At 48.0% G+C, this 144179-nt stretch overlaps 1 protein-coding gene across 5 annotated transcripts; it reads left to right on the top strand.

The window, feature by feature from the left end:
• Positions 1-6501: 6501 nt before the first annotated feature.
• col6a2 (collagen, type VI, alpha 2) lies at positions 6502-117691 on the top strand. 5 transcript variants are annotated; one of them, XM_072483054.1, is made up of 30 exons: positions 6503-6792; positions 8848-8898; positions 19500-19636; positions 22016-22632; positions 39934-39954; positions 43172-43237; positions 44304-44357; positions 44447-44491; positions 45745-45771; positions 48124-48150; positions 48286-48330; positions 49844-49897; positions 53294-53356; positions 58301-58363; positions 59881-59934; positions 61641-61676; positions 62775-62837; positions 71089-71151; positions 72032-72094; positions 73708-73770; positions 75813-75863; positions 77680-77715; positions 87426-87488; positions 88517-88579; positions 91269-91304; positions 95573-95618; positions 96837-96989; positions 98492-98944; positions 99456-99494; positions 114347-117691. In XM_072483054.1, the coding sequence occupies exons 3-30, from the start codon at positions 19534-19536 to the stop codon at positions 114952-114954; spliced, it is 3075 nt and encodes a 1024-aa protein (XP_072339155.1). In that variant the 5' UTR covers positions 6503-6792; positions 8848-8898; positions 19500-19533; the 3' UTR covers positions 114955-117691. The 5 variants fall into 5 exon arrangements, with proteins under 5 accessions (XP_072339174.1, XP_072339155.1, XP_072339165.1 ...); XM_072483064.1 differs by having other exon boundaries at positions 6503-6788; XM_072483073.1 differs by lacking the exons at positions 8848-8898; positions 114347-117691 and adding an exon at positions 105340-106874 and having other exon boundaries at positions 6502-6792.
• Positions 117692-144179: the final 26488 nt, after the last annotated feature.

A 144179-nucleotide genomic window follows, 5' to 3' on the forward strand; every position in this document is an offset into this window, starting at 1 on the left:
CGGCGGGATGCTCCATTACGCCGGCTCGTCAATGGGGTTTCCCATTTTGGGGCAGCCCCACGCCGTTGGGATACCTCCGGGCTTCTGGCAAAACGCAGCATCCCGCCGGCGGAGAATCCAGCCCAAGGAGTTTAAAAGCAAGGAGTAGTTTGACCGGGAGCCAATGACAGCCAGTGAACACAGAGCTGATAGGGAATAGGATTTTGTGTGAGTTAGAACGAAGGAATCACAGCCCCGGACTAAACTACCCCCAGTTCACCTGATAAGCTTTCCTCCCAGCTTCCCAAAATATAATGAGTCGAACAGACTGCAGGAAGATATCACCACCTGTTGGCAAAGTCCTTCCAGGTTGCTGATCGTTTTGCCAACCCCAATAGAATACCTATTCCTCTGATGTTCTCCATCCATCTCTTAAAGGATGTTGTTGATATTTCTGATGTCCACTCCTGGAGGTTTGATGACATTCTCCTCTCATGAACACAACACATCTGCATGTTTGTAGCATCAGGCTAAGATGAAGCCTTTGCTTTACTATTCACTGCCCAGTCACATTAACCCAAGGTACACAAATGTACCATTAACTGTCCAGTCACATTAACCCAAGGATACAGGGATCTAACATTAACTGGACAGTCACATTAATAATAATAATAATAATAGCTTATTGTCACAAGTAGGCTTCAATGAAGTTACTGTGAAAAGCCCCTAGTCGCCACATTCCAGCGCCTGTTCGGGGAGGCCGGTACGGGAATTGAACCTGCACTGCTGGCATTATTCTGCATGACAAGCCAGCTGCTTAGTCCACTGTGCTAAACCAGCCAACCCAAGGATACAGGGATCTACCATTAACTGTCCAGTCACACTAACCTATGGATACAGGGATCTACCATTAACTGTCCAGTCACACTAACCTATGGATACAGGGATCTACCATTAACTGCACAGTCACATCACCTCAGGGATCTACATGGATACAGCAATCTACAATTAACTGTGCAAACCTGCTTCCCCAAAGACATATGAAAACTAAATTATCTCAAGGGGGTTAAAGCATCATCCAACAGTTCCAAATTCAATAGTCGCAAACAGCTATTTTACTAACTTCCTCAAGTTATTTGTGATGATCAACAGGGTGCATTGATCCAATGATCTTAACATCCAAAAAACATCTATAGAAAATGTTTATTTTAAAACCAGAAAGTGCGTTGCCAAGCAGTGCTCTCTGGAGATGAGGCATGGGTATGGAGTGGTTCACAACACTAATATACTGATTCACTTATTGCCCTTTGTGAACACTGTTTCTTTAGTTCCTCGTGCAACACTTGAAGATTCATTTCAGAAAATGATCTGGCTTCACTTTGGGAGCATTTGTTTTTATAGATTACTCAAATGTAGTGCATTGGCCGACCAGCCATGATTCTGGTCTGTGGGGAATTTGACTACTTACTAATGTTTACAGTTCAATAAATCACCGCCTGCCTCCTCAACAGTTGTAAGGAAAGGTTGAGGATTCACAGCTGCCCAGTGCTCTTTGTTTTCTTCTTAGAGCTCTGAACACGAGTCATATGGACACAAAATGTTAACTCTGTTCCTCATCTGCAGATGCTGCCAGACCTGCTGAGTTTTTCCAGCATTTTCGGTTTTTATTTCGAATTTTCAGGACCTGCAGTATTTTATTTTTATTCAAGTACATTTGAAGCAAAGTTACTGTTGTAATTTGGTTTGATTTATTGTCACATGTACTGCAGTACAGTGAAAAGCATTTTTCTGCGGCCGAGGGAACGTATACAGTACGTAGTAGACAAAAGAATAATCAACAGAGAACATTGACAAATGGTACATCGGCAAACAGTGATTGGTTACAATGTGGAAGAAGGGGCCAAACAAAGCAAATACATGAGCAAGAGCAGCATAGGGCATCGTGAATAGTGTTCTTACAGGGAACAGATCAGTCCGAGGGGGAGTCGTTGAGGAGTCTTGTAGCTGTGGGGAAGAAGCTGTTCCTGTGTCTGGATGTGCGGGTCTTCAGACTTCTGTACTTTCTGCCTGATGGAAGGGTCTGGAAGAAGGCAATGCCTGGGTGGGAGTGGTCTCTGATAATGCAGGAAATGCGTAATGTAATGTAAGAAATGCAGCAGTAAATTCAAGTAAAGCAGGCTCCCACAAGCAATGACATGGTAAAGACCAGATAATCTGTTTCCTATCATGTTTGGATAAATATTGACCCTTGTTTCCACCCCCCCCACTATGCCCTCCCCCCCCCCCCCCACTCCACTCCCCAGCGGTGTGTTTCCTGGTGGCGGAGATGGCATCGGCTCACGATTTGCCTTTGGTGGGATCTTCCAGCCCCGCCAATGTCTGTGACATTTTGTGTAGCTGCCAGGGAACCCACTGCAGGTTTCGGGGAGGGGGCGGGGGGGGGGGGGGGGGGGGGGGGGCGGCAGGAGTTGCCTTTGGCAGGATCAGAAGATCCCATTGGTGGGAAGGGCCAGAAAATCCTTCCCACTCTGTTTTGTGACTTACTGAGAGGGGTGAAGGGGCTCCACTTTAATATTTCATCTAAAAGACAGCACCACCAACAGTGTGGCACTTCCTCAGTACTGCACTGAAGCATCAGCCTGCCTAAATGTTTGTGGAGAGGGACATGGACCCACAACATTGACTCAGATTTGAGAGAGCTACCCACAGAGCCACGGTTAGTACAGCTGGCCCCAGCTTCAGACATAATACAGGACATCCCGCTGAGTCACACAGCAAATATAGTTCTATTGAACAAAGAAAATGTTTCCCAATGAGCCTATGATTAATTGATTTGTTGCCCTTTAAAGCTGGGCAATCTGTTGGAGATGACCAATCTGGTTCAATGGCTCGCCTCCAATTCAATGGTTTTTTGTGCAGGTGACCAAAGTAACCCATTGCTTTGAAGAGGAAACCCAGATGCAGAGTTGCTGCACACAGTCACCGATGTCCTGAGGCTTCTGCTGCCACTCTCTGAATGCAAGACATTGGTTAGTCCACTGGTAGCGCTCGGCTACCTTCCAAGCCCGTAACGTCTACTACCTGAAAAGACAAGGACAGCAGATGCATGAGAACACCATCGTCTCCAAGCCGCTCATCGTCCCGACTTGGAACGATATTGTCGTTCCTTCACTGACGCTGGGTCAAAATATTGGAACGTCCTCCCTAACAGCACGGTGGGTGCACCTACACCTCAGCAACTGCAGCAGGTTCAAGAAGATGGCTCGCCCCACCACCTTCTCATGGGCAATTAGGAACTGGCAATAAAAACATTGGCTGGCCAGCAAAGCCCACATGCTGAGGATGAATGAAAATATAAAATCTGCTGGGCTGCTCACCCAGTTACAGGGAAATATTGAGGTGCAAACCCACTCAGAGATTTGGGAAGAAAAATGGACTGAGGGAAAGAACGATTGCTGTGATCCTTTGGGAATATCCACCCACATCAAGCTATAATGATCATTTCCATCATAGGATGGTTGAGACTGGTTAACCTAAGTGAATACTCTGTGTGCCAGCTGCTCCCTTTAAGAACAAGTTCATTAATCACTACGTTTGGTTAGGTTACCACTGTGTGGTGAATTCTCACCAAGTAAAATTGTACACCTACAGTGCTTTTATGACCTCAGGATATCCTAATGGGTCTCCCAGTCAAAACAGCTCTTTTGTAGTGTTGGCTCAGTTGGAATGTAGGAAATGCAGCATCTAATTTGCACACAATGAACAGAGATGATTGATCTGTATCACATTTTGGTTAGATGGTTTAAGTCCCATATGTGATTTATTTTTTGTTTCAGGCAGTTTTGCTTCAAGGGACTGTCATAATATCGTAGAATTCACAGTGCAGAAGTCTGCACCAGTTCTTGGAAAGAGCACCCTACTTAAGCCCATACCTTCACCCTATCCACCCTATCCCCGTAAAACTCCACCTAACATTTTTGGACACCACGGGACAATTTAGTACGGCCAATCCACCTAACTTGCACATCTTCGGACTGTGGGAGGAAACCGGAGCACCCGTAGGAAACCCACGCAGACACGGGGAGCACGTGTAGACTCCGCACAGATAGTGACCCAAGCCGGGAATCGAACCTCTAACCACTGTGCTACCGTGCTGCCCCATCATTTGTCCCTTTCATCTGTCCCTCAGTTCATTCGATTTATCTTCGAAGGAGGAATAAATGGACAGCAGGAGGCTGGGGGGGGGGGGCGGAATCTCACCTTCTCTTCAAGAATATTTTGCATTGGCATCTTTTATCTTTACAAGAGGCAGAGGGTGGCACCTCGGTTTAATGTCTCACCAGGATGACAGCAGCATCTGAGATGCGGCACTCCCTCAGTACTGCACTGAATGCTCAGCTGACATGACGTACTCAATCCTGGAGTGCTGCATGAACCCATGCTCAGTCTGACTCAGGGGAGCAGCCTGCCATTGAACCAAGGCTGACACAACCATAGTCTTAAGAGACAATGGTGGATTCCCCCCAGGAATCGGAATAGGAGCACGGACTCTAATTGAGCTGGTGCATGAGGTGTCCTTCCCATTTCTGGTGGTAAAATATCAATTCGGTTTTGCATCATTGTTGGAAAACCTACAGTAAACCTGCTGGCAGACTGTGGATAAGATTATCGATTAAATTAAATGACCAGGCTCGTTGTAGAGTTCAGATGCACAGGTTAGCAGGAAACCAGAGAGAAGTTCAGACGTCGGAAAAAATCAGCCCAGGGAATGGATTTGGTCGGTGACTCCACCTTCTAACCTTTGGGTTCGCTTGCGAAAGATTTGGATGCCAAGCCGGTCATTTGCAAAGTGATGGGCTGAATGGCCTGCTTCATCCGTACCACACACACACGCCTGAAATCAGCACGTCATGTTTACAGCAAATATCCTGCCGATTCCCTTGATCCATCATCTCCACCCAAAGCAGGAAGTATCATAGAATTCACCAAGACAACAGGAAATACTTCAGAATCCAATGCGCTCCAATGAAATTTAACTTGGGGATGTGAGAGGAAATCAGCTGCATTTAAAAAAATGCTCATCAACTAATCAAGGCATTTAAAATGATGAATGTGTTATAACCCACATGAGACGTATGGAGACGGACCATAAGCCTCATGGAATACGAACTTCCCCGCTAAGGGTTGGGGGCCCATCAGCAGGGTAAATGGACACTAGCATAAAGGCCGGCCCAGATGTGTGGTCCCAGCTGGAGCCTGGAGTGTACTGTGTATATAATTTACTTTGTAATAAAATAAGTTTCTTTATGCCTCTCATTTTAGACTCCTCTGTGGCCACTAAAACGTGGGCTCTCACAAAGTAGCTGGGAGTGGGGGAAAGTCTTTCCACTGGCATCAGGGTCAGTAATGAGGGTGGTATAGGTGTTACATCACTGGAAGAGTAATCCAGTGCTAATGCTCTGGGTGTGTGGGTTCAACTCCCACCTTGGCAACTAGGGGACATTTAAATTCAATTGATAAATCTGGAATTTTGGTTATCATGGAATTATAATTGGTTGTCATAAAAATCCATCTGGTTCATGAATATGGAAATATGCTGTCCTTATCATGACTTCAGGCCAAAGCAATCGGTTGACACTTAACTGCCCCTCTGAAATGGCTGAACAAGCCACTCAGTTCAAGGGCAATTAGGGTTGGGCAACAAATGCAGACCTTGTCACCAACACCCATTGACGAATAAATAAGACAGTGAGGAGTATATTTAACACGGTGAGTTGTTCTGACCTAGGAACCTGAAAACATGGTTGAACGTGATGGCACAGTGGCACAGTGGTTAGCACTGCTACCTCACAGCACCAGGGACCCGGGTTCAATTCTGGCCTCGGATCACTGTCTGTGTGGAGTTTGCACGTTCTCCCCATGTCTGCGTGGATTTCCTCCAGTTGCACCCGTTTACTCCCAAAGATGTCAGGTTAGGTGGATTGGCCATGCTGAATAGTAACTTCTGAAAGGGAACTGGATGAATACTTGAAAAAATATATATTGAAGAGGTTTGCAGGGGAGTGGGACATGTAAATAGTTTTCAAATAGTGGTTGGTTGGTGCTGTACGGCTTGATGATGCTAAGGCTGATTTAATTATTCCTTTTAATATATATATATATGTACAATCATCAAGTCTAACCAAAACAATGTTATTTTTGCTGTTTGCACACTCCTGTAATTAACCGAATGCAGACATTACATGACTTTTGAGAAACTGCAGAAGACATCTTCCAGCAACAGACTTCATCGTATCCGTTTGAGAGAGAGAGAGAGAAAAATGACAATGTTCAGAGAACTCTGGAGCCAGTTATGGAGAGTGCTGGATCCCTCAGTTTGGTACAGGGTCCAGGCTGTGGGTGGATGTCTGGAGAGAGAGCGCCGCCTGATGTGTGAAGGCAGGAGCTGCCGGGGCGTGGGAGGGGAGGGGACGCAGTGAGACTGGGACCCCTGAAAGTGGGGGGTTTGAGAGGAGTACGGGGAATGGATCTTGGAAAGTTCGCTCGGGAGCACTGAGTTCCTTCCTCTTGGGCAGAGTTTCAACTTTCGAGGGTCCTCCCAGTTTAGAGACGCCCAACTCTCAAACTGGATGCATTCCTCCTCGCTTGCGGGAAAAAAAATAGCCCCCAAAATTCGCACAATTCCCATTTCTCGTCCTAGCTGCTGGTGGATCATGTGGGGGGGGAAAGCAAGGGCGAACTGCTGAAGGAACATTAAATTGTTTGAAGAGCTGAGCACTTTTCCTGAAAGGACAGTACAAACCGTTAAGGCAGGTAGTAAACTTCATTCTCCCTCTATGTGTGTGTGTGTAATTCACAAAACTTTACTGAGAAAAATACGTTTTTAGCCTCAAGCGGGTTTGCAGACAATGTTTTTTTCTTATTGCAAAAGTGGAAAAGGGGAGATTTCTAAAATGTGGGATGAGATTGAAGCCAAGATGAGGGAGAAATATCCTCTCAAACTGATCAGTTTTTAATCTCGATTTGAACTCCGAGTTTTACTTTTTAATAGAAAACGAAATGTTGACACATGTTTGGATTTTTTTTGTCTTGTTGAACACGATATTGTTTTAGAGCTTTACACTACTTTTTAACCCATTACAAATGTGCACACTGTCAGTCCCGTTAACCCTTTAAGGGCGATTGGAAGATGCCCCCACTCTCTCTTAAAGCGGGACCCTATCTTCCACGTAAAATGATTTGGGGCAGGATTATTAATTGTGCCAAATTCTCAATCGGATAGAAGACGGGACTGCAGATGGGGGCAAATCCCTACATACAATTGCCAGTTCAATGCCCCTGAAACCGTATCTAAAATTTTAGCCCTTGGAATTATTCTTTCAATTCGTGAAACGAAGAGGATCTTGAAAAACAATTAAACAATTAGTCAAGAATGTGAAGCTTCCTGACTGACTCCCAACGAGTTTTATTTTATTGCATTGAGGTCAAGATCATGTACGTCTAACCTGTTTCTTAAAAACATTTTTGAACTGAATATGTTCAATTTATAAGACACTGAAGGGGAAGATTCCAGTTGTATAATTCCAACAAACCACTCAGACCTGGGGATCTGGAGCATAGCATTTTGGAGCATTCTTTAAAACAAATGTTTTGGCTTATATTAAAATAATTACTTTGAACAGGAGGAGCATTTCCTGGAGATCTGCGACCTCTAGTGCCTTCACTGTGTACTGTAGCTCCAAGTAATGTCATTTATTCCGCTGTTGCACTTATTAACTCATTTTGAGCTGGGGGGGGGGCGCTCTATTTGAATGTTGGAGTATTTCTATTGGTTATTCTGACTGTTAACAGCTGCAATTTTGCTGACAGCTGTCACTTATCAGATAGTGTAGTAGAGTCTTTACGCAGAAAGAGGTCCTTCGACCCATCAATGACCTATTTATTCTCATCTCATTTTCCAAGCTTGGTCCATAGCCTTGTATGCTATGGTGTTTCATTGGTATGCATTGGAATGATTTATTAAATATTTTGAAGGTTCCCACATCTAATCCACTGACCTACAACTCTGAAGTCCCAGGATAGATGGTCAAATTTGAATTCGATAACCTCATGCTCTGGCAAGCATGCTGAAGGTTTTTCCACCCTTTCAGGCAGTGAGGTCCATATTCCTACCATTCTCTGGGTGGAAAAGCTTTCCTTCAATTGCCCTCTAAATCTCTTGCCCCTTACCTTGAATCTATGCCCCTTGGCTATTGACCATTCTACTAAGGGGAAAGGTGCTTCCTGTCTACCTACGTCCCTCAATATGAATAAAGTCCATTGCGTCCTTGGAAGGTGGGCGTGTTGGAGGGGCACCTGGACTCCTTCCCCAGGTTGGTAGTTGGTTGCGAGGGGACATTGTGCCAGTGTGACTGCTTTGCCTCTGATGTGCCCCCACCTCAAGCAGGTCTGAATCTGTAATCAGCTACTGCTGACTAGATATGCATCCATCAGAACAGACTGGGGCACGTAAAAAGGGCGAGGCGGGTCAGTCCTGCTCAGCAGGAGGGTATGTGTGTCCCAGTGTTCAGTAGAGTCAGAACAGTCTTTCTTGTGTTTCAAGAGCATGAGGTGACAGCTAATTCAAGCAATGCCAGTCAGCGTCATGGTTGTGCCTAGGCCATCATTTATGTATCCACACCTGAGTGAGCGAGTGGGGCCCAGTTCTGTTGTGGCCAAAAAGCATGCACAGGGACCTGGGGTCAGATTGACCCTTCCAACATCACTTGGTCAACCCCACTGGCATTAAATAAAGGAATTGCATTTATATTGCACTTCTCATAACTTCAGGACATCCATGTTTGAAGTCCAGTCTCTCTTCTAATGCAGGAAACACAGCAGCCAATTTGCACACAGGACATTCACACAAGCAGCAACGAGGTAAATTGTTTTTTCAGCCATTGTGCTTTGGAGATAATTCTTAACCCTGGGAGAACTCCCCTGCTCTTCTTTAGAATAGTGACGGGGAACCTTTTACATTCAACGGAGAGACAGAAAAAGGCATTGTTTTAATATCTCCTCCAAAGACAGCACCTCTGGCAGTGCAGCACTCCCTTAGGGTGCGTTAACCTAGATTTGGTGCTCAGCTTTCTGGAGTGGAACTTGAACGCACAATCTTCTGACCAAAAGACCGCCCAGTCACCATCCGTTCACCACTGAGTGTGAAGGCAACATCCAGCCACCTATCTTCAGGTTCAATTTCAACCAAGTGTAGTTCAGCTGGCTGTGAGTCTGCCTGGATGATGCTGTTAGGTTTTCTTGTTTGGTTGTGTCTGTTAGTCAGACACGTGACCCTGGTGAGCATTGGTGAGACTCCTGTCGGAGCCTTGTGTAAGGCCCCATCCACTGTCATTGACTAAAGCCCAGACAGTCCGACCCTTTTGAGGTGGGACTAAAAGGGATTAATTCTGAGGGCAGATTGTGCATTTTTGACTTGCGTTCCCTTAAGTATTTAAAGTTAAGTAAACAAAATGATTAAAGGTTTTGATGGATGAGATAGAGATAAACAGTTTCCTCAGGTGTGGGGGGGGTCCAGAACAAGCGGGTATAACCTTAACATTAGGGTGAGGTTGTTCAGAGGACATGCTATGAAACAGCATCTTCAAAATAAAATAGTGAAAATGTCAAACTAGCCCCCGCCCCCAGCCCTGAAAGAGGTTACAAGCATAGAACTATAGAAAAGTTAAAGCACAGAAGGAGGCCATTTGGCCCACCTTGGCCATGCCAGCCCGAGGACACCCAGGTTCCTTTTTTAATCCCACCTTCCTGCACCCAACCCATAGCCCTGTAGCTTACAGCACTTAAGGTGCTGGTCCAGGTATCTTTAAAAGAGTTTAGGGTCTCTGCCTCCACTACCAACTCAGGCAGCGAATTCCAGACTCCCATTACCCTCTGCATAAAAAAGTTCTTCCTCATGTCCCCTCTACATCTTCTGCAACTTATCTTGAATCTGTGTCCCAAGGTTTTAGAATCCTCCACCAAGGGAAGCCATTTTATCCCATCCACCCTACGTCTTCACCTCATAATTTTGTACACCTTAATTATGTCACCTCTCAACCTTCTTTGTTCCAAGGAAAATAACCCCAACCCCAACCTATCCAATCTCTCCTCATAGCTACACTTTTCTTGCCCTGGCAACATTCTTGTAAACCTCCTCTGCACTCTCTCCAGAGCAATAATGTCCTTCCTGGAATGTGGTGACCAGAATTGCACACAATACTCAGGTTGTGGCCTCACCGGTGTTTTTTTAAAAACATTTCCAACATTATATCCTTACTTTTATATTTTGTACCTCTAGCATTCCATATGTTTTCTTTACAACCTGGGGCAAAATTCTCCCGAAACGGCGTGATGTCCGCCGACTGGCGCCCAAAACGGTGCCAATCAGACGGGCATCGCGCCGCCCCAAAGGTGCAGAATGCTCCGCATCTTTGGGGGCCGAGCCCCAACATTGAGGGGCTAGGCCGGCACCGGAGGAATTTCCGCCCCGCCAGCTGGCGGAAACGGCCTTTGTTGCCCCGCCAGCTGGCGCGGAAATGACATCTCGGGGCGGCGCATGCGCGGGAGAGTCAGCGGCCGCTGACAGTTTCTCGCGCATGCGCAGTGGAGGGAGTCTCTTCCGCCTCCGCCATGGTGGAGACCGTGGCGGAGGCGGAAGGGAAAGAGTGCCCCCACGGCACAGGCCCGCCCGCGGATCGGTGGGCCCTGATAGCGGGCCAGGCCACCGTGGGGGCACCCCCCGGGGCCAGATCGCCCCGCGCCCCCACCCCCCAAGACCACGGAGCCTGCCCACGCCGCCTTGTCCCGCCGTTCAAAAGGTGGTTTAATCCACGCCGGTGGGACAGGCAATTTATCGGCGGGACTTCGGCCCATCCGGGCCGGAGAATCCAGCGGGGGGGGCCCGCCAACCGGCGGGGCCTGATTCCCGCCCCCGCCGAATATCCGGTGCCGGAGACTTCGGCAACCGGCGGGGGCGGGATTCACGGCGGTCAACGGCCATTCTCCGACCCGCTGGGGGGTCGGAGAATGACGCCCCAGGTCTTTCTGGGATTCAGGTGAAATTTTGAAAGTGAAATTAATAGGTTAAAGGTGAGAGTATTAATGGTGTTAGGGCTATGTGAGGTGGGGTGTAATTTACAAGATGGGGTGTAATTTATAAGATTTACCTTTGACGTTGTAAATAATTATTCAGACAAATATTCTGAGGTTAAGCAAAGGACGAGATAAGTTTATTGAAACTCTTTCACGAGCTAAGAAAACTAGGTAAACATCAATCACCATTCATACATCACGCACATTCATCTGGGTCCATCCACCCACCAATACAAGTAAGAGGATAGGCTGACGGGATTTTTACAGTTCATGAAAAATAAAACAGAGGAGTATACAGTTAGCCTGACCTCGGCTGCTTTTGGCTTTATATTGTGGCTGTTCTGTTTATTTGACTTGCTGAGTGCAGTTGTACAGAGCAGATTTCCACATTTTATTCCCAAAGGAATATCTTTCCTCAAGATAATTACTTTGAAAAAAACGGGCAGAATACATCTGAGAGAGAGGACTCAGAGCTTCAGCAACCTGTCTCAAGACAGCCATGTATTTTATTCTTTCTCTTCTGCTTGGTAAGCCTGTATAAAAAAAGAACCCTGTTGGCTGTATATTCCAGAGAAGGGCCACTAGTTCATGTCAGCTACAGTTATTGTTTCAGGATGATAATCGCATTTTGATGTCTCATTTCAGAAACAATTGAAAAATCTCAGGATGGTGTGAAGTCAACAAGAGATGGAGTCTTTCACACTCCCTAAGGGGCTGCGTGTCTTTTTCTCCATCCTACTCGGTGCAATGAGAGATTGTGTATGGTGCACCGGTCTGGGCAGTTTTGTCATTGCCATTTAGAGGGCTTGGTGTTTTTAAAAAATCTAGCCAAAAAAGAAAAGTTAGAAATTGAATCTTTGAAATAGGACTTTCTTGTAACAATGGATATGGAACCAAGGGAGGTAAATAGTGTTGAAATACAGATATGCTATGATCTAGTTGAGTGGACCTCAAGGGGCCTCCGCCTGCTCTTGTATTCCTTTGTGATCTCAGATCTTGCAGAGATTGTTCCCCTTTGTTGACCCTCAGGAAGCTGACATGACCCTCTGCAATGCCTGATCAGGTTGGTCAATAAATATCCCTGAAAGCTTACTCCAGCTCTCCTGCACTGAATCTCCAGCGAGGCATTAGGCCCCTTTCTTCAGTAAAAGCAGAACCTTTTCATTCCACGATTGCCTCCCTCCCAAGAGTAACCCTAGAACCAGCTGGTATCCATTTCTCACAAGCCACTGGGGGAGATCTTATACCTTCCTGTCAGACTGCAGTTCAAAGGTATGTAGGTTTCTGACAGGGACGTGACACAAGTGACACACTCAAAGGGTAGATCGCACGACCCTTGAGCAGAGAAATCCTTTTCACTGCTGCACTCTGGGCCACTTTGAGACTGTTATTTAACTTGCTGGGCAGTTCAAATCTGTTGTTGGGAGCTGGGGTGGGGCCTTGCCAGGCCTATTTCAGAATTTGCTGCAAGTAATAGCCTTCTCACTCCAACTCTCAAACCAGTTTTGTGGAATAGTGGTCTCAGTTTTTGGAACCGAGCAGAAGATTCTCTGTTTCTTTTCTGTTTGATGGGGATTGGTCGAGAATGGGAGGGGTATGCTGTTCAGGATAGCCCCTCTTGGTTCCTTACATGGGATTCCGTGGCCTGCTATTGTGTGTGTGGGGGGAGAGGGATATGGAACTGTATCCTCTTGTTCGATAACCCGGCTGGATATTGCTACTCTTTACCCATGTTGTGTTAGATTCTGGTGATGTCCCTTGGTGCTTCCACACATCTTGCTTGGTGTTGGAGCTTGGGGAGTGAGAGGAAGGGCTTATATTTACAGTGTGAGAGTGAGGCCATTCAGCCCATCAGGTGTGCACTGACTCACTGAAAGAAGATTCAACCTAGTCCCACTCCCCAGTCTTATCTCCGTAACCTTGTACAATGTCCCAGACACCACTATCACCATTCCTGGGTATGTCCAGTCTCACCGGCAGGACAGACCCAGTATAGGTGGCAACACAGTGATATACAGTTGGGAGGAAGTTGCCCTGGGAGTCATCAACATTAACTCTGGACCCCATGAAGTCTCATGGCTTCAGGTTAAAAATGAGCAAGGAAATCGTCTGATGATTACCACATATCCCCGGCCACCATCAGCTGATGAATCAGTACTCTGCCATGTTGAACACCACTTGGAGGAAGCACTGAGGGTGGCAAGGGCACAGAACATGTTCTGGGTGGGGGACTTCAATGTCCATCACCAAGAGTGGCTTGGTAGTTCCACCACAGACTGAACTGGCCGGGTCCAAAAGGACATAGCTGCTAGACTGGGACTGCAGCAGGGGGTGAGGGGACCAACAAGAGGGAAAAACATACTTGACCTCATCCTCACCAATCTGCCTGCTGCAGGTGCATTTGTCCATGACAGTATCAGTAGAAGTCTCACTGGGCAGCACGGTAGCACACTGGTTAGCACAGTTGCTTCACAGCTCCAGGGTCCCAGGTTAGATTCCCCGCTTGGGTCACTGTCTGTGTGGAGTTTGCACATTCGCCCCGAGTTTGCATGGGTTTCCTCCGGGCGCTCCGGTTTCCTCCCACAGTCCAAAGATGTGCAGGTTAGGTGGATTGGCCATGATCAATTGCCCTTAGTGTCCAAAAAAGTTTGGTGGGGTTACTGGGTTACAGGGATGGTGTGGGCTTAAGTGGGGTGCTCTTTCCAAGGGCCGGTGTAGACTTGATGGGCCGAATGGCCTCCTTCTGCACTGTAAATCCTATGACTCTAAGTGACCACTGCACAGTCCTTGTGGAGACAAAGTCCTGTCTTCACAATGAAGATACCCTCCATCGTTTTGTGCTAAATGGGATAGATTCAGAACAGATCCAGCAACTCAAGACTGGGCATCCATGAGGCGCTGTGGACCATCAGCAGCAGCAGAATTGGATTCAACCACAATCTGCAACCTCATGGCCCAGCATATCCCCCAGTCTACCATTACTACCAAGCCAGGGGATCAACCCTGGTTCAATGAAGAGTGCAGGAGAGCATGCTGGCAGCAACACCAGGCACACCGAAAAATGTGTCAGGCTGGTGTAGCTACAACACAGGACTACTTGTGTGTCAAATAGCAGAAGCAGCAAGTAATAGACAGAGCTAAGCGATTCCACAACAAACCCATCAGATCTAAGTAGTCCTACCACATCCAGCCATCAATGGTGGTGGATAATTAAACAACTCACTGGAGGAAGAGGCTCCACAAATATCCCCATCCTCAATGATGGACGAGCCCAGCACATGTGTACAAAAAACAAGGCTGAGGAATTCGCAACAACCTTCAGTCAGTCAGAAGTGCCGAGTGGATGATCCATCTCGGTCTCCTCTGGAAGTTCCCAGTATCACAGATGTCAGTCTTCAGCCAATATGATTCATTCCACGTGCTATCAAGAAACGGCTGAAGGCACATGAAACTGCAAAGGTTATGGGCCATGACAATATCGTGGCAATAGTACTGAAGACTTGTGCTCCAGAACTTGCCGTGCCCCTAGCCAAGCTTTTCCAGTATAGCTACAACACAGGCATCTACCCAGCAATGTGGAAAATTGCCCAGGTGTGTCCTGTACACAAGAAACGGCAACTCCAACCCAGGCAATTACCACGCTATCAGTCTACTCTCCATCATCAGCAAAGTGTTGGAAGGAGTTATCAACAGTGCTCTCAAGCGGCATTTATTTAGAACTAACCTCACGGACTCTCAGTTTGGGTTCTGCTAGGGTCATTCACCACCTGACCTCATGACAGTCTTGGTTCAAACATAGAACAAATCAGCTGAATGCCAGAGGTGAGGTGAGAGTGACTGCCCTTGACATCAAGTCAGCATTTGACCGAGTATGGCATCGAGGTACCCTAGCTAAACTGGAGTCAATGGGAATCAGGGGGAAAACTCTCCACTGGTTGGAGTCATACCTGGCACAAAGGAAGATGGTTGTGGTGGTTGGAGGTCAATCATCTCAGCTCCAGGACATCACTGCAGGAATTCCTTAGGGTAGTGCCCTAGATCTAACCATCTTCAGCTGCTTCATCAATGGCCTCCCTTCCATTATAAGGTCAGAAGTCGGGATTTTGCAGATGACTGCACAATGTTCAGCACCATTCAGGACACCTCAGATAATGAAGCAGTCCATGTCCAAATGCAGCAAGACCTGGTCAATATCCAGGCTTGGGCTGACAAGTGGCAAGTTACATTCGCGCCACACAAGGGCCAGACAATGGCCATCTCCTACACAAGAGGATCTAACCACTGCCCCTTGACATCCAATGGCATTACCATCGCTGGATCCCCCACAATCAACATCCTGGGGGTTACCATTGATCAGAAAATGAACTGGACTAGCCACATTAATACTGTGGCTACCAGGGCCGGTCAAAGGCTAGGAATCCTGTGGCGAGTAACTCACCTCCTGACCCTCCAAAACCTGTCCACCATCTACAAGGCACAAGTCAGGAATGTAATGGAATACTCTCCACTTGCCTGGATGAGCGCAGCTCCAACAACACTCAAGAAGCTCAACACCATCCAGGACAAAGCAATCCGCTTGATTGCTCCCCCTTCCACAAACATTCAAATCCTCCTCCACCGATGAACTGTGGCAGCCATGAGTACCATCTACAAGATGCACTGCAGGAACTCACCAAAGTTCCTTAGACAGCACCTTCCAGACCCACGACATTACTATCTAGAAGGACAAGAGCAGCAGATACCTGTTAAATCCACCACTTGGAGGTTCCCTTCCAAGTCACTCACCATCCTGACTTGGAAATATATCGTCGTTCCTTCACTTTTGCTGGGGCAACACCTTGGAACTCTTCCCCACGCCCCCCCCCCCCCCACCTCCCCCTTAACAGCACAGTGGGTGTACCTACACCTCAAGGACTTCAGTGGTTCAAGAAGGCAGCTCACCACCACCTTCTGAAGGGCAACTAGGGGTGGGCAATAAATGCTGGCCTAACCAGCGACACCCGCATCCCATAGATAAATTTTTTAAAATGATTTATTTTCAGACAGCTAGCAATCCTTTTGAATACCTCAATTGAACTCGCCTCTCAAGGGGCGAAATTCTCCCCCAACGGCGCGATGTCCGCCGACTGGCGCCAAAAACGGCGCCAATCAGACGGGCATCGCGCCGGCCCAAAGGTGCGGAATGCTCCGCATCTTTGGGGGCCGAGCCCCAACATTGAGGGGCTAGGCCGACGCCGGAGGGATTTCCGCCCCGCCAGCTGGCGGAAATGGCATCTGTTGCCCCGCCAGCTGGCGGAAATGGCGTTTGGTGCCCCGCCAGCTGGCGCGGAAATGCGGCGCATGCGCGGGAGCGTCAGCGGCCGCCGACAGTTTCCCGCGCATGCACAGTGGGGAGAGTTTCTTCCGCCTCCGCCATGGTGGAGGCCGTGGCGGAGGCGGAAGGGAAAGAGTGCCCCCACGGCACAGGCCCGCCCGCGGATCGGTGGGCCCCGATCGCGGGCCAGGCCACCGTGGGGGCACCCTCCGGGGATAGATCGCCCCGCGCCCCCCCCCAGGACCCCGGAGCCCGCCCACGCCTCCTGGTCCCACCGGTAAATACCAGCTTTGATTTACGCCGGCGGGACAGGCAATTTCTGGGCGGGACTTCGGCCCATCCGGGCCGGAGAATTGAGCGGGGGGTCCCGCCAACCGGCGCGGCCCGATTCCTGCCCCCGCCCAATCTCCGGGAGCGGAGACTTCGGCGGGAGCGGGGGCGGGATTCAAGGCAGCCAACGGCCATTCTCCGACCCGGCGGGGGGTCGGAGAATGACGCCCCAGAAGTCCATTCCAGGCTCTAACTGCCCTCTGGGTGAAAAAGATTTTCCTCATATCACTATTACTCCTATTGCCAATTATTTTGATGAGGCTTCCTTAAGTTCTTGACCATGCCAGCCAGTGAGAGTCAGTATCCTTCAGTTTAATCCTGCCCTCGTCCCAGTCTGTCTGCCTCCATGGCTGCTCCCAGAGGATTGCAGCAAGTGTCGAGCCTCAGTTCCTGGACATGGCCCTTGAAGTGTACTTGGATCCTTGTGGTCTCCAAAGGAGCCCCACATATCCCAACACTCCAGGTGAATATGCCTGAGGTCTATATCCTGTCACAAACCTATACTGGTATACATTTTGGCAGTGAGCCTTGAAACTCTTGACCCTCTGATTGCTGCTGAACCCTATTGGTCTCCAGGTTGTAACAAGGGCACTGGCAAAGTTGCCACAATATGTTTGCAAGGATGATATGCAAAAGGTTCTAACTATCGGGAAAGGTTAAATAGGCTGCAGTTCTTTTCCCTCGAACTGAGAAGTCTAACAGGAGGACTGACGGAGGTCTTAAAATGACAAAAGGGTTTTGATAGGGTATACACGGAGAAGTTGTTCTTGCTTGTGGGAGGGATCAAAACTACCAGTCATAAATATCAGGGACTGGAATCTCCGGACCTCCAGCCACGTGTTTCTCGGTGGCACGCTGTTCGCTGGCCCTGGGATTCATTCTTCCTGTCACTTGTCAATGGGATTTCCCATTAAAGCCACCCCAGGCCGCTGGGAAACCCACGACGGAAGTGCACTGCCAGCGGGAAAAGAGAATCCCAATGGCCGGAGAATTCTGGCCCAGATAGTCACTGATAAATCCGATAGAGATATGAGGAAAAAACTATTTACTGAAGAGTGGTTGTGGCATTTAAGAGGAAGGTAGGGATAGACTGCTATGTTAAAGGGTGAGATAAAGTACAGTGGCCGTGTAAAACCCAGTTAGACCTATTTTTGTGCTGTAGTTTCCAACTAATTCTATGTCATCTCGACACGTCTTGGGTCAGTTGGGCTGAGCTTTGCACTCATGTCCTGTTTATTCTTATACAGGTTATCTCTAAGTTAAGGCAAGCGACGTACTTGGGTGGGCTAAGGAGGAGTGCGTTGTTGCACTTCAGTTAGTACTGACTCTGGGTCAAGCCAGGTGTTTAGGTGATGCGGTAGCCCTGCAGTCCCCAAAGAGTGGGGCCTGTTATATATTCCCGACGGCCACGGAACTGAGAAAGACGGTCCATCGAGTCTGCCCTGACCCTCTAAAAGAGAAGCCTACCTAGACCCACTGCCCTGCCCTAACCCCCAATAACCCCACCTAACCACATCCCTGGGCACTATTTGCTTGACCTTCAGGATGAGTCATTACCAGAGGTCCCTCTGCTGGGTTTTGGATGGTGGCCTCTTTCTTTGTAACTCTCGGCAATTCTTTAAAAGGCCGTCTCTCTAATTTGCAGGGGATGATTGTGTCCTGGGAGGGGAGGGGGGTGAACCAGATGGGGTTGGACATTTGATTGTTGATCTTGGTTGGACATTAGTGACCGAATATACCTAATTTGCCCCCCCCCCCACCCCCCAATCTTACTTCCTGTTGAGAGTAGAAACCTTTCGCCACGCTTGCTACTCAGCAACCCCTGGCTCCTAATCCTGCCCAGATGCCAATATGGGTCGATGGCACATCCATGAAGTAATCGATGAACACCAGTCAATGATTGTGCAGTTTTTGGATCTTGGTTCACACTTTGCAACAAATTGTCTATTTGTCACCATCCTCCATCACATTGCCTTGTAATATAGTCACAATACATCATCATTTATCTGGTCTCCTTTACACATCTCCTGAATCTCCTCCCTAAACCCACCTTGGTCTATAGAATACAGCGAGAGCAACAGAAAATTGGAGAGAGAACGCAAACTGGAGTGGTTTAGGAAGGAAATTCCAGATCTGTGTGGGTTTCCCCCCACAGTCCAAGATGTACAGGTTAGGTAGATTGGACATGCTAAATTGCCCCTTTGTGTCCAAAAGAATAGGGTTATGGGGTTACGAGGATAGGGCGGGGGAGTGGGCTTCGGTGGGGTGCTCTTTCAGAGGGTCGGCGTAGACTCAGTGGGTCGAATGGCCTCCTTCTACACTGAAGGGATTCTATGCCTCAATCTAGAAAGTGCTGACCAATCGTTAAAGGTGTTGAATAAATATGAGGGCACCACGGTAGTACAGTGGTTAGCACTGTGGCGTCACAGCGCCAAGGTCCCAGTTCGATTCCCGGTTTGGATCACTGTCTGTGCGGAGTCTGCACGTTCTCCCCGCATCTATGTGGGTTTCCTCCGGGTGCTCTGGTTTCCTCCCACAAAGATGTGCAGGTTAGGGGTTAGTGGGTTACGGGGATAGGGTGAAGGTGTGGGCTTGGGTAGGTGCTCTTTCCAAGGGCCGGTGCAGACTCGATGGGCCGAATGGCCTCCTTCTGCACTGTAAATTCTATGATTCTATAATTGTTTTTTGTGACATAAAGTATATTTCTGGTTCCCGACTCTGACGCTCTTTTTGATTTATTTTGTAGTGTTCACCAGGTATTTCTGATCTGCAGACAGAAAATGCTCCCAACATTTCTCCCGTTGCTGCTGCTTGCCTGGGGTCTTGTTGACCCGGTGAAAGGCCAGTTTCCCGAGCCTACTCCTAATCCAGAGGAATGTACAGGTAGGAGAAGAGGAGTTTCAGAGGTTTGGCGGTCTCCGTAAATTGCTTTGAGTTTGGTCACTTAAGTGTTTTTCCTTCATCATCCCTCCCACCCCAGTGTGAGTATTGAGCTGTGCTGGGGTGAAGGGGCAATGCCAATGTCCTGTGTGGTGCCGAAGCCATCTGATCAGGAGATGTCGGTTTAGTTGCCAGGACGACTGGCCCTGACCAGAGCTGTTCTTTCCGTCATTCCTGCTGCAGTTGGAACTGGCTGTGTGAAATGAGAAACGTCCAAGATTCAGACCAATGGTGTGGTGCAGTGATGGCCCTTTTCTGAAATTTTAGTAGTGAACACAAAGCAATTTATTCACAGTGATCTTCAAGAGTGGCATCATGTTCGCAGCTAATTCTAAACTACCTCTGCCGAGGAGAACTCCTCCCCCCTGGAGTGATTCCCCGCTCTGAGTCCCAATTGGTCACCAAGGCCAGGTGACCCTTGCCCTGCTGTTTTGCTCTTAAAGGGACAATCACCACGTGGAGTGAACAATAGTCACCGTTTTTCTCCCGAGCAACAAGTTGAAATCCACTCTGGTACCTTTAGAAAAGTGGAGTGACGAGGGAAGACATTTGAAATAAATGGCATAGTGGCATTACTGGTAAAGTCACTGGGCTAGTAATCCAGAGGTCTAGACTACTGCTCTGCAGACATGGTTTCAAATCCCACCACAGCAGCTGGTGGAGTTTAGATTTGGCTGATTAATAAACTGGCCTCAATATATACTGACCATGAAACTGTCATTGACTGTTGTAAAAACCCATGCCTTTCACGAAGGAAACCCGCTGTCCTTAGCTGGTCTGGCCTACAGGTGACTCCAGACCCCATGGCAATGTGGTTGGTTCTTAACTGTGCCTCGGAAATGGCCGAGCAGGTCGCTCAGCTCAAGGTCAATTAGGGAAGGGCAACAAATGCAAACAAAACCCGCTGAACAAATGAATTAATTGGCCAGTCGCTTTCAATGGTCAGGGAGCTATTTTAGGTTGGCTCCTACATTGTTATCCAGGGGTAGCTTCAAATTCGAATCATTCTGATATCAAGAGGGCTGACCTTACAGCCAAAAGGGCCTTGGTGGAAATACAAAGCTGAGGCCAAGCAACTATTATTGACATTCTTTGGCTGAGCTGTTCCAGTTCTTCTCCAGACCTCAAGGTGGAGCACTTGATGGCCAATTCCATGCAACCAAGGTACATCTTCCTCGTATCCAAAGTCCTCCTTCACAGGGTTTCTGTAGGGGGTTTCTCAAGCTATTTTTGCCTTTAAAAATTGTAGCCCACAGTTGACTGACCTCGGCTGCAGCGAGTTAGTTGTCAGATGATACATTTTGGTCACAGTGAGTGTGCAGCCCAAAGAGTTTATGAACCCCACCACAAGTTTGTAAATTTGAAGAGGGCAGCACAGTGGCACAGTGGTTAGCACTGCTGCCTCACAGCGCCGAGGTCCCAGGTTCGATCCCGGCTCTGGGTCACTGTCCGTGTGGAGTTTGCAGATTCTCCCTATGTTTGCGTGGGTTTTGCCCCCACAACCCAAAGATGTGCAGGGTAGGTGGATTGGCCACGCTAAATTGCCCCTTAATTGGGAAAAATGAATTGGGTACTCTAAATTAATTTTTTTAAAGTTTGTAAATTTGACAAAAGTTGCTGGTCACTTGCCTGCACCATCTAAATCAATTTACAAAGGCAGGAGCCTAACAAGAAACTGTTGTCGGCCAGCACTTTGCATGTCATTGATACAGTCCCGTATTTCCCCAACGTCACAGTGCTCCATTTTCATGTCCATGTCTCACCGGCAATTCTCTCTTGCTTGACAGACTGGCATGATGCTGCTGTTCCTCCAGCTACAAGCAGGAACAGAGCGAGAGCTACCAGCTATGCCCAGCCCCTATATCAAATGAGCAGAAGAGCCTTCACAGGATCCAAGTGTTGATAGTTGTCTTTTCACATCCACCACAGAACAGCAGGCAAATCACATTAACGTCAGTGATGTTAATCTAAGCGATGGGGGAAGATTGTGCTTTCAGTTAATCCTTCAGCCGTCAAGGCTTTTTTAAAAATAGAATCATGAAATGATTGCAGCCCGGGGACAGGCCTTTTGGCCCATTTTATCTGTGCCAGCTCTCTGCGAGAGCAACTCGGCTTGTCCCACTCCATCCCGCTCCCCCCACCTTTTCCTCAGAACTATTCAGATAATGATCCAGTTCCCTTTTAAAAAGCCATGACCCAATCTGCCTCCCAACACCCTCTCAGGCAGCATATGTCAGCTCCCAACCACTTGCCCTGCTTTTTTGGGAGGGGAAACAGATTTTTCTGAACTTTTCTAAATGTTGCTTTTTTGTTGCCTCCCAGGGAAGCAGGAATGTCCCGTGACTGTGTACTTTGTCCTTGACACTTCGGAGAGCGTTGCCCTGCAGACCCGTATTCAGGGCGACTTGGTCAGCAATATCAAATCCTTCACCAGGGACTTTGTCAGCAAGGTGGTGAACGGGGCCTTCAAGAACAAGGTGAAAATTGTCTGGGAGTTTGGGGGCTTGCACTTCTCGGACCGGAGGGAAGAATTCAGTCGGATAACCTCCAGCAAAGCTGACTTCCTCAATGCCCTGGACAACATTGAGTACATTGGCCGGGGAACTTTCACGGACTGTGCCCTGAGAGATATGACTGACAACATAAAGCAACAAGCCCGGCACGATACACGGATCCATTTTGCCATTGTCATCACTGATGGCCACGTGACGGGGAGCCCTTGTGGCGGCATACAGGCTATGGCGGAAAGGGCCAGGGATGCCGGCATCAAGGTGTTTGCCGTGTCCACTGATGACCTCACAAATTCCCTACAGTACGAGCAGGGCCTCAAGACCATTGCCAATTTTCCACACGAGCTCTACCGCAACGCCTACACAGCTACCTCTGCAATTGATAGGGCTCTGCCAATCACGACAATGGATCGAATCATTCAAGTTATGGTGAGTGCTCTTTGGGCCAAAATATCCATTCCTTCTGGTGTTTTTTTTTTGTTCTGAGCATATGTTAAGCTGTGGGTTTTAACTATGATGACCTGTACAGCTCTGACGTTTGTATATGCCAACAAAACCTCATGATCAAAGGAAATCTTGTGTTATGGTTCTACTCCCGTCTTAGCTGCCAAATATTTCTGGTATGTTTCACTACATTAAAGCATTGTATAAATTGCGAGATCTGCTGGCTGTGTACTGTTTGTTCATTAGCACCAGAGTTATACTGCATGCTGAGCATTTGAATTCTTGCACATGGGCAGAGTTTGTTCCTAGCTAATAAGTGATGCACGATCAATTGCACAGAGACGAGAGTTGAATACAACTGAGGCTTTATTACTCTCAGATGTGTGGCCTCCTACAGCAGCTGGCGAAATGGCTGCTGTATAGGGAGCACACATATTTATACTCTGCCTACTGGGCAGAGCCAGCAGGCAGGGATCTACCCCCATACCTGTAGTACAGGGTCTTACCGCACATCTCCTAATATATACAATAGTGGTGATTACCACATTCACCCCCTGTTAAAATTCAGTCCGGCGGGGGTGGTGGAGAGCTATATTCAGAGCAAGTTTAATATACAGAAGCGAAAAAAATATTTCTTTCTGAAGTCCAGTAGAAGGTGGTTTGATAGTCCCGGACCAATTATAGATTTAGCCGGTCCGGGGCCTTGATGTGGCGTTGGGAGCGACGCAGTGGTGGCGGCGATTCCAGTGTTGCTCTGGTCCTCGGTGACTCCGGGAGCGTTCTGAAGTCCTCTTCATCCTCGGGCGTGGGCAGGGGGAGGACGGATGGTCCTGGGGGCATTGCTGCTGGGTGCACCGGGGAGGGGGGGTGGAGCCAGGCCGGAGGTGTGCGTGAGTGTGGCACCTGCTAGTGCCAGGTCCCTGAGGGAGACAGTATCCTGGCGGCCGTCGGGGTATGGTACGTCGGCATACTGGGGGTTACCGTGGAGTAACTGCACCCTTTCAACCAACGGGTCCGCCTTGTGGAGTCGGACATGCCTACGGAGGAGTACAGGTTCTGGAGCTGCGACCCAAGTCGGGAGCGACACCCTGGATGCGGACTTCCTGGGGAAGGCAAAGAGTCGTTCATGGGGTGTGTCGTTAGTGGCGGTGCATAGTAGCGACCGAATGGAGTACAGTGCATTAGAGGACGTCCTGCCAGCGGGAGGCCGGGCGATTTCTGGACCGGAGGGCCAGTTGGACGGCCCTCCAGACATCCCGTTCTCCCTCGCCACCTTCCCATTTCCCCGGGGGTTATAGCTGGTCGTCCTGCTGGAGGCGATACCCCTGCTGAGCAGGAACTGACGCAGCTCATCACTCATGAATGAGGATCCCCTGTCACTATGGATGTAGGTGGGGAAGCCGAACAGCGCAAAGATTGTGTTGAGGGCTTTGATGATGGTGGCAGACGTCATGTCGGGGAATGGGATGTCGAAGGGGAATCTGGAGTATTCATCGACTACACTGAGGAAATATGTGTTATGGTCGGTGGAGGGGAGGGGCCCTTTCAAATCCACGCTGAGGCGTTCAAAGGTGCATGAGGCCTTCACCAGGCACACGCGGTCCGGCTGGTAGAAGTGCGGTTTGCACTCCGCACAGACCTGGCAGTCCCTGATGATTGCCCTGACTTCCTTGATGGAGTAGGGCAGATTGCGGGCCTTTATGAAATGGTACAACCGTATGACTCCCGGGTGACAAAGACTGTCGTGCAGGGTCCGGAGTCGGGCCACCTGTGCGCTGGCACATGTACCTCGGGATAGGGCATCTGGGGGCTCGTTGAGCTTGCCAGGGTGATACAAAATCTCATAGTTGTAGGTGGAGAGTTCGATTCTCCACCTCAAGATTTAATCATTTTTGATCTTACCCCGCTGTGTGTTATTGAACATGAAGGCTACCGACCGTTGGTCAGTGAGGAGAATGTATCTCCTGCCGGCCAGGTAATGCCTCCAATGCCGCACAGCTTCAACAATCGCTTGGGCCTGTTTTTAGACGGAGGAGTGCCGAATTTCAGAGGCATGAAGGGTACGGGAAAAGAATGCCACGGGCCTGCCTGCCTGATTGAGGGTGGCGGCTAGGGTGACATCTGATGCGTCGCTCTCCACTTGAAAGGGCAGTGTCTCGTCTACTGCGTGCATCGCTGCCTTGGCGATATCGGCTCTAATACGGTTGAAGGCATGTTGAGCCTCGGCCGTCAGGGGGAAAAGGGTGGACTGGATTAGTGGGCAGGCCTTGTCCGCGTAGTTTGGGACCCACTGGGCATAGTATGAAAAGAACCTCAGGCAGCGTGTGAGGGCCTAGGGGCAGTGAGGAAGGGGGAGCTCCATGAGGGAGCACATGCGGTCGGGATCGGGCCCCAGAACTCCGTTCTGAACCACATAGCCGAGGATGGCCAAGCGGTTCATGCTGAATACGCACTTCTCCTTCCCATGGGCCTCACGTATCCGAGAAGGGGAAGATGGCGGCGCCCACTGGCCGCGCATGGTCTGAGGGGGAGAAGATGGCAGCGCCCACTGGCCGCGCGTGGTCCGGGGAGGTGAAGATGGCGGCGCCCATTGTCTGTATGCGAAGGGGGTCGGGGCAATAGCGGCGACTGAGCAGGCCTGGCACACCGCAGTGAAGTGCCCCTTCTTGCCGCAGGCCTTGCAAAGGGCAGTGCGGGCTGGGCAGCATTGGCGGGGGCGTTTCTGTTGCCCGCAGAAGTAACATCGGAGGCCCCCGGTGTTGGCTGGCTGGCGCGTGGCACAAGCATATTGACTGGGTGAGGCCCCCGGTGGGGCGGCCGTTTGTGGAGTCCACGATGTGTAGGAGGGGTGTGCCGCGTGGCTGGGGGTGTAGGCCTGTATATTGCGGGAGGCGACCGTCATCGATAGCGGCAGTTTTTTTTGTTGCTGTGAGATCGAGCGTGGCCCCCTATAAAAGTCGCTGGCGTATGAGGTCTGACCCTATCCCCGTAACAAAGGCGTCCCACATGAGGAGGTTTGAATGTTCCATGGCTGTGACGGCCTGACAGTCACAGTCTCTGACCAGAGGAATTAAGGCACGCCAGAAATCTTCTACGGACTCACCAGGGAGTTGACTGCGAGTAGAGAGTACGTGTCTGATGAAGAGCGTGTTCGTCTGCTGGACGTAATTCTCTTTCAGTAGCGCCATGGCTTCGGCATAGTTCGGCACGTCCTGGATAAGAGGAAAGATGTTGGAGCTCAGCTGCGAGTAGAGTATCTGGATCTTCTGAGCTTCCGGGATTGGGTCTGATGAAGACATGTTGTAAGCTTCGAAACAAGCTAGCCAGTGTTGAAAGTACTTTTTGGCGTCGCTTGATTTCGGATCCAGCTGCAGGCGATCCGGCTTGATGCGGAGGTCCATCTTCTGAAAATCTTAGAGTAATAAATTGATGCACGATCAATTGCACAGAGACGAGAGTTGAATACAACTGAGGCTTTATTACTCTTAAGATGTGTGGCCTCTTACAGCAGCTGGCGAAATGGCTGCTGCATAGGGAGCACACATATTTATACTCCACCTACTGGGCGGAGCCAACAGGCAGGGACTACCCCCATACCTGTAATACAGGGCCTTACCACACATCTCCTAATATATACAACAGTGGTGATTACCACAATAAGTGTCACAGGTTTTGGGGCTACGGATGGTCTTCACTTGCACAAAAGCTTTTCGTTGTGCTTTTTTTAAAAGCAAAAATAGCTTCATTGTTTACTTTTTTTTTAGTGAACAGGGGATGCAACCCCATTGGACAAGCTGCTGCAGTGCCCAGCCTGAGCCATCAGGTGGGCACGTCATTGTGCTCCGCATTGAGTGTCAGCAGCAGCTCCATGGGCAGTGTGACAACATGCATAAGCAATCCTGTATAAAATGATGTAAATGACCTCTGACCAGCAGGTGGCAGTGTAAATCTACCATGCGACTCTGTACCTCGAGGAGTTGGGGGATAGTCGTGTTAGTGGATAGTCTTACTTGCAGTAGCTCTAGGATAATTTCAGTATTAGTAGTTTGCAATATTTTTACAATATATTTCTTATTGTTATCTTTACCACGCATTTATTTTATAATAAAATACTTTAACTAGTCAAGAACTAGACTAGTCAACAACCGGCCAGGCACCAGAACCTAATGGGCAGTACTCGCGCTCTTAGGTCAGAGGATTGTGAGTTCCAGTCCCCCTTCAGAGATGAGCACAAAATCCAGGCTGACACAGCAGTGCAGCACTGAGGCAGTGGATTTAAAGATTCTCTGTTAAACTGGGTTCAACAGATTTAAGGAGTGATCGTGCTGCAGACTTGACGATTGGCAAAACTGCCAGATTTGGGATTGGCTATTTTGTTGGCTTAAAAATGATGGTTTCTACCTGGTTGAGGATTGAACATTATTCAGATTAAGGTTTGGCTATTCTAGAAGGTTAAGGAGCCGCGGCCCTGTTGGGTTGGTGATTGATTGATTGATAAGCCTGCAGGGTTGGGGATTGATTGATTGATCGGTCTGCGGGGTTGCGGATTGACATTTGTCCGATTCATATATTGATAGCTCTTGCTTTCTAAGGATGACTGATTCTCCAGCTATAAATACCAACAATGTTATAAGGATTGGGATGGACAACTCTTCAGCAATAATGTTTGGCAGTCCTACAATTTTATGTCTGGACTGTTTTTGCAATGTAGTAATTGACAATTCAGCAAAATCAATAATTTATCATTCTGCAGTGTTAAGCTTGGGCAATTCGACCAAGTTAAGAATTGAAAGTCCTACTGAGTAACTCTACACAGTCAAACATTATTCACCAATGTTACTCACAAAGAAGGGCATCTCTGATCACTTCTGTATATCTCTCTCTACCCAAATTCCCCTTTCTCCAACCCTACTTCACTTTTGTGTCTGTCCCTGGCTGAAAAATCCCTCCTAATTTACTCTCCAAAACCCCAGATATCTAGATTTTTGTATTCAATTTACCATGGCTCCCACTGACTTCCCTTGTACGCTCTCCCTTACACTGACCTCCGACTGCATGCCCCACTGACCTCTGGCCAGGCTGTGACACAGGCACCCCTCAGACGTCCCTCCGATGCAGGCCTCCCTTACACTGACCTCCAACTTCCCCTTGACACCGATCTCCTCCTCTCACTGACCTCTGACCATCCTTTGATGCAGACCGCCCCTCACACTGACCTCCAACCTCCCTTTGACACTGACCCCCACCCCCACACTGATCTGTGATTTCCCTCTGACACTGACCTCGAAAAAACCCCAAAACTGACCTCAAACCCCCCTCACACTGACCTCAAACCCCCCTCACACTGACCTCCAACCCCTCACACTGGCCTCAAACCCTCCCTCAATCTAACCTCCAACCTCCCCTCACACTGACCTCCAACCCCCCTCACACTGACCTCTAACCCCCCTCACACTGACCTCCAACACCCCCTCACACTGACCTCCAACCCCCCCCCCACACTGATATCTAACCCCCCTCACACTGATCTCTACCCCCCCTCACACTGATCTCCAACCTCCCCTCACACTGACCTCCAACCTCCCCTCACACTGATCTCTAACCCCCCTCACACTGATCTCCAACCTCCCCTCACACTGATCTCTAACCCCCCTCACATTGATCTCCAACCTCCCTTCACAATGACTCCAATCTCCCCTCACACTGACCTCCAACCTCCCGCCGACACCAACCCCACCTCAGCACTGACTTCCAACCTCCGTTTGGCACCCTCACAGCTGATCTCCAACATCAAGCCCTTCATGCTAACTTGTAATTTTGAGACCTTACAACCAGAACAGTGAGATAAAAGATGGGAATTCCGCTCAAATGGTCGTTCTGTGTTTACTCTTTACCTGAGAAATATTTCTAACCACGCTTTCTCACCCTCTTTCTGCCCTCCACATTTTCCTTTATTCACCTATCTAATCTGATCCTGAATATTGACAACCTTTCTGTCTGAACCACTCGCCCTGGGGCTGATTTTGACAACTTCATGATACTCTGTGTGAAGGCTTTTCTCCAGCCCCTGCTCAAAATCTCTTGTACTTAGTCCTGTATATGTGGTTCTTTGTCCTCGACTCTCCAGTTACAGGAATGACACAGTGGTTAGCACTGCTGCCTCACAGCACCAGGGACCAAGGTTCGATTCCGGCCTTGGGTGACTGTCTGTGTGGAGTTTGCACTTTCCCCCTGTGTCTGGTTGGGTTTCCTCGGGGTGCTCCGGTTTCCTCCCACAAGTCCCGAAAGACATGCTTGTTAGGTGAATTGGACATTCTGAATCCTCCCTCTGTGTACCCGAACAGGCACCAGAATGTGGTGACTACTGTGGTGACACAGTAACTTCATTGCAGTGTTAATGTAAGCCTACTTGTGACACAAATAAAGAGTATTATTATTATGCAAAGGTGCTCAGCAGAGCAAGGGTTAACATGGGACTGGAGAGCAGTACCAACCTTGGTATGATGTATAGAGACACATGGTAACAGACTCGGAGAGAGAACACTCCCTGCATGGCAGCGTCACCATGCAAGACGGTAACCTGGTATCTGTAGATACTTAAAGACTACCAATAAAGGGTTAAGCATTTAAACAGACAAGTTTCAAGATTTCATCATTCTTTTGAAAATATTTTTATTGGAATTTTTGCATTCTCAAAACTTTGCAGAACAATATAGAAACAATAATAATAACCAAAACAATAACCACACCAACACAGATATCACACGTTGCCACCATGGCGTGACAGTGGTCCCAGTTCTATCATATACTTACATTATTTACATTAGTGTGTATCATACAGTTTTTTTTAAGCAATGTTCTTATTCTTATTGGGACTTTTGTTAGTGGTAAGAGTTATACACAATTTTACATACTTATTTACAATTACTGCCAGGACTCTTTACATCATTTATAAAATATCTCATCATTCAGACATCTAAAGAACCCGTATTTGCAATGCTTGCTCTTCTGCTACTGCAAACTGTTCCTAGTTACTCTATCAAAAGCCCTTCCTGTTTTTGAACGCCTCTATCAAATCTCCCCTTAATCTTCCCTCAGCTCTGGAAAATAACCCCAATTTCCCCAGTCTCTCCATGTAACTGAAATCTCACAAACCCTGAAAAACTTTCCCGAATTGGCTGTTATTCTCCAGCAAGGTCTGAACCATTGTTTTATAAAGCTTATTATAACTGCCTGAATATTACACCTCTGTATATAATGCTAAGATTCCATATTCTGTTTTCTTCGGCTTTGACTTGCGTGTCAGCCACGAATTTAGAAATTGCACCCTCTCCATTCAAGCCCAGGTTATTAGTATTTCTCAAAAAGAGCCATGATCCCAATCCAATCCCCTGGAGATTGTGTTTCAAAGTTTCCTTGACTGGCCTGTGGTTGGCGAGTTCGTTCCTTGTCTCCTTGGGTTTGTTTTGAACAGGGGTACAACACTTTGGTCCTCCAGTGCCACACCTGCATCTAAAGGGAATTGGAAGATGGCCTCTGCCATCCCACCCTTACTTCTGTTAGCAGTCTGGGATACATCCCACCTGGATTGGGTAATCTTTGAATCGGCCAAGCTTTTCAGAACCTCCTCTTTAACAATTTTTACCCTATTCTATCTGTACTACCTCCTCCTCTACTGTGGCTTTGCAAGCATTTCTATTTCATAGAATTTACAGTGCAGAAGGAGGCCATTCGGCCCATCGAGTCTGCACCGGCTCTTGGAAAGAGCACCCCACCCAAGGTCAACACCTCCACCCCATCCCCACACCCAGTAACCCCACCCAACACCAAGGGCAACCCTGGACAGTAAGTGCAATTTATCACGGCCAATCCACCTAATTTGAATGAAGATCGCTATAAAGTACCTCATCTGTATGGCCTCTGTCTCCAAAAGAAGATCTCCTTCTTGTACCTCACCAGCTCCATCCTTTGACCACCATTTTGCTTTTAATATGCTTGTAAAAAAAACTTTCAGGTCCCATTTTATGATGGCCAATAATCTATTTTCATACTCTCTCTTTGCCACCCCTTATTCCCTCTTTTCTGTGTTCAATCTAATACACTCCGCCTCTGATAACTTGAGGTCATATTTCCTGAGTGGTTGATGGAGCAGGCTCCATGGAAGCAGCTAGTTCTGACTCGCTCGGATGCAAATTAGATGGATCTCTTCTGAAAATTAGCATTTCGGGGGGAAAAAAGCACAGGAGTCATTTAAGATATGATATGGTGACCTTGGAGAATGTCTTCCCTCAACTCCCCTCTTCCTCTCTCGTATGTGGAGTCGCACCTGGTTTCCTTTCTCTCCACAGCAGATGCCAGATCTGGTTAGGTGCATTCCTGGAGGTTTCACCACATGATCTCATCTCTCCATTGGTTATCCAATATGTCCATTCTCCCGCCAAGTGGGAAGCAAATATAATCTGTTACTCGATTAGCTGTTTCTTCGCTATCAGTCAAACAGCCTCTACTTTCTCAATTCCTACAACTTTCTAACTGATGAGAGCAATGTTGTGTTCTGCGTTCGTTTTGTGAAATGAATCTGGCCACCCATTTTCTGGAGCGTACAGCTGCTCAACTGGTTCAGGGATTCACATGCATCCACTCCTATGATGGCCTCGGTTTTCATGTCCACAATATAAAATAGTAGCATATACGTTGTATCGAGCATGATAAGCTTAAATTCACGTTCACCGTAAATCTCCATCTTTTCCGTACCGGCAGTCCCGGTCAATCAATGGCATTTGGTTCCACGTTCAGCCAGTGCAAAGCGGACCGGCTGAGGAGGTTGGCTCTCATTCGGATGTCGAGGTCGCATCGTACCACTGAGTCATTCATCCACATTAAGGTTTTCCATCTGGTTTCGATGGCCTCAGGTTTGTTCTCAATAGTTTTGTTCTTTTTTGAAATTAGGGGCGGGATTCTCTCAGCCATGGGCCGGGCCGGAGAATCCCCGCGACTGGGTCATGCCGCCCCGACGTCGGCACACAATTCCCTGCGGAGCGGAGAATCGGCGCCATTGGTTCCGCCGTGGTTGGCGTGGCGCCGGTCGCGGGCCGCTCTACGCGACCGACCCGCCGATTCTCAGGTCCCAATGGGCCGAGCAGCCTTAAGAAATGAACCGAGTCCTGCTGGCGCCGTTCTAACCTGCTCTGAGCCGGCGGGACCTCGGCGTTGAAGGGTCTGTCATAATATACACCGTATATCATGGTGCAGACACACACTGATGGACACACAGTGGGACCAATCAACATACACAACACCACAGCCAATCACCAGTGAGAGCACACGCACTATAAAGACAGGGGGCATCAGAGTTCCCACTCATTCGAGTTGCAGCTAGCTAGGAGGACAGAGCTCACAGCCTGCAACACAGACATTCACCATGTGCTGAGTGCATCAACTGGTTAGGATAAGGCAAAGGTCTTTAGTTAAAGCTAGTATCGTATTAACCCACAGTCTGAGTATGTTTAAACCGTTAATGATTCAATAAAATAGTGTTGCACTATTTCAAGTGTTGGTGACCTGTATGTGATCCAGAACACCCAACACATCATGAGACCAGGAGTGGTGGGATATTAGCACTTCTTAGACCTACCTGCAAGTGATCTGCCTTCCGCCAGCATTCCGTCATCCTGCGACATGGACAACATCAGCCCGCCGCCGCCGCTCCGCATCGCCAGCAACCTCGAGGCCAGCTGGAAGATTTTCAAACAGCGCTTCCAGCTCTTCCTCGAAGCCACGGACAGGGAGGACGCCTCGGACACCAGAAAGATTGCTCTTCTTCTCTCCACGGCCGGGGACCATGCCATCCATATTTTCAACTCTCTCACCTTTGCAGATGACGAAGATAAGACGAAGTTCACGACGGTCCTCCTCAAGTTTGACACTCACTGCAGCGTAGAGGTGAATGAAAGCTTTGAACGCTATGTGTTCCAGCAGCATTTGCAGGGTAAGGATGAACCTTTCCAATCCTTTCTCACGCACCTCCGCATCCTTGCGCAATCTTGCAGCTACGGGCCCACCTCCGACTCCATGATACGCAACCAGATTGTTTTCGGTGTTCAGTCGGATCCCCTACGTCAGCAGCTCCTCAAAGTAAAGCAACTCACCCTGGCGACCGCCATCGAGACCTGTGTCTTACATGAAAACGCCACGAGTCGGTATTCCCATATACAAGTGGCTGAGTCGGCGTGGCAAAGTCCCCACGAGGCGGAACGGGTCCAAGTGATTGAGCACCTCCAGGGCCTCAGCCTGGATGAGGGCGGTCATTTCGCGCGCTTTTCGCGGACTCTCGCGCTTGTACGCACCAAACGAGGGGACGGCGACGTTGAGGAACGTAATGCGTAGGCGCGCACCACGCACGACCGCACCGCGCATGCGCGGTAGCGCAGCGAATGTGCTGACGTCACGACGTGCGGGAACTGTGGCTCCGCCCACTTAAAGCGGCAATGCCCCGCAATATCTCGACAACGCCTATGATGTGGCAGACTTGGCCACTATGCTGCCTTCTGTCGAGCAGCTCAGCCTGCCAGTTCATATCGCTTCAGCCACCCTCGCAGGAATGTTCGGGCAATTCAACCCACGGTCACCGAGTCCGATTCCGACCTCCCACACAGCAGTGACACCGAGGACCCGAAGGCGCCTTTTCGAGTCGGTGTCGTAACGAAAAACAGGCTGCCCCGAAGCAAAGACGCCAGCCGCTGTCGATATACAGCATCGATCCAGACGATGAGTGGTGTGCCACCCTGGCGGTCAACCGGTCCCAAATACGATTCCGCCTGGACACTGGTGCCTCCGCCAATCTCATGGCGTGGTCTGCTTTCCAAAACCTTTGTGTCAACCAACCATTCTCCAATCGGCCTGCCAGCTATTGGACTACAATGGCCACATCATTCCTGCTACCGGCTCGTGCCAACTTGAAGTGACGCACAAGTCACGGAAAGCCATCCTTCCTTTTGAGATCATGGGCTCCTCGAAGGACTCTCTGCTTGGCGCACAGGCGTGCAAGCTGCTAAACCTCGTTCAAAGAGTTCACTCTCTCTCTCCTGATGACACGTCTGCCTTCCAGGGCGCAACTCGATGCCATCATCGACCAGCACCACGACGTCATCGAAGGCATGGGCACGCTCCCATATACTTACAAGATCATACTCAAACAGAACGCCACGCTTGTGGTACATGCACCTTGCAGAATCCCAGCACCCCTCAAGGACCGCCTCAAGCAGCAGCTGCAGGACATCGAAGACCAAGGAGTGATCTCCAGAGTTACGGAACCAACCGACTGGGTCAGTTCCATGGTGTGCGTAAAAAAGCCTTCCGGCGAGCTGAGAATTTGCATTGATCCCAAGGATCTGAATCGCAATATCATGAGGGAGCATTATCCGATTCCCAAGCGCGAAGACATCACATGTGAGTTGGCGCGCGCCAAGCTCTTCACCAAACTTGACGCCTCGAAAGGTTTCTAGCAAATCCAGCTCGACAAATCCAGCAGGAAACTGTGTACCTTTAACACCCCCTTTGGCAGATATTGTTCCAACAGGATGCCGTTTGGGATCATATCGGCTTCAGAAGTGTTCCACAGGATCATGGAACAAATGATGGAAGGCATTGAAGGTGTTTGCGTCTATGTCGACGATATAATCATTTGGTCCACCACCCCGCAGGAGCATGTCAGTCACCTCCAGCGTGTGTTCAAACTCATACGGGAGCAGGGCCTACGCCTCAACAGAGCCAAATGCTCCTTTGGTCAGACGGTACTCAAGTTCCTAGGGGACCACATCTCCCAGTTGGATGTGCGGCCGGATGCAGACAAGGTGGCTGCCATCAAAGCCATGAAAACGGCAGAGGGCAAGAAGACAGTCCTCCGATTTCTGGGCATGGTCAACTTCCTAGGAAAGTTCATCCCTAACCTCGCCTCTCATACCACGCCTCTCAGGAACCTGGTCAGGAAGACGACAGACTTCCAATGGCTTCCTGCCCACGAGCGCGAATGGAGAGAACTCAAAACCAAACTCACCACGGCCCCGGTCTTAGTTTTTTTTGATCCAGCGAAAGAGACAAAAATTTCAACCGATGCCAGCCAATCTGGCATAGGGGCAGTGCTCCTGCAACGCGATGAGGCCTCATCATGAGCCCCCGTTGCATATGCGTCACGCACCATGACCCCCATGGAACAGCGCTACGCGTAGATAGAAAAGGAGTGCCTGGGCCTTTTGACCGGTGTTGTCAAATGTCATGATTATGTGTACGGCCTTCCCCAATTCACCGTCGAGATCGACCATCGCCCGCTGGTCAATATAATACAGAAAGACTTGAACAACATGATGCCTCGCTTCCAGCGCATTCTGCTCAAGCTCCGGCAATACGACTTCCAGCTGGTATACACCCCAGGCAAAGGCCTCATCATTGCCGACGCTCTCTCTAGGGCAGTCAACACCCCGTGTGACCCAGCGGGATTCGTCTGTCAGGTTGTCACCCATGTGGCCTTCAATCTACCTGCCACGGATGAACGCCTCGTCCAAATTTGCCGCGAGACGGCGGCTGACCCCTTGCTAGAGCGTGTCATGCGCCACCTAACAGACGGGTGGCTCAAGGGCCAATGTCCGCAGTTCTATAATGTCAGAGATGATCTGGCGGTAGTCGATGGTGTCCTCCTGAAACTGGACCGCATTGTCATCCCGCACAGCATGTGCCAGCTCGTCTTGGAACAGCTACACGAGGGCCATCTTGGCGTGGAAAAGTGCCGCCGACGGGCCCAAGAGGCTGTGTACTGGCCCGGCATCAATGACGACATCGCCAACACAGTGCTCAACTGCCCCACCTGTCAGCGGTTCCAGCCGGCCCAACCGCGTGAGACCCTACAGCCCCATGAGTTGGTCACGTCCCCTTTGTCCAAGGTCGGCATTGACCTGTTCCACGCGCTGGGCAGGGACGATGTCCTGATTGTAGACTACTTTTCAAACTACCCGGAGGTGGTACGTTTACATGACATAACATCGTCTGCAGTCATCCGTACCTGTAAGGACACCTTTGCTCGTCACGGCATCCCACTCACTGTGATGTCGGACAATGGCCCCTGCTTCGCAATCCAGGAATGGTCCAACTTTGCCAGGAGGTACAACTTTGTGCATGTGACATCCAGTCCCCTGTACCCCCAATCCAATGGCAAAGTGGAGAAGGGCGTCCACATAGTCAAATGGCTCCTCTGCAAGGCTGCTGATGCTGGGTCCGATTTCTACCTCGCCCTGCTGGCCTATCGCTCGGCCCCGCTGTCCACAGGCCTGTCACCAGCCCAGCTGCTCATGGGTCGCACCCTGAGGACGACGGTGCCGTCCATTCATGTCCCAGACCTCGACCACGTTCCGGTCCTTCAACGAATGCAACTGTCTCGTGCACAGCACAAGGCGGCTCATGACTCCCGTGCAGCTGATCTCCCTGCTCTGGCTCCAGATGACAACGTCCGTATCCATCTTCCGGATGGTGGCTGGTCTGCAACTGCTGTGGTCCTTCGGCAGGTGGCTCCCCGCTCGTTTCTGGTTCGTCTACCGGATAACTCCATTCTGCGCCGCAATCGACGTGCCCTTCATCTCGTTCCGCACTCGCTACGTGATCCTCCACCATTGCCGCGCCCTCCTGTTGACCCTGACCTGGACTATGCGGAGATTCCGGTCACTCTGCATCCTCGTCACTCTGACGCAGTCCAGTCCGCTACTCAGCTGGTGGCTCCTGACCCACCCTTGAGGCGGTCAACCAGAATTCGTCGCCCACCTCAGAGACTTAATTTGTGAACTTTGTGGACTTATTGACTTTCTGATTTTTCTGTTCTTCCGTTTAATCGTTCAAGTGGTTTGTATATAGTGTTCATCTCGTTATTCTTGTGACACACTGTTTTTCTGCACCAGGCACCTTCCCATGTAAATAGCTTAGTTTTTATGTACACAGTCCTGTAAATATTTTGCACACACGTAGTCAGGGACATTCACCATACACTATTTATTGCCCACGCAGGTACATTTTTTATAAAAGGGGGGGATGTTGTAATATACACCAGTATATCATGGTGCAGACACACACTGATGGACGCACAGTGGGACCAATCAACACACACAACACCGCAGCCAATCACCAATGAGAGCACACGCACTATAAAGACAGGGGGCATCAGAGTTTCCGCTCATTCGAGTTGCAGCTAGCTAGGAGGACAGAGCTCACAGCCTGCAACACGGACATTCACCATGTGCTGAGTGCATCGACTGGTTAGGACAAGGCAAAGGTCTTTAGTTAAAGCTAGTATCGTATTAACCCACAGTCTGAGTATGTTTAAACAGTTAATGATTCAATAAAATAGTGTTGCACTATTTCAAGTGTTGGTGACCTGTATGTGATCCAGAACACCCAACACATCAGGGTCGGTGGCGGCCTGTGGGAGGGCAGGGGGGGCCCGACCCCAGGGGTGCCTCCAATGTGACCTGTCCCACGATCGGGGCCCACCAATCGGCGGTCCTGCTTCTCTAGCTGGGGGCCTCCTTTCCTATGCGTTGGCGTCGGCACCATTGCGCATGCGCGGATCCAGCGGCGCGCAGTTCGCGCCGGGATCGGCAGCTGGAGCGGCGCGAACCGCTCCAGCGTCATGCTTGCTCCCTGTAGGGGCCAGAAATAGTCCTGGCAGCGGCCGGTTCACGGCATCGTAAAACGCGACGGTGTTTACGACGGCATGGACACTCTGGGAGAATCCCGCCCTTTATCTTCATCTTCATGGGTCGGACTCTCCTGGCCCTTGGTTGCAATGAGATGGATGATGAACTGTTCCTCCAGAGACATCTCATCAACCGCATCGACTGATCTGATTTGGTCCACTGCAGGATGCAAAAACGGTTTTGCAAAATGACCAACATCGCCGCACCTCGAACAGACTGTTCCAAATGCCGGAAATTACCGTGGGCCATGTCGATTGCCACATTTCTGGCACAAGATGGCTGCTCCTGTCAGCCGCTTAAAATGGCTGCTCGCACTGAGACCACATTTCTTTATGACGTGCATCACAACGCTAATGGCGCTGGAGTCTTCCTCTATGTTGCCACCAAAATACTTCGAGCTGAGTGTGCTGATTTGCTGTGCAGCTCATTCACTCGCATGGCAAACCTTTATTGCTTGTTCAAATATCAAATCTTCTCCCCGCAGCAACCTCTCACGTAGCTTATTATTTGATATACCAAACACAATTTGGTCGTGGATCACAGAAGATTTCAGGCTACTGAAGTTGCAGGACTGTGCCTTCAGCCTCAACTCAGTGACAAAACTGTCGAAAGATTCACCAGGTTCTTGGGTACGCCTGCAGAACATGTATCTCTCAAATGTCTCACTCTTTTTGGGGTTCAAAGTACCCAATGACTTCATCGTATCTCTTGCTCTCCTCTTCAGTATCAAAAGCAAAAGTATTATACATTTCAATTGCATGTGAACTCGCCACCATGAGCAGCAATGCAATTCGCCTTTAGTCAGGCTGTGCCTGCAGGTCAAGAGCCGATACATAGAGCTTAAACTGCTGTTTGAAGACACGCCAGTTTTCATCTACCTGAGACTTGAAGCTGGTGGGGTGTGTTTAAACCTTCCATCTCGAACTTCAGTGTCTGTTACTGCGTTCAGTCGCCAATGGATGCAGTTCGCTAGGTCAGTTCTTCAGCCAACTTAACTTCGCCTTTTCTGACGGTACCCTCAAATCTTCAGCACTTTTGGTACCATGTTGGGTTCTGTGTTCTTGTCTTGCAATTAATCTGCAGAACAGCTGGTGACTTAGCCAGAACAATGATTTATTAATGAACATGTGGTAAGGTAACGATCGGAATCTTATACAGACCATTATCACAGAGTTACATTAAACTCTCCTGGAACTACACTTGCGTGCGACTGTCCTCATGTACGCCTTACAATCTCCTGCTGGTAGCCGGATTTCACCTGACTGATGCTTGACACCGCCTGTTGGCAGGAGGTCACACTGCTGAGTACATGTAATATTATCTACAGGTGTATCCCCAAAGCAACACAGAAAGGAAATTATATTTTTTATTTTAAAATGCTGCCTGTTGGGATATGATTAAGGATGCATATCTTAAACTGCTGTCACTCACAATCACCTTGACACGATGTGATGTATTGTCCCATGACTTCTTGTCAGTCTGAGACCAGCAACAATTGGAGTCAGGTGCATATCTTCAGCCTCTTAGTCAATATTATTTGTCTACAGTCTAACATGCATGAGGAGCACATGTAGTTCTTGAATGTGAGTAAGGCAGTGAATTACATCCTTCCCACTTGGCCAGTGTCAACAGTGATCAAAAAGGTCTTGGCCGGGGCAGCATGGTGATTAGCACTGCTGCCTCACAGCGCTGAGGTCCCAGGTTTGATCCCGGCTCTGGGTCACTGTCCGTGTGGAGTTTGCACATTCTCCCCGTGTTTGCGTGGGTTTCACCTCCACAACCCAAAGATGTGCAGGGTAGGTGGATTGGCCACACTAAATTGCCCCTTAATTGGAAAAAATAAATTGGGTACTCTAAATTTTTTTTTTTTTAAAGTCTTGGCCTACATTTCCTGCACTTGGATCTAAAGAAAATGATACTCCAATTATAGAGAAGAGCTCGTTTCCATAGAAACAACAGACCCTAAAATTATTACCCAAGTTTCAAAGTATCATATGCAACACTCATAGAATAGAATCATAGAAAAGTTACAGCACAGAAGGGGGCCATTTGGCCCATCTTGTCCATGCCAGCCCAAGGACACATCCCCCTTTTAAGTTTGTGATGGGGAAGGAAGATGCTGGGACTATAGACTATAGGACTATAATGTCGGTAACACATTGGTTAGCACTGTTGCCTCACAGCGCCAGGGTCCCAGGTTCGATTAGCGGCTTGGGTCATTGTCTGCGGAATTTGCACGTTATCCCCGTGTCTGCATGAGTTTCCTCCGGGTGCTCCGGTTTCCTCCCACATGTCCTGAAAGGCGTGCTGTCAGGTAATTTGGACGTTCTGAATTCTCCCTCTGTGTACCCGAACAGGCGCCGGATGTGGAGCCTAGGGAGTTTTCACAGTAACTTCATTGAAGTGTTAATGTGATAATAGTAAAGATTATTATATTATAATGTATAGTACCAATCGCGCTAGCCACTTGCTTTGGTGATCTAATGTTCAAATTTGCCCTGTTTACCATGAGCTCCTCTGACTGGCTTTTCCTCTGATTTATGTTTTACAGAAAACCGAGTCTTTCAACGAGGTGAGTGTGACTAAATTTCTATTTTATTCAAGTTAAACTATATTTCTGTCCAGTCCATCAACACTGGTAATATTTCTGCGCATCAGTAAGCGAGGTGTTTCTTAAAGCCACAGTTACCTCTCAACTTGTGGGCCAGAATGTCCGACCTGGATGGGATTGGTTTTGACAGTCACAGTTCCTGCTTCCATCCAGCAGTTAAGGCAGAGTCCTTCCAGAGGCGATGTTGTCCACCTTTTCAGGTACCAGGAGTTTGGGGAAGTCCCAATGTACTGGAAACTCTGGCGCCATACTCCTCGGTTTGTGCTGTCAGCATATCCACCAGACTGACTCGTCTCCTTCCCCCTCCACACCCCAACATCCTCCCACCCCGCCTCATCAACTAAGGGAATTGAATCTCCACAACCGTCAGGGCCAGGTAAGCTGGCCCTTTTAAGAATTTGAAGTACGCTGGTGAGACTTTGCAATACAGCTTATCTCCCGCAAGCAGCTGGCTGTTGAACATGTGTCAATCGCAATGGGGGTTAGACAAATATCAACAGAAATAAGTAGTCAAGGAAAATGGGATCAGCATGGGTGTCTCAGATGTGGAGCTAGCAGCAGAGCAATCAAATTGGGCCGTGAAGCAGAACAGTGCAGATACGTGCTGTTGATGGAACCCGAAGGGGAGGGGAAGAAAGTAATGAGCAGAGAGAGAAAAGAGATTGAGAGAGGGACGTCAAGAAGAAACTACTCTGTGTTACCATGTGGGATCGAGTTTTGGCACTGCTACTAAATTTAATTCCTCATCATACTGGACGCTCCTCGCCCATGCTGAGGTGTTTAGCGATTTTATTTACTTTGGAAATTTTGGTGCAAACCAAGAAAGTAGGAGACTTTTACATTTTCTTAAATAAAAGTTATTTGGGTGGGGGCAGCAGCGGACGGGGTGCCCAGAGCATTGTGGTGTAACCATGGCAGCAAGATCCAATCCAGTGGTTCTTCCATTGCTGTTGGACTCGTACATGAAGTCAAAGGTGAGTCAATTTAAACTAATCAGCCTAACGGGACTCTGGCAGGATTGGATTAGCTGTCCATTTTAAACTCCCCCCCCCCCCCCCCCCCCCCCCCCCCCGCCCACCCCAGCCCCCTATCCTTCCATTATCAAAAATAAACCGGGTGGTTAATCCAATCCCATCTCGTGCCAGATAGCTTGTGTTGAATTTAGACTTCCATCCCTCCAATCTCACCTAAACAAAAAGGGTTTATGGCCTCCTTCGTGAAGCCAATCCCAATGCCCTGTTGATAACCACTAGCTTGACAATCTCACTGACAGAGACATGATGAAGGAAATGCTGAACAGAAAATCTGCCTGCTTTCCACTCCCTCCCGACCCAAGTCAAGGCCCACACCAACAAAGGCTTCCTGTTCCTCTCCCTTGCCATGAGCATTGCCCGAGGCTCCTCCTAGTACTGGGCTGCCTGCGAGGCACTACCTGGCAGCAGAAGAGGCAGGACAGTGAGAGTATGTGTCTTTGTTAGGGCTGTGTTGATTGGGAGCTTCTGGAGATCTCAAGGAGAGGCCTGAAAGACTTCAGCATCGTAGGAGAGGAGGTGGAAGAGGGTAGTTGGAATGTGCTACCTCCACTCTCCGCTGTGGACTCTCCCAAGGCCTTGGGTACGAACAGCAGTTCCAAATTTTGTGGGCACCCAACTTTACTCTTACCAACTCTGCTTGGGTGTATTTCCTGGAGGGTTCATCACATGACATCCCTCCACAAACACCCCCACCCCCACACTCCAGCCATTGGTCAATCTGCCAGGCACACTGCCTTCTTGCAACCAAATGGAAACGGCAACAGACATTTTCTTACCTGATTCCCATTTAACAATTTGTAAATGAAAATGCTTAGAGAAAAAGGAAAGAAAATCACATTTGTTTATTTTTTTGTTCAATGTCCCTTCGGGTTTCCTGGAGATTAATCAATTCCTCAAAATCCCCTGAATCCTGCAGGAGTGACAACACTCGCTGTCAATTTGGCGAATGAAGGGAGAGAGCAGGGAGTTCTCTCCATGCTAATAGTACTATTTTGAAGGCCTGTACTTCTTTAAACTTCCGCAATGAGAGGTGGGCCAGACATTACAAGGCCAGAATTTGTTGCTTTAATAAGGACACAGTGGGCGGGATTCTCCCTCCCGCTGCGCCACATTTTTGATTCACCCCGCCGGCGGGATGCTCCGTAACACCAGCCAGTCAATGGGGTTTCCCATTGTGGGGCAGCCTCACGCCGTCGGGAAACCCCCGGGGCTGCCGGCATAACGGAGCATCCCGCCGGCGGAGAATCCAGCCCAGGGAGTCCAGACCCAGTAAGATAAAGAAACATTGTTTTATTTACAACACTATATGTACACTGCCGGAAGATCCCTACCGGGTTCCTGTTCTGGCCGTCCTTTTATACAGAGGTTAATTGAGATCCCCCTCCCCCAGCAGGGGAGCTCACACTCCGCAAGCACCACAGAGAAGACAATCATTCCACCCCATAGGACCTGTGCAGGATATTACAGTTGCCTTGAACAGAATGGAATGTTAGGCCATTTCTGGGTGTAGTCAAGAGTCAACCACATTGCTGTGGATCTGGAGTCACATATAGGCCAGGCCGGAAAAGGATGGTAGATTTCCTTCCCTAAAGGATATTAGTGAACCAGATGGGTTTTTACGATAATCGATGATAGCTGCCATGATCACCATTACTGAGTCTAGCTTTTATATTCTAGATTTCAGTTGCTGCGGTGGGATTTGAACCCATGTCCCCAGAGGGTTAACCTGGGCATCTGGATTTCTAGTCCAAAGACATTGTGCCACCATCTATCCCTGCCCTTACCTACAAGTGCCAGCCAAAGTCCACCCACTTAACCCAACATGAGTGAAATCCCACGGCCACGCAGAAGGAATGGAGGCCTGGTCCCTGTTTCCTAAACTTGGCATATGGAGATGTGAATGCTGTTGCTATGACGCCCTTTAGTGTTTTGTAACTGAGAGGTGCTCCTATTGAAAGTCTCCTTCGTTGATAGTACTCCTATTTAAAGAAAGGTGGGGTCGACTGAAAATCTTTTGCCTGAGATTTAAGTCTCGTTTTGTGATATAATGGTGATCATTCAATAAGAATCTTGCCTTGCTTGAATATTGATTCAGTGATTAACCATTTCCTTCATTAACTATTGCACTCTTTGTGCCTTTTCAGTGCTATAAAATGAAGTGTCTGGAATATCCTGGTGGATTTGGCTCAAAGGGGTTCAAAGGACGGAAGGTAAGCAGAATCAAACATTGTTTTTCACTTAAGAGCAACACAGGAACTTGAAGACTCCAGACAACGCACCAAGTGATGGAAAATGGGACTAGCATCGATAGCTGTTTGATGGCTGGTGCAGATACGATGGGCTGAAAGGCCTCTTTCTGTGCTGTAATATGACTCCAAGACTACAAGATTTAAACTTGTATCTTCGACTCACTGCATATTTTTACGTCGACTCCCTTGGTCATCAAGGAGGGTGTCTTAGATTGCTCCCCGACATTGGTGATATCTGCGTCTACCCCAGTCTCAGCTGCTGAGCTTCTGGGGCCTTGAGGATCTCCATTCCTTTCCTGCTGAATGACATATCTCGGCCAGTCAGCACGAGGACCCTGCAGTTTGCATTTGAGTGTTGCTTTGGGGTGAGGTATTCGGCTATAATGCTGCTATAGATTAACAGCCTGTAGACACTCTCTGTCCAAAACTCTGACTTATTAAATGGCCAGCTGGAACAATGTCTGAGAGGGAGTCGGTGTTTCAGAAGGGGGAGAGAACAAAAGAGATCATTTATGGGAGCCTTAATTGTCACAAGCAATCTTCAAAAATGTAGTTGCCAGCTTAGTTTGGTCGGTGGTACACCCACCCTCTTAAAATATCAAGTTGTGGATTCAAGCCAGACTACAATACTCATTGAGCAGACTTACAGAAGGAGTGCTGCACTGTCCGAGGAACCGTTCCTCAGGTGGGGCATTAAACCGGGGCCTCGTCTACCCTCTTGGATGCAAATAATAGAGTTCAAGGCACTCCTCAAAGGAGGAGAGGCGAGTTCTCACTGTTCTTCTGGCCAACGCTCAACCCTTAACCAGCAACAGATTAACTAATCATTGAAGATTGTGAGCACAACAACACAAAATGGCCACCTTCTTTGCCGATCTGACAACAATCACTCGACTCCCTGGTAATTTCCTGTAAATGAAACACTCTGCACATGTTTAAGAAACAGAAAAAGTTGTCATTAGGAAGAAAGACTTGAATTTAGAAAGTGGATTTGTGAAACAATATCATACAGTCTTTGTCTTTATAGGGAGATAAGGGAAGAACTGGTGATAGTGGTGATCCAGGCCTAGTTGGACGGCAAGTAAGTGTCATTTTATCACAAGATTTCATTTTTGTTTATTTTGCTCTTTTTCATATCTGTGAATAAAATTCTTCCTTCTTCTCATGCAGGGCGATCCTGGTATCGAAGGCCCCATTGGATTCCCTGGTCCTAAGGTAAGAGATGCGCTTGCTCGCTGGCTGCTTTGCTCGGCTTGGCGGCCTCTCCCAGGATTCCAGTAATTCCTATCCCCCATTTACAAAATGGCGGCAAGCCTGAGGAGGGTCCAGACTCGTCATCCCTCCACCTCCCAAGCTGTTTGTTCTGCCTGTGAGGATTTTCTCGGCTGCGAACACCTCCGCCCTGTGCGCAGACACGGATCCTGCTTACTGACGGCTCTTGGGTTTGTGGGAGAGGAAGGGATAAGGAACGGAGGGAGGGGTGGAGTGTGGGCAGTTGGGCAGAAGTGACAAGTAGGACAGTCCTGAATGGGTGAAGATCAAATGCATTGGACATCATATTAATTAAATATACGGCTAATGTTGAGGTTGACGCATACAGTAAGATGTTAGTAATGACCATGCATGCATACGTGAAATTTTACAGAGGAATTGGCCAGCCCTTTTAGTAAATGGGTTTAAATAGAATTCAAAGAAAAACCACAGTTCCTAATGTTTCACTAATATCCTGCACAGTAACTTCGACCCCTTTATGTTTCCTTTACAATTCTTTGGATTCTGGTATCTCTCGATAATCAGCATTTATTGCCCATCCCTAGATACGAGAACCATTGAAAATAAGACACATGGAGGTGGGACTGGACATAGGCCGGACCAGGGGAGGGAGACAAAGTTTCTCCCCTTGAGAATATAAATGAACTGGGTTTTTATAGCAATGTGACTGCTTCGCGGCCACTTTTACAGATAACTATTTCACTTTTATTTCCTTTCTCTTTTAACCCTCACGTATTTCAAACTTTCATCAGCTTTGCCAGCCAAAGGTGCAGAGAAGGAAAGCCATGCCAACGCTCTGCATTTAAGCACATTGCATCTGACCTGCATGGAGCTGAGGGTTGGCCCTGTCACTCCCTGGATGGTAATCTGACAAAGTCGACTGCCTGCTTGTTGAAGAACGTGCCCAATTTTCATTCCACTCATTTTAATAGTGCACAAATAAGGCAGATTTCATGACGTGTGAGTGATTCACACTACGCTGGTTAGTGCCCAGGTTCCGAGTTATCTAACTAGAAAGTGTTCCATTCCCCAGCATGACATCTCGCAATTCAATGAACACGTTGTCCTGTGAATCACCCTGACAACTTCATTCGTGGCTTGGATGCTTGCCGCTCCCTCGATTGAGACGTACCAGTAATCTCTGCTCTGATTGGTTGGGTTAATGTCATTTTCTTTTTGTTTTATTTCTCTGCCAGGGTTATCCAGGAATGTTGGGTGAAAAGGTAAGACATCTTTTTAAACTTCTTATGTTCAAATGCAAGGGTTAACACATTAGTAGCTGGATGATGTTGTTGACGTGTTTTTGAACGTTTGGTGACTGGATCCTGGGCTGGGGCATCGGGCCCCTGTTTCAAAATGGTTGGCAAGTCAGAAATGCCTGCCAGGCTTTGCCAGCATGTGGCCTGTGTACCAAATGTGACACCGTACCTGATTTGGATTTCACGGGGAAGCTGGGGATGCCAACTGGGCATTCAGAGAGCAGGTTGGGCGTGTACAGAGCACCCATCACCTGCAGTGGTTTCATGTCCAACACAGGACCCCCCCCCCCCCCCCCAACCCCCACCCCACAAGACAACCATTCAACAGCAAAGCAGTACATAGAAGTGACTTAAATATCTTGCAGATTTTGAATGGGGGAGACAGTTGTGGGTTGGGAAAGGAGGGGGGCACTGGTGGGTGTGTAGTAAGGCATGCTAATAGGAAGATGGGGCAAGGCCAGGACCGACAGTAGTCTGCAATTGTTTTGTGGAGCCAGCAGGGGGAGAGCTCCTTCTCTTCCCAGCTCCACAGATTACAAAGCTTTACAAAGGTTTTGGGCCTATTTTCTCCTGCAACCCAGAACCATCTCCTGAAACCAATCCAGAACAGGGGCTATCCAGTTTCATGCCAACCCCAGCTTGGAGTAAACGAATCGACCTATTTTACACAAGCTCTCATGTGACTAAAAGTTGTTGGTTTCAGTTTTGGGTGAGGCAGGCCTCCCGACCATTCTGATCACAGTCTTACCTTTTCTGTTTCACTTCACATATTTCAAGTCTGATAAATGGGCACATTGCCACCCAATATTCCTCACCACACCCCCTCCCCTCGCTGCCCTCCATCCTACGTATCACATGGACAACAATTGGTTTGAAGCTTTGGGAGCGTGTGGCCGAAATGCCAAAAACCTTTGGCTAGATCTCCGATGCCCAAATTTCAGAACACACTGACAAGCTGAATGATGGAAAAGAGAGCCGCCACTTGAGGCAATGGCCTTGTTTGGATTTAATGGTGAGCTGCGCACGGGGAGGAGAGGGGGGGGGGGGGGGGCTGCAATCACCTCGCGGCAGCTTGATTGTTTTGGGCCCCGGGATACTGACAGCCTGGGTGCCAGTGACGGGTGCAGGTGAGACATGCAGCAGGATGAGAGGTTAGGTGAGCCCGACTGGGGAACAGCCCGCAGTGGGAGGAGCATGACTGCAGCTCTACAGATATCAAATGACTGACGGTGAGGCTCGAGAGGCCAAATGGTCTACTCTTAATCTGTATGTTTGTATCGATAGATCCTTGACTGAGTATGGAGTCAAAGCTTACAGGCGGTAATGTAGGCAGGAAAGTGATATTGAGTCCTTGATCAGATCAGATATGATTGTAGCAAATGGTGGAGCAGGCTCGAGAGGCCGAATGGTCTACTCCTGATTCGTATGTTTGTATGTAAATATAGGATCAAAACAGCAGTTTGCGCCCATTATGGTAGCGGCCCTTGCAGAACTGCTGCACTGCCTGCTCATGGTTAGTACACACAGGATCTGCCCATGGATACGGCAAAATTAAAATTGAGGTCCTCAGAGACAACCCGCACCACAATTGGTGCATATCGATTGCCGATAATGGAGCAACAGGTCAACCAACTCCAGTTTGAGGCCCTTACAGGTCAATTTCCTGAGCACAGATTCCAGTCCCATGGAAGCTCAGTGCTGTTACTTTCTCTTCATGAAGTTGGAGGCGAGCATCACATAGTCAGAGAACACAGGAGGGTGTGCAGGAAGTAGCCGGAGGAATCAGAACTCCAGGGGAAAGTTTTTTTTTAAATCTCAAAGCTGAACTCTGGCCAGTCAAACCGGTTGGTTCCGAACTTCCAAGAATGAATGAATTTGGGGAAAAGTTCAGCACTGGAAGTTTCTAATCTGCAGTCACCTTGTTCCAGCATCAGGTATCGGGCTGCTTTAGCTCAGTTGTCTGGACAGTTGGTTCGCGATGCAGAGCGAGGCCAGTAACACGGGTTCAATTCCTGTACCAGCTGAAGTTATTCATGAAAGCCTGCCTCTCAACCTTGCCCCTCGCCTGAGGTGTGGTGATCCTCAGGTCAAATCACCACCAGTCAGCTCTCCCCCTCAAAGTGGAAAACAGCCTATGGTCGTCTGGGACTATGGCAACGTTACTTGCTTGTTGGCCTAGGACTTCCATTGAGTGTAAAGGTGCCTTAATCTTCAGAACAGAGGGGTAATCTCAAGCCAAATGCTCCTGCCCGCATTATTGAAACTTTCTCAGGCTTAAATATTGTCATTAACGTGATATTTTTTGTTTGATTACAGGGTGAAATCGGAACTGAAGGAAAGAAGGTGAGATCTCTCTTTTCATGTTACACTTTCTCTCTCATGCTCTCATTAGCTCATTTTAATATTTTCCCTCCTTTAAAGCGTGGTGCTGTCTACATATCACTCACACTCTGCCATTGTTTCTCTTGTATCCTGTAGGGTATTGCTGGGTTACCAGGCCGAGATGGGATCAACGGACAGAAGGTAGGCTCTTTGATCCCATGTGGTATAGAGGGAATTAAACAGCCAATTGTTTGGAGTATGTAGTTTACAGTTACAATCCTGCTGTGGACTGGGTGAGAGTGGTGGTAATAATTCTTCCTCACCTCCAGGAGCTGGATTCAAATCCAGTAGGAACCAAGTAGGTGTAAAACTTTCTTTTATAGAGTGGATAGGGAAATGTTTTTTTCCCTTGCTAGTGGAGGAGATTTAGAACAAGGGGACATAACCTTAAAATCAGAGCTATTCAGAAGTGAAGTTGGGGGAAACTTTATCATACAAAGGGTGATAGAAGTCCGATGCACAATGTGGTGGATGCTAGCTCGATCATTCATGTTATAGTTGGGATTGATGGACTTTTGCAAGCGAGGAGAGAAATGGAGACACATAGGTGAAGGTTTTAGCTACAGATCAACCATCAGCTCGTTGAATGACAAACCGGGTTTGAGGACCAGGTGGCCGCCCTCCAGTTCCTTGGACTCATGACAGCTGTACAGGAGATGAATGAAATGAATGGGCAGGTTCACCTCTGTTTCATCGGGTCTCCAATTCGCCATTACATTGGCCATCTTACTCCAAGACCACTCAAGATGGTTGATCGGGTGTCGGAAATGGATAAACGCCATGTTTGCTCACCGCATTAGCTCATGAGATGGTCTATGCGGACGTCTGGAGTAAAATGTTCAGGGGCCTCGACGTATACCTGACTGAGCTGCGCATTAGCAGGAGACGGTCATCCAGGGTCACGGTCTCAGATTAGGCCATTTAAACCTGAGATGAGGAGTAATTTCCTTAATCCAAAGGGTTATGAATCTTTGGAATTCTCTATTCAAGAAGGCTGGAGGTGCTCAGAAATTGAGTCTATCCAGTGCAGAGATGAATAGGTTTTAAGGTATTAAGAGAATTGAAAGATAAAAGGATAGTGTGGGAAATGAAGCTGTAGGAGATCAGTCACCATCGTATTGAATGATGGAACAGGCTTGAAGGGCCAAATGGCCTACTCCAGCTCCTATTTCTTATATTATCCTGTGGTGTACAGCATATGGCAACCACTTTGGACTTCAGATAGTTTTGGTTTTTGCATACCACATATAAACTTGCATTACAACAACCTAAGTCTAGGTTAGCTATAGTCTAAAGTAAATAAAATGGCTGGAAGTCAGATGTATCACTGAATAATAAATATACGATACCTGAAATAAGTTTCTTTTTGATGTGTTGACCACATAAAGGTAAACAGTGGAGACTGATGACTAGACTTCCTGCGCTAAAGGTAGATGGGGTTCAAATAAAGTGCAGATTTTTGGATGTGTTTTGTTTTCGGATTTACGAATAAAGGATACTCGAACTGCACTCAGTAGTTACCTCTTTTAAAATGCAGTGCAAAAATGTTTATTGTGTATAAATTTCGATCAAGTAGCATTGCAAACATAGTGCTGCTGGCAAGATTAGATCATTCGGAGGGATCGGAATAATGTTTTTGTGTTGATGATTTCAGGGAAAACTTGGACGTATTGGACCTCCAGGATGCAAAGGAGACCCTGGCGATGCGGTAACTTAAATAGTTCATTGCTTTATGTTTTTTTTGGAGATTTGTACAGTTGGATAACCATTTTTATTCTCATCACATACAGTAATGCAAAATGTTAAAATCGAGGTTCTACAACTTATTTAAGCCTATTTGTAATTAGCTTTGGAAATTTGAAAAGCATCACGCAATAGAGATTTTAAATATAGGTTCTACAATTGCGCACTGCCTCTGCTGCTGTTCGATCGCTTGACCACCTAAGCTCACCTTTCATTAACTTATTTCATTCCAGGCCTCTGACCACATGCATTGTCCAAGTTCTACCCCTTCCAGGTGTTGGCCCAACTTTACTTTCATAAGCTTCCCTGTATTCCTTTAATGGCCCATTCCTCAGAATTGTGATGTCTTTATTTCCATAATGCAGTCATCTCCCAGTGATCATACACCTTCAAGAAACACAAGACTTTTTCATTCTGATTCCAATGACGTGACATCTTGATTCGCACACGGAATTTGATGGGACAATGAAAATCTCCTATCTTTCCGCTCTTTAAATTACATTGCCTTCCTATCTCGCCAGTGTGGCCAATCTGTTCCCTAACTCTCTGCTCTGCCCTCAATCCTCCATCATCTATTGATGTTCTTGGCTTAATGTCAAGTGGAACTCCCATGTTGCTGCGATGTCTACACCTGTCACACAGATACTTGGTTTGCCCTTTCAAGGCGAATGCTTCTCTCCAACTCTTCAGTCTCTTGAAAGCCCAACTCTGTGCAACATCAGGACACATTGCTATTATCTGACATTCATCTCACATTCCAGGACATAATGAAAATGAAGCTCGCCAAATCCTCGTTGGCCAGCACTACACTGTAACTTCTCCTCTCCTCCCTCCCAAATTTAACTAAATCATGTACTTGCTGTGTTGTAATCAAGGCTCATCACAGTAAGTACCCACTGCAACTTACTTTCCCTTGTGCACTTAGCTGATTTTATAATCATTATCCCCAGATTTACTACGTCTCTTTACTGTTTTCAGCATTGTTGGTTGAACTTTGTATTTATACAGTGTCGTTAATGTGGTAAAATTGTAGGGTACTAAAGCAAAAGGATTTGGATTGACATTCTCATCAACATGCTGCCTCTCGGGGATGTGATCTGAAAACATGATGGCAGGTTCCACATCTACACCAGATAAATATCGGGAAAGCCAAAGTCATTGTCTCCCGTCCTTGCCCCAGCCTCCATTGCCTCACCACTAATTCAATAGCCTGAGACTGAAACTTTACAACCTTGTTGTCTTATTTGACCCTGAGCTGAGCGTTCAACCCCTTGCCTTCTCCATCACCAAGACTTCCTCTTCTGCACCTGCATCAGCCTTTCTACTTTGGTTATCTTCAGACTTGCCAACTCCTTCAGTGTTAGCTCATCTGTATTCTGTTCACCCCACACACACTGATCTATAGTGATTCCTCTTCTTATCAATGATTCAATTGAAAAATACTCCTCTTTGTGTTCAAGTGTTTCCATTGCCTCTCACATTCTCATTTCTGTAACCTCCTCCATAGCCCTGTACAAATTTTGTATTCCTCCTACAAACATGGGATTATTGCCCATCCCTAATTGCCCTTGATCTGAGTGGCTTGCTGGGTCATTTCAGAGGGCAGTTAAGAGTCAACCACATTGCTGTAGAATCAGACCGGGTAAGGGTGGCAGATTTCCTTCCCTAAAGGGCATTAGTGAATGAGATGGGTTTTTACAACCATTGATCCATGGTTATGATCAGACTTTTAACTTCAGAATTTTAGGGAATTCAAATTCCATTATGTGCCATGGTGGAAATCCCTGGTCCTCAGAGAATTGCCCTAGGTGCCTGGGTTACTAGTCCAGTGACAATACCATTATGCCACCGCCTGCCCCTTCTTGCCATCATTGATGACCATTCCTTAAGCCATCCATTTCCTGACCTCTGTAATTTCCACCCTAAGCCCCTCTTTGCTCCTTCCTTCCCTTCCCTCACCTTTAAGACACTTCTTTGGAAATTTACTTCTTTTTGGCTAAGTTGTAGCTACCAAACCTAATGATACCTTTGGATTGGCATTTGCCCTTCTGGGAAATATTTTGCGACATTTTATTATGTTAGAGGCACTATAATCAATGCAAGTTGCTCATCCTCATACGAGTTTGTATGTTGTGAACATGTATCTGAAAGAATAAATGTGGGCAAACCAAATTATTTAACCCTCAGCCAACACCCACTAACAGATTATCTGGTCATATTTTGATGCTGTTTGTGGAAACTTGCTGTGTGTAGTTACCATTTGAGACCTGGTGGAAGCCTTCATGAGTCCTTTGGCTAACAGCTGAGGCCTCTTGGCTGTCCTCAATCATTCAGCAGGTGTCCTTGTTTCCAAATCTGCTAACTCCACCCATTAAAATCCACCAACATTCAACTGGCTTCTCACGCAGCAGTTCAGAGACTCCCAAAAGCTCTGCTCCTAGATCAGAATGTTTAACATGGCAGCTGTTATCACTCAAACCTCAAGCTCTCAGGTACAAGCACACCTTTTCACTTGTGGTTCAGTCGGTAACACTCTTAACTTCTGTGTCAGAAGGTTGTGTTTTCGAGTTGTCTTCCAGTGTCTCGAGTCCAAATGTCCAGGCCCACACTCCTTGAGTGACAAGAGTGCTGCACAGTTAAAGGTGCCATCTTTCAAATGGGACATTAGGAGTCCATTGCCTGAATTCTCTGGTCCTTCCGGCAGCGCACCCCCAGTCCACAGGTTTTCCAGGGGCATGGGGTGTCTTCATGGGACAATCCCATTGACAGAGGCATGAACAGAGAATCCTGCCGCCAGCGGGCAGTCCATCGCCTCCCACCGCCGAGAAGCAAACGGCTGGGGGACGGAGAATCCAACCCCACATTTGTCCCTCAAATGCATATGAATGATTCCAAGGCACTATTTTTGGAGAAGAACAGGGGGAGTTCCTGGTATCTTGGCCAAAATCTGTGCCTCAGCCCACCACTAAAGAGCAAATGATCTGATCAGTACCTCAATGCGATTTGTGGGAGCTTGCTGTGCATAAATTAGTCGGTGCTTTTCCAAAATTACAACAGTGACTGAGTTTAAAAAGTAATCAGTCGTAAAGCTTTGAGACATGCTGAGGATGTGAAAGATGGTTGTGAAATAGCACACAACCAGAAAATGGCTCTGGGCTCAGAACCCCAATAGTTTAACAATCATATTGCTTAAGAGATGTGGTTGGAAAACCACCAATCATTTCAAAATGGCAGACTGGCAGCCGAGCATTTAAGAAAGAGATGTGAATTTCTAGCCCGCTCCTCGAAAGCGTTAGCATTGAGAAAGTTTCTGTTTCCTGTGTGCTGTGTATTAATGAGGCTGTGATTCTATTGCTCACAGGGAGCCCCTGGTTATTTTGGATCAGCTGGTGAGCGAGGAGTTGCTGGTGATCCTGGCTCTAAGGTTTGTGTGTGTGCATGCTTCAAATCTACCTTTTTTTAAATCATCAAATCATCCAATGAGCATTCACATAGGAAGGGGAGCTTGAGTCACCAACAACAGATGCTGAACCTGTGGCTAATTAAGTTCAAAGGTCTGTTGCTAATAAGGCCACGCGCCTGTTACTGTGGCGAATAAGAAGATCCTGATTATGGAAGTAGATATTGCTCCCCTGAAGTGAAGGTAATATTCAGGAAAAACTGGTGCTGATGTTAGAAAGCAGAAACCTATTATTGTCAGGGCCTGGTTCTCGGCCAAAGAGCCCAAATCTCACAAGTACCATTTTTGCCCCTCTGGGTGGTTAGGGCTTGCATGAACATGGACGTCTAACACTTTCTGCATTAGCTACCGCGGTACCTGTTGCACCTTCTCAACCAAGTAATTCATTTATCCTGAGGAACACCAAAGCAAACCCAAGTAAGGAATCGTGTTTACTAATGGTATCTTTGGGCGTCCTGCCAAATGGGTAAAGCTCTGGTGCCTTTAGAGTGGAAGCTTATCAGACCCTGTTCACAGCTGCAGACGCCATGACAATAGCTGATTGTGGATTTGGACTCCAGTATTAGACACGATATGGTAACACGCTGTTTTGCACATAGGGTCACCCCAACCTGGGGCTGATGGTACAGAGATAAGCTCATCCAGCTTGACCTACCATAAGCAAATAGGCTGTGAGTGAAGCCTACTCAACTACACAAAGTCTCTTATCTATTCTGTCACACTCTGTTTTTATCACTCTGTTTAGTCTTTCTCTGGGAACTGTCCTCTTGTAAAATGAAGCACCACTGGGGTACGCTTCAAAGGCAGTGACTCAAATCGAGAAAGAAATGCTAGCAATTGTGTTTCGCCTAGAATGCTGTCACCAGTTTGTCAATGGCAAAGATGTGGAGGTAGAGGGCGTGATCTTCCAGACACACTGCACCAGAACAGCATCTCGCTGTGGCGCAGTGTGGCTGCTGAAAGCCTGGAGACCCTGCTCCCGGGATCTACCCGGCTTGCAATTCATCGCGAGATTCAACGCAACTTCGCGAGACGTTGCAAGGGGAATCCCGTCCACAATGGGCGGGATCAGGTTGTGGCAAATCTGCAGATTAGATCAAGGCATTAAGCCTTACTCTAATGTGCAGGTTCTCAAGGAACGTGAGGCTTTGGGTTCAATTCCTTCACCTCGGGGCACTGGGGCAAGTGCAGGTTGGCACTGGTCCCCACGAATGGCACTTGTGAGAGTCTCCAAGGGGATTGGGTTAGGGTTAGGCATGGTGGGCAGGGTGGTGCCCTGGCACTGGTGCCATCTGGGTACCCTGGCACTGCCAGCCTGGCACCCTGGCACTGCCACCTGGGTGCCAGCCTGACACTGCCAAGGTGCCCAGGTGGCATTTTTTGCATGCACGTGATCGGGCCAAAGTTGCTTGGTGTGGGTGTTGAGGGGGGAGGGGCCACCAGGGGCCGCCAATTGATCCTCCAGGTTGCGTTTAGGCTGGGGGAGGTCAGTGATTTTTTTTTGTGGGCATCGGAGATCAGGATGCCATTTTTAAAAATTGGGTCCCGATTTCTTGCTATAACGGGAGGTTCGGGTGAGCAGAACTCCCTGCTATAAAAAACGGGGCTATGTGTGGCCTCGGCCGTGCTTCCCCATTTAGGCCCCTTATTCAAAGCAAGCCGTGTTTCGCGGCATTGCGAGGACTGGGAAATATGCGGCTAAACACGCTCGCTCGGGAACCTTGTTCCCTTTTGGGATGATCGTGTCCAGAGTCTGACCATAAGCCTTTGGAAGCTATACTTAGAAAGACCCTTAACTGTGGGCCACCAACAAACCGAATGTTACTTCTCTGTCTGCAGAAGTACCAGGTCAGTGTTAAATATAAACCGGACAAAGAAATATACATCACAGACATTCTGTCACCTTCTTGGAAGAAGAAGATGAAGACAAGGACAAAGAAATATAAGCACAGGTTCACATGCTGACAAAGAACCTATGTGTGTCCAAATTGGATAAGATCAGGGAAGCAACCAAGAATGACACCATCCTGAGAAAACTGCAGCAAATTGTGCAAAATGACCAGCCCACATGTCGGAGCAGAGCCCCTTCTGCTGTTCAAGAGCACTGGGAGAGGGACCTCATGTAGTAGAGGGAATACTTTTTGGGAAAAAATTCCTGCAACACTAAGGAAAGAAATGCTGCAGCGCTTACATGAAGGTCACCTCAGCATGGAAACGTGCAGGAGAAGAGCTCAAGATGTAATGTATTGGCCTGGAATGGGAGCACAAATTGGGGAAGTGGTGGATGCATGGGCAATGCACCAAAAGTACAGTAAATCACAACAAAAAGAACCACTTTAACCACACAAGTGTTCCAGAGAGAGCCTGACAGAAAATTGTGGTGGACTTGTTCACATTTGACAACAGTGAAGATCAACTAACCGTAGATTATTACTCAATTGAGTCTGTGCTGTTGAGAAGGGATAGTAAGAGTATCACTGTAATAAATCATTTGAAATCAATCTTTGCTCGCCACGGCCTCCCGAGGACTCGTCTCATACAACTCTCGGGCACGACGTTTTGCAAGTTTGCACAGGGAGTTTTACCTCATTACATCAAGCCCCAGACATCCACAATCCACTGGATTGGTGGAATGTACCATGCAGACCTTAAAAAAAAAACATGTTGAAAAAGGCGAAGACGAACAGAAGAGACCCCTGTCTGGCCCTGTTGGGTTTCAGGAATATTCCTTTAGACGGCATCGGATCATCAGGCAGCACGGGAGCATTGTGGATAGCACAATTGCTTCACAGCTCCAGGGTCCCAGGTTTGATTCCGGCTTGGGTCACTGTCTGTGCGGTGTCTGCACATCCTTCCTGTGTGTGCGTGGGTTTCCTCCGGGTGCTCCGGTTTCCTCCCACAGTCCAAAGATGTGCAGGTTAGGTGGATTGGCCATGATAAATTGCCCTTAGTGTCCAAAATTGCCCTTAGTGTTGGGTGGGGTTACTGGGATGTGGGGATGGGGTGGAGGTGTTGACCTTGGGTGGGGTGCTCTTTCCAAGAGCCCGTGCAGACTCGATGGGCCGAATGGCCTCCTTCTGCACTGTAAATTCTATGATGATGATCTCCAGCACAGCTCCCAATGGGGAGAAGATGAAGAACTAAGCTTCCAACTGTTATTTGCCCAGTCACTAAGCTACAGCATGCAGTACCTGCTCAAACAGAGGCATCTCTGACTTTGCCTATATAAATGTTTCTGGAACATACCTCTTCATTCACTTGAGGAAGGAGCAGCGCTCCGAAAGCTAGTGATTCCAAACAAACCTGTTGGACTTTAACCTGGTGTTGTAAGACTCCTTACTGTGCTCACCCCAGTCCAACGTCGGCATCCCCACATCATGAACTGAACACTGGAGAGGCCGCGAGGATTCAGCACGAAGGGATCTGGAATTCTGCTGTCGTCCACAGGAACTGCAGGAGATCCAAGGTTTTCCATAGTGCAGACTCCAAACGGGACAACCATACAGGAGAAACTGGAGATTCTTGCAGAACACAAATGAAACTCGACTCTGCTCTGAATCACTAAGTGTAGCTGAAGATCAAGACCACCAGTGAATCAGTAGATAGCCAGACAAAGCCTGAAAGTGCAGAAAACTATCCAGTGGATAAAGGTGACACAATGTCGAAGCAGGCCCCTTGTCCTTCAAAATCATCTCTGTCATCATTCAGAACATCTAGTAGGAGAATTGTAAAAAAAACCCAGAGATACAGAGATGAGTAAAATATAAAACAGACTGATCAAAACAGAATGAGAAAGGCTAGATTTGCATAAGCTATACTCACAGCCTATTTTGTTCTAACAGAACTAGTCTGAAGTGTTTTATATTTTTTAACAAAAGTGAAATGTCATGGTAAAAGCTGATTGTGGATGCAGGCTCCAGTATTAGATACTATATGTACATTTTGTACTACATATGGATTCACCTGACCTGGGTTAAAGGTCAGATGGCACATGTTAGAGATTGTTGGGATAAGGCATCTGATAGATTGCAGATGTGTGTTCATGTGAGGAAAATGGGTTCTTAATAAGGTTAGTTCAACAGCATTGGTGTTGGTCATCGTGCACCATGAAATGCGTCAGAAGACATCAAACTGCACCGTGTGACCCTGGAAGGATATGCAGATAAGCTTAGATTAAGTAGGGTAGAGGAGACTTCTGTGGAAAATAAACACCAGCACAGACCACTTGGGTCAAATAGTCTGTTTCTATATCGTGACTTCTTTGGTTTGTGTTAGATTCACACATGGGATGAAGCATTGCTTTCAAGATTAATATTTATAGCCAATCCCTAATTGTCCGTGAGAAGGTGGTGGTGAGCTTGTAGGTGGAAGGTGGTCTTGAGCCACTGCAGTCTATGTTGTGCAGGGACACCCACAGTGCTGTTAAGGATGGATTCCAGGATTTTGACCCAGCGACAGTGAAGAAACAGCGTTATATTCCCAGGTCAGGATGGCATGTAGCTTGAGAGGAACTTTCAGGTGGTGATGTTCTCGTGTATCTACTGCCCTTGTCCTTCTAGATGGTAGTGGTCGTGGGTTTGGGAGATGCTGTCTAAGAAACCTTGGTGAGTTCCTGCAGTGCACCTTGAGATGGCACACTCAGCTGCTACTGTTCGCCGGTGGTGGATGGAGTGAATGTCTCTGACCTGCTCTTGTAGCCACCAAATTTATATGGCTGGTCCAGTTCAGTTTCTGACAAATGATAACCCCCATGGTAATTTGGTGCCTCTTTTGCACTGGAAGAATTATTTATAACGAGCCTATTGAGCCAAGCCAGTCTTATAGCCAAGTAACTGTAGCTGTTCAAGCATGCCCAGTAGATCATTCCAGTTGAAGAATTTTTAGGTTTAATCCTGTGTTTTCTTTCAGGGAGATGTTGGGCGACCAGGAAGAAGTGGACCTCCTGGCGGTCAAGGAGATAAAGGTCCTAAGGTGAGTGTGACATAATCCTTTTTTTCATTCCTCCATGAGATGTGAGAATCGATGGCAAGGCCAGCATTTGCTACCCATCCCTAATTGTCCCTGAACTGAGTAACACGCTGGGCCATTTCAGCGGCATTTAAGGGTTCACCACATTGCTGTGGATCTGGAGTCAAAGAATGGACAGACCAGATAAGGACAGCAGATGTCCCTCCTTAAAGGGACATTGGTGAGTAAAATAGGTTTTTACAACAATCGACAATGCTTTCATGATCCCTATTACTGAGGCTAGCCTTTAATTCCAGATTTTTTAAATTAAATTTAAATTCCATCAGTTGCCATGGTGGGATTTGAACCTGTGTCCCCAGAACATTAGCCTGGGGCTTCTGGATTACTAGTCCAGTGACATTATTACTACACCACCGACTCCAGTAACATAACATGTCAGATGATTATTATAGGTGATGAAGGCTGTATTGTACAAGTATTGGCTAAAGGTACAGGGGATGAGGTGCTGGGATAGCTTCTTGGTCCTTTACAGAAGAATGGCTGATGAATTAAAGTGCTCACTACAGGAGAAGAGGTTTTGCGTTGCAATTTTAAGCCATTCAAGATTTGTTTGGGGGGCATGTGCTGGGATTAGCTAACAAAGAAATGGAGCATTTTGGCCCGCTAGATGTCAATTGAAGTTCTGGATTTTCCCTAGTAAGTTACAAATCTGCAGAGAAGATCGGCACCATCACCGCAATCTCCGAGAACAGCAGTCCCTGGAATGAGCTGGTTACGGATAAAACAGAGGGTGTGATTTTTCTGGCCGTTCCTGCCGGCGGGATTGAGTCTTAGAGTTTTACAGCACAGAAAGTGTCTGCACCGACCATCAAGCACCAAGACAACATGCAGACTCTGCACAGACAATGACCCAAGCTGGGAATCGAGCCCGTGTCCCTGATGCTGTGAAGCAACAGTGCTAACCACGATGTTACCATGCCACCCTACAAGGGATGATGGATCAAAGGCAGCTAAAAGGAGTTGGGGTACAAATCAGCATGGTCTAGTTGAATGGTGAAATGGGACCATGGAACTGAGTGGCTTCTTCCTATTGCTTTGTTCCTCTAGCATTCCCGCATCATAAGCAGACCAACCCTTCACAGCACCCTTCAGCTCCCATTTTGAGCTTGAGCACACGGGAGATTGTTGCTGGCCTCCTCTGCAGGTGGTTAGGGTGGGAAATCAGAGCAGTGGTTTAGTCACGAACCAGTGCATTGATGGCAGCTCTCTATCTGATTGCGATGCTCATTCTTTTGATACAGAATGTGTTTTGCTAAATGTCAGTCAGTCAGGAACACACTGAAAAGAGGGTCATTTTACACTTTGCAGGCTGGATGACAGATTGATATATGATGGAATAGGTTTTACATTGTTATATAACCCACTGGAGTTTCTATATAAACATGACTTGTATGACTACATAAATACACATCACGTTGAAGAACTGTTGTGCACTTTTATTAATGGTGTTTCTTTCTCAGGGGCCTCTGGGACCTTCTGGACGTCCAGGACTAATGGGTCGGAAGGGTGCAAAGGTAATTTTAACATTTCAAACCAAAACAAGCTCAATAGGATTTGGGTTACACGCTGCATTCCAACACTGTTGGTCGAACCTTTGACTCGGTTCAGGGCAATCCAGATAGATAGAGGGACAGTCTCTTGTCACAGGAAAGACAGTCTCTTGTCACAGGAAAGACTGTTGAAGTGTTTGTGGAGATATTGTGTAGTGGAACATGTATGATCTTTTTATTCTGCATCTCATTTTATAATGACTCTATTCTCCTCTATCCGTACAAACGTATCCTGACATCTCTCACAGTTCCTGTTTCTGTCTCTTTGAACTTCACTCAGAAACTGAATGTAGCTGTAGTCTTTTTTACTTTCAGATCCTTTCACTCTGTAGTCTTTCTGTTTTTATTGTTTTTCCCTTCATTATTTCATTCCTCTCTTTCTCCCTCAAACTCTCTTCCTATATGTTTTTCTCTTTCTGTCGCCCTACCTGCCCTTTGTCACACCTATGACCGGAATTTTACAGCCGTTCATGCTGGCGGGATCTTCCTTGCCGCCGATGACGCACCCACACTAGTTCTTCTCTCTCTGCTGTTTGTTTGCTTCACTATCTCAATCTCCCCCCCCCCCCCACCCTACTTCTCTCTCTCTCTCTCTCCCAGTCCTGCTCATCTTTCTCAATTTATTTCCTCACTACCATCTTTAATCCTTCCTTATCGCCACTCTTTTTTTACACGTGATTCTATCTTCCTCCGTATTTTCCTTTTCTTTATGTTTCATTTTCTTTGTGGTTAAATATTTATTTCGAAATGCTACCTCAAATTAAATTTCAGAATCTACTGATTAAGAAAATAGCTCAGAATAAAAATTAATTATTTTTTTTTGCTACTTTTTTCCGTAACAAGTCTTTGGAATGAGCATATTTAACAATGACCGGGTTCAAGGGAGCATCGCTATGTGTTATCTTTAACCGTTATAGCCGCCAAGCCTGAACTCTAGGGTTTTTGAGTCCACCGCTCATTGCACTTTCCAACCCCTTCTCCAGTTCCATTAAACCCATGTGACCATTCTTCATGGATTGAGTCTAAACAGGGGGAGAATTTTACCCCAGTGCTCCTAGAATTTCCGTTCCGGCTAGGGCGCAACTGGAGCCGATCTCCAGCCAGCGGTCCAGAGGGAGGGACCAGGAAATCTATCCCATCTTACTTTCTTTATTGCTGGGGCTGGCCTTGGGTGGAAATTCCGCCCGTACCCAGGGCATTGACTCGAGGATGTCCAACATTCCCTTAACTACCCCAGGAATTCCTCCCTTTATGTCCTTCAAAAGGCCCTCAGTGGAGCTTGGACGAGCTAAGAGTGAATATGCCTCCCACTGAGGCTCCGTCAAAGATCCAGACTGGTCACAAAATAAGGCATTTAGCTGTGGAAGGCTTCTCACCTTCCCGCATAGCAGGGTCACTGTGTAACATTAGAGCCAATAACCTCTGCAGTGGCTTTTTCTTGGTTCAGATGCTTCTGGACTTGGTTGAAGGTGGAAAAACAAGCCAGTGTGGATTGTTCACATGGAGGAGCAGGGCAAAGGGCTTGACCAATCTGTAGTTTGTTTTCCAACATAGAAGAAATGTATCACAATTAAAGAATAGAATATGGCAGATTGGAGAAAATCAATAGGGATCAGCTGTAATTCTTTGGCTTCTTACAGACATGTTGTCTTCTTTATTTTGTACAACAGGGCGGCGAAGGACCTCCTGGGCCCAAAGGAGATGTGGTAACTTTTATTCCATTTGAAAAATTGATGTGGTTTATTCCCAGTAAACTCCCAGTCGCACTTTAGAAATGGAGCCAAAAGCTAGATGTTTGCAGCACGTCACTTGACATTGTTTATTATACGTACTAATAATAATAGGTGCAACAGCGATGCCAGTGCCTAAATTATCATGCATGTGTGTGCATGAGTCTTGAATATGTCAGTGAGGAATCCTGGACGGAATTCTCCGTACCCCGACGCCAGAATCAGGATCGGCGATCAGCCGGAGAATGGCTTCCGACGCCGGATTCGGGACAGGCGCCAGCTTGATACCGGTTTGCGATGCTTTGCCCCCTCCAAATCGGCGTCATTGGGATGCGGGACGCGCGCAGTCGCAAGGCATTGGCGCGCCATCAGCTGGCCCACCCATGCTGCTCCGCCCTCGATGGACCGAGTTCCCGATGCCACGGGTCACATGTGGTCCCAGTGGTTGGGAACCTGGCATGCTGGCTGCGGTCAATATCCAGCAGCACCATATTTGTCCGGGATCCGTGCGCTGGCCGGGGGGCTTCTGAACGGGCTGGGGGGAGTGGTGGGGGGTAGCGAGGGGTTGAACAGTGCGGTTGGGGTGGGCGGGTTAGGGTTCCAGCATGGCCGGCGCCATGGTTTCCGGTGCGACCAGTGCAGCTTGTCGGCCTTGCGCATGTGTGGCCCTGGATCCAGTGATTTACCGGCCGTTTTCCACGCGCTATGCAGGAGTTCCATGCACCGCCACTGCTAGCCCCTCTCCTTTACCAGAATCAGTGAGGGGCTCGCGCCAATTTTCCCATCGTGAATCACCCGCAGATTCGCCATTGGCGCCGGCACTTAGCCTCAGGAACTGACGATTCTGCCCCCTGTGTTCATGCATGTGCAGAGATATGTCATGGGCCCATTTTTAACTCGCACAAAACCCATTCACTTGGAGGTGAAATCATGCCCTGTATAGACACAGAAACATGTAGATATTGGAATTAAAAGGAAGATGGATTAGCCTGTTCGCACAACTCTATCTGGCTTCTTGTTAGGCTGAGACCTGTCCCAGGTTGCTTTATTTTTTTCCTTCATTCTCAACATTAGGGTCGCAGAGGTGAACTTGGATCCAAAGGCAGCCCTGGACCCAAAGGAAATCTGGGAGAAAAGGTGAGCATGAATTACTTTTTCTTTTCCTAAAGCATTTTCGTCAACACATGAGTGAAATGGGCAGAGGAGCTGGAAGAAAAGGGTAGGAGAAATCTCAAGGGTTTTTTGTGTGAGGAGAATTCAGTAGTCACACTCCCCATTAAATGACGAGAACCTGTCCCAGGAGCTTGGAACCTTCCATGGGCAGAATCACCGATTGATTCAGCCAGGCTGTCCCAGAATAAACGGCATCAGTCGTCATGGCAATCTTTATAGTTGTTAGCCAATGGTGTTGCCCCCTTTAACATGGCAGTTCTCAGACACGGGTAGTTCTTCCCCATTTATGTTGCAGCTACCCCCAGAACCAGTGCCATCGTGTCAGGCAAGGTTATTGTAGGTGTTACAGACGGGAGGGGGATTAGTTTGAACAGCTCTGATTTCTCCCCCCCATTAGCTGTCCATAAGCAGAAAAGTGTTTATTATTTCTTATTTCCCCCTTTATAAGTGACGGCTATTTTTCCCAGACCTCAAGTTCCGAGTGATCTGATCTTCAATTAATAGCTCCACAGAAAACTCAAGCTGAGGTCACATAAGGGGGTTGATTTATTTCGCACACACACACAAAATGTGGAACCGGGTTTTTGCAACCCCCCTTTTTGCACTCATACAATTGTCATGAGAATGTCGCTTTAAGAAATGTTTGGCTGCTCATGTTACTGCAGTGATGTCAGAGAGTGGGTGGAGCTGAGCTCTGGTTCTGCTTGTAAGTTTCACTTTGAGAAAAAGCTTGAGTGTGTTGCAGCTGAAGTCAGCCAAAGCAGCTGTATTGTTGAGCTCTCTGCCATGAAGGACTATCTCTTAATCATTTGGTGAATTCAGAATTATAAATGTTTTCAGTATTGAATGTAAACCCTGATGTGCTTCTGTTTAAAGGTTTGTTAAGTCTTTTGGGTGTAAAAGGACAGCATGCGGGTTACTTAGTGTTGTATTCTTTGGGGGTTATCTTCGAATTAATGGTTGCTAAGATATTCACTGTTTGTTTTAAAAAGGATAACTTGAGTTCATAGAATAAATATTGTTTTGCTTTAAAAAGAACTTTTCCATTTCTGAAGTATGACACTTGTAGAGTGAGCCGTGTGCTCCCCATACCACAATCTATTAAAAGTTGTGGGTCAGGTGAACTCCATGGTACACTTTGGGATTCTCTAAACCCTGACCCATAACAACTGGGGGCTCGAGGGAGATAAAAGTCTATTTATTGGATTGGCTTAGTGAACCTAAAGACAGGGAGGGGGTCAGCATATTGTCGATGCATTTCAGGTGTGGTATTCTAGTTTAAGTGGGGAGTGTGTTGTGGACAATGGCCCTTTCAGAGGCTCAGAAGTTTTTGGGGGTGGAGACGGTCACACGCAGTATCTTATGGACAGAGACTAAAAGCAGGCTGTTAGATTTGGCAAAAACATTGCAGTTAACATTACCTGACAAAATACGAAAAGATGAGGTAATTACGGCAGTGGCTAGGCATTTAAAGTTGCCTGAGATACAGTTTGACTCATTGGAAATGGCAAAAATTCAGTTACAACTTAAACAAATGGAACATGAGAAAGAATTAAAGCAGCTTGAAAGAAAGAGAAAGGGAGATACAGATCAGGGAAAAACATAAAGAGAGTTTGAACTTCAGAAAATGGCCATGAAACATGACAGTTAAAATTGGCAGGCATAAAGGGAAACGTACAGTTGGAGGATAGTGAGAAAGAGCATCTAAGTCGAAGGCGTGGTGGGGATCTATTTAAATATGTCCAAGCATTGCCAAGGTTTGACGAGAAGGAGGTAGAAGCCTTTTTCATTTCATTTGAGAAGGTGGCTAAACAAATGAAATGGCCACAGAACATGTGGGTATTACTGATTCAAACAAAGCTGGTAGGTAGAGCTAGTGAAGTATTTGCATCATTACCGGAGGAGGTATCTGGGACGTATGAGGAGGTATCTGGGACGTATGAGGAGGTGAAAAAATCCATCTTAGGTGCATATGAACTGGTGCCTGAAGCCTACAGACAAAGGTTTAGAAATTTAAGGAAAGAATTTGGTCAAACATACATGGAGTTTGAAAGGCTCAAACAGAGTAATTTTGATAGGTGAATAAGGGCTTTGAAAATAGACCAAATGGATGAAGCTCTCAGAGAAATTATACTTTTGGAGGAGTTTAAAAATTCAATTCCTGATGTAGTGAGAACTCATGTGGAAGAACAGAGGGTTAAAACTGCGAGGTTAGCAGCAGAAATGGCAGGTGATTATGAATTAGTTCATTAATTAAAGTTTGGTTTACGACATCAGTTTCAGCCTGTGAGGGATAGAAACTGGGGATAGGAGAAATACTCAAGTGGTAAAGGTAAAGGTGATCTGATGGGAGATAATAAGGCGAGTGTACCTCAGATTAAAAAAGAAATCCAGGAGGGTGGAAAAGAAATGAAAAGTTTCAAATGTTTTCACTGTAATAAACTAGGCCATGTAAAGTCACAGTGTTGGTGGTTGAAGGCTGGGAAGGCTGATGCGGTAAAACAGGATAAGACAATGGGGTTTGTTAAAGTGGTAAAGGAAAGCCCAAGTGAAGCGAAGGAGGTGCAAAGGATTGTACAGCCTGATCAAGAGGTGATTGATAAGAAGGTGCCAGATGTCTTTAAAGAATTTACTTGTGTGGGTAAAGTTTACTCATGTGTATCAGGAGGAGCAGGTAAAGAAGTCACAATTTTAAGAGATATGGGAGCTAGTCAATCTTTAATGGTAAGAGATGAGGAGTTATGTAGGTTGGGAAAAATGTTGCCAGAAAAGGTGGTGATATGTGGAATTCAGTGTGAGAGGAGTAGCGTTCCAGTATATAAGGTAAGGTTGGAAAGTTCAGCGAAGAGTAGTGAAGTGGTAGTAGGAGTAATAGAGAAACTATCTTGTCCAGGAATACAGTTTATCTTAGGTAATGATATAGCTGGATCGCAGGTGGGAGTGATGCCTACTGTGGTTGATAAGCTAGTGGAAAATCAGACAACTGAAGTGTTGAAAGACAAATATCCTGGGATTTTTCTGGACTGTGTAGTAACAAGGTCGCAAAGTCACAGGTTAAGACAAGAGGAGAAATCAAAGAGTGAAGATGAAGTTGAAGTGCACTTATCAGAAACGATTTTTGATCAGATGGCTGAAACAGAACAAGAACAGGTGAAGGATGAGGTGGATATTTTTAGTTCAGGAAAAGTGGCGGAGTTACAACAGAAAGATGTAGAAATAAACCGGATGTATCAGAAAGCATACACGGAAGAGGAATCTGAGTGTATACTAGAGTGTTATTACCGTAAAAGTAATGGCTTGATGAGAAAATGGAGACCTTTACATATGCAGACGGATGAAAAGTGGACAGAAGTTAATCAAGTAGTATTGCCGGTAGGGTATAGAAAGGAGGTGTTGCGAGTTGCACATGAGGTACCAGTGGGAGGTCATTTGGGAATAAGAAAAACTCAAGCTAAAATCCAGAAACATTTTTATTGGCCTGGACTATATAAAGATGTAGTTAAATTTTGTCAATCATGTCACACATGTCAAGTGATAGGGAAACCTCAAGCAGTGTGATAAAACCAGCGCCCTTAATACCCATTCCAGCATTTGAGGAACCTTTTACAAGGGTCCTAATTGATTGCGCAGGACCGCTTCCGAAAACAAAAAGTGGTAATCAATATCTTTTGACGATAATGGATGTGTCTACTAGGTTTCCAGAGGCCATTCCAGTACGTAATAAGCTAAAAAGATAGTGGAGGAGTTACTTAAATTCTTTACTAGATATGGACTACCCACAGAAATACAATCGGATCAAGGATCAAATTTTACCTCAAAGTTATTCAAAGAAGTTATGGATAGCTTAGGAATAAAACAATTTAAATCAACTGCGTACCATCCAGAATCGCAGGGAGCGTGAGAAAGGTGGCATCAGACGTTAAAGACAATGTTGAGGGCTCATTGTCAAGATTATCCAGAGGATTGGGATAAAGGAATTCCATTCGTAATGTTTGCAATTAGGGATGCACCGAATGAGTCAACCAAATTTAGTCCTTTTGAACTAATTTTTGGTTGTGAGGTAAGAGGGCCACTTAAATTGATTAAGGAAAAATTGGTGGGTGAGAAATCAGAAATTACATTATTGGATTACGTGTCAAATTTTAGGGAACAATTAAATAGAGCAGGTGAATTGGCTGGACAACATTTAAAAGTTGCACAAAATGTGATGAAACGGGTTGCGGACAGGAAATCCAAAGTTCATAGTTTTGCCAGTGGAAATAAAGTTTTAGTGTTGTCACCAGTGGTAAGTGAGCCTTTAAAAGCTAGGTTTTGTGGACCTTATCGGATTGAAAGGAAATTAAGTGAGGTGAATTATGTGGTAAAAACACCAGATAGAAGGAAGACTCACCGAGTGTGTCATGTGAATATGCTTAAAAGGTACTTTGAAAGGGAACAAGAGGAAAAGGAGGAGGTTTTAATGATTCTACCTCAAAGTGACAAACTAAATCCAGATGACTGTGAATTTGATAAACCTCAAATTAAATTGGAAAATGAGGATGTTCTTAAAAATTGGGATAAATTGTTGAGTTATCTTCCAGAGGAAAAACGAACTGGCCAGAAAGAGTTATTGATATCACATGGGCAAGTTTGTAGAGATAAATTGGGAAGTACTAAAATGGCTATACATGATGTAGATGTGGGAAATGCTGTTCCTATCAAACAACATCCATACAGACTTAACCCTTTAAAATTGGTACAAGTTAACAAAGAGATTGAGAGTATGCTTAAAAATGGCATAATTGAAGTGGGTTGCAGCCAGTGGAGCTCACCCATAGTGATGGTACCAAAACCAGTGGTACCCAACGGTTGTGTGTGGACTATAGAAAGGTTAATGCAGTTACAAGAACGGACTCTTATCCTATCCCACATTTGGAGGATTACATTGAGAAAGTGGGACATTGGATTTACTTAAAGGTTACTGGCAGGTACCTTTATCCGAAAGGGCGAAGGAGGTTTCAGCTTTTGTGACTCCAGATGGTATCTACCAATTCAAAGTTATGCCATTTGGCATGAAAAACGCCCCAGCCACATTTCAACGGTTAACTAACAAAGTCGTTTCAGGATTACCCAATTGTGCGGTATACATCAACGATCTGGTAATTTTCAGTCAGACATGGAAAGAACATTTAAAACATCTGATGGAGTTATTCGATTGACTTCAGGAGGCGGGTTTGGTGATAAACCTAGCCAAAAGTGAATTCGGAAAAGCCCAAGTCACTTTCCTTGGCCATACAATCAGACAATGTCGAATGGTCCAACGGGGTGTGAAAACTAAAGTTAGTGGGGAGTTTCAGATACCCGCGACACTATGGGAAATAATGCGATTTCTTGGTATGAGTGGATTTTACCGGAAATTTGTACCATATTTTAGCAGTGTTGGCGCTCCACTGACGGACTTGCTCAAGAAGCGTAACAAATTCCAGTGGACAGCGGAGTGTCAACAGGCATTTGACGTCCTGAAGGCTGTGTTAACCACTGCTCCTGTGTTAGCCATCCCAAATTATACCAAACCCTTCAAAGTGGCTGTTGATGCGAGCGATGTGGGCGTAGGTGCGGTGCTTCTACAAGACGACGACGAAGGGCTAGAACGGCCTGTTGGTTATTTTTCAAAGGAATTGAATTCTCACCAGAAAAAGTATTCGACGATTGAGAAGGAGACGTTGAGTTTGATGCTGGCTTTGCAACATTTTCACATTTATGTGACCAGCAATCCGTCTGACACCGTTATATATACTGATCATAATCTGTTGACGTTTTTGGAGCGATTCTGGAACAATGCAAGGCTGTTTCGCTGAAGTTTGTCGTTGCAGCCATTTCATTTTAAAATAGTACATGTGACAGGACTAGAAAACGTGATAGCCGATGCTTTGTCACGAATGTGATGAACGGAAGCAGTTCCAGTTGGAGGAAGAAGAAAAAAAGAAATGGACTATATTATTATACCTGTTTGTGTGTGTTGTTTTGTGAAACGATAAAGTATATTTACTGTGTGCATTTCTTAAAGGATGGTGAAAAGGTAAAAAATGAAAACATCTTGAAGTTGATGGTTTGTTTGTTTTTCTTGGGGGGAGGTGTCATGAGAATGTCGCATTAAGAAATGTTTGGCTGCTCATGTTACTGCAGTGATGTCAGAGAGTGGGTGGAGCTGAGCTCTGGTTCTGCTTGTTAGTTTCACTTTGAGAAAAAGCTTGAATGTGTTGCAGCTGAAGTCAGCCAAAGCAGCTGTATTGTTGAGCTCTCTGCCATGAAGGACCATCTCTTAATCATTTGGTGAATTCAGAATTATAAATGTTTTAAGTATTGAATGTAAACCCTGATGTGCTTCTGTTTAAAGGTTTATTAAGTCTTTTGGGTGTTAAAAGGACAGCATACAAGTTACTTAGTGTTGTTTTCTTTGGGGGTTATCTTTGAATTAATGGTTGCTAAGATATTCACTTTGTTTTAAAAAGGTTAAGTTGAGTTCATGGAATAAACATTGTTTTGCTTTAAAAAAGACCTTTTCCATTTCTGAAGTACCACACCTGTAGAGTGGGCCGTGTGCTCCCCATATCACAATCTATTAAAGGTTGTGGGTCAGGTGAACTCCATGATACACTTTGGGGTTCTCTAAACCCTGACCCATAATACAATAAAAGAAGGATAAAGGAAAGAAAGGGGTATAGATCAAAACGACAACGAAAAATAAGAGTTTGGTTTGATCTGAGTCCAGAATCAAAAGTCCTGTGGTGTATTCCGTAGTGTGGTCTGTCTTCGCAGAATTGGAGGCCTACACAATGGGAGAAGGCATTTAGAGTTGAATTAGTTTTGACGGCCAATGTTTTATTACTTCACAATGAAAAAATGGTTGACACAGAGACAGGCTGCTTGTGGAGGCCTGCTCTTCTGAGGTCAAACAGTGACTGATTGGTTAAGGTTCTTGTAGCTTGGGGAAGGTCATGTGACATACCTCCCACTTCTTCTCCTGGGTGTTGGGCAAAGGATGCATTTTCCCAGGTCTAGAATTTTGAGTTGTTTAATAGGAGTCAAGATCCTTTTTGTCCTTTGCAGATAGACTGTCTTCAGTGGCCAGAGCTCTGCCTTAGAAATGTAAAAGGGACTTGTGTATTTTGGGGGAATTTGGTTGTCAGTAGGCAGTGAGGGCATCAGTACCTTTGAAGATAATGAGATCCCTGCTGGTTTTCTGACACATGTCCGCACACATGAGTACGGCCTCAACCGGGACCGATTCATGTTGCATTACATTCACGCCCCCACCCCCCCCCCCCCCCCATCCCCCCCTACCAACTGTCCTGGCTTGAGACAATTCACACCTCTTTAACATGGGGTTACCCCTCTCTCTCTGGCTCTGTAAGGACTTAATTACCTGAAAATGCATGCATTCAAAGCATTGTCTGGCATCTTTGACTTTGTCTATATAAATGTTTCTGGAACCTACCGCTCCATTCACCTGAGGAAGGAGAACTCCGAAAGCTAGTGATTTGAAACAAACCTGTTGGACTTTAACCTGGTGTTGTAAGACTTCTTACTGTGCTCATCCCAGTCCAACGCCGGCATCTCCACATCATGGTTTTCTGAAAGTTAGACATTCCTCTGGTATGAGTCAAGGTAAAGCTTTGGTCCATTTGAAAAAAACAATAATAATTTTATGGAGGTAGCCAGGTTGATGTAAAAAGTTATTTATATTTTCTTCCTGTCTCCTGGCCAAGACGTAGGATTCCCAACATTCCAAGTTTGCCCTGGAAATTCCCTGACATTGCTATGAGCCACCTGGGGAAAAGATCACGGGGGTAGCTCTGTTTCTTTTCCTTTAATTTTCTATCATCACGTCCGTTAGTTATAGAAATATAGAGGGATGGGACTGGGGATGGGAGTTGATGGCATGGGGCCATGTGATAAGACATCCAGGAATATAGCCACCCAAAGTTCGCAACCCTAGGTTGTAAGGCAAGGCTTAGAGTGGTTGAAGTCAATCTGTTTTACCAGTCTTGGCATGTGAATTGGCAGAAGCTTAGAAATCCAGGCAAGAATTGAACAGGGTGCTTTGCTGTTGCAGATGTCTTACTCAGAAGAAGGCCAGGCGTGACAGTATAGCTTCAGCTATGTTGAGCGCCTGCTGAAACCTGAAATCATGGTGCCTTTTGACTTATTAACCATGTTCTTGTTCCATTTAAAGGGAGATCTTGGAAATGAAGGTGTGCGAGGCTTGCCAGGTGAAGCTGGATCGAAAGGTGAAAAGGTAATGGGCTGCCTTGTGATGTCAGAGAATGAGTATAATGATAATTGAGCAACTAATCTAATTAATATTTTCTAAACGGTTAGGAGTTGTGGATGAGCAGGAAGATTTATGTACAAAAAATAGTTTAACAGGCAAAGAGAATGGTAGCCTTTATCTTGAGGCAGCAGGAATAGAAGTTGAGTGACAGCCATAGAGATCTGAATAGATCCCACCTGTCATCGTTCATTCAGTTCTAGGTCTCAGGCCTAAGAGTAGGGATGGGGTGCAGCGCAGATTCACTAAGAATGATTCCAGGGCTAAAAGGGTTGAATTATGAGGCCAGGTCACATAGACTGGGATTGGATTCTGCTAGGTATAGAAGATCAAGGGATCTCATTAGAGTTAGACTGTTTAGGATTACGTCAGGAGGCACAGTGGAAATCTGAAATTCTCACGCCTAAAAGCTGTCAAGGTTGGCAAGGAGGTGGGTGGGTCGTGAGGGGTGGTTGGGTCAACCGAGAGTAATTTAATTGTGTTTCATCTATAGTCCAGTGTATTGAGGATATGGAACCAAGATGAATAAATGGTGTTGAGTTATAGATCAAACCTGATCTAATTGAATGACACAACTGGCTCAAGGGACTGAAATGGCCTCCTCCTGTTAGTACGAAGAGAGGCTTCTCCTGATTTTACTGTTTTATTTTGGGGTTTATCTTGGGATTTAAAGCTACATTTTTGTTTTAAACGGCATTGCCATGCCGAGGAAGGAAGCCTCCTGCCTCTCCATTTGGTCATGACTAGACACTGATCACCCCATTGGCAGTCTTGAGTTTTATGTTGGTCAGTGTTGGAAATTTTTCCATTTCTTGCTCACTCATTGAAATCTTGGCTTTGTTCACAGGGAGATATCGGCTTCCCAGGACCAAGAGGTAGCTCAGGCTTGCCTGGAGGACCAGGTTTAAATGTAAGTTGCTATTTCCGACTCCTATAAGCAGTGAGCGTCAACTAGTGTCGCCAACTCTGGTTGGACATTTCATGGAGGTTTCATCACATGGTCCCCCCTGCCCCTCCCTCTCCGCTCCTTACATCCTCTCCAATATTCCAATGGCTAATAAACGCACGTGTTCAGAGGAAATTTGGGGAAGAGGCTGTCACATTTTTCATGGTTAATATGGTTTTCCTAATCGGTTGCCACAGCCTGGGCTGGGATTTTCCTGTTCTGTCAGCAGTGGGGGAACATTTGGAGAGTCATTAAAAGTCAATAGCTCTCCAAATTCTCCCATCCCACCTGTGACGGTGGCCACTGCCTGGGGGGGGGGGGGGGGGGGGGGGGGGTGTCACAAAATCCCACACACTGAAGAATCCAGGATAATCTTGGAATATTGACTATCCTAACCTACCTTATTGTTAATGCACAAAACTAGCAGAGAGCCTGATTTCCATATGTACTATTTGTCCTATTTAACCAGTCTGTCCATTACAGATAAGGTGCCAGAGCTGAAATTGACTGAGGCCGTGATATTTGTGGGTCACTCAGTGGTGTACTTTAGTTCTGAAAAAGAACTATCGTCAAACATTCCTCGTTTCTGGATAGGAACATTCTATGATTCCATGGCACCAAATATTTAACTCTCGGAGGCAGATAGCTGGAGTTTTGAGGTCGCTGCATCAACCTCAGATCCTGGCTGGGGCAGGTGTGGGATGACTTGCGCCTTGTAGATGGTGGAAAGATACAGTTCGGAGGCGAGTTGTTTGTCAAAGAATGCCAAGCCTCTGACCTACTCTTGTAGTCACAGTAATGATGTGGCTGATCCATGGTAACCCCTGATGGTGAGGGATTCAGCAAAGGCAATATCATTAAATATCATGGGTAGTTGGATTCTCTCTTGTTTGAGTCTCTGAGAAGTTGTGAATGAAATTGGTATGGGATGGAGTCAGGACTGTGACCCCTGCCTTCCCCACCCTGTGTCTCAGAAGCTGAGTGGAGATGGTCATGTGAGTGGCCAAGACATGTCTTGGAGCTCTGGGACTTCATCCCAGTTGTACTATTACATATCTAGGCCCTCAAGCCCTCACCAAGCTCCCCCTCCCCCAACCACTCCCCATGCCAATCTATGTCCCCCACCTATCTCTGAGGCCACTTTATAGCCCCCCCCCCCCTCCCTCCCCCATGCTCACTCATGGCTCTTCATTCCCATGAACCCAACATACACTATGTCCAGAACAGATGACCCCGATAGTAACACTAGCATGTGTGGAACTGTGACTTAAAGGGCTTACCCAAACGTGGACTGATAAATGGAAATGTCACACTGAGAAGGTGCAACTCATTCTTTCTGATGGTGCAAAGAGGGTACCTGCACCACCTTGGTGTACTGCCTTCACTGGCACCACACATCAGGGGGCAACAGGGAAAACCCCCGGGCTGCCTATCAATTGCATGTCTTGTCTCACCTGACCTGGACTGCCATCCAGGCACGTTCATGAGGTAATTCACCCAGTAAATGGGTGTCAGATGAGTGAGCTCAAGGGACTTTACAACTTGTTTAAAAAAAAATTGATTTTCATCTTCCTCAGGGATCGCGAGGAGATGCGGGTGAGATTGGACCGAGGGGTGACACAGGACCACCAGGTCCTAAGGTAGGTCAGCCAATAGTGTTTATTTACAGATATGACAGAAAGACAGCGTGAATCATTTAACATGGTGCAGGGTACCATGCTCAAAGTCATGACTGATTGAAAAATAAGGTGACTAACAAGAGACTATGTATGTGGGAAACTCTTGCAATACTTTATTTGTCCAAAGCACAAAGGGGGAAGGACAGGAGTCCTAAATGTTTGTTTTACACAAGGGAACTGATATATATTTTTCCCCCATCAGTCTCTTAGTTTCATATACCATCTGGGTGTGCATTAGAGAGAGAACAGCAAGGCTGGTCCCAATTTTTAAAATCTATTCAATGTGGGCTGTGGGCATCGCTGTATAGGCCAGTATTTATTATCCATCATTAGTTGTCCTTGAGAAGGTGGTGGTTAGCTGCCTTCTTGAACGTCTACAGTCCATGTGGTGTAAGTACACTCACCGTGAAGGTGGGAAGGAGTTCCAGGATTTTGACCCAAAGACAATGAAAGAACAGCGATATATTTCCAAGTCAGGTTGGTGAGTGGTTTGATGTTCCAGGTGGTGGTGTTTCCATGTGCCAGTTGCCCTTGTCCTTCTAGGCGGTAGAACTCATGGGTTTGGAGCGCATTATCGAAGGAAGCTTGGTGAGTTGCCACAGGCATCTTGTAGATGGTGCACACTGTTGCCACTGTGTCAATGGGTGGAAGCAATGAATGTTTAAGGTGTGCCAATAAAATGGGCAGCAGTGTCCTGAATGGTGTCAAGTTTCTAGAGTGGAGAGTATTCCATCACACTCCTGACTTGCGCCTTGTGGAAAGACAGAGTCTGGAGGCGAGTTGTTGGCCAAAGAATGCCAAGGCTCTGGCCTACTCTTGTAGCCACATGTGGCTGATCCATGGTAACCCCAGGATACTGATGGTGAGGGATTCAGCAAAGGCAATATCATTAAATATCATGGGTAGTTGGATTCTCTCTTGTTTGAGTCTCTTGAGAAGTTATGACTGAAATTGGATGCTGAACATCACCACTTCCTACGTTTTACGGTGGAAGGAAGGTCATTGATGAAGCAGCTGAAGATGGTTGAGCCATCTGCAATTTGACGCAATAACCACAAACCCCTTCCTTTGTGTACGATATGACTCCAATAATCAAGAAGGTGAGCCAAAAGGAAAGGTTAAAGATAATCTCAGACCAGCAAGACAAGAGGAGACAAATTAAATTGGTGATTTAAAATTGCAGAAATATTTCCTTTCTCAAAGGGCGATGACTGCTTGGACTGACCTATCAGGTGGCTGACACAATAGCCCAATATTCCTTTTCCACACCATGTTGTTTAAACATCTGCCAAGAAATTGTCTCCCACCAATGTACACTGAGGATAAGGAATGGGCCCTGCACTAAAACAAGTAGTAGCAAGACCCATAGGCCTCAGTTATATGTCACTGGTTCTCCTCAGGCAGTTCACTGATGGCAAGGGTTTCAGTGTTTGGCAGCAGCCCTCAGTTGGGTCCCAAGAGAAGGAAGAATATGATCCAGAAGGACAGTCTAGATGGGGAGGTCAGCAGGACGTGGTGGGATGCTTCAGGAGAGAATGGGAAGCTTAGGAGAAGGGAGCAAGTATTTGGGAGGGAAAAGGTAATAGGGAGAGTGGAGGTAATCAGGTGCGGGCGCAATCAGGAGAGGAAGAGTGGGGCGGGGCAGTGATTACAAATCAGGTGATCAATTAGGTAGTGGAAAAAGTGATTGGGAGACGGGGGAGCAATGGGAGGGGGCCGAGTTGGGCCAATTTGAATTGTTCAGTATTATAATGAAGCCGGAAGATGTACACCTGATTCTGCCTGGTCGTCATTTGGATAACCAAACATATTAAAACTACCTTTTTCGGGTGGTGATTTCCAACTGTCCCTTCATAGTTAGACCTCATGCACCCCATGTTTTCTGACATCACTTCAAACGTTAGTCTGAAGTAAAAATGTTGTTTATAAACAAAAATATTTCCATATATCGAGTGCATAGCTTTGTGGCATCGATGTAATTTCATTCCTGAATTTATTTCAAGGGCGACAAAGGAAGACAAGGATTCAGCTTCCCTGGATCCAGAGGAGAGCAGGTACATGATCTTATTTGTTCATTTGCTTTATTTTCATCCCTACTCATTTGTGCTATTCTGCCTGTTTCTTACAAATGAGGCTTTCAAAATGTTTGGAAGCCGTTTATTTAGCCTCAGGCTGTAGCACTCCAAGCACATGGAAACAAATAATTTCTAACGGAAAACCCCCTGACAAACTCTTCAACAAAATATGGCCAAGTTCAAACTAAGTGGTGCACCCCAAGGGCATTTTAAAAACACGTATAATGTACATTCAAAGATTAGAAATTCCACCGTGTGACTCTGTCGTAGGAACACGAGTTACGTTCATCCCAAGTGGGAAAACCTTTCATCTTTCCATTGCAAATGGATGAATGCCTCTGCTGTGACAAAGCAAACCATCACCCTATGGAGGATTCCTCTTGGAAATCCCTCCTTTATCATAGAATGATGTAGTGAAAAAGGAGGCCATTCAACCACTCATGCCTGTGTCATCGCCCTGAAAAATCTATCCAATTACTCCTAAACTTCTGCCCTGAAATGTGTTTCAGAGGCCTGAAATCCTGATTGAGATCAAGTAAAAGAAAAGGCAATATTGCCATAGTCCGAGATGACCATATGTTACTTTCCCCTTTGAGGGGGAGAGCTGACTGGTAGTGATTTAACTTGAGGGTCACCATAACTCAAGTGAGGGGCAAGGTTGAATAAACTCCATGAATAACCTCAGCCGGTATGGGAATTGGAACCGAGCTTTGGCCTTGTTCTGCATCACAAACCAGCTGTCCAAGCAACTGAGCTTAACTGACCCCCAAGATCAAGTAATTCTGTAGGGACTGGGACTTGAACATGGGTCTGTCTTGACCAGCACATTTAAAGTTGGCGCAAAACCAGGCAGCGCCGTTCACCCATTGACCCTTCAGCTACTTGTGTATCATATGAAGGTCCTTTAACAGTCCTTTCATTGTTGATGAACCAGTTTCAATATGGTATACAGGGCAACAAATGAACCTGGGCCCAGCCTTCAAATGATGCTGGTCTGCTCTGCGATAGTGATAACAACCATGTTGACTGATTTGGTTGAAATCGTTAGTGTAACAAATGCATTTGTCACTCCCATCGAAATCGGAATTTGTACGACTATGTTGATCACTTGATATTAATATTGCACAGCAAATTTCAACACATTGAACATCAATTCTCATGAGGATTTAATTTGGATCCTAACCTTCCCCTTACTGTATCATAGAATAGAATTCATAAAGCGCAGAAGAAGGCCATTCGCCCCATCGACCCCCTGAAAGAGCACCCTAATTTAGGCCCACTCCCACATCCTATCTCCTTAACCGCACCTAATCTGCATATCATTGGACACTAAGGGGCAATTTAGCATGACCAATCCACATAACCTGAACATCTTTGGACTGTGGGAGGAAGCTCGCGCACCGGGATGAAACCCATGCAAACACAGGGAGAACGTGCAGACTCCACACAGACAGTCATCCAAGGCCGGAATCAAACCCGGGTCCCTGGCGCTGTGAGACAGCAGTGCTAATCACTGTGCCACCGTGCCACTCTTCGGTTTCAAATGCTGTATTTTGTTCTTAGAACGGTCACAAATCCATCACTCAACTTGACCCTGACCAATTTATTCCATTTCTTCCTTATTCCTGAACAACCAACTGCACCAAGTTTCTTCGTGACTGGTTAACAATCAAATTCATTTCTGTTTTTATTTGACTGAATCGATTACTCTTCACTTCCAATGTGTCCTCTCAGTGAAAAGCTTTAATCTCTGGCTGAACCAAAAGGCATTACTGTGTATCCTTTTGCTTTTCAGGGGGACGAGGGAGTGGAAGGACAAAATGGATATTTGGTGAGTTAAGCCTCTTTTAATTCGGCACAGTGCACGAGTTAACATATAAGTGTTGTAAGTTGTGCAGTTCAGTGTGAAACATGGTAAGAAAAAAGTTGCCATGGTCAGGAAGAAGATTCAGTTTGATCTTGTTTTGGGAACAATGTCCCTGAACATTAAGGGGCAATTGACCATGGCCAGTCCACCTAACCCACACATCTTTGGAAGGAAACCGGAACATCCGGAGCAAACCCTCGCAGACATGGGGAGAATGTACAAACTCCACAGACTGTCACCTGAGGCCAGAATTGAAACCGGGTCCCTGGCGCTGTGAAGCAGCAGTGCTCACCCGAGAAACCCCACAAATTGAGGCTGGGCAGAAAAAGACCTTTAAGTGGCAACTTATCGGCCTTAACAGGGGCAAGGGCAGGCTACCCATCTCAGGGCCTGCCCGACCCAATGAAAATCATGTCAGGTCAAGATCTAAGAGCGAATCCAGTCCATGCAATTTCACGCTCCCCCACCACCCCCACAGCCTTTTAACCTGTCATAGGGAAGCATACAATTTAGACATTGTGCAAGTTCATTGGAACAATTGACAGGGAAAGATCAACTCTTTCTCAAGAGCGTGCTCAGACAAATACTGATCTGCTGCACTCGGATTGACACTGTGAAATTTTAGCACCCATTAAAACATTTTGACCTAGAAATGTGACAGTGTAGCTGGCACTACTGAAGCCTATCTAGGTAGGCAGAAAGCCTGTGCATATTGCCAAACCCACTGTTTTAGGTAAGACCAAATGGGAAACATTTTGTACCCATGCCTAGAGCAGATGTTAGGCCTTAAACACCAGTTTGAGGCCCGTTCTTATTAGATTGTGCCAGCCTACAATAAAAAAGGCAAGTAATTTACCTCCCATGTTCAGACATGAGGAGAAGGTGTGGTCTTTACAATCCCACCCAATCTTCGCCCCCAAACTCTGTCCCCATTACCATTGCTCCCCAGCACCACCCTTAACTCCTGGTCCCACCCTCTTCTCGGCACCACACAAAATATTAGGGTGCTGGAGGAAGTAAGTGGGGATGTTGCAGTTGCTTTAGACATAATATTCCAAAGCTCAGAAACAAAATACTGCAGGTGCTGGAAATCTGAAATAGAAACAGAAAATGCGGGAAACACTCAGCTGGTCAGGTAACATCTGTGGGGAGAGAAACCGAGTTAACGTTTCATGTGGATGATCCCCTCATCAAAGTTTTGATTAATGTACAATTCTAATGGCTGGTGTTCTGAACCACATCGTCCGCGCTGACACTTTGCTGCAGTGCTGAGGGAGTGTTGCACTCTGGGAGGTACCACCTCTTCAGATGAGCCATATTAAATCAAGGTCACGTCTGCCATCTCAGGTCAATGGAATAGACCCCCCCACACCCCCACCATGGAACTATTTTGAAGAATAACAACGGAGGTTTTTTTTCCCAGTATTCTGGTCTGCCTTCAACTATCAACCAACCCGCATTAAAGCAGATGAACTGGTTATTTATTCCAGTGCTTTTTGTGGGGCCTTACTGTGCACAGATTGGCTCCAACATTTGCCATATTACCAGATGCTGCAGGCCCAAAGTGATTAGTTGGCTGTGGAACCTTATCGGGGTGTCTCGATCCCGTACAAAGTGCAAGACAGTGCAAAATTTATTTCACTGTTCAGAAGTTACCAATACTGATGATGCCAAAGCTAACTACAACAGCATCGTTCGGGTTAATAAGACAACAGCTGACTGTTAGCAGCAGAATATGTTGACAGTAGTCCATATCAACATGGGTCACACCTTGAGGAAAATAGATTCATAGATGTTTACAGCACAGAATGAAGCTATTCAGCCCATCGTGTCCACGCTGATCAACAAAGATCTGACGACATTAATCCCATTTTCCAGCACTTGGCCCAAGTGAATATCTAAATACTTAAATGTTACGAGAGTTTTTGACTCAATCACCCTTTCAGGCAGCGAGTTCCGAACTCCCACCATCCTCGGGGTGAAAAGGTTTCACCTCCACTGCTCTTTTAGCTTGCTACCTCTCACCTTAAACCAAAGCCCCCTGGTTATTGATTCTTCTACTAATCGAAAAGTATCCACCTTATCTATGCCCCTCATAATCTTATACACTTCTATCAGGTCCCATCTCAACCTTCGCTGCACCAGCCTATCCAATCTTTCCTCCTAGCCCAGATCCTCCAGTCCAGGCAACGTCCTGGAGAATCACCTCTGCACGCTATCCAGTGCAATCACAGGCTTCCTATAGAACCCCAGTTGTGGACTACCCTGCATGTTCCACCATGGCCTCCCTGCTCTTACGTTTTATGAAATTAAATGAAATGAAAATCGCTTATTGTCACAAGTAGGCTTCAAATGAAGTTACTGTGAAAAGCCCCGAGACGCCACATTCCGGCACTGTTCAGGGCGGCTGGTACAGGAATTGAACCCGCGCTGCTGGCCTTGGTCTGCTTTACAAGCTAGCTATATAGCCCACTGTGCTAAACCAGCCCCTCAGCTAATAAAGGCAAGTATCCAATAATCCTTTTTTTATACACATTTTATTGAGGTATTTATGGTTTTACAACAACAACAGAAGAAACAATGTACATGCAAATATAAACATAGTGCAGAAGCTGTCTTCCTCCCTCACAGGTCCCACCTTTACTAACACCTTACTCTAAACGAAACTAAACCCCGACCCCCCCCTTCCCCCCCGGTTCTGTTGACGGTTAATTTTCTCCAAAGAAGTCGACGAACGGTTGCCACCTCCGGGCGAATCCTAACATTGACCCTCTCAAGGTGAACTTGATTTTCTCCAAACAGGGAAAGCTAGCCATGTCAGATAGCCAGGTCTCCGACTTCGGGGGCTTTGGGTCCCTCCAAGCTAATAGTATCCCTCTCCGGGCTACCAGGGAAGCAAAGGCTAGAACGTCTGCCTCTTTCTCCTTCTGGATTCCCGGGTCTTCCGACACTCTGAAAATATCCATTTCTGGACTCGGTGCCACCCTTGTTTTTAGCACCGTGGACATGACATCTGCAAACCCCTGCCAGAATCCCCTAAGCTTCGGGCATGCTCAGAACATATGAACATTGTTTGCTGGTCCTCCTGCACACCTTGCGCACCTATCTTCTACTCCAAAGAACCTGCTCATACGGTCCACTGTCACGTGGGCCCGGTGAATGACCTTAAACTGCATCAGGCTGAGCCTGGCACATGATGTGGACGCGTTGACTCTACTCAATGCGTCCGCCCAGAGACCATCCTCTATCTCTCCTCCTAACTCCTCTTCCCATTTGCGTTTCAACTCCTCGGTCTGCGTCTCCTCTGATCCCATGAGTTCCTTGTAAATGTCCGAAACCCTCCCTTCTCCCACCCACATTCTGGAAACTACCCTGTCCTGTATCCCCCTTGGCAGTAGGAGCGGGAAGGTTGAGACCAGCCTGCGTAGGAAGTCCCGCGCCTGCAGGTACCTAAACTTATTCCCTCTCGTCAATTCAAATTTCTCCTCCAACTCCCTCAGGCTGTAAAAGTTCCCCTCTATAAACATATCTCCCATCCTCTCAATCTCTGCTCTCTGCCATCTCCGGAACCGTCCATCCAGCCTCCCCGGGGCAAACCGGTGATTATTACAGATTGGAGACCAGACCGATGCTCCCTGCGCTCCCACATGTCTCCTCCATTGCCCCCAGACTCTCAGGGTCGCCACCACCACGGGGCTGGTGGAGTACCATACTGGCGGGAACGGCAAAGGCGCCGTTACCAATGCCCCCAAACTAGTGCCCTTGCAGAATGCCGCCTCCACACGCCTCACACCAACACCCCCACCCTCTCCAACCACCACCCACCTCCTAATCATGGATATATTCGCCACCCAATAATAATTATAGTTCGGCAGTGCCAGCCCGCCCTGCCCCCGGCTCTGCTCCAGTATCCCCTTTTTTTACTCGCAGGGTCATGCCTGCCCATTCAAAGCCAGTGATAACCTTATTGACCCGTTTAAAGAAGGACTGCGGAATAAAGATGGGGAGTCACTGAAACACAAACAGGAATCTCGGGAGGACCATCATTTCACTGTCTGTACCCTCCCAGCCAGTGACAACGGGAGCACGTCCCACCTTCGGAAATCGTTCTTCATTTGGTCTACTAGTCAGGCCAGATTTAACTTGTGTAGCCGTTCCCATTCCCGCGCCACCTGGATGCCTAGGTTACCGAAAGCTTCCCCCAACCACTCTAAATGGCAACTCCCCCAGTCGCCTCTCCTGCCCCCTAGCCTGGACCGCAAACATCTCACTTTTCCCCATGTTCAGTTTATAACCCGAAACTGGCAAAATTCCCCCAGAATCCTCATAATTTCTTCCATCCCAACAAGTGGGTCCAAAACATATAGGAGCAGGTTGGCTGCATATAGCGAGACTCTCCCCCGGACCATCCCCTTCCAGCCCCTTGAGGCTCTCAGCGCAATTGCCAGCGGCTCTATGGCCAGCGCAAACAGCAGTGTGGAGATGGGGCATCCCTGTCTCATCCCCTGTGCAGCCTGAAATAGTCCGATATTGACCTGTTCGTCCGTACGCTTGCCACAGGAGCCTGATACAGCAATCTGACCCAGTCAATAAAGTCCTGCCCAAATCTAAACCGCCCCAGTACATCCCACAGATATTCCCATTCCACCTGATCAAATGCCTTCTCTGCGTCCATTGCAACCACTACCTCCACGTCCCTACCGTCTGGGGGCACCATGATCACATTCAGCAACCGCCAACTGCCTCCCCTTAACGAATCCCGTCTGGTCCTCCCCAGTCACGTCCGGAACGCAGTCTTCAATCCTTGAAGACAAGATTTTGGCCAACAGTTTGGCATCTACATTTAGTAGGGAGATTGGCCTGTTGGACCCGTATAGCTCCGGGTCCTTGTCCCGCTTCAGGATCAATGAGGTAGTGGCCTGTGACATCGTCGGGGAAGCATCCCACACTCCCTTGCCTCATTGAATGTCCTCATCAACAGCGACCCCAATATCCCAGAGAAATTTTTCGAAAACTCCACTGGGTACCCATCCGACTGCATGGCCTTCAGCCCTTCTGCTATTTCCTCCAACCCGATCGGGGCCCCCAGCCCGTCTACCAGTCTACCTTCAGGAACTTCAGCCCCCCTAAAAAGTGCCTCATCCCCTCCGGTCCAGCTGGGGGTTCCGACTCATACAACCTGCTGTAAAACTCCTTAAACGCCTTATTAACCTCTGCTGAATCTCCGACCAGGTTCCCGTCCCCGTCCCTTACTTTCCCAATCTCCCTGGCTGCCTCCCGCTTTCTAAGCTGCTGTGCAAGCATTTTACTGGCCTTCTCCCCATATTCATAGATCGCCCCCCTCGCCTTCCTCAGCTGCTCCATCGCCTTCCCTGTAGTTAACAAGCCAAACTCCGCCTGTAGCCTCCGTCATTCCCTTAGAAGCCCTGCCTCTGGGGTCTCTGCATACCTCCTGTCGACCTGCAGTATCTCCTTTATCATTCGATCCTTCTCTGCTCTGTCTGCCTTCTCCCTGTAGGCCCGTATTGAAATCAGCTCTCCTCTAACCACCGCCTTCAATGCCTCCCAGACTACTTCCGCCGAAACGTCACCCATATCGTTAACTTCCAGGTAGTTCTGAATACATTTCCTCAGCCGCCCACACACCTCCTCATCTGCTAAGAGTCCCACGTCCAGTCTCCAGTGCGGGAGTTGGCCACCCTCCTTGCTAACCTGTAGGTCAACCCAGTGCGGGGCATGATCTGAGATTGTGATCGCCGAATACCCAGTGTCCACTAGCCCCATCAGTAGAGCCTTGTTTAGAATAAAAAAGTCAATCCGGTAGTACACTTTATGCACATGTGAGTAGAAGGAGAACTCCTTCATTCTCGGCCGCCCAAATCTCCATGGGTCCACCCCCCCCCCATTTGCTCCGTAAACCCGTTTAGCTCCTTTGCCATTGCTGGCACCTTGCCTGTCCTTGAGCTCGACCGGTCTAGCCCAGGGTCAATGACTGCGTTAAAGTCCCTCCCCATGACCAACTTGTGCGAATCCTGGTCTGGGATCTTCCCCAACATCCTCTTTATGAACTCCACATCATCCCAATTTGGCGCATACACATTCACGAGTACCACTGGAAGCCCCTCCAACTTCCCACTAACCATAATGTACCGGCCTCCCACATCCGCAACTATTCTTCCCGCCTCGAATGACACTGGCTTGTTAATCAGGATCGCGACCCCTCTAGTCTTAGAGTCCAGCCCCGGGTGAAAAAGCTGTCTGACCCATCCCTTCCTTAATCTGATCTGATCAGTTACTCGAAGGTGCGTCTCCTGTAACATTACCACGTCCGTCTTCAGTCCCCTCAAATGCGCAAACTCGTGTGCCCTCTTAACCGGCTCATTTAGCCCTCTTACATTCCATGTGATCAGCCTGGTTGGGGGGCTTATTGCCTCCCCCCCTTCGCCGATCAGCCATCACCTTTCTTGGGCCAGTCTCCAGCCCATGCCTCATGCATCCACCGGCCCGCCCCCAGGCAGCCTTCACCCCTGTCCTCTTTTCTGTCCCACAGCAAAAGTTCCTCCCCGTCAACAGAACATTCCCCCCCCCCCCCCCCCCCACTAGTGACAGCACTATGTAAACCAACCCTTTCAACAAGCATAACATCTGCTCACCCCCCACTGCGTTTCCATGAGCTAGCCCGCCCAGCTAGCTTGGTGACCCCCGCCCATGGCGCCAGACATTCTCCCATCTATTATTCCCTCCCCCATGCTCGGACACACATATGCAAAAGAAAAACAATCCTAACACAATTGCCCGAGGAAACATGAAAAGAAAAAAAAACAAACAGAAGATCCAACATCTAACATTCACACCTCCATCCTCCATCAGTGCAAATGCAAACTTTAACTCACACAGCTCTGCAACAAGCCCCAAATCAATACAGAAGGCATTACAAATAACGTCCGAAAAACAAGAAACTTTTTTTTTAAACAAGAGCACTGCAGCAAAGTTCAAAAACCTCAGTCCGCCACCAGCCCTTTCCTTCTAGCGAAGTCCATCGCTTCCTCGGGCTACTCAAAATAAAAATGTTGCTCCTCATACGTGACCCAAAGACTGGCCAGATACAGCAGTCCAAAGTTAACCTTTTTCTTGAAAAGGGTCAACTTTATCTGGTTGAATCCTGCTCTTCTCCTGGCCACCTCCGCACTCAGATCCTGGTAGATACGCAGGATGCTATTCTCCCATTTACAACTCCGTGTCTGCCTGGTCCACCGCAAAATACACTCCTTGTCCAGGTACCTGTGGAATCTCACCACCATTGCCCTCGGGGGGTCCCCCACATGCGGCTCCCTCGCGAGCGCTCTGTGAGCCCTGTCCACCTCCAAGGGTCGGGAGAACGTCCCATCCCCCAGTAACTTCTCGAACATGCCCGCTATGTTTGCCCCTGCGTCCGCTCCTTCGGACCCCTCCGGGAGCCCAACAATTCTCAAGTTCTGCCGGCGGGACCTATTCTCTAGGTCCTCCACCTTCTCCAGGAGCCTTTTCTGCTGGTCTCTCAGCATCGCCACCTCCAGCTCCACTGCTGTTTGATGTTCCTCCTGCTCAGTCAGCGCCTTCTCCACTTTCTGGATCGCCCGGTCTTGAGCATCCAGTCTAAGTTCCAGCTGCACAATCGATTCCTTAATCGGGTCCAAGCATTTCTGTTTTTGCTTGGCGAAGCCCTCCTGAATGAACTGCATCAGCTGCTCCATCGACTGCTGGGCCGTCAAGCCAGGACCCCGGTCGTCCACCATGCTTTCTCCCGCTGCAGCTTCAGCCCAAGCCTTCTCTGTTCGCCTATTTCTTCCTTTGCGAGCACTTCTGGTCCGCCTCTCCATGCACTGATGTAGGAATCCACTTCACAATTGCCTCCGCCATCAATTTACCGAATCAAGTCTGACAAAAAATCGGGGAAAAAGGTCCACAGGTCCGAAACCGAGCAGGAGCCACCAAATGTGCGACCTACTCCTTCATAGCTGCCACCGGAAGTCCCCAATAATCCTTCTTAACCATCGTATTTATCTGCCCTGCCGCCTTCAGGAGATGTTCAACTTCACAAAACTGTAACATGCAGCCCCGTATTTAAAGCATCTATGGATGGACAGTGGCACGGACAAAGATCTATTCAATAATTTGCAAGCTTGTTAGGAACAGTAGAAAGCCATTCGACCCATCGAGCCTATTCCATCATTCAATTAGATTGTGGCTGAGCGACATCTGAACTCCATCCACCTGCCATGCATCCGTATCCCTGAATGGCCGTGCCTAATAAATGTCTCTCAAATTAATATCTATGAATCCCAGTTCGTTTATGAATTGATTCACAGCCTCAACAGCTTCTTGTGGAGATTTACAGATTTCTGATGCGCATTTTGTTGGAAAAAGTGCTTCTTGACATCACCTCTGAAGGGCCTAGCTCTAGGGCACATCCTTTTGTTTTTGGAATCCCAGAGAAGACAGAAAAGATAGTTACTGCCTTTAATCATCCTAAAATCCTCAAATAGATTACTCCTTCATCTTCAAAATCAAACAACTACAAGTGTGTGCAACTGAAGTGTAGTCACTGTGTCATGTGAGAGTACCTTTAAGAAATGGGTGTTTATAAATGGGTGTGTATATAAGTATCTGTAGTGAGAGTACCTTTAAGAAATCATGGAATCATACAATTTACAAGGTGTTTATTACTGCAGTGATGTCAGAGAGTGGGTGGAGCTGGGCTGTCTGTCAGCTTTTTACTTTCGTTTTAGGCTGTTTGCTGCAGGGTGTGTTTCAGTTTCGTTTTCTGATAGCTGGATAGCTGCAGTCACAGCGATAAGGTGTATTAGAGTCTCTCTCTGTAATCTAAAGACTGTAAATCGATCCTGGTGATTTAAAATTAATAACAGTAGTGACTTTAACCTGATGTGCTTCTGGTAAAAGGTGCTTTAAGTCTTATGGATGTTAAAAGGAAAGCTTAAAGGATTAAAAGCAAATTACTGTGGATGCTGGAATCTGAAACGAAAGAGAAAATGCTGGAAAATCTTAGCAGGTCTGGCAGCATGTGTAGGAAGAGAAAAGAGCTAACGTTTCGAGTCCGATGACTCTTTGTCAAAGCTAACAGACAGAGAAAGTGGGAAATATTTATACTGTGGAGTGAGAATGAAAGATGAGTCATAGCACAGAAACCCAGGGAAACCGGGTGCTAATGGCCACAGAAACCAAGGATAAAGAGTGCTAATGGCAATAAGCTTAAAGGATTACTTAGTGTTGTATTCTTTGGGGGTTGTATTTGAATTAATGGTTGTAAAGATGTTCACTGTATGTTGTAAAAAGGTTAACTTGAGTTCATAGAATAAACATTGTTTTGCTTTAAAAAATACTTTTCCATTTCTCCTGTACCACACCTGTAGAGTGGCTCGTGTGCTCCCCATACCACAATCTATTAAAAGTTGTGGGTCCGGTGAACTCCATGATACACTTTGGGGTTCTCTAAACCCTGGCCCATAACAACTGTTATCATGCAGCAGCCTATTTGCGCAGAGTAAGTTCCCATGAACAGCGGTGTGGTTAAAGGTGTCTGGAGTCTCTTGTTTTGAAAGCTGGGATGATAAGTCACCATTTAATAAAGTGCAAGCTCAACAAGTCCAACATTATGTTTGTCATTTTCTCTACAGGGTATCAAAGGGGAAATGGGACGCAAAGGAGACCAGGGTCCTAAGGGCATCCCTGGTGAATCAGTAAGTATTCTCCTTATTCCCATTGCTCAATCTCATTTCTCGGAATCCAGTCAACTGGTTATTAGTGTTGTAAGAAGCTTCGTTTTAGACCAAGTTAGTTGCAATGCTTAATGACATTCCCCCTCACCAGGGGCCAATAAATCATCAATTTCTTGATCAAGTCATCAGTTAAATCCCTTTTTACTGTTCAGTATTTCCACATAGAAGCAATTATAATATAGGTTGCTTACATATATTGTTTTTGCAACGACCAAATTTGGAGGAATGAGCTGACTTCTCTCTTTGTCACACTCCTGGGTTGGTTCAAACAGAGCTTGAATTCATTTTTTAAATGTAGTCATGCCAATTCAACATTTACTTAACTGTATATAACTCTATGTAAGAATTAAGCCAGCCAGAACCCTTGGGTTTACAAGAAAGAAGTTTGTTTTATCACCAAAACTCACTCGGGTAAAGTTCCGGATAAGATTTTCATGGATTGTCTGAATGCTTGTTCATAATTAGTCACATTCCATGGTTGCTACTGAGTTCTCACTAAAGCAGTCAGTCTGCAGTTATGTCTGATTGATTCTCTTTTCTCTCGAAACATTGAGTTGGAATCCTCCTTTGAGAACTCTCAGTTTGCAGCAATGAGGTCTTCTAGTGGGTTTTCAAACCACAAACAGGGCTCAGCCTTGTTGAGAGAGGTTTCAGAGAGAGACAGGGTAAGGCTGTTGTTGCAGTCTCTGTTCATTCAAATTCAGTATATTTTACACCTGAGAACTTAATCACGTGACTTCTCACTGGTTTACATCAGGGCTTAATTTAGCCACTCTCTCCAAGAGCTCCATAGACTCTGTGCCTCCATAAGATGGTTTGCGGCCTTCACAAATGCAACTTAATAGGCTTGTGTCCTGTGTTCGCACAAAATGTTTCTTTTCAAATTGTCCAATATACATCCAGAAGGCAACATTACAAATGTATATTCTAGATAGTACATCCTTGGAACAGTTTACATTAAGAGGCTTTGCTCCTTTCCTTTCCTCTAGGGTGATCCTGGACCAATAGGTGAGCCAGGCGAGAGAGGGTCCCCAGGAGGCCCAGGTACAGAGGTACGTGCCACTTGTCTCACATCTAACTAAGGGCTGCAAGTTCTCCGTCCTGTATTCCTTAACACACCACATGTAGTGTTACTGATGTTCACAGCAGCAAACAGGCTGCAAAGCAGACTACGATTCAACACCTAGAATGTGCACTAGAATGATTGGGAGTAGGTTGATTTGATCTTAGTTTCAGACTAGTTCGGCACAACATCGTGGGCTGAAGGGCCTGTACTGTGCTGTACAGTTCTATGTTCTATGTACCTCAGATCAACAGTTCAGCATTCACAGAGATCCCATTCTAATCTGCACTTTCCTGGGCTCTCAAGAGTAAGTGTGAATCCTACAATTCCTGATTCTGGGATGGCGGGAGTCTTACCTCAAAACGACTACCCCCAAAAGACCTAAAGCCAAATTTGATGCCCCCACTGCCACAATATGATCTGAGATCAGCGAGTATAGGTCAGAGGTCAAACCTGGGACTTTTCTGGCCCTGCACGGCCCAGGACTCCCTGAAGAGACGTCTGCACCCATCAGGAGAACTGGAGATATGGAGCTGGATTCTTCGTTTTGGAGGCTAAGTCCCCGTGCCGTTGTGAAAACTGTGGTCTTTTATGGCAGGAAAACAGGCATCAAAAGGCCACTGATTCCCCATTTTGCAGGGGGCTAGCAGGGAGCCATCGAAGAGCTCGCAGCTCTAGCTGCCGATACGCCCCCCAGCACTTCCAGGTCAGAGGTCGCGCATGCACACGGCAGCGGCCTGCAGCAGCCGCGCCGTGCTCCACGGTGGACTCAGCCCGTGGACCTGGACCGCCAAAGTAGTGCCCCGCATCGGCAACTCTCGTGCCCCCGACCGCCAGCCCCGAACGAAGCCCCACCCTGCCCTCCGATCGGCCCTCCCCCAACTGTGGCGGTCCCGGACTGAGTCCACAGCCGCAAAGTGAAGATCCCGGATGGTGTGAGCACACATAAGCCACGCTGTCTGGAATTCGGCCGGTCAGCAACGGAGCATCGTGTGGCGGGCCTCGAGGCGGTGGATAATCAGCGCGATGTATTCCTAGAGTACCCCAATTTTCAGGAGGCGGAGAATTGAAAAGCTGGCGCCGATCCTGATTTCAGTGCCAAAAAGGATTCTCCGACCCGTCACCGAACGCGATTTCGGCTTCGAGAAGCAGAGAATCTAGCCCCAAAGATCTGCTCTCCCAGGCCCTTTAGTGACGCAAATGGTGGGCCCACTGTCTAGAGAAATATCACCACCGTATCCTGAATATTTTCAGCAAATTGTTCCTGAAATCTACAATGCAGATCTGCAACATTTGGCAAATGGAAATCACAACTATATTCATAAGAAATATGATCTTGCTCCTTCCATCATTGAAACATAAATCTTAGTTTTCAGATGTCAAAGTATCAGTTCCATGGTCCTCACTCTGAGCAGGGTCACTGCATCTGCATGGAGGGCAAATGAGAAAATCTGGCCGACATTCCTAACCATCCATGGATAATGGGGACTAAGAATTCTCCAAATAATAATAATAATAATCTTTATTATTGTCACAAGTAGGCTTACATTAACGCTAATGAAGTTACTGTGAAAAGCCCCTAGTCGCCTCATTCCGGTGCCTGTTTGGGTACACAGAGGGAGAATTCAGAATGTCCAATTAACCTAACAAGCACGTCTTTCGGGACTTGTGGGAGGAAACCGGAGCACCCGGAGGAAACCCACGCAGACATGGGGAGAATGTGCAGACTCCGCACAGACAGTGGCCCAAGCGGGAGTCAAACCTGGGACCCTGGCACTGTGAAGCAACAGTGCTAACCACTGTGTTACCGTGACATTGAGTGATAGGAGAACAAAGACTGTCCCAAATTTGTGACTGAATGTTGTTAGGCCTTGTGTGTAAGTTGGCCAAAGCATCAAGTGTTCCAGATCCAGGAATTCCTGGAAGCCAATAGAAATCAGCCCTCCAGATCTCACCCAGGCTTCCAGGTGTCTTTCATAGGATCCTTCAGGCCTGGACCTCCAAGGATTGTGGTCATAATGGACTGCAGCTACATAGGAAATGCATATCTTCTTGATATCTAAATGGAAAACCTCAACGGAGCCCTTATTCCATTAACCCAGACATTGGCCGAAAGGTTCAGTCCTTATTCGTATTTACCAAGGAGGAGATGGTGGTCAGACCCCTGCAAGCCCCATGAGTGAAAATAGATGGACCATAAGATCATAAGACATTGGAGCAGAATTAGGCCACTCGGCCCATCGAGTTTGCTCCGCCATTCAATCATGGCTGATATTTTCTCACCCCCATTCTCCTGTCTTCTCCCCATAACCCCTGAGCCCCTTATTCAACCACCAAATTTAGCAAGGGGCCTGATAGAGTCACTTGAACAAGTTTTCTTTCCCGAAAGGGCCCACAGCTCCAAGTCGTTGCTGCAGTCAGCTGATGAGATGAGTGGGAGGGGAAGGCTGACGGCCTGATTCAAATGAGCACCCAGCTAAAGGTATTGAAGAACTATTCTTGTAGATTACTTTATTGTATCGCTGACTGTTTAATGTCTGGAAACCATGTGACTGTCTTCTGCCGCCTCTTTTGTTTCAATTATGCCAGTCAAATGGTACCATTAGGAGAACACTCCATCAGATCTAGTCATGTTTTAACTTTCTTTCGAACTGATTGTGTTTCTTATTTGGCTTCAGGGGCCTCACGGATCACCAGGAGATGCTGGCCTTACAGTAAGTATCATCTGTCGACCTTGATTCCTGGCCGAGGGACGGTGAGGTTGAGAGGCCCATCCCTGTAGGAGGGTCACCAACTCTGAATGTCCATACCATGGGAGCATTCAGCCCAGTAATCCCATGCCGCAGGTGACCCCGCACTCATCTTCGCCATTGGTTGTCCAACATATTCATCTTTAGAACATCTCACTTGCCCATACCGATGGAATAAAAATCGTCCTTTTCACCACCTGATTGGATGATCCTTGACTGTTGAGACCAGCTGCCATTTTCCCCCTACTCCAATATGTCTACAGTGGGAGGAACAAAATTATTCAAAGGAAATTAAATAAAATTGCTATATTTTTAAATGTCACTTTAATATTTCTCCTGTGAGACTGATCTTAATTGATGGGGACTTCAGGACATTGCTGGAGGGTTGGCAACGCTACTCCTTACCTGAATGATGAGGCTCGCCCAACATTGGAGCTCAACCTCAGTACCATTGTATGGGGGAGTTGCATATGATGCAGTAGCGGGCAGCTGTCCAGGGGAGCAGAGCAGAAGACTAGACCTCTGAGTCATGAGAAGCAAGATCGGGGCGATTAGCCAGGCTGAGGAGATGGGGGCAACTTGGGGGAGGGAAAGCGGGAAACTGGATGCCACATTCTGTTTAAATGCATACTTAAGCTCTTGGGAAACTAACTGGTCAACTCGGCAGCTCCAATGTATAAAGACAGAGTCATGTCTAATGTAAAACTCATCAGGACTTCCAGTGGTCGCCATGGAGTGAGCGGTCACACATGTGGTAGCTCCCGCTCAAGGCATATTTCTGTGGTCCTTTCCCCACCCGAAGGGTGAAGTATTTGAGGATAAAAGGTGCAGCAGTGCCTGGGGAAGGTAATACTCCCCTGGTGTGGCTGCTGCATAGATCAGTGGACGAGGACCACCACAAGAAAGAAAGTGCAGTTGGAGCAGGAGAGTTTTCGTGGTGCGCCAAGCGAGTTGAGCAGAGGCTGGTGTTCCAGGGCACGGCGATCCACAAAGTGGTGGAGGCGGTGGGGGAGCATGAGGAGCACGTGGCCTCATTGGTGGCTGAGATGGGAGTGATGCGGGAGAGCCAGAAAAAGCTGAGAGAGAAGGTGGAGGGTCTGGAGAGCCGCTCCAGAAGGCAAAACCTAAGGATTGTTGGGATGCCTGAAGGCGTTGTGCAGTTGCGGAGGCCACAGTGTATGTGGCAAGGCTGTTGGAGAGGTTTATGGGGGAGAGGGCCTTTGAGCGGCCCCTGGAAGTGGACCAGGTGCTGAGAAGGAGGCTGCAGGCAGGAAAGCTGACGAGGGCGACGGTGGTGCAGTCGCACCGCTTTCTGGACAAGGAGAAAATCCTTCGGTGGGCGAGGCAGACTGAGAAATGTACCCGGGAAGGGAATGAGCTATAGGTGCGGAGCTGGCGAAGAGGAGCGCCGGGTTCAACTGGATTAAGGTTGCCTTCTTTAAAAAGGGGGTGCAATTGGGCAGCATGGGGCACAGTGGTTAGCACTGCTGCCTCACAGCGCCGAGGTCCCAAGTTCGATCACGGCTCTGGGTTGTTGTCCGTGTGGTTTCTCCCCGTGTTTGCGTGGGTTTCTCCCTCACAACCCAAAGATATGCCTGGTAGGTGGATTGGCCACGCTAAATTGCCCCTGAAAAAATGTATTGAATACTCTAAATTTATATTAAAAAAAAGAAAAGGGGGTGAAGTTTGGGGTACTGTACCCGGCCCAGCTGTGGGTGACTTTCCAGAAACGATTGTTTTATTTTGACACACCAGAGGAGGCGATGGAATTTGAGGGACAATGAACTGGGAGGAGTGGAGGACATTGAACGTTGGAGGAGTTTTGGGGGTTCTGTAAAATGTTGTGGTGGGTTTTCAGAGGCAGGTTTTGACGTGGTGAGTGTGCCTTTTGTTACTCTTGAGGGATGGATGGTTGGGTTGGATGGGGGGAGGGGAGTTGGAGGGAGGTAGGATGGTTGGCGGCTTTGGGTGGGAACCACCATGCTAGCTGGGCAGGCTAGTTAATGGGAGTGAAGTGCTGGGTTGCCAGGAGGTAGGTATGGTGGAGGGGGAGGGAGTTGGGATTTTGAGGGCGGTGGGGGTTGTGGGGGTTTGCTGACATGAGTGAGGTTGATGTGTCGCAGTTTGGAAGAGATCGATGTTGGTGAACATCCGAGGGTGGGCCGGGCACGGGACACGGGCTGGGGCTGGCTCGAAAAGGGATATGACTGATCGGCAGGTCGGAGGGGGGGGGCCCTCCCCCCTCCCCCCCCCTCCCCCCTCCCCCCCTCCCCCCCACTCTCCCCCCCCCCCCCCCCCCACACCCCCGCCCCGTGGAATATCAGGGGGTTGAATGAGCCACTCAAACTGTCATATATCTCGTACGTCTGAAGAGTTTGAAGACGGACGTGGCCTTTTTGCAGCAGGCGCACCTGAGGATAGGGGACCAGACAAGGCTGAGGAAAGGATGGGTAGGGCTGATATGTCTTTCGGGGTTGGATATGAAGACGAGGGGGGTGGCGGTGTTGGTTGATAAGCGGGTTGCGTTTGAGATGGGGAGCATTGTGGCCGATCCGGAAGGGGGGCCGGGGGTGGGGAAGGTGATGGTTAGTGGAAAGTAGGAGGGGATGCCAGTGGTTCTTTTTTTTAAATGTTTTTGTTGGGTTTTGTACATGATATAAATACAGGTATATACATAGCATAGCAAAACACAAAGGATCCAGGAAATACGTAACATGACCGGGGGTTTCCCCCCCCCTCTCTTCTATTTTCTCTTTCTTATTACAGAACATCAGCTCGGGTGGTGCTCCCTCGTGCTTTTTACATTCTTCGTGCAGTTGCCTCAGCATCGGCCCTTGCTCATTTCTCTGTCGTTTTTCCTTACTTTCTCTCGTGTTGTGGTAGTTGCCGCCGTTGTCGTCCCCTGTGATAACTCCCCCCCCACCCCCCACCCCCCCACCCCCCACCCCCACCCGCTTTTGTTCTCTTATCTCTTTCCCCTTCTGGCTCCCCTTTTGTTTTTCCCCCCTCCTCCATCCCCCCTCCATCCATACCCTCCCTTTCCCCCTTCTTTGGTGCTCCCCCCTTTCCCGTGTGTGCGTGGGTTTTCTCCGGGTGCTCCGGTTTTCTCCCACAGTCCAAAGATGTGCAGGTTAGGTGGATTGGCCATGCTAAATTTCCCTTAGTGTCCAAAATTGCCCTTAGTGTTGGGTGGGGTTACTGGGTTATGGGGATAGGTTGGAGATGTTGACCTTGGGAAGGGTGCTCTTTCCAAGAGCCAGTGCAGACTCGATGGGCCAAATGGCCTCCTTCTGCACTGTAAATTCTATGATAATCTATGATTAATCTAGGATAAAGGTTTGGCACAGCATCGTGGGCCGAAGGGCCTGTTCTGTGCTGTATTGTTCTATGTTCTATATGACAGTGGCGAGGATGAGTAAGCTGTTTTTGCAGGGTTGGAGGATAGGTGTGGACGGTGTTATTTTTAATTCATTTTCTTTGAACACTTTCATCTGTTGGGTATTTAATATTAGAGATGGAGGTTGTGCTGTCTCACGAACAGTCAAGACCAGTCCAATTGGGAAGCAAAGAGTCTTTCTCATTGGCGGTGGAAAGATGGTCTGCCTGAAGGGTGGACCAATGGTGGGCATATTAGCAGGGTGGTTTGAATCACAGAATTCATAGAATGCCACGTGCAGAAGGAGGCCATTTGGCCCATTGAGTCTACACCGACCCTCTGAAAGAGCATTTTACCTAGGCCCACTCCCCCACCCTATTCCCATAACCCCACCTAACCTGCACACCTCTGGGCTGTGGGAGAAATCGGGAGCACCCAGAAGAAATGCACACAGACCCAGGGAGAGCATGCAAACTCCATCCAGTCACCCTAGGCCAGAATTGAACCTGGGTCCCTAGCGTTGTGCAGCAGAAGTGCTAACCACTGTGCCCCGTAGTTGCAGCAATCACATGTTGAGCTGGGGTTGTTTGAGTCACGTGATGGAACCTCAGCGATACGGCCAACTGGAGTTGGTGAGCCTAGAGTCAGCACCTTCAGCTGCATGCAGGAGAATCATCAAGAAATGGCAATGAATGCTCTTCATTAACTAGATCCTGTGTACTACATTCTCCCTCTCCAGTGCGTTCTCACAAGTTTGTTCCCTCCCTCTAATGCTTTGTTGAGTTTTTAGGTAAGGCTTCAGCTTAAGGCGATGTCTACTTGCTATGTGATTTCTCCTGATTTTCATTCCCTGTAGGACTGTGACGTGATGACTTACGTCAGGGAGACATGCGGATGTTGTGGTAAGTTCATTTGTTTCAGCCACAGCACTTATATTCCGCAGTGAAATTCAGAGACCTTCCATCAAGGGGCCTTGTTGACCACACTGTGCACAATAGGAGCATACGTCAGTAAATCACAAGGAGTATGTGGCAGTCTCTGCTCTTTTTCTGGACAGTCCCAGCCACTAATCTAAATTCCGACATCCATTGGTTAATTTGAGGCATCACAGCATGTACTTTAATAGCATAGGTTACTGACAAAGAGTCATCCATACTCAAAACGTTAGCTCCCTTCTTTCTCCACAGATGCTCTCAGACCTGCTGAGATTGTCCAGTATTTTCTGTTTTTCTTTGAGCATAGATTACTGGTTGGCTTCCTGTCTGTAACTTTTGTAGTTTTACCTGAAGCCAGATGAGATGAATCCCAGCTGCCAATGGCTGACACAGTCTCCCAGATCCCATGAATTAATAAATCTGGTGGCTAATTCTCAATGGCACCGTCCAGAACCGTGAAGCTGGTATTGGATTAGTGAGCCAACACAAACTGTCAGCCCCCTCCTCCCCCCCGCCACCAAACTCTTACCATCAGGTGTGTCAGCATCGAGTTCAAATAACCCTCAGGAAACCTCTTCCTTGTCTCTCACTGGGGCTGGTTTAGCACAGCAGGCTAAATAGCTGGCTTGTAATGCAGGACAAGGCAGCAGCGTGGGTTCAATTCCCGTACCAGCCTCCCCGAACAGGCGCTGGAATGTGGCGACTCGGGGCTTTTCACTGTAACTTCATTGAAGCCTACTTGTGACAATAAGCGATTATTATTATAAGGAGAGTCACAGTGCAACTTGGGAGGAACGGGTTACTTTGAGCTTGTGATTCTCAAAGCTGCACCATCGATAGTTTTCCTTGCCTCATATCTGGATCTGTTGTAAACTAATCGATAGAGATTGATCGTCATGACTAGTCAATTCCAATATTATTCCAACTAATCGAATGATCGAAGGCCAACCAGATGAATCCTTTTTTTATCCAGAAGTTTCTACATACCGAGTTCCTATAGTTCCATTAAGTGGTCAGTAGAGAGGATTGATTAATTAGATCAGTTTGAATTTTGTATCAACTGCCATCCTTGAAGCCTATCTTTGTGCTCCACAGGATTTCTCATACAAGATATATAACTGATGAGTGTCAATTAACACAGTTTAACCTCCTTTATTTTCCATTCCCTTCCCCTTCTCTTTTCAGACTGTGAGAAGCAGTGTGGTCCGCTGGATATTGTATTTGTAATTGACAGCTCGGAGAGTATTGGCCTGACCAACTTTACTCTGGAAAAGAATTTCGTCATCAATACCGTCAGCCGATTGGGCACGTTAGCCAAAGATCCCAAATCTAACACAGGTCAGCAATCCAGGGAAAGGTCACCCACTTCACATAACCTTCACGTTCTAGGCTATTGGAACTTTTCTTCACTTAAAAATGGTGTGGGAAAGAAACACTCTTCCAGAATTTAGATGTAAATGGACTTTTATGGTCACCTTTTTTATTTTTAATCTTGACTACATGCAGCTGGATCATTTTCTTTCAAAATTTTAAGTGATGTCCTTTTGAACTGTTGAGGCCTATCACTGAAGGATGTGTAACTAAAGTTACAGTCGCCTGGCAACCCTGGGTCTGAGACTGACAGTCATTACTATCCTCAGGTTCAAGATGGAAGCCAAATACAGAAGCTCACTGCGCACAGTTAGGTTCATTCGTTTTTTTGACATGATTCATGTTTACAATTTGCTTTGTGATTTTGGACTTATTGGCCGTTCTGCACAGCGGGCAGAGATGTTGGCATGGTACAACCTAGAACCTATTAATAGGCACACCTCAGCCTATCATAACACGCCCTTCACCTTTAGAAATGCTGAAACAAAAATTGCACTTTTAGAACATGCTCTTGGTCTTAGGTCCACTCAGGTTCTACAGTGGGGCTGAGCACTCGACAGCCAGTTCCACGACTATGCACACGCTCCTATGAACACGCTCTGAAACCAATGCGACCCTCACACCACAGTCCGATCCTGTGTTAATCAATCATACACCTTGCTCAGACTCCTACCTCATGGCCAGCCCACACTCTTTCTGGTTGCAGGTGTCGACTTAAGCAGCTCCCTCTGTGACTGGTCAGCCTAAAACTGCCCTTTTAGCTATTAGCCACCTAGCCTTTTCTTTCAGTGAACCCCCCTGCCACCAACTCATCAAGTGTGAACATGTTCTGTAAAGGCTGGAATAGAATGCAATGTGATTACACTAAAAGGGTGCAGAGGAGATTCATCAGGATGTTGCAAGGGCTGGAGGTTTCAGCCATGAAGAGAGGCTGGTTAGGCTGGAGTTGTTTTCCTTGGAGCAGAAAAGCCTGAGGGGGGGACTTCATCCAGGTGTACAAAATTCTGAGATACATAGGGAGGGTAAATAGGAAGAAATGTTTCCTCTTAATAGAGGGAGCAATAACAAGGGGCATAGATTTAAGGTAAGAGGCAGGAGGTTCAGAGACAATTAAGGGAAAACCTTTTCACCCAGAGGGTGGGGGGGAATCTGGAACTCGCTGCCTGAAAGGGCGATAGAGAGATGAAACCTCATAACATTTAAGAAGCATTTAGATGAGCACTTGAAAAACCATAGCAGACAAAGCTATGGGCCAAGTGCTGGAAAATGGGGTTAGAATAGATAGGTGCTTGATGGCCGTGAGGGCATGATGGGCTGAAGGGCCTCTTGCTGTGCTGTAGAACACTTTGACCCCTCTTAGCTCACACTCTGTAACTAGTCAGTTCTGCAAGTACAGTATGTGTTACTCTGTAAAGTTCCCAGTGGAATGACCGGTTGATTGTTTCTCTCATTTAACTTGGGGATTGCAGGAGCTCGCGTTGGTGTTGTCCAGTACAGTCATGATGGAACATTTGAAGCTGTGCAGCTAAATGATCCAAAAATCAACTCGCTCTCATCCTTCAAGGAGGCGGTTAAGAAACTGGAGTGGATTGCAGGCGGCACCTGGACCCCCTCTGCCCTCAAATTTGCATACGACACGTTAATCAAAGCCAACAAGCGCGATAAAGCGAAGGTCTTCGCCGTGGTGATCACTGATGGCCGGCACGACCCGCGGGACGATGACTCGCTGCTCACGTCCCTGTGCAAGGGCGACGTCATTGTCAACGCCATCGGCATCGGGGACATGTTTTCCCGGGCACAGGACGACGAAACACTGAAGTCGATTGCCTGTAAACAGGATGGGCAGGTGCAGAAAATGAACCTCTTTGCAGACCTGGTGGCCGAGGAGTTCATTGACAAGATGGAGGAACTGCTGTGCCCCGGTAAGTCCAACTAAAGTGAGACACTGTCTGTTTCCAAAGATCTCAAAGCTGTACTGCAGGACGTGGAGCAGATCTAGGATGGGGCCAGGGGTGTTATAAAATGTCAGCTCTCTCAATACCAGCCCAAGTTCACTGCCAAGACATCTTCATAAAGTTTGAGGTCTGGGAGTAGTTCTTCACTTGGCGGATTCCTGGTTGGGGGATAGGTAGCTCTCTGGAGGGGAGCCTTCAAATGACCTTAACTAAGGATATAAGTTATTGGGTGCGATTTTCTGTCGACCTGAGGTGGCTCGCCATTGGTTGCCTCCTGGATCTTCCAGTCCCGCTAATGTGCGCCAGTTTTCCTGACTCACCCGCCTTACTGCTGGGGAACCCACCGCAGGGGGTTAGGTGAGAGGGAAAGATCCTACTGGTGGGATTGGCCAGAAAATCCCGCCCGTTGTCCTTTCCAATGCATTCATAGTTTCCTACGACAAGCGGAAATGTTTTTATATCTTTTCCTTTCTTTCAGATCCTGAGATTATCTGTCCTGATCTCCCCTGTAAAACAGGTAAGTTCCAAGCTCATCAAATTACATTGCGCAGGAGACTCACTCAGAAAGCTAATTCATTATATGTTTACACCACGTAAACTGTACCTGAGACGATATAGAGACTGCATTTGGGGCATATGATGTCGACCAGATGTAGATTGTATATAGAGCCTAAGACTGTTGCTGGAAGTAAATATAACACAACGTCTTTCACTCCCCCACTCCACGCTCTCCACAGCTGTGCCCAGTCCTGATGGAATACTTAAAATCATTTTGGTGTGAGAAAATAGAATATTCTAGAAATAGAAACATGGAGGTCTCTTGCAGGTAGAGGATTGTCGAGATCTTAGACTGAATGCCTCTTTTTTTTCTCCCAAGCGAAATGAAAACACCGCCATGCTCGTGCCTTTCTGCATAATGAAGGAGGACTCACTAACGGAATTAGACGAGTCCAGAGTAGTTGAACATGCCAGTTTTGGGGGAGGGCCATATGGCGAAACACACATTTCCTTCATGTACAACAACATTTACCCATATAAGCAAATTGCTGAGATCTCAGGGTGACACAAGTCAGACTGAGAAACGCAATTGAGGTAGGGGTTACATAGAACATACAGTGCAGAAGGAGGCCATTCGGCCCATCGAGTCTGCACCGACCCACTTAAGCCCTCACTTCCACCCTATCCCTGTAACCCAATAACCCCTCCTAACCTTTTTTGGTCACTAAAGGCAATTTATCATGGCCAATCCACCTAACCTGCACGTCCTTGGACTGTGGGAGGAAACCGTAGCACCCAGAGGAAACCCACGCAGTCACGGGGAGAACGTGCTGACTCCGCACAGACAGTGACCCAGCAGGGAATCGAACCTGGGAGCCTGGCGCTGTGAAGACACAGTGCTATCCACTTGTGCTACCGTGCTGCCCCGCCTTCTCCAAGTAAAAGACCGAGAGAAGATTGGCGCCTTCTCTCATCCTACTTTCAAATTTCTGAGCATTTAATTACCAGAGACAGCCAGAAAAATAAAGTTGGTGCTGCAGTCTGCCCTTAAACCCCATTGAATGGAAAGGGGCCCTTGAGGACAGGTTGAAGGCCTTCAGATAAGCCGCAATTATTAATTTGGAGCCTAGATTACTTTTACGGGGACCTGGCTGGAGGAACACTCACCAAGGAAAATTTGACTCTTACCTCAGCTGGGTCTCTTCTCTTCCATTGCTTGGAGACTATAAACAGCGCAGGCTTCGACCAGTTTGAACCTGGCATAAAAATGAGCCCAATTTGCATCAGAGGCTCTTGGGGCCCCATATTAAAAGAGGTACGTGTTTCTGGTCACATGGCAGTACAGCCCCTTTCAAAATGCGCAGCTATGTCCCAAATGTTGACCGGGCAGTCAGAAGACCCAATCCCTTTTCTCAGTTCATTGCTGGACTGTTAACATATGAACAAGGAGCAGGAGTAGGCCATTCGGCCCCACGAACTCACTCTGCCATTTAATAAGATCATGGCAGCTCCGATAGTAACCTCAAATCTGCATCCCTGCCTACCCCCTATAACCTATCACCCCCTTGCTTACCAAGAATCTATCCACTTCTCCCTTAAAAATATTCAAAGATTCCTCTACCACAGCCCTTTAAAGGAAGAGAGTTCCAAAGACTCTCGACCCTCTGACAGAAAATATTTCACCTTGTCTCCGTTTTAAAACTTATTTTTGAACTGTGACCACTAGTTCTAGATTCTTCCACAAGAGGAACCATCCTCTCCATATCCACCTGCTCAAAAACCCTCAAGATCGTGGCCGGGATTCTCTGATCCCGCACCAGGTCGGAGAATCGGCAGGGGGGGGCGCTCCGATGCCGGGCAGCCGATTCTCCGGCGACTGGAGAATCAGCGGTAATCGCGCCCATGGGGTCGCCGCGGCGCCGATCGGGGGCTGTTGAAAACGCCCCCCCCCCAGCGATTCTCCGCGCCTTGACGGGCCAAGTGCCTGCCGAGTCCCGCCGCCGTGTGTCACGTGTGGTCCTACCCGGAGGGACCTCGGAGTTCTGGCTGCAGGGGCCATCCTGGTGGGGGGGCAGGAGGATCCAACTACGGGGGGGGCCTCCACGGTGGCCAGGCCCGCGATCGGGGCCTACCGATCGGCGGGCGGGCTAATTCCGGGGGTGGGGGAGGGGGCTATGTTCCTCCATGCCAGGCCCCCGTAGGGATCCACCATGTTGCCTGGGGGCTGGCGGGAGACAGTAACCCACGCGCATGCGCGGACCCACGCCGGCCGTGGCGCACCACTTTCGAGCAGTGGACAGTACTCCAGCACTGTACTAGCTCCCTAGGAAGGGGTGAATGCCTGGGCCTGGAGGCCCGTTGACGCCGACGTCGCTCGCGGCAGTTTTGACGCCGGCATCAACCGTTGGCCGGGACTTTGGAGAATCCCGGCCCTTATGTTTCAATCAAGTCGCCTCTTACTCTTCTAAGCTCCAGAGGATACAAGCCTAGCCTGTCCAACCTTTCCCAGAAGACAACCCACCCATTCCTGGTATTAGTCTGGTAAACCTTCTCTGAACTGCTTCTGACACATTAACATCCTTTAAATAAGGTGATCAATACTGTATATGGTCTTACCAACACCCAGTGCAACTGAAGCATAACACCCCTGCCTTACCAACACCCAGTGCAACTGAAGCATAACACCCCTGCCTTTGTAGTCAATTTTCCTTGCAGTAAATGGCGCCATTCTATCAGCTTTCCTAATTACTCGCTGTACTTTGCATACCCGCCTTTTGCGATTCATGCACTAGGACACCCAGATCCCTCTGCACCTCAGAGTTCTGCAATCTCTCACCATTTAGATAATTTTCTCTTTTATTCTTCCTGTTTGTGGACAATTTCACATTTGACCACATTATACTCCATTTGCCAGATCTTTGCCCACTCACTTAACCTATCAATGTATTTTTATAGCCTCTTCGAGTCCTCTTCACAACACTAGACAACTGTGGTCAAAATTAACACAAAGAAGCCATCTCTGGTTGGTTGCTGCTGAATTCTTGGCTGGCCCAGACCAAATCCATGCTGCATGATGATATGCTAATCCTTTCATTGCAGAATTGGGAGCTAACAGTGGGTAGTGTGATCAGCAACAGCTGCTTTCATTCATGTAGCACCTTTTAGCATCATAAAAGTACCCCAAAGCAATTCATTGGAGCAAAATGTGACACTGAGCCACACTAGGAAGTATTAGGGCAGGTGACCAAAAGCTTTGTCAAAGAAGTAAGTTTTGAAGAGTGTGTTAAGAAAGAGGCAGGAGGTAAAAATGCAGAGAGTTTCCGGTAAGAAGTTCCACAGTTTGGGGTTTCCGCAGCTGAAGGCATGGCCACCAGTAGTGGAGTATTCGAGAGGCCAGAATTTGAGGAGGAGTGCAAAATAATTCAGAGGGTTGTGGGGCTGGAAGAGATTACAGAGATATGGAGGGGTGACGCCTGGGAGGGATTTAAGCAAGGATGAGAAAATTAAAATGAAGGTGCTGGTTAAAGGGGAACCATTATAGGTCAGAGAGCGATGAGTGAATGAGAGTTAGCACAGGCAGTGGAATTTTGGATGACCTCAAGGTCAGAGGGGGTAGAATGTGGGAGGCCGACCAGGAGGGTGGTGGAATGGTCAACTCCGGAGCTAAAGGCATGGATGTAGGTTTCAGTAGCAGGTGAACAGGAGCAGGGTCAGACAATAAGTGACAGAGGTGGAAACGGGTGGTCTCTGAGATGGCATGGATACATGGTCAGAAGCTCAACTTGGGATCAAACATGGCACTAAGTTGCGAACAGTCAGGCTCTATGAAGACAGCTGCTGGGGAAAGACGTGGAATCAGTGGCTGTGGAATGAATGTTGCAGCAGGACTGAAAATTATGGCTTCCACCTTTCCAATCATTCATTCAGTCCAAATTCTTAATATTGATTTGTCAGAGGCTGTCGGAAATTGCTAGACACTGCTGATGGGTGGGGTGTCACCATATCCCCATTGCTGTTTTAACTCAAACACAAATGGGAGGGGGTGGTGGCAGATGTTCAATGCCCTTTTGTGAAATCAATATGGCCCCTCAAATCGTCAGTGGAGTGGGCATCAGGGGCCAATATGGGCTCTCATATAATCAGTGAATTGGACAACATGGATATGGGCCCATGATGTTCGACACGTGGACACAGATGGAATGGTTGCCATGGCAATGTGTTAGCCTCGCTGACCAGCACAGAGTTGGGGCGACACTGATGAACCAGTCATCAAACCCCTGGGCAAACAGAAGCACTTGAAAATCTGAGACCATTTTAAGAACAGTATGTGAAAAGGGAGTTTATACATGGAGCTGACTACACATTCAGCAATAGAGGAGTGCTATGTGGACTCAACCGTTCATAACATAAAGGGCAGGACATGTCTGGCCCAAACCATGGATTGCATGAAAGCAGGAGGGGAGATATGCAATGGACTATGCAGAAGGACCTTTTCATCCAATTTATATTATGAAACCATTTGGAATGGATATGACTCTTCAGAGACCACATTCATTTTCCATGGGGTGGATCTGGGGCAACCCACACAAAAACTTAATTGGTAAGGTTGCGTGGAAAAAATGTAGTTTCAAAACTAAACTTGTGCGTGCAAAGCCACAGTTGCCATTTATTTAATTCTGACTGTAGCCCAAATCTCTCTGCTGACCCGCCTGGGTGGCAATTTTAAACTGATGGCATGTCAGAAACAACTCTCTGACCAGAGGAAGTAGGTTTTTTCTCTTCACTCTATTTCAAACCTTTTGTAATTTAAAAAAATTCAATTCAATCTCTTTGCCTGCTCTGTTTCAGTACAAATACATCATCAGCTATGGCTCAACAGCTAGCACCCTCTTGAGTCAATAGGTTCAAGTCCCACTCCAGAACCTTGAGTATGAAATCTAGACTAAGGCTCCGGTGTAGTACTGAGGGAGTGCTATACTGTCAAAGGTGCTGTTTTTGAATGTGATGGTAAACATCTGCCCTCTATACATTCCCATGACACCATTTCAAAGAAGTGCCGGAGAGTTTTCCGGATGCCCAGGCCAATACTTGGCCCTCAGATAACACCTAAAATTGATGGCCTGGTCATTTATTTCATTACTGATCGTGGAACTTTACTGAACACGTTTCCTATTTTGCGACATCTTCCATGAAGTACTGCCTGTAAAACACTTTGAGACATTTTTTAAAAATGTATTCCTTGGGAGGTGGGTATCGCTGGCAAGGCCGGCATTTGTTGCCCATCCCTAATTGCCCTTGAACTGAGTGGATTGCTGGGCCATTTTCAGGGGGCAGTTGAGCGTCAATCACATGAGCTGTGAATCACATGCAAGCCAGGCCGGTAAGGTGGCAGATTTCCTTCCCTGAAGCACATTATTGAGGCAGGCAATCGATGATAGTTGGCATGGTCGCCATTTCTAAGACTAGCTTTCAATCCCAAATGTATTAATTAATTGAATTTAACTTCCACCAGCTTCCAAGGTGGAATTTGAACTCATGTCCCCAGCGCATTAGCCTGGGCCCCTCGTTCACCCTAATCAACAACATTACCTCTAAGACACTGGCTTCCTGAGGTGGTGAAATACAGTATAAACACAAAACTTTGATTCTTATCCTTTCTATAGGGGGTCTACCCTGGCATTCTGTGCTCCCATTTATAAAAGCCATGAAGCTGCTTCAAGGCCTCATTTCACTGTGCAAGTGTAGTTCAGTCTGCAAAGCATTCTGAGGGAGACTAGGAAGGTTTACTCATTACTGAGTGAATGGTATACTCTGTCAGCCAGTGTCAGCGAGCCTAAAAACTCTTCTCTTTTAATCGTTTTCAGATATCTTAAGCAGTAACGCTGCATACCCAGGTTACCCACCCATCCCAATGCAAGGGACCTACCCTGGTAACTGGTTTCACAGAATCCAGGAATTTAGATCAGCAATGCAAACTTCTGAGCACCCAGATACCTACAGCAAACTGGTAGCGACTATGGCTTACACCGCAGGGATGGCCAAATTCTCCACTGGAGAGGAGCGGCAGAATTGGACAGACCTATTCATAGATTCTTTTAAAATGATTTACAGTGATATAACAGGGGATGTTGAGAAGGGCATGAAGCTGTGCTAGGGGAAGTGGCTGGGTGCTACTTCCACGACGATTAATGCTCCACGGAACATGCCCATCAATCCCAAACCTGCGCTACCGATGGGCAAGCAATGAAAAGCCAGCTTAACCCGCAGCTTCTTGTTCTGAGCCTTGCATCCCTGTCACCAGGGGTCACTTGCAGCTGGTCATACAGGGTAGGCTTGAGGGTCGGGGAAGAGCATTGACATGCAGAGTCTCGCACAGCTGCGTTTGGACCGTCGCTGGTTTGGGTCAGCTCCCAGGACGCACTCCGAGGGCTATTTGCGCTCCTCAATCCAGCTCATCTACCCCTGCAATAGAATTGTGATCCTCCAAAAAAAGAGACTGGATCTGTGAATCTGCTTCTAGGGGGTAGGAGAATGAGATTTAGCTGTGTAAAGGCCACAGGGATGATCTCCTGGAATCTAGGTCAAACAACGGTCCATTTCAGCTAAATCAGAGAGGTGAGGTGGCAGTGGGAAATTAAAATCAAAACTTGTCTTGGCCAAGCTCTGAAGCAGAGCCTGTCTCTAAAAGCAGATATTGCTGGGTACAAGGCAGACAGTGCGGAATCCACAGAGTATGAGTGGCAATCTTCTAAATGGACATTGGGGTTGCCCATTCTGGATGGATTCCTGGAGGTTCCATCCATTTGCCCTCCCACATCCAGGCTCCTGCCTGCTATTGATTGCCAGACATGTCCATTCTCTAACCAACACCCTCCAGCCAATTGGCAAGCAGGGTCTTGGAGATCCCATTGGATAGTGCCTGACATTTGGTCAAAGAGCCTTATTCATCTCATCTCCAATACTTTTAGGGCTACTATTCGAAGAGTGTGTTTTTAAAAAACACAAACACACAGTTGATTTTAATGTCCCAGTGATTTTTGTAACAATTCTATGACTCTCTTCCCCTGGTTGCTTACCTCAGTGGCCTGGATCTTAATCTTTATTCTCAGCTGGAGACTTGGCAACCTTAATTGAATCTGAGTTTGGATGAGGGAGATTCCAGGGACGTTGCCCTGGTATTCCTCGTTCCCAGATGCCGATGTTCCATGTTTGTGTTCCCAGCGTTTCCTGATTATGTTTTCAGATTTCCCCTCTGTCTCTCGGCCCACTCAAGCTGCTGTTAAGGGGTGGAGCCTGCTCCTGCGCCTGTATTGTCTAAGATGTCGCACACTTCTGCCTTTCTCTAATGCATTTTTCAACATGTACATGTATTGTTTAATAAACATTTCATTGTATTCTTGGATGCTGGCTGATGTTTTAATAGAAAAGAAGAACGAACACACTTGCATTTGTATAGCACCTTTCACGACCTCAGCACATCAAAAAGTACCATCCAGCCAGTGAGGTACTTATGAAGTAAGTGGGGTTACTGTCAGAAACAGGGCAGCAAATTTACGTGCAGCAAGATCCCACAAACAGCACTGTGATAATGACCAGATAATGCGTTCTGAGTGTTGTTAGTTGTGGGATTAAATATTGGACCCAAACATCAGGAGGAACTCTTTTCTCTCCTTGAATAGTGACATATGCTAGCTCAAAAGGGGGCAGACAATATTTTGGTTTAGGTGGGACCTCCGATATTGCAGCTCTCCCTCAGCACTGCAGTGTCGGCCCAAGTTATGTGCTCAAGTCTCTGGAATGAGACTCAAATGCAAAACCTTGTGACTCAGAGGCAGAGGCCACAAGTCGGGGTGGGTTTTGGGGATGCCCATTTTTAAAAAAATCTTTCGTGGGATCGTGGTATCACCAGATTGCCCATCCCTCATTGCCCTTGAACTGAGTGACCAGGCCACATGGCGGTGGATCTGGAGTCTGGACTAGGCCAGACCAGGTGAGGATGGCAGGTTTCCTTAGTGACATTGCTGGACCAGATGGACAGTGACAATCGACAATGGTTTCATGGTCATCATTTTTATAGAACTCAAATGTCACTATCTGCCATGGTGGGATTCAAACCCAAGTCTCAGGGCATTACCCGTGACCTGTGGATCACTAGTCCAATGACAATACCACGGCACCATCGCCTTCCCATTTGTTTGGTTTTAGACCATAGCCCTGCGCAGATACTAGTGAATCCACTTGCATTGTCACAGCCTGGAAGTGCGCTCATTCGAGGATCTCAGAGACCCCTAAGATCTGCTGCTCAATGATATCACAAACTCAATCCCTGTCCTGTGTTGGATGTGGCCAATCTAATGGGACCCTGTGAATTTTACAGAAGCTATTAGTTAGTTCGTCCGCATGGAGCAATAGTTTTAAACGTAAAGCAAGATGTGGTGGAAATTCACAGCAGGTGAATCAGCACCTTTCTGGCAAATGATATAAATCTAACAGGTCAATCTGCCTCCCTTTAGAGCTTTGAGAAGCCGTTAGACCTGGAGATTTTGAGTTTATTTTTTGTTTCGTACTGTACTGATCTCAGTCCCTTAGTGAGGAGCAGAAATTGGGGGGGGTGGATGGGAGGTCATGGGCGAGATTCTCCCAGCCCTGGGCCGGGCCGGAGAATCCCCGCGAATGGGCCACGCCACCCTGACGCCGGCACGCGATTCTGCGCAGAACGGAGAATCGGCGCCATTGGCACCGGCGTAGTTGGCACGGCGCCGGTCGCGGGCCGCTCTACGCAGCCGACCCACCGATTCTCCGACCCAGATGGGTCGTAAGAAAATAACCCAATCCCACCGGCGCCATTCTAACCTTCTCCGGTCCGGCATGACCTCGGTGTGTAAGGGTCGGGTGGCAGCCTTTGGGGGGAGGGGGGGTCTGACACCAGGGGGGCCTCCGATGTGGCCTGGCCTGCGATCGGGGCCCACCGATCGGCAGACCGGTCTCTGTGGCTGGGGGCCTCCTTTCCTACGCGTCGGCCCCTGTAGTCCTGCGCCATGTTGCGCAGGGCCGGCGCGTTGAAGGAGGCCACTGCGCATGCGCGTGTTGGCACCAGTGCCACTGTGCATGTCCTCATTGGCACCGACGCAACTGCGCATGCGCGGATCCCACGGCGCACAGTTCACGCTGGGATCTGCAGCTGGAGCAGAGCGAACCGCTCCACTGCCGTGCTGGCCCCCTGTACGAACCAGCATTAGTCATGGGAGCGGCCCGTTCTCGCCGTCGTAAAACGCATGGACACTGTGCTGCGGGATTGTAGAATCCCGCCCCATGGACTTTGGTATCTGGCATGTAGGAGAGAGGCTCATAACCAAGTTGGCTTAAATCCGAGTTCCCACTGATGCAGTTATCTGTAGTTGCTGATATTAACCAATCAATCTTAATGTTTTGACCTGGGATTGATCGAGCAGTGGGACTGTGAGATTTGGAGAGCCTCTTTCCAAATGTCCCCACAAAGTTCAGACAGGATTAACCAGCGTTCAAGGGGCAGAAGCACAAAGAGGAACAAGTTGCCTAGACTTCCAAAAGCCCGGATGCTGTATCACTGGAGGGGGTGGATGACTATGTGTGGCACAGCCTACTAACATGGATGTCCCAGGTTTACCAGCTATGTGAATCACTTGGTTCAGTTAGGGAACTTACCATCAATGGCATTCCTGCCACCAAGCTTGGATGTTGGTTCTCCAGCTGGCCTTGTTAAAAGGCTTGTGACACATGCTGAGCGAAAAGGAGGAGGGTGCTGCAAGGTGTAAGGCTTCTTTTTTTTAAATATTCGTCTATGGGATATGGGTGTCGATAGCTAGGGAACATTTATTGCCCATCCCTAATTACCCTAGAGAAGATGGTGGTGAACGCCTTCTTGAACTGCTACAGTTCATGTGGTGTATGTACACCCACAGCTCTGTTAGGGAAGGAATTCCAGGATTTTGACAGTGAAAGAATAGCGATTATATTTCCAAGTCAAGATGGCGAAGTCTTGGAAGGGAACTTCTAGGTGGTTGCATTCCCATGTATCCACTGCCCTTGTCCTTCGAGATGGTAGTGGGTAAAACCAAATTACTGCAGATGCTCGACTCTGAAACCAAAAGAGAAAATGCTGGAAAATCTCAGCAGGTCTGGCAGCATCTGTAGGGAGAGAAAAGAGCTAACGTTTCGAGTCCAAATGACCCTTTGTCAAAGAGATGGTAGTGAGTGTGGCTTTGGAAAGTGCTGCCTATGGAGCCTTAGTGAGTTCCTGCAGTGCATCTTGTAGATGGCTGATGGAGGTAGTGAATGTTTTTTTTTCCTTTATTAATTTATGGGATGTAAGCGTCGCTGGCTGGACCAGCATTTATTGTCCATCTCTGAGGGCATTTAAGAGTCAACCACATTGCTGTTTGTCTGGAGTCGCATGTAGGCCAGACCATTTAAGGATGACAGATTTCCTTCCCTAAAGGACATGAGAATGTTTCTCGATGTGTGCCAATCAAGTGGGCTGCTTTGTCCTGGATGGTGTTGAGCTTCATGAGTGTTGTTGGAGCTGCACTCATCTATTTCAACAATACTGTGACAGAGCTCCTAATCAACAACAAAAACCCGGGCGGCACAGTGGTGAACAGTGCTGCCTCTCAGTGCTGAGGACCCAAGTTCGATCTCGCCCCAGGTCACTGTCAAGTGTGGAGTTTGCACATTCTCCCTTGTGTCTGTGTGGGTCTCACCCCCACAAACCATAGATGTGCAGGGTAGGTGGATTGGCCATGCTACATTGCCCCTTAATTGGAAAAAAACAGAATTGGGTACTTAATTTTTTTTAAAGTGACACGCAGAAGGTTGGATCTGAAATGAGGTTGGTTTGTATTGAGTAAGCCATCAGAGCCACTAGCGAATGGGCAGGATTTTAAAAACATTGAGTGGTGAAATGTTCCCGTCAGCGATTGTTTAAACAGCCTCTGGATCTGTTTATGGATTCCACCGGAACCTTTGTGAATTCATCCATCCATATGTTCTATTTTAATATGAGAACAACCAGAGCAAAGAAAGCCCCTTCCTATGTCTTATACCACCTACCATCAAATGGAACCCAACCGTGCACATCATGGGCTGGATTCTCTGCCGGCGGGAGTTTTGCCGGCAGCTCGGGGGTTTCCCGACGGTGTGGGGCTACCCCACAATGGGAAACCCCATTGACGAGCCAGCGTAATGGAGCATCCCGCCGGCGGGGTAAAACAGAAATGTGGCGTGGCGGGACGGAGAATCCAGCCCCCTGTGTGAGATGGGGGTGGTGGGAGGAGGCATTTTAACACATTCTCACTGCCCCCGGCCCCTCCTTTATGAGGTGAGGAGGTGGAGCAAAGTGGCCGTGGTTGGGAAGTCACTGAACATTATTTTTGCTCTCCCAATGGAAGAGAAAATCCAAATCTAATGTTAAGTAGGATGATTCCACGGGGCCTATGTTATTCTGAATTAAATGCATTGCCACTAACTGAGTTATGAGTAGATTATGTTGGCTCTGGTATAGATATCTCAAGGGAGGATATCTGTTTCTTCCAAATCTTGGGAAACGTGTCTCAGTTTGCTTAGTAGAAATGTTTGCTTAGCTCACAAGGCAATGAAATTGGAGTCAATGCTCATTTTCCAGATGTTCCTTAAGAACCAGATGTGCTGAGTATTTCTTAAATGGTAAGAAACTGCAAAGTGTAGGTGTACAAAGGGTGTCCTTGTCTATTAGTCACTGAAGTATAACATGCAGGGGCAGGAAGTTATTAGGAAGACTAATGGAATGTTGGCCTTTATCGCAAGAGAATTGAGTACAGGAGTACTGAGGTCTTGCAGTGAGATCTTGTTTTAATTGTATCGAACTTTGGTTACGCTGCACCAGGAGTACTGTGTGCAGTTTTGGTCCCATTACCTCAGAAAGGATATTATTGCCATAGAGGGAGTGCAGTGATGGTTCACCAGACTTGTTCTGGGGATGACAGGACTGTCTTATGAGGAGAGATTGGGAAAACTGAGCCTATATTCTCCAGGAGTTACGAAGAATGAGAGGTGATCATTGAAACTCACAAAATATGGAAAGGAATATTTAAAGGGTAATTGCTCCCTCTAGTTGGAAAGCCTAGAACCAGGGGGCATAATTTCAAAATAAGGGGGATGCCAGTTAGAACCGAGATGAGGAGAAATTTCTTTGCACAGAGGTTGTGAATCTTTGGAATTATCTACCCCAGAGGGCCGTGGAAGCTCAGTCATTGAGTATGTTTCAAGCAGATATTGGTAGATTCTGATTAACAAGAACGTAAAGGGTTATGGGGATAGTGTGGGTAAAAGGTATTGAAATGTCCGATTAGCCATAATTTTATTGAATAGCAGAGCAGGCTCAATGGGCTGAGTGGCCGACTCTTGTTCCTACCTCATGTTCGGCCTGTGTGGTTATTGATACCTCCCTTCCCATTACTTAATTGTTATAGATGGGAATAGAGTCCAATCCGCCAGTTTTTCCTTACCTGCTCAGCACCAGTATCTTAAATGATGTCGCTGAGCAAATGGCAAGTGCATCAGCCAAAAAACTCTGAATGCTCTCGATTGGAAAATTGACCCTATTGTGATTGAAAAGTTGCAAATGTGACTCCATTGTTTAAGAAAGGTGAAGGAGAGAAATCGGGAAATTATAGATCTGTTAGTTTGCCATCTGATGGCGGGAAAGTTCTTGCAGGAACAACTGAGCGAAAATTTGAAGTTGATCTGAGAGAGGTGAGGCGGATTTAAAATTGGCAGCTTGTTTAAACAATCCTAACTGAGTTTTTGAGGAAGTAATGAAAGTAGCAGGCAGCGAATGTAGTTTATATGGATATCCAGAAGGCATTCGATAAGGTTCCACAAAAGAGGCAGTTCGCTATAATTAGAACATATGGAATTGATGACAACCTGTTGACCCTGGTTAGGAGTACGTGGAAAAAAAGAGGTTATAAGTGCTTGAATGTTACCTTCTTTACTCTTTCATGGGATGTGGGTGTCACTATCAAGGCTAACATGTGTTGCCCATCCCTAATTGCCCTTCAATTGAGTGATTTGCTAGACTATTTCAGGGGGCCGTTAAGAGTCAACCACATTGCTATGGATTTGGAGTCACACGTAGACCAGACCAGGTAAGAATGTGCTTCTCGAAAGAACGTTTGTGAGCCAGATGGGTTTTAATTGCAGATTTATGAATTGAATTTAAATTCCATCAACTGCCATGTTTGGTTTTGAACCCCTGCATTAACCTGGACTCTGGGTACGAGCCCAATGTTATTACTCCTATGCTACTCCAGTGCCTCCTCCTAAATGAGAAATAGTGTCCACAAGGACCCATGTTGGGGCCTCAACTATTCATAATATTTATTAATGACTTAGCTAATACATTGAAGATGAGCTGTGCAATATCCAATTATCATGTACGCCATGCACCATCCAAACTTGCTGGCAATCAGAGAGAGGTAACATGCTAAATAGTGTAGGTCAGCACATAACATCATAATGAGACATTGATAGATTAAATGAGTAGACAAACATTGGCAGAAGGATATCAGTGCAGGTAAATGTGAATTCATCTGTTCTAGAAAATGGTGCGACCCCAGTATTATTTAAGTGGTAAAAAGCTAGGAGCAGTGGAGGTCCAAAGGGATTTAGGAGTCCACAAAGATCACTCAATAGTTGCAGTCAGATGCAATAAAAAATCCAAAAGGCAAATGGAATGCTAGCCTAATTATAACTGCAGGGGTTGAATATTGCATATGATAGGGTTTGGAGGAGGTTTTTTCACATCTATAGAAAACCCTGGTTCGACCACATCTGGACTATTGTCTATGGTTATGGATACTGCACCTTTGGGTGTATTGATCTTGGAAGTCAGTAAAGCACAGATTCACCAGAATGTTAGCAGGGCCCCAGAACTAATTTATATGGGTAGATCACATAAACTAGACTGGAATGTAGAAGGTGATTTGATTGAGGCCAGTCAGGAATTCGGAAGGAGTTGATGGGGTTTGTTCCGGTGGAGGAGTCCAGAAAAAGAAGGCATAAGTTGCTACTTAGAGCGAGGCCGTTCGGGGGTAATATTAGGAAGCACGTCTCCACACAAAGGGTGGTGGAAATTTGAAACGTTCTCCCTCATAAAATCCCCTGAGGTTGCGGGTCAATTAAAAATGTGACAACTGAGTGATAGGTTTGCATTAGGCCGAGACCTGAGACAGAAGCTTTGGGATGGGGTGGGGGGGGGGCGGGGGGGCATCACACATTGTATATGCTGGATTTGTCCATTTAGAAATGGGGAGTGGGATTTTCCAGGATGGTTTGCAGTGGCAGAGGTGGCCTGCCATTGGCCGACGACCGGATCTTCTGGTGCTGCTGTTGTCAATGGGGTTTCCTGTTGAATATGCCCCTTCCCACTGGGAAATCTCCAGCGCGAGGGCGCCATCAGCAGGACTGCAAGATCCCGCCGGCATGAACGGGCGGTAAGTTCCAGTCAGGGAAACAATTTTCTCTGGTAAGGAATCAGCATCTTAAAGTTAGAGCTGGGGCAACAAGACAAATGATCTGCTCTTTGCTCTTTGTGGGAGCTAGCTGTGTATGAATTTGGCTGCCATGATTTATGCTTCATAAATGTACTTCATTGATTGCAAAACATTTTGATACATCCAGAGATCGTGAAAGGTGATATATCAAAGTCGGTTCTTTCTTTCCTACCCAGTAGGGTCCAGCAGAACTTAATTGGATTTCTTTGCTTTTCCTGTCATTCTTTTTGCCCTGGTGAGGGAGGTAGAGGGGCACAGACAAATGGAGCCCGATAAAATATATCCTTGGTATCTTTTCCAGAGCTTGCAGTGGCCCCGTGCATGCATCGCCCAGTGGACCTGGTCTTCATGGTTGATGGCTCGGAGAGAATGGGCAGCACCAACTTTCGGCACGTGCGGAATTTCATTGAGAAGGTGGCGACCAGAATCCCGCTGGCCGAAAGCAACAGTGATGCTTTGCGGGCCCGGATTGCTGTGGTGCAATATGGCAGCGAGGATGAGCAGCAGTTGGTCTTCGGGCTCAGCAACAATGTAACCGCCATCCTTGACTCCCTGGCCACCATGAGCTACCTGGATTCATCCTCCAATGTGGGCTCCGCCATCATCTATGGCATCCGCAACCTTGTCCAGAGGCCGGGCCCAGCGTCCCAGGCTGCCCGGCGGGGAGCCGAGCTCTCCTTTGTCTTCATCACCGATGGCACCAGCGGCAACAAGAGCCTCGGTGAGGCGGTGGACTCCATGCGCAAGCACGACGTTGTGCCCACGGTGATTGCTGTGGGGCCAGAAGTGGACATGGACATCCTGATGCTGATAGGGTTAGGAGAGAGGGCAGCCATCTATCGAGCTGCAGACTACTCCCAGATCCTGCATTCCAGCTTTTTTGACAGATTGTACGATTGGATCTGTTAAAGACTTCAAATCTGCTCGTTCTCCTCTCTCCCCACTGAGAGATTCACATAAAATCGATCCAAATATCTTTCTGTTTTTAGTTATATGTTATTCAGGAAAAGGTAAAACAAGGTGCTTCTTTTTTTAAAAAAAATATATCAATTATTTTTTATCATTGTCCTTTTTCTGTGCATTTCCAGCTTGCTAGGCCACAGAAGGAAATTCGCTTGGGTTGCCAACTCTGCTTGGACTGTTCGTCTTCATCAGACAGACCCACCCACCCTGTCTAAACTCTCACTCCATTAGTCAGGCAACATGTTGCCTCGCAGGTCACCACCCTTCTCACCAATTGGAAAAGCAGACAGACACACTGGGCTAAATGGCTGGCTTTTAAAAAGCAGACCAAGCAGGCCAGCAGCACGGTTCAATTCCCGTACCAGCCTCCCCGAACAGGCTCCGGAATGTGGCGACTAGGGGCTTTTCACAGTAACTTCATTGAAGCCTACTTGTGACAATAAGCGATTTTCATTTCATTTCATTTCATAACTCACAACACGATTGGCTGTACTTGATTGTCACTCAACCATTTATTTTTTTCCCACCTCCAAATAGTAATGAAAGAAGTTCAAAGGTATTTCTTTTAATCACAACCAAGTTGAACATTTCTAGAATATTTTCCCTCTGGGTCGCTGGAATTCAAATCTAGAGTGCTTGGAGATTTCATGTTAATCCTGCAGGGTTGGCAACCTGACAGCTTGACAGATGATCAAACAGTTCCTTTCCCCTTGCGCTAAGGCCAACACAGCCTCGGCCATTTTGTTCTTGTAATGTTTTGAAAGTGGTATCGTTTCGAAGTGTGCACTGATCATTTTGTTTTTTGCACGCCACGAAGATCAGACTTTTCGAGAAGATCTGAGAAAGATAAACTTGACGCTGAGGCCAGCACCTCGGATTGAAGCTCTTCCACCCCACCACCAACAGGGGAAAAAGTGATGAAGGACTAATGCTCCAGGTAGGCCCCAGGATCTTGCTACAAAAAGCCTGCGGATTCTAGAAATCTGAAACCCAGGCAGAAAATGCTGGAAATACTCAACAGGTCAGGCAGCATCTGTGAGGAGAGAGAAACAGAGTTGATGTTTTCAGCCGATAACCGAAGAAAAAAGGTCATCAAACTTAAAACGCAAAATCAGTTTTGCTCCTGACATGCTTCCTGACTTGTTTCGGTATCTCCTGGCCCTGATGAACCCCTCCTCCACCACCGGCTTACAAAACACACACATGGAACACCAAAACCCAGTGTCTTTTCTCATCCCCCTAACCCCACAACCCCTGACCAGGAAAGTAATTTGGCTGTTGGTAGTTAACATCGCCCACGCCCACATTGCATAGGCCTCAACAGCAATGGGGCCTGGTCAAAGAAATTTAGTAGGGTCCCCACCACTGAAAATGTTTTGTGTTTAAAACCGAAAGGCAATAACCATTAACCTTCACATTAACATCGGTTTCAACTGGGGTTTACCGACCAGTTCACACCAAATGTGAGAACCCAAGTAACACCTCATTTAAGGTGCACTTAACGTTTTGTGTACATAGACTCTCTGAAGCCCCCGTCTCTGGGTTTGTACTTGAGCATTGACTACAGTTTTAATAAAGCTATTTGCATAGCATGCAATCTTGTATAGTTTATTTATTCTACAATATTCTTGTTGTAGAGCATAGTACTGTATTAGCGCTTCCATGTTACACCAGCCATCGGTTATAGCGGTCAGATCGTGGATGTAATTGCTTAGTGGGGTGGGGACTGTGTAAGTAAACTGGAAAATATCGGGAGGCGATCCCTACACTTGCCGATTGATCCGAATCCCCAAGTTTACGTTTTCAGAGGGAGGCCCAAGTAGAGGCCTCATCATTGGTCCTGCATCATTGGTCATTTGTGGGGTCGGGGGTGGGGAAGACACGTTTCCTTCGTGCTAGCAGATAGTGGTGTTGCACAATGTGCAATACGGGGCTGGAATCACTCCAACTTTTAATATCAATCGCAAGGAACTCCAGCAAAGGTTTCTTGTTTTCGTAAAGCCACATGCAAATGTTTAAAATCTCAGGGTGAGAACGGGAAGGGCACATCAAGTCTGCAGGGACCTGAAAGGGAATGTTGGGGTTAAAGTTCCGGCTGTGACATCTTGCCCCTCAGGGCAGCAGTTCCACTGAAAGATTGTACTCCCAAATTGGCCTCCGCCTCAGACACTGGCAGACCTCCCACGGGGCGGCTGGCATCTTGGCTGTTTTAATTTTCTCTCCATGCACACACAGTTGGGCCTTTGTGGCACTGTGGCTTTGTCTTGACTCCTGTGCACTTGGCAAATGGGTTCAATCATCATCCAACGGTCCCCACACCCTCATCCACCCTTCCCATCATCCTCTCCCAGTTCCTCCACCCCCACGGACGTGAGGTGACTGTACCAGTGTCAAAGATCATCAAGCCATGGCTCTCTCTCTCTCTCCTAGTGCTGTACTTCACGAGATCCTGGCGGCCCTGTGGGGCTCATCGAAGGGTCACACTTTGTCACCTAGTTCCAGTGAATTTGTACCTTCTGTTGAAAACCACAAAGCTTTGTAATATATATTTCTCGTGAACGTTCAGACAATGAAGTAGTCCGTGTTATCTGTTATTAAGAATGTTTTTTTCCATACGGTTTGCAGCATCCAGATTTGAATCGTCTGTACTGAATACAAAAATCAATAAATGGGTTTTCCAAAAGCTCCTGTCGATCTACTTTGCATCATTTATATACAGTTTTACATCCTGAATATTTGCTGGAATAGGCCTCACCAGGATCACTTGTCCAGTTCTGGTCACCATACTTGAGGAAAGATCATTGGAGAATATGCAGAAGAGATTCACAAGAATGATTCCAGGGATAAAGAACTGTAGCTATGGGAATAGATTGGAGAGGTTGGGTCTGTTTTCCTTGGAGAAAATGAGGCTGAGAGGAGACTTGATCGAGGTATTCAGGATCCTGAGGGGTATGGATGGGGTAAATAGTGAGAAATTGTTGCCACACGAGAACACCAAGTAAAGGGCCCAGATTCAAAATAATTGGGAAATGGAGCAAAAGTGATGTGAGAAAAAGATTTTTCACCCAGAAGTGTTTGGTGTTTGAAACAAAATTCTTGAAAGAGCGGTGGGGGCAGGTTCAATCGCGGTATTTAAAAGGGAATCAGGTTGCTATCTGACAAGAAAGAATGTATAAGGTTACAGGATTAGGACAGAGGAGTGGGATGAGGGAGAGTGCTCTTTCAGCGAGCCAGTGCAGACCCGATGGGCTGAAAGGTCTCATTCTGCCCTGTAACAATTCTGTGAAGAGATGGCGATTGTCTCGAGTATTTCTGCCCAGGACAGGCAGCCATGTCTCGAGCTGTTCACTGCAATGAGGGCTATTTGTTTAGTTATTCGGTCAGCTGGCCTACCGCAAGTCAGTGACCCCGCACTGTGCCCCCAAGCCCAGAACAATTCCACTGTTCAATTCTCCACATTGGAAGGGGCTGATCATGTAGATGCTGATGGATTGTTTCCTCGGTTGAGGAACAGTGGAGGGCACAGTCTCGGGATAAGGGGCTGATCATTCAGGACTGAGATGAAGAGAAGTTTATTCACTCAGTGTTGTGGGAAGATGCACAAAATTGGCAAACAGCCCAGCAATCACTTGCGTTTATGCATTTGTGGACCACCAACAACAGACCCAGGATGTCTCAATGGCAGATATCCAGGAGAACTGGAGGCAAAGATATTCGGGTGATGTGACCTTGCCTGCCACTGCTAAAGAACTTCTTTTCGCAGGCTGCAAATGTCTGCCATTACCTCCCCCAACATCCTCCTGAACCATTAGCTGCTCTAATTGGTTAAGGATGTTCAGCCTGTCCACCCTGCCAGACCTCCCGTCAGTTACGCTGCCTTTCTGCCCCACTGTCTGATGTTCGGTTGCAGTGTTTCCATTTGCAGGCTCTGCTAATTGTCAGATTGCTGATCATCTGAGACCCAATACGAGATTGTCAAAGCACCATCACAAAAAATAAGAGCAGGAATATTGAAGCTCACTGTGCCATTCAATACTATCATGGTTGATCCTGGGCTTCATCTCCATTTTCCTGCCCACTCCCCTTAATTTCCTGAGAAACCGAAAATCAGTCGATTCCCAACCTTAAATGTACTCAATGATGTAGGATGCAGAACCTTCGGAGGTAGTCAATTCCATTCATAACGCTTCGAATGAATAAACTTCTCATCTCAGTCCTAAATGATCAGCCCCTTATCACGAGACTGTGCCCTTCACCGTTCCTCAACCCATGGGAACAATCTCTCAGCATCTACATGATCAGCCTCCTCAGAATCTTGCAGGTATTAATGAGTTTGCCTCTCATTCTTCTAAACTCCAGAGGGCAGATGGACTCATTTGGGATTTGAACCTGTGAACTTGCCACACAATGAAAATCTCGAAGTGAGAATCCCCGAGATCAGCGAGCCGATGAATCCAATCTGATTTGACCCATGAAACCGCCTAAGATGTAGCAAGTAAACTCTCAGCCAAAATACTGTGGGTGGCAGGCGCAGTGAATCTGGCAGGAGTCAAAAAGTTGGAAACCCGCCTTCACAGGCATCATGATCATCATGGACAGCACCGTGCTGCTCGACTCATGGGCCCGCCTGTGTCACCAAGCTGGATCAGTGCAATACCAGGAATTGGCTAGTACAGGGACCTCCTTCTTCCGGGGTCACACAGCAGTGTTTATCTGGGCAGCAATGTAGGACAGGACCTCAATAAAGGTCCAGCATTCAGCTGGGGTGGAGCGCCAGGTGGGGCTAGGGGATGAAGGGATGAGTGTGGTGTGGCCTAATGAAGACAAGGGGGCAATATGGAAGGTGGACTGGGCAAGGAGTGAGGGGGGAGTGAATAGGGCAGGGACTCATGGGGATAATAATCTTAATCTTCATTATTGTCACAAGTAGGCTTACATTAACACTGCAATGAAGCTACAGTGAAAATCCCCTAGTCGACACATTCCAGCGCCTGTTCAGGTACAGAGAGGGAAAATTCAGAATTTCCAATTCACCTAACAGCACGTCTTTCGGGTCAAGGAGGTGGTTGAAGAAGATGAACAATGGAAGGCAGAGGAAAGACCGAGGGGAGGGTAGCTGGACCCCGACAAGCCTGCATAAGAAGCTCACAAACAGGGGGGCGGGGGGGTGTCAAAGGGATACACATTGCTAACTGGAAAGGTATGGATGAAGGCTCCAGAGGCAACTGGTAGAGTTCTAAGTTGGGTAGGGTGTCTCACAAGTGATGTGCTCAGGGGGAAGGTGGTCGAATCGAGGAACAGATTTCTTCTTGAGGCTGCGAGCCTTTTGCTCTCTGGGCTGCTAACACCCTGCACAGCCTGATAAAGGCGGGTGGGCTGGAGAGGGTGGCATGAGTGTGCTGGGCTGGTATTTAAATATGGCGGCGGGACAACAAAGAACAAAGAAAAGTACAGCACAGGAACAGGCCCTTCGACCCTCCAAGCCTGCACCGACCATGCTTCCTGTCTAAACTAAAATCTTCTACACTACCTTTGAGCCCATTGGCTGAAGGTGATGGGCAAACCAGCTGCCAGGTGACTTGGAGGGGAACTCGCTTGTGCACAATTAATGAGGTTCCAAGCACACAAACTGGTGCGGATTCCCACTATTCTGGTCAGTGGGACAGGTGCTGTTGGAGTCACCTGCCCCCATCTCAAAATGGGAGAATTCTCCCCAGCGAGCAAACTCTTTCCCATGACTAGTGGGCAGCACCGTAGCACAGTGGTTAGCACTGTTGCTTCACAGCTCCAGGGTCCCGGGTTCGATTCCCACTTGAGTCACTTTCTGTGCGGAGTCTGAACGATCTCCCCATATCGGCATGGGTTTCCTCCCACAAGTGGTTAGCACTGCTGCCTCTGGTGCTGAGGATCCGGATTCGATCCCGGCCCCGGGTCACTGTCTGTATGGAGTTTGCACATTCTCCCTGTGTTTGCGTGGGTTTCACCCCAACAACACAAAGATGTGCAGGTTAGGTGGATTGGCCACGCTAAATTGCCCCTTAATTGGAAAAAAAATAATTGCGTACTTTAAATTTAAAAAAGATAAATTCTAGTAGAGAACCAGATTCTGAGAACTCCAAGGCTGAATGTGATCCCAAGAAAGAGGAGTCCAAATCTAATAGTAAGAACAGTGATGAAGATTCAGGTGAGAGTTCCAAATCCAATTTGAGTTCTGATTATGAAGAAATGATAAACAACTGCTACCAAATAGACCTGTCGCTAACTGATCACTAATGATCTTGAACAAATGGCAAGTAATTCGTCCAAAGCTAGAAAAGAAGAAAGCAAGTTGGAAGAAGAAAGTGAATTGGACTTTCCTGAAAGTAATTTGTTGCAGCCTCTTGCGATAAACTCATTGCCATTCACTTCAAGTGCAAATATTACCCAGAGCATGCCTGTTTTGAAGGTAAATGTACATAGTAGCATGGCATCAATTATTCAGGATGAGGACAGCAATGATGGTTAAATGGCACCAAGCAAACAGCTGACTGACCCACATCATTTCAAAAGCCCACAGTGCCTCTTCAAGTTAAAGGAAGCAAAAAGCAAAGGAGCTGAACTATTTAGTGATCAATTCCTTTTGAAAATGAAGAGGAAGGTGGATGAAGAACCACATCTGTAAGTTCATGGAATCAATAATGTGCTATCCTCTGTAATTCTGAAATTAAAGAAGAACAGTTGATATCTGGAAGGCACACATTGTATAAGTCTGTATTACTGAATGGAAATAAAAGCTGTGATTACGATGACTCAAATGAAGAGGTAAAAGCTGTAAAACAAAGAATGGTGCATATAAACCAACCAACTCTTTGGGATTAAATCCTCAGCTGTACTTGTGACTGAAATAACCAAGTGAAGGAAAAGAGAGAATATAAAGCTGGAATATTAAGACTGTTTATTGATTAAAAATGAAGCCAATATTTCCCTCAACATTGACAGTTTGGGTGCAGAATGTCCTCGAGATTTAAATAAACATTCATTGGACAATCAGAAAAGACTGGCTGCATTTTACAAGAGACAGAAAGAGACAAAAATGCAGAAGAAACTCATTCAGGGGGTCCTCTCCAATTTGGGCACTCAGAAGCTTAACAAAGGGAAACACATTGGGGGCGATTCTCCGAGACCTGCGCCGGGCCACGACGCCAGTGCGCGATTCTCCGAGGTGCGGAGAATTTGCGCCGGCGCGTTTGGCACAGCGCCGGCCGTGGGCCACTGGAATCGGCGGGGCTGCCGATTCTCCGGCCCGGATGGGCTGAGTGGCCGCTCCGACACGACAGAGTCCCGCCGGCGCCGTTCACCCCTGGTGGCTGCCAGCGGGAACTCTGCGGGAATGCTCGGGGGGGCGGACTGTGGGGGGGGGGGGGCACCCTCACCGGGGGGGGCCTCCGATGGTGTAAGGCCCGCTATCGGGGCCCACCGATTGGCGGGATGGCCTCTCTGTCAGCGGGCCTCCTTTCCTCCGCCGGCACATCCCTGCGCCATTGTTGTGCGGGGCAGCATGGGGGAGGACGGCCACTGCGCATGCGCTAGTTGGCGCCTGCCCAACTGCGCGTGCGCGGGACCCAAGACGCCGCATCTTTCCCGCCCTCGCAAATCGCACCACGTCCTGCCAGCTCCACGGAGGCCCCAGAATAGGGGTCTGGGAACAGGCGCTGATGCCGGAGTAAAACACTCTGGTTTGCGCCCCGCCGGCCGGCGTGGAAGGCCTTTGGCGCCACGCCAGCCCGGGCTGAAGGGACTCCGCCAGCCGGCGCGGGTCCGCGCATGCGCGGGGGCATCAGCAGCTGCTGACGTCATCCCTGCGCATGCGCAGGAGGGTTCATCTTTGCGCCGGCCGTCGTGGAGGCTTACACGGCCGGCGTGTAGGAATAGAGCGCCCCCATGGCACAGGCCCGCCCACGGATTGGTGGGCCCTGATCGTGGGCCAGGCCACCGTCGGGGCACCCCCCGGGGCCAGATCACCCCGCTTCCCCCCCAAGGCTCCCGGAGCCCGCCCGCGCCGCCAGGTCCCGCCGGTAAGGGATCAGCTCCAATTTACGCCGGTGGGACCTGCATAGAACAGGCAGGACTTCGGCCCATCGCGGGCCGGGGAATTGCCAGGGGGGGGGCCCGCCAACCAGCGCGGCGTGATTCCCGCCCCCGCCAAATCTCCGACGCCGGAGAATTCAGCAGCCGGCAGGGGCGGGATTCACGCCGCCCCCCGGCGATACTCCGACCCGGCGGGGGGGTGAGAGAATCCCGCCCATTGTCTTTGACTTTGAAGGAGAGAGTGAACACTAGCCACTGTTTGAAGATATTAGAGGGAGTTCTAAAACTAAAGATGCAAAACCTATCAGCAGGAGAAGAACAGAGAGAAGATCGAATAAACCTACAGAAAGAATTTAGAGAGTTGTAGGGAAACACAGTCACCCGGGTCCCTGGTGCTGTGAGACAGCAGTGCTAACCACTGTGCCACTATGTCACCCCACACCCATTAACCTCAATTTATGCCATTAATTCATTTATTTTGTGCTGAATACTATGTGCATTTAAGTAAAGAACCATTAATTTTGTCTTTCAACAATATTTTCCCTCTTTGATCCTATTTTCCCCTGTTTTTTTTATATAGTACATACTCATAATGACCCTGGTTGCTTAGGAACTCCTCGAACCATGGACTATATCAGGTGGTCAGTCCTTCAACAGATCTCCCAGCATGACTTTGAAATGGCTAACCAGACCACTCTACGGATTACAGCAACAATGCCCTTCAGGGTTGTGTCTTTAAACATGGTCCGACCCTGGGACTTGGCATGTAAGCTAATTCCTTAAATGTTAAACCTGAATGGTTTATTTTAATAGGAGCCTCAGCAAAGTCTTTGGTCAGAATTCATCGCCATAGCTCCATCTTCTTCCCACCATGAGACAAACTCTGGCCAAAGGACTCCACCCACAACCAGCTTCCATTCATTAATTTGAAAGAAATAAAAGTGCCCTGACATGATTGAAAATATAATACAATTTAAATGCTGCATTAGCTTACACTGGTGGGTTGGAGTCCTGCACAAAAGTTTCAACTGACAATCCAGGGCAGTACTGAGGGAGTGCTGCACTGTTGGAGGTGCTGTGTTTCAGATGACACATTGAACGAAGGTCTAATTTCTCCTGTTATTGAATGTAAAAGATCTCATGGTACTGTTTAACGAAGCAGAGGGGGGAGTTATCCCACGTGACCTGACCAAGATTCATCACTCGGCCAACATCACGAACATAGATGAACTACTGATTGGTGGGAGCTGTGCGCACGTTGGCTGCGGTGTGTTTCCTGACGGTGTGGAGGAGGCAGGTTCACCTGAAGCATCCCAAAGGAAATTAGCCGGTTATCTGAAAAGGAAAAATGTGCAGGGTTATGGGGAGAAGGTGGGAGAATGAAACAAAGTGAATTGCTCGCTCAGAGAGCTGGGGCGTCATTCTCCGACCCCCCGCCGGGTCGGAGAATGGCCGTTGGCCGCCGTGAATCCCGCCCCCGCCCCCGCCGAAGTCTCCGCTCCCGGAGATTGGGCGGGGGCGGGAATCCGGCCGCGCCGGTTGGCGGGACCCCCCGCTGGATTCTCCGGCCCGGATGGGCCGAAGTCCCGCCCAGGAATTGCCTGTCCCGCTGGCGTAAATCAAACCTGGTATTTACCGGCGGGACCAGGCGGCGTGGGCGGGCTCCGGGGTCCTAGGGGGGGGCGGGGGGCGATCTGACCCCGGGAGGTGCCCCCACGGTGGCCTGGCCCGCGATCGGGGCCCACCGATCCGCGGGCAGGCCTGTGCCGTGGGGGCACTCTTTCCCTTCCGCCTCCGCCACGGTCTCCACCATGGCGGAGGCGGAAGTGACTCTCCCCACTGCGCATGCGCGGGAAACTGACGCGGAGACTTCCGCACCTTTTTGCCTGCGCGATGCCCGTCTGATTTGCGCTGGCTTTGGCGCCAGTCGGCGGGCATCCCGCCGTTGGGGGAGAATTTCGCCCCCGGTGCCAGCATGACAGGCCAAATGACCTGCTTCTGTGCTGTAACAATACTGTGAGTGCAACAGTGACTACACCGCAAAACAAAAAGTATTTAATTGACTGTAAAGGAGTTTTGGATATCCTGGGGATGTTGAATGCAATGATATAAATGCAAGTCAACCCCTTCCTCCCATACCTTGACCCCTGGATTGTCACAAAGATCTATCTGTGGTGATGTGCATCAATGTAAATGCATGTAGGCTAGCTAGACACTAGAGGGCGAACCAGAAACATCACACACACACACTCAACCAATCGATCTCGAACCAATCGATCAGGTCGATAGGACATGACCAATGGACATTCATGATACACAAGGAGGTGACACGGCCACAGGGGGGCATTACACCAACCCACATATAAAGGACACCACACACATGATCTGCGTCTTTCCAGTGGAGTCAGTCATTGAGTAATGACACAGGGTTGATTCAATATTACACCCACCACGTGGATTGCAACAACTGGTTAGTCAGTCTGGGTAGCTATAGTAGGATTAGCAGTAGTGTCGAACCCGAGTAATAGAAGTGTAAGTAGTTTAAGAAACGTGTTGAAGTTATCTTCACGACTGAACCTTCCTTTGTCAAGTGCACCACAAGGAAGCCGCTTATGTTACACCTACAACAAAACAAATCATGGTACCAGGACTGAACTATTTCAATCCAGATAACCATACCTCAGCATACGGTGACAACCAGCAACCATACCCAGGCAAGATGTTCGAGATCCGAGTTCCGCAGCAGCTCCAGTGCCACGGCGATCTCCGCGAAAACTGGCGGGCATTCCGGCAAAAGTTTGAAATCTTCCTGGTGGCAGCCGAACTAGAAGTGGCCGATCCTAAAAAAATAGAGCTTCTCCTCATCATCGCTGGTGCCAGAGCAGAAGAAATCTTTTAAAAATTCAAGTTCTCCAAGGGCAAAACAGGAGCGACTTCCAGGCAGTCCTGGACAAATTCGGCAAATACTGTGAGGAAAACACACTCCAACCAGCAAGAAAAGGTAAGAGAAGCGCCAGTACTCACCACGATGCCGAGATCCCGGAGCAGAGAACAGTTTTGATCGGCAGCAATCTTTCTATAGGGTCTGCACTTGCGCAGTTGCGCGAGAAGTGCACAGAACGGGAAGGTCCGTTTGCGTATGCGTGAAAAGCCGCGCATGCTGTGGTAGTATGTATTGGGGGTCATGTGGGACTGGAAGCCCTAATGTCATTGGCTGACAGATCCCGGGTCCTGGTTGGCCGTTGACCTCATACTCCGCCCTGAAGGCGAAGTATAAGAAGCCGGTGCCTTCCCCCGCAGGCCAGTTTACTATCGGGCTGCTGGGGAACAGACACGCTTAATAAAGCCTCATCGACTTCACTCTATTTGTCTCACGGAGTCTTTGTGCGCCACACATGCGCAATTGAGAACAAGGCCCCAAGTAAAGGAACAGCGATATGCGCATGCGCAATCGCTTCCTACGCGCTATGTCACATGCGTCATGATGTCAGAGGCCCCGGACCACGCCCATTTAAAGGGGATCAAAGAAAAAATCTTTTAAAGCCGTAAAACAACCTCCCTTCACCTGGAATGACAGCACAATGCTTCAAACTGAACCACCAGGGAATGAAATTAACACCGAAGAACCCTGCAACAAGCAGTTACCTACACCCAAACCGATGATTCCGACCTTGAATAATTCAATACCGATCTTTACATTTTCTCTGGACCTCGCGAGCCCAATGCCAGCTTCGACGCAAACAGTGACGATATGGTCCTAGAAGACGACGACTCGGACGAACCTTTCAGCTTGGGAGGCTACCCCAGTACCAAATCCGAACCGCAACTAGACGTGATGCACATTGGTGACCCCCGTATTGAATCCGACGTGGATTCGTTCAACGGATTTGAGGATCTTCAGCCCAGCAGATATGACATCCCAACTCGTGAGTGCAGGATGATGCTGCAGCCTGAAACCAAGAGACAGAGAGCGGTACAAGCCCACAGAGAGCGGCCTGCTGCCACACAGAGAGTGGTCCACGCACCGCTCAGGGTTCCCGACTCTACGAAAGAAGAAACGCAAGACTCCAGAGCGCAGTCCTTGCACACCCAAGACATAACTCCAGTGTCACAAGCCTCCACAGCGAGCTCGTGGCCAGACTCCAGGATAGAAGCAACGCAAGACTCCGACGTGCAATCCTTGCGGGAACAAGACCATGAGGGTCTAGCAACCTCCTCTGACCAACTAGCGGCAGATGATATGATTCTGCCATGCTCAAGTAAACAGCATGACAATGACAGTCCACCCACATTGTTCGCACCATCAGATGAAGACTCTGACAATTTACCCAACCCAAGTGAACAACAAGCAGCTCCTGAGGATCTACCCACGGTATGTGAGACGAGTGACGACAGCATCCCACTTCCCATGCAAGATGTGCAAAGTGGCAGACCTCAGCTACTGTGTACAGAGGCACTCGACGATCACTGTGAGACCACTGGTGACTCCGGTGACACCACGATACTTCCACCCTCATTCGCTCGAACCTCTCCACAAGTCAAGGCATTCCTGCATGATCTGACTCCAGACGTGCAGCTTCAAGAAACCTCAGCTGACTCCAGTGAACCTGCTAAGTCTCCGGACAGGGAGCATCAACAAACCAACACTGACTCAGTTAAAACCGACCAGACTCCAGATGGGGAGCAACCAAACGCCGACTCTGATTCACATAAGCCGGACTTTACTCCAGACAGGCAGTGCCGCAATCTCAGTGATGGCACGCTCAGGGTGACAGCAGATGCCACAACAACTGGAGATGGATCACTTAACAATTACACTGGGTCAGTAATAACAAGCAGCAGCTACAGTCCAAGAGGAATACACCAATATTCACCACAGCTATATCCACACATTTTTTCCACAACAGCAGTGCAGCCAATGACAGCTCATGCTGGACAAACTCAGTATTCAGGCATGCAGCAGCCAGCAGTCTATGCAGCATATTCTCAAACAGGCCAGCACTACGGATTGCCCACTAATGGAATCAAGACCAAAGGACTACCGCAAGCGCAATCTGCACTACAGACTGGCTGCCTTAGTTACAGCCCAGGATTCGCTGCACCCCAGCCTGGTCAGACGGCATATTCCTATCAAATGCAAGGTTCAAGTTTCACACCATCACCAGGTATTTATGCGAGCAGCAATTGTTTCCAATTCGACAAGCTTCAACGGTTCTCAGCAGGATCACCCTTCCTGCACAGCACGTGGCCAGAACCAGTATGTACAGTCTTATCCAAATTCAACACATGGCACATCCATGACCTTGAATGATACTGTTGATGGTACCTCTTCAACGTCAACACCTTATCAGCTACAAGATGTCATCCGACAGCATCATCACAAACATCGAAAAAGATAGGGACTCCAAATCAGACAGCGAAGTGATTTGACCACTTCTTGGTTCCTGTGGCACAGGGACGTTGATTGCGTTCATAACCAAGAGAGACATTTGACCATGATGATTGATGGTTTATGGACTCACACAAATGATTTGGACTTATTGTTTAATCACTGTATACATGACTTGTATACACCTTAACGTATCTACCTGTTTTTTGTTCAATTTTCTTAAAGTGTACAGAAAATATGTAACATATAAAAAAGGGGGGATGTGGTGATGCGCATCAATGTAAATGCATGTAGGCTAGCTAGACACCAGAGGGAGCACCAGAAACATCACACACACGCACTCAACCAATAGATCAGGTAGATAGGCCATGACCAATGGACATTCGCGATACACACGGAGGTGACACGACCACAGGGGGGCATTACACCAACCCATGTATAAAGGACACCACACACATGATCTTCCTCTTTCCAGTGGAGACAGTCAGTGAGTAGAGACACAGGGTTGATTCAATATTACGCCCACCACGTGGATTGCAACAACTGGTTAGTCAGTCTGGGTAGCTATAGTAGGATTAGCAGTAGTGTCGAACCCAAGTAATAGAAGTGTAAATAGTTTAATAAACGTGTTGAAGTTATCTCCACGTTTGAACCTTCCTTTGTCAAGTGCACCACAAGGAAGCCGCTTATGTTACACCTACAACATAACAAATCACTAACCTTAGCCAACGCCTCCTCCTTGGTGAAGAAGGGGGTCAAAGGTTATCGGAGGGAGGGTGGAATCTGGACTTATGGCCACAATCAGATCAGCCATGATATTATTAAATGGTGGAGCAGGCTCGAATGGGTCAAAGGGATTACTGCTGCTCCTAATTTGTTTGTTTATTCTTAACAATAAAAGTCTATAATGGGTCAATTATCTTCGTATTAAACAAATACTTTTGATAATTGGTGAATTTGTTTGTCTTGGAATGGCAAACTATGCCATTGGACCACTATTTGCAGTTTATATTTTATCTCCGCGCTCCAGTCCAGCATTGTCAGCGAGCACTGTCATTTACGGACAATTGTAACTCTACTTGCATCAAGCAGACAAGGAGGGGTTAGTTTAACATTGGTCCTTGTGTCTGCGAAATGTATTGCATAAACTTTAAAGTCAACAGATGGAGGAGGCTTTAATCTATCAGCGCGACTTAGATCGAAACCAGTTGCATGGCTTGAAAGGTCAATGTCTGACCCACCCATAGAATCCCAACAGTGCAGAAGGAGGCCATTGGGCCCATTGAATCTGCACCGACCCTCTGAAAGAGTACTTTGCCTAGGCCCACTACCGCACCCTAAACTGGATTCTCCGCCCCGCCCTGCCACGCCACTTTTCAGCCTCAACCCGCCGGCGGGATCCTCCGTTATGCCGGCCGGTCAATGGGGTTTCCCATTGTGGGCAGCCCCAGGCCGTCAAGAAACCCCCGGGCGCCGGCAAAACGGAGAATCATGCCGGCGGAGAATTCCCCCCAATATCCTTGTAACCCCACCTAATCTGCACATCTTTGGACACTAAGGGCAATTTAGCATGGCCAATCCACCTAACCTGCACATTTTTGGACAGTGGGAGGAAACTGGAGCACTCGGAGGAAACCCATGCAGAAAGGGAGAATATGCAAACACCACACAGTCACCCAAGGCTGGAACTGAATCTGGGTCCCTGGCACTGTAAGGCTAACCACTGTGCCACTCCACGCAGAGACCACAAATTGGATTTGGGGCAAGCAATAAAATGGATTAAGGATTACCACTCTGTGCGTTTGCTTTGTAACTTTAATGATGGGACAAAAATAAAAGTTGTCCATGTGATTTCCATTACCCCCCGTCCCTTGTCAATCCCAGTCAATTTCAACAGCAGTGTTGAGTGAGTGTTGCTTTGTCACATTACATGGTGTAAACTGGCCAGTGTTGGAGACACAGTGGAGAAGCCGGCCGGGGGGGGGGGACGGGACGCTGAGGACACAGCTGAAACAATTTTCCATAGATCCCCGCGACTTCTTAGAGCAGGTGCGGGCCGACCTTCAAGTATGTGGACCTGAGCCGAGGGAGAGGTTGGGCGAGTAACCGGGACGCACCAGTTTAGGGAGAGCAGGGAGTTGAAATCTCAGCTGAACAGTGGCGAGTTTCGGTGCTCTGTTTGCTGCTGTCTGGGAGCCGTGAAAACACAAGCGAAGCAACCGATGGCCAGGTAGAGATAGCCAAATGTCTGGGTGCAGTTGTGATGTTAGTGAGGCTAAAGCTGCACCTTTCTGACACCGAGCTCAGTGCCATTTCTCTTATTAAATCCCACTTGTTAAAACCAACAACTTGACCATCCGGGGAAATCGACCGCAGTCTAAAGTTTCATTTGCCAGGTTGTGTTTGACTGGAAACCTCCTCGTTGTGTTGTGCAGAAGTGGTTGTCAGCTGGATTGTGTCTGTCTGGCGGTGTGTCTGTTGCTGAGTGTGGTCTTATTTTAAAGTTCTGAGTTAATGTTCCACTCTTCGCCTCATGACAGTGCAAGTGGCAGCAAGGACTCCACTCCTCGGGTGTCCTCGAATCAAAGTGCGGAAGACGGCCTTCCAGCCCATCGTGCCCGTACCAGATGGTATAACCATTTGTCCCACTAGCCTTATCTTCCTCACCCTCTCTACCAGTGGGGGAAAACCTGCGGCCCAGGCATCACATGCGGCCCATCTGGGCTCTGATTGCGGCCCACGAGACATTTTGTTGACCATTGCCCCAGCGCAGGGTTGTCACATTCCGGTCAGCCCACTTTGGGAAGGATGTGAAGGTCTTCGTGAGGGTGCAGAGGATTTCACCAGGAAATTGGATGGTCACTTGGCGGAGAATAAGCTTGCAGAGCGATGGGGCTAGAATGGTAAATGGAACTGACTGGGCTGCTCTCTAGAGAGCCACAATGGAATTGATAAGCTGAATGGCCTCATCGAGTGCCGTAATGACTCTAAAATCCCTTCTGAATGTTACTGCTTCCACCAAAGGTCCAGGCCGTGCTTCCCAGGTCAGACCAACAGCCCGCACTGGAATTCTAGATATTTCTACACTGGGTTACTAACTACATTAACCAACTGATATTTAATTGTGGCCAGTTAAATTGCACTGCTTGCTGAATGTTTCATGTTTAGTTCGAAATTCATATTCTGTCTCTGATAAAAGAAAGGCCTTGGTAATGGACAACCCAAAGTGACAGGAATTATTTCAGGGTGTGGTAGTCACCACTGATGTATATATTGTATATATAGGATGTTGATATAGGTGCTTTACGGTGAGGCTCCTGTACTACAGGTACGGGGGTAGATCCCTGCCTGCTGTTTCCGCCCAGTAGGCGGAGTATAAATATGTGTGCTCCCAGTACAGCAGCCATTTCGTCAGCTGCTGTAGGAGGCGACACATCTCTGTGCAATAAAGCCTTGATTACATCCTACTGTCGTCCTTGTGTAATAATCCTGCATCAATTTATTACACTGAGTTTTTCAGAAGATGGATCTCTGCATCAAGCCGGATCGCCTGCAGCTGCATCCGCAAGCAGACAACGGCAAAAAGGACGTTGAACATTGGCTAGCCTGTTTTGAAACGTACATCGGGTCTGCGCCAGACGGAATTCCAGAAGCACAGAAGCTCCAGATCCTTTACACGCGGCTGAGCTCCAACGTCTTTCCACTTGTCCAGGACGCGCCGACCTACGCAGAGGCCATGGCTCTACTGAAGGAAAGCTACGCTCAGCGGACTAACACACTCTACGCCAGGCACCTCCTCTCCACACAGCATCAATTTCCCGGTGAGTCGGTGGAAAATTTCTGGCGCGCCCTGCTCCCCCTGGTTAGAGACTGTGACTGTCAGGCCATTTCGGCCACGGAACACTCGGGTTTGCTAATGAGAGACGCATTTGTTACGGGCATAGGTTCTGACTACATCTGCCAGCGTCTCTTAGAGGAGGCCACACTCGACCTCGCGGCGACCAAAAACCTAGCGCTTTCACTTACGGTCGCATCACGCAACATTCAGGCCTATGCCCCCGACCGCGCGGCCCACCCCCCCCCCCCCCCGTGAATCGTGGACTCCGCAGGCGGCCGCCCCATGAAAATGAAAAAAATGAAAATCGCTTATTGTCACAAGTAGACTTCAAATGAAGTTACTGTGAAAAGCCCCTAGTTGCCACATTCCGGCGCCTGTTCAGGGAGGCTGGTACAGGAATTGAACCATGCTGCTGGCCTGCCTTGGTCTGCTTTAAAAGCCAGCGATTTAGCCCAGTGTGCTAAACCAGCCCCATCGTGGACCCCATCAGCGACCGCCCTCAGCCAATCCCACGACTGTGCCACGCGGCAGCCAACCAACCCGGGGGGCCCAAATGCTACTTCTCTGGGCAGTCAAAACAGCCCCGACAGCGCTGCCCGGCGCGGAGCGCCCTCTGCAAGGCCTGTGGCAAGAAGGGACATTTTGCTGCAGTGTGCCAGGCCCACTCAATCACCGCTATTGTCCCGGCACCCACCACATGCAGCCAGTGGGCATCGCCATCTTGCCCAACTCGAAACACGTGCGGCGCATGGGCGCCGCCATCTTATTCCTCCCAGGACCAATGGGCGCCGCCATCTTGCTTCCCCCACGACACGTGCAGCCCGTGGACGCTGCCATCTTACCCGACTCAGGCCCATGCCCGTCGGGCACCTCATCCGGCCGCTCATCGCCTGCAACCGCCAACGACCAGCCGCGTCGCACCTCGGGCACGATTGACCAGTCCCGACCACACAACCTCGCGACTGCTTCAACTAAAGTGAAGGTCAATGGACACGAGATCTCCTGCCTGCTGGACTCCAGGAACACTGAGAGCTTCATTCACCCCGATACGGTAAAGCGCTGCTCCTTCGCGGTACACCCCGCTAACCAGAGAATCTCCCTGGCCTCCGGGTCCACTCCGTGGCGATCCGGGGGTACTGCATCTCCACTCTCACTATCCAGAACGTGGAGTTCAGCGGCTTCCGCCTCTACGACCTCCCCGACTTCATCAGGTCTGAAGTCCAGCGGCTACTTCGGGAAGGCATATCGAGGCCAGCAACAGCTCCTGGAGAACCCAAGTGGTAGTGGTCAAAACTGGGGAGAAAAATAGGATGGTCGTTGACTATAGTCAGACCATCAATCAGTACACGCAGCTCGACACGTATCCCCTCCCACGCATATCTGTTATGGTCAGTCAGATTGCACAGTACCGGGTCTTCTCAAAAGTGGACCTGAAATCTGCCTACCACCAGCTCCCCATCCGCAAGGCGGACCGCCAATACACTGCGTTCGAGGCAGACGGCCACCTTTACCACTTTCTTAGGGTTCCCTTCGGCGTCACCAACGGGGTTTCAGTCTTCCAACGGGAGATGGACCGAATGGTTGACCGGTACGGGCTGCGGGCTACTTTCCCGTACCTGGATAACGTCACCATCTGCAGCCACGACCAGCAGGACCATGACGCCAACTTTGCCAAATTTCTCCACACCGCCACTCTCCTCAACCTCACGTATAACAAGGAGAAGTGCGTGTTCCACACGAACCCCTTAGCCATCCTTGGCTATGTGGTCCAGAATGGAGTTCTGGGGCCCGACCCCGATCGCATGCGCCCCCTCATGGAACTCCCCCTCCCCCACTGCCCCAAGGCCCTCAAACGTTTCCTGGGGTTCTTTTCATATTACGCCCAATGGGTCCCATACTATGTGGACAAGGCCCGCCCACTCATACAATCCACTGTTTTTCCTCTGACGGCCGAGGTTCACCAGGCCTTTAACCTTATCAAGGCCGACATCGCCAAGGCCGCGATGCACGCGGTCGACGAGACGCTCCCCTTCCAAGTTGACAGCGATGCATCAGATGTCGCTCTAGCCGTCACCATCACCCAGGCAGGCAGACCCGTGGCATTCTTTTCCCGCACCCTCCATGCCTCTGAAATTCAGCACTCCTCCATCGAAAAAGAGGCCCAAGCTATTGTTGAAGCTGTGCGGCATTGGAGGCATTACCTGGCCGGCAGGAGATTCACTCTCCTCACTGACAAACGGTCGGTTGCCTTCATGTTCAATAACACACAGCGGGGCAAGATCAAAAACGATAAAATCTTGAGGTGGAGGATCAAGCTCTCCACCTACAATTACGAGATTTTGCATCGCCCCGGTAAGCTCAACGAGCCCCCCGATGCCCTATCCCGAGGTACATGTGCCAGCACACAAGTGGACCGACTCCGGGCCCTGCACGACAACCTCTGTCACCCAGGGGTCACACATTTTTACCATTTCATCAAGGCCCGCAACCTGCCCTACTCCATCGAGGAAGTCAGGGCTATCACCAGAGACTGCCAGGTCTGCACGGAGTGTAAACCGCACTTCTGCGGGCCAGACCGTGCGCGCCTGGTGAAGGCCTCCCGCCCCTTTGAACACCACCTGCACTGCGGCGCTCTCAACGACAGATCAAGGCACCGGACCACCTGAATTTGTAATATTATCTGTACTTTTAAAACACAACTTTCTGTATGTAGTTCTCCTCCACCCCCACCATGGCTTGGCCTGCGATCAGGGCTTACCAAACGGCGGGCTGGCCTCTCCTGATGGGGCCTCTTTTACTCCGCGCCGACCCCTGTAGCCCTACGCCATGTTGCGTCGGGGCCGACGCGGAGAAGGAAGCTACCACGCATTCGGCATTCGCGCTGGTCGCAGCGCGCATGTGCAGGCCCGCGGCACACGTTTGAGGCCGGTATCGGCAGCTGGAGCAGCGTGGGCCGTTCCAGTGCCGTGCTGGCCTCCTGTAGGGCAGAGGATCGCTACACTTAGCGGTCCGATGACGCCGTCGTTAAACTCTCCATTTTTACAACGGCGTCAACACTCTGCCGTCAGAAGGGAGACTCCTGCCCTGTGTCTAAAAGGGTGATAGAAGTAGATTCAATAGGAACCTTCAACAGGAAATCGGGAACTTACTTGAAAAGAAACATGCGTGGAGCTATGGGGAAAAGCAGAGGAGGGGATGAATTGGATAGCTCTTTTCAAGAGCCAGCATAGGAATGATGGGCCAAATGGCCTCCTCTGTCCCCTTTAAATTCAATAATTCTCAGTGTTGGAAGAGTATATCAGATTGTAAATACTAACACCATTTCTATGAAGCAATATTTCAGGAATCTGGGGGCAGGAGGCGGCCATTCAGCCCTTCAATCCTGCTCTATTATTGAATAAGACTGTAACTAATCTGGTGTGGTCTAAACTCCACATTCCAGTCTGCCCCCCCATACAAAAAGTCTCTCCAACTCTGCCTTGAAAATATTCAATGCTCCTTCCTCCACTGCTCGCTGTGGAGAGAATTCCTCTGAGAGAAAGAAAATTCTCTGTATGAAAAGAGAGATCTTTCCTTCCTTAAAGCGGCACTAGTGAACCAAATGGGTTTTTATGACAATCAGTGTGCGGGGGTGGGAATTTTACCAATTGAATTTAAATTCCACCAGCTACCGTGGTAGGATTTGAACTGACAGCAACCATCACCCAGCAAGGGAGTTCCGGTGGCGGCCATGGGGGAGTAGGTCGCACATTTGATAACTCCCGCCTGTGACGGACCTTTGGACCTTTATCCCCCGTTTTGGGGGGGGATTTTATGGGATAAATCGTTGAAGAGTGAGACAGTGAGGAGAAATTCCCCTCCGGTGTATGGAGGATTGGACCAGAAGTGGCCGTGTGAGAAGACAAAGTCCTATAAGGAAGATGCTAGCAGAGCTGTTAACACGGGAAAGCATGGCATAGAGCAAGGGCCGCGGGGAGACGGCACAGTGGTCGACGGAGCAGCTGGTGAGGTTTTTCAAGGATTGCTTCGCCAAGCTGAAGAAGGACACGCTGGACCCGATTAAGGCTTCGATTGATCAGGTGGTGCAGAATCAAGAGACCCACGGGAGAGCGATCCAGGAGGTGGAGAAAAAGGTGTCCGAGCATGAGGAATACCTAACCGTGCTGAAGACCAAGGTGGGGATGATGAACGACCGCCAGAAAAGAATGCAGGAGAAGCTGGAGGATCTGGGGAACAGGTCCAGGAGGCAGAATCTTAGAATTATCAGCCTCCCTGAAGGCAGTGAGGGATCGGATGCGAGGGCTTATGTGACGGACATGTTGGAGAAGTTGATGGGGGCTGAGGCATTCCCTCGGCCCCTGGGAGCGGATAGAGCGCACAGAGCCCTTGCGAAGAAGCCCCGAGCGAACAAGCCGCTGAGGGCAATGGTGGTACGTTTTCACCGATTCCTGGACAAGGAACATGTTCTGCGGTGGGCCAAGAAGGAACGGAGCGGCAAGTGGGAGAATTGTGAGCTGCCCATTTATCAGGACCTGGGCACGGACTTGGCCAAGAGGCGAGCTGGGTTTAATCGGGCAAAACGGGCTCTCTTTAAAAAGGGGGTGAAGTTTGGGATGTTGTACCCAACCCGCCTGTGGGTCACACATGAGGAACGGGACTTCTACTTTGAAATACCAGACGAAGTATGAACTTTTATTAAAGATAAAAGGCTGGAGGTGAACTAAAAGACACTGAAGCCTTGGAGAAGTACTGTGGTGGCGATTTGTTGTGCTGGGCTGTATAAGTATAAGTAGTGCTATGTGTAATAAGGGGCTGTTTTGATGGCTAATGTCAACTTTGTCTTACAGGGAGCTAGTTAGAGGGGGGATGGTCTTTGGGGCTGGTTCTGTTTTTGGGTGTTTTCTTTTCTAAACTGACTTTCTTCTCTGTTTTTTCTGATGTTTGGTTACTGGGGAATGTGATGCTGTTAATATGTTTGTCCAAGTGGGGGGAGAGGGGAGAGAACAATGGGGAGACAGACTGTTTGGTGCCAGGGCGGGCGCTATCAGGTCAGCTGACTCTCGGAAGCACAGTGGCGGGCGGGCAGGTGTTACGCTGGAGCTTGACTTGGGGGTTCGGTTTCTAGTGTTGTTGCTGGGGGGGGAGGGAGAGGGGGAGCTGCTTTGCTGACGGGGAGGAACTGTTACTGGGGGACAAATGGGAGATCGGGAACAGAGAATGCCCGAGTGGGGGGGGGGGCGGCTCCAGGAGGCGGAGGGCGCGAGCTAGAGGCTGGCCTAAAAAGGGTGATGGCTAGTCGGCAGGGGGATCGGTGGGGGTGGAGGGGCGGTGGGGGGGGGGGGGGGGCCTGGCTGATTACATGGAATGTTAGAGGGTTGAATGGGCTGGCCAAGAGGGCTCGTGTGTTTGCGCATTAAAGGGGGCTGAAGGTGGACATGGCAATGCTGCAAGAGACACATACGGGCCCACAGAGAAAAGGCGGAACGGCCTGAGAGGGACAGATTAGTGGAGGAGATACTCCAGGTGGACAGGAGATACTCGGAGGACCCGGACGTAGGGCTACTGAGGGAGCGGCGGAGTTTACAGGTGGAGTTTGCACTGTTGACTACAGGGAAAGGGGTGAAACAGTTGAGGAAGGCAAGAGGGGCGATTTATGAGTATTGGGAAAAGGCAGGCAGAATGTTAGCGCACCAGCTCAGGAAAAGGGAGGCGGCCACGGAGATAGAGAAAGTAAAGAGTAGAGGCGGGAATACTGTCCTGGACCCAGTTGGGGGTGGGGGGGTGGGGGGGGTGAATGAGTTGTTTAAGGACTTTTAAAGTCCCAGTGGAGATGATGAGGCAGTTCTTGGTTCAGTCGAGGTTTCCGAGGGTGGAGGAGGACCTGTTGGAGGGGCTGGCAGCCCCAATTGAGATTGAGGAAGTAATCAAGGGGCTGGAGGGCATGCAGTCGGGCAAGGCCCCAGGGCCTGACGGTTACCCGATGGAAATCTATAAGAAGTTTTCAGATATATTGAGCCCACTGCTGGTGAGGATATTTAATGGAGCAAGAGAGAAGGGAGTCCTCCCCCCAACAATGTCGCAGGCCTCGATTTCATTGATCCTGAAACGGGAGAAGGAACCGGAGCAATGCGGGTCATACAGGCCGATTTCTCTACTGAATGTGGATGCCAAACTGCTGGCTAAGATACTGGCAACAACGATAGAGGACTGTGTCCCGGGGGTGATAGGGGAAGACCAGACAGGATTTGTAAAGGGCAGGCAACTCAAGGCCAATGTTCGAAGGCTTCTAAATGTTATTATGATGCCCTCAGAATGAGAGGAGGTGGAGGTGGTGGTAGCGATGGATGCGGAGAAGGCTTTTGATCGGGTGGAGTGGGATTACCTGTGGGAGGCGCTGGGAAGGTCTCGCTTTACACAGATGACCTGCTCTTGTATATTTCAGACCCGTTGGAGGGAATGGGGGAGTTATGCGAATCCTGGGGGAATTTGGCAATTTTTCGGGGTATAAATTGAACATGGGGAAAAGTGAGATGTTCGCGATCCAGGCAAGAGGACAGGAGAAGAGACTGGGAGAGCTGTCGCTTAGAATGGTAGGGAAGAGCTTTTGGTATCTGGGAATCCAGGTGCCTCCCGCACGGCACATTAAACCTATCCCGGCTGGTAGAACAAATGGCATGGGGACTTTAAGAGATGGGACATGCTCCCGCTATCACTGGCGGGGAGGGTTCAGACCGTGAAAATGATGGTCCTCCCCAGATTTCTGTTTGTCTTTCAGTGCCTCCCCATCTTCATCCCAAAGGCCTTTTTCAAGTGGGTGAATAAGGTGATTTTGGGCTTTGTGTGGGCGAGTAAAACCCCGCGAATGAAGAAAGTGTTGCTGGAGCGCAGTCGGGGGGAGGCTGGGTTGGCGCTGCCGAACCTCTGCAATTACTTCTGGGCGGCTAGTATAGCCATGATTAGGAAGTGGATAGTGTGGGAGGGGTCGGCATGGGAGCGGATGGAGGCGGCGTCATGTAAATACAAAAGTTTGGGAGCACTGATAACGGCACCTCTTCCGTTCTCGCCGGCCCGATACTCCACAAGTCTGGTGGTAGTGGCAGCTCTGAGGATCTGGGGGCAATGGAGGAGATATAAGAGAGTGGCGGGAGCATCGATTTGGACTACAATTTACAATAATCATCGTTTTTACCGGGTAGGCTGGATGGTGGGTTCCGGAGTTGGCAAAGGGCAGGAATCGGAAGGACGGGGGAATCTATTTATAGACGGGATCTTCCCCAGCTTGAAAGCTTTGGAGGCTATATTTGAATTGCCAGCAGGGAATGGTTTCAGATATTTGCAGGTGCGGGACTTCCTGAGAAACCAGTTTCCGGCCTTCCCGCTGCTGCCGCCACGGGGGATACAGGACAGAGTGGTCTCCAGTATCTGGGCGGGAGAGGGGAATGTTTCAGATATTTTCCAGGAGCTTTGGGATCCGGAGGAATCTCCGGTGGAGGAGCTTATGGGCAAGTGGGAGGACGTACTAGGAGGAGAGATAGAGGCGGGCCTATGGGCGCATGCCCGAAGCAGGGTTAATACATCCTCATTATGTGCCAGGCTTAGCCTGATAATGTAGTCCACCGGGCACACATGACAGTGGCTAGGATGAGCAAATTTCTCGGGGTAGCCGACAGGTGTGCGAGGTGCATGGAAAGCCCAGCAAATCATGTCCACATGTTTTGGGCATGCCTGAAGCTTAAAGGGGTTTGGCATGGTTTCGCTATGGCAACATCCACGGTACTGAAAACACGGGTGGTGCCGAGTCCGGAGGTAGCGATCTTTGGAGTGTCGGAAGTGCCGGGAGTTCAGGGGGCGAAAGAGGCTGATGTCTTGGCCTTTGCCTCCCTGGTAGCCCGGAGATGGATCTTGCTAATGTGGAGGGACTCGAAGCCCCCGAGTGTAGAGACCTGGGTTAGTGACATGGCTGGGTTTCTCAGTCTCGAGAAGATAAAGTTCACCTTAAGAGGGTCAATGGGTGGGTTCACCCGGAGGTGGCAGCCATTCGTCGACTTTCTCGGGGAAAATGAAAATGTCAGCAGATGCAGTATTCCAGGGAGGGCGGGGGGAGAGAGCCGGAATGTTGTTTTATGGTTGAGGTGTGTGAAGATTGGGATAGGGGTGAAAATGTTTTTTATACCATGTTTATGACGAGCATGTTAATGAGGGGCATAGACAGAGTGGATAGTCAGAGGCTTTTCCCCAGGGTAGAGGGGTCAATTACTAGGGGCATAGGTTTAAGGTGCGAGGGGCAAGGTTTAGAGGAGATATACGAGGCAAGTTTTTTACACAGAGGGTAGTGGGTGCCTGGAACTCGCTGCCGGAGGAAGTGGTGGAAGCAGGGACGATAGTGACATTTAAGGGGCATCTTGACAAATACATGAATAGGATGGGAATAGAGAGATACAGACCCCGGAATTGCAGACAATTTTAGTTTAGACGGGCAGCATGGCCAGCACAGACTTGGAGGGCCGAAGGGCCTTTTCCTGTACTGTACTTTTCTTTGTTCTTTGTTCTTTGTTATGTCATTGTTATTGTTATTATTATAAAAACTTTCAAATACCTTAATAAAAATATATTTTAAAAAATCCATCACCTCGCAATGCGGCACTGCGTTCAGAAGAGGAGAGGAGTGGAGAGGGAAGAGATCGGGTAGAACAAATTTGTAGGGCTAAACCCAGGATGAACTTTCCACAATGACTTGATATACAAGACAAGGGCAGTTGTTCAAAACAAGGAGCTGTGCTTCATATGGTTGCCTGATGTTTGCAATTAGAATTTTACATTAATGTAATCTTGTAATTTTATGGGGCATCAGCCAAAACTCCATTGAAGTCATTAATCTGGATGATTCTTTGTAAATTAATCACTCCTACAGCCACCCATTAGGAATAGAGATTAGCGTTTGGACGTCGACATAACTCATTGGATGATTTTGGCTCAAGGCGCTTGATTGCATTGTTCTGGCAATGAAATATCACTGAGGGTCGGTGATATTCAGAAAGCTTCTCTTTTATGTTGACTGCTTTTGTCGTTTGAGGCAAGTCCGCCAGCAATAGTTGGAAAAGAACAAGGCCATTTGGCATCAGAATTCCACTCAACAGACTCCAGGCCATGAATGGCAATATCAGGTTACCTCAGGAGATGCCAGGTGAATGGATGCCAATGGGGAGTGCATTTTTGGAAGCATTAGCAATTGGATTTGGCATGTATAGAGAACAGTTGTGGGAGTTGGAATCTGGAGGAGAATGGATGCCAGCCAATGGGATGACTGAAAGATCCCCTGGGAAGATTTACAGACTGTGATATGAGGATTGGCTAAAGGAAAGAAAACGGCAGTGAAAAGTGTAAGTAGGTTTTTTAAAGGGAATAGTGTAGATGGGCTTTAGCGTGGTTTCACAGGTCGGCGCAACATCGAGGGCCGAAGGGCCTGTACTGTGCTGTAATGTTCTATGTTCATGGGATGAGGGTGTTGCTGGCTAGGCCAGCATTTGTTGCCTATCCCTAATTGCCCTTGAGAAGGTGGTGGTGATCCCGCTGCAGTCCATGTGGTGTAGGTACTCCCACAGTGCTGTTAGGGAGGGAGATCCAGCAACAGTGAAGGAACGGCAATGAAATTCCCAGACAGGATGGTGTGTGGCTTGGAGGGGAACTGATAGTGGCCGTGCTCTGTTGCATCTGCTGCCTTTGTCCTTTGAGATGGTGGAGGTCTCAGGTTTGGAGGGTACTGTCGAAGAAGCCCTCAGTAAGTTGCAGTGCATCTTGTAGAGGGTACATTCTGCTGCCATTGTGCGTTGGTGGTGAAGGGAGTGATGTTGAAGGTGGTGGATGTAGTGCCAATCAAACTGCTATGTGGTCGAGGTGACTTGGTCACAGTGAGCTAGAGAATAGGTGGCAATGGGTGAAGAGTAACTCGATCACAATAGTGCGAATGAAGGACTAAGTTGCAGTTGGTGAAAGGGAAGCACAGTTGCAATAGAGGGAAGAAGTACCAAGTTAGCATAAGAATGTAAGGAATATCACTCGGAGTAGATACTACAGTCCAATGCAATCCTGACTTATTTTTGGACCCAGCTCAACTTTTTGCTCTCCCCATATTCCTTGATTCACTGAGAGAGCAAAGATCTGTCCATCCCAGCTTTAAATATATTCAACAATGGAGCAGGAATCTCTCCTCGCCTCATTCCTAAATGACCAGCTCCTTATCCTGAAACTGCCCCCATGTTCTCAATTCCCCAGCCGGGCAAACAATTTCTGTGTCTGCCCTGTTAAGCCCCTTCAGAATTTTGTATGAGATCACCTTTCATTCTTCTGACTTCTAGAAAGTATTTGACCAATTTACTCAGCCACACAACAAAGGACAATCCAGGATCCAACCTAGTGAACCTTCGCCATGCCCATGTTGATTGTTTCTCCCATAACAAGCCGAGCACATGAATTATGAACTGTTCTTTTGTTTACAACTTGTAAAAGTGCACTATCTCTTGAACTGTAGCTTTCTTACTTAGATCCCTAGGGGATAGACCATTAGTTTTTCGATATTTGTCAGATTCTAGTTTCTCCAATATATTTACCTAATTACCTAACTCCCTCATTTTATTGGCCACTTGGTTACCCTCTATTTTCAATACCTAATTTATGTCTTCTATTATATGAAGACAGACACCCAACACCAACGTCATTTCCTCATTACCCATGAGAATCCCCCCTGCCCCTGCCTCTCAGTGATCAACATTTTCTTTAGCTACTCTCCATTTAATATACTTGCTACATGTTTTTATATTCCTGATGAGTTCTGTCATAACCTTTTGGTTATCCTTTTTGATTTCTAAAAATGCTCCCAATCCTCTGGCTTATTATTATTCTTTACAACTTAATAAACATCTTTTAGACTTCCGGTGATGGGGATGTACAGAGCAGTTGCACGTCAGATGACTCTCCTCCAAAAGTCAGAGTAAGAGGCACATTTAGCCGAATTTAGCCCACAAAAATCAGGCTAAAACATCTCCTCACCCTCAAGAATGCCAGGAAGCAACAGTTCGAGAGGCCGCAGAGACACCAGAAACGGTGGCAAGGAACATGAGCGGTGAGCAAGCGGGTCAGCAGACCCAATAGGCAAAGGGTCCCCAGCTACTCCTGAGAGATGGAGACCAGTGACCCACAAAACAAGCTCCCACCCCCCCCAACCCCCTCCCCACCCACTCCCCAACCAGGAGATGGATGGAAGATGTTCCTCACCAGGGAACTGAAGGAGATGGGGGAAGTCATAAAGGCCGAAATAAAGGTGGCAATCAAGGTGGCAGTGGTGGAGGTACTGGCCAACATGCAAATGGCTCTCGATGGCATGGGAAAGAGAATGGAGGCCGAGTGGAGCACAATAAAAGAGCTGGAGAAAGCCTCGATGGACCAGAGTGACTGAATCGTCGCCCTGGAGGCTAAAATTAAGAGGTTGGTGGTGATCCAGGGGAACCTGAAAGGGAAGGCGGAAGACGATGAAAATCAGTCAAGTCGCCAAAATATTAGAATAGTGGGCCTGCCAGAGGGAATCAAGGGCAGGGACTTGACCAACTACGTGGCCCAGATGCCGGCTAACCTAGTGGGGAAAGACAGCGTCCCCAAGCCGCTCGAGATTGAACGGGCTCACAGGTGGCTCCGGCCAAAACCCAAGGTGGGGGAGCAGCCGAGAGCAGTCATTGCCAAACTACACAGATACCAAGACCGGGAAAGGATCCTTCCCTGGCCAGACAAACAAAGACTTGTAGCTGGGAGGGACACAAGATCTGAGTCTATCAGGACACTGGGGCAGACATGGCAAAGCACCAGGTAGAATTTAACAGGGCAAAT

The sequence above is a fragment of the Scyliorhinus torazame genome, chromosome 2 (genome assembly GCF_047496885.1).
Source record: "Scyliorhinus torazame isolate Kashiwa2021f chromosome 2, sScyTor2.1, whole genome shotgun sequence".
Taxonomy (NCBI): domain Eukaryota; kingdom Metazoa; phylum Chordata; class Chondrichthyes; order Carcharhiniformes; family Scyliorhinidae; genus Scyliorhinus; species Scyliorhinus torazame.

What these genes read in the sequence shown, in the direction of transcription:
- col6a2 (XM_072483054.1), top strand. Translation starts at nt 19,534, where the DNA reads ATGCTCCCAACATTTCTCCCGTTGCTGCTGCTTGCCTGGGGTCTTGTT. An exon ending in TTGGATTCCCTGGTCCTAAG is followed by an intron (nt 44,492 to 45,744) that starts GTAAGAGATGCG and finishes TTTCTCTGCCAG; the next exon opens with GGTTATCCAGGAATGTTGGG. An exon ending in CAGGAATGTTGGGTGAAAAG is followed by an intron (nt 45,772 to 48,123) that starts GTAAGACATCTT and finishes GTTTGATTACAG; the next exon opens with GGTGAAATCGGAACTGAAGG.